This window comes from Mesoplodon bidens (genome assembly GCF_964165515.1).
Source record: "Mesoplodon bidens genome assembly, contig: HAP1_SCAFFOLD_270, whole genome shotgun sequence".
Lineage (NCBI taxonomy): Eukaryota > Metazoa > Chordata > Mammalia > Artiodactyla > Ziphiidae > Mesoplodon > Mesoplodon bidens.
In genome coordinates, this window is record NW_027672389.1 from 334,314 (window position 1) to 478,410 (window position 144,097).

Here is a 144,097-nt window from a genome sequence, read left to right on the forward strand (position 1 = left end):
GAAGCAATACCATGGTTTAGAGAATAGTGTCTCTGGAAAGAAAAGGAAATGGACTCTTGGTTCTGCATAAAATCTTGTTAATCCTATTTCCATTTCCCCCTCCTACATTTGTAACAACTGAATAAACTGATTATGTTTTTTTATCTTATAGCTGCAATCTCTGTAGACAGACTGATTAAAATACTTACATTGATGTGATCAATATAGTTACCAATCAATAACGCTCCAGGAATTGATTTTTATAATTTGAGGAATTCTGCACCTTGATTCATTTATATGCTATTGTCTTTTTTCTAAAAATTAGGGATTGTTAATATGGAAAATAAAAAAAAGGATTAAGGGGGAAGGGCCACGTAGGGAAAATTGCAGTTCTCTACAGCATAACTGAGGAATACATGTGATTAAGGAAAAAGTGATGATTTGGGGGGGGATAAAAGCGTGGATAATTGATAGAGAACTCGTGAAAGAGGGAAGCAATTGTAAATAGATTATTGTGGATGTGGAACTGACATTTCCAGTTATCATTACTGTTTTTTGTCCTTGACACTTAAGATCTGAGGAATGTTAAGCAATGTTTCAAGAGCTGCATGTATAAGAAAATAATATTCCCGCCACCGGAAGCTGCTCTAATACAGCTTCCCCCTTCCACTCCAGGCCACGGACAGACACTCAAAGGCAAGAGTGTTATCCCTTAAAATTGTCAGTAGTTCTCTTCCCCTCAACTCCCAGTTCCAACAGCCACTTCCCTTTCTAATGGGCTGCCTTTAGCCTCACCTTCCTTCCCAGATCCAGCAGTTACTCCACAATAGATCTGCATTGCACGTCCTGTAAAGGAATGCAAGGTTTTGTCTTGGTGTTCAGTCTCTCTTCCAAGAGATACACACACACACACACACACACACAAGGTATAAATTCATATTACTGCCAATGGTTTCAAAGAATCACTTTTCTGGCAGAAGAAAATCAAGGGATTTCATTACTAATGGCGCATTGAGTCATACAGCTGACGGTATTTGGCAGATTATTAACGAGCCTTTAATCCTGGGTTGTTTGTCGTGTATGAAATCGGAACTTAAGAGCACCATCTACATTAGCAAAAGCAGGTTGATAATCTTTCTACTTAAAGAATATATGCCAATCTTTTAATTCACTTTATACTAAATGAGATTTAAAATCATTTGGGCAGAAAGTTACTAAATATCAGATATTTCCTAGAAATTTTAAACTTTAAATAGGTTTAACTGACCTTAACTATTCAGATATATTTGGAAAATGGCAAAAGACTTCAAGAAAATAAGTCAAAAGGACATTGTTTATTTTTCATGTATGAACTGAAATATAAAAAGCTCAGAGGAAAAGTAATAAATGTGAATAATACACAGGAAACACTTTACAAAACATTTACTTTGGAAACCGTGCTTTTTGCTGAGTTTAACAGTGGTTGGTTGAGGTATCATATTTTTATAAAAAAGGAATTCAGCAAATAAGTCATTGAGAATATGGTATAAAAGTTTAGAAAATTAGGGCTTCCCTGGTGGGGCAGTGGTTGAGAGTCCGCCTGCCGTTGCGGGGGACACGGGTTCGTGCCCCAGTCCGGGAGGATCCCGCATGCCACGGAGCGGCTGGGCCCTGAGCCATGGCTGCTGAGCCTGCGCGTCCGGAGCCTCTGCTCTGCAGCGGGAGAGGCCACAACAGTGAGAGGCCTGCGTACCGCAAAAACAAAAAAAAAAAGTTTAGAAAATTTAAATGTGAGAGCACATTACTCATGTCAAATTATGAAGAATAATGATTACATTAAATATAAGCTTATTAACACATTGGGTTAATAGTATAGTAAGGTATGGAATCATAAGGAACATTTTATAAGGATTTTGCATTTTTTTCCTAACTTGTTTGGAAAAACTTACACTTGATTTTAGTGAAACAAAGTATCTACACCTTCAACCAAGACATTCTGGATTTGTAGGTTGACTAACAGCATTCCACCAAAATTATTTTCCCTAAACCTAACTGCTATGTAGGAAAAGGTATGAGAACGTCTGTAGCAATTTCTGTATCTGTGACAATAGTAGTAAAGATTTCAAACAAAATATTCTTGAATATATATGAATATTTCAATATATGTACATATTCTATTATCAACTCATTAGCACCCAATTCTACATTCATCACATATACATTCTGTCAGTGAACATAGTGAACTGAAACCGACTCTAGGGCCCATGAGATTAAAGTCAATGCCTGTTGCAATCATTCAGCATTTAGCACAAAGCTGGAATATATTAGGTCCTAAATAGTTATTGACTAGATATATGGTGTGTCCATGTCATTCTAACTCAGTGTTCTCTACCTGTGTTTGTGAATTCCATGGATCTGTTCTTGTGTTTACATCCAAATGAAAAATTCCTGGAAGCATTTTCAGAATTATCGCGATCTGTCTATAGCTCAATGCAGCAGCATAAACTCACTGTCCATGCCTGCGTGTGTTTTTTTTTTTTTTTTTTCTTTTTTTTTTTGCGGTATGCGGGCCTCTCACTGCTGTGGCCTCTCCCGTTGCGGAGCACAGGCTCCGGACGCGCAGGCCCAGAGGCCATGGCTCACGGGCCCAGCCGCTCCGCGGCATATGGGATCCTCCCAGACCGGGGCACGAACCCGTATCCCCTGCATCGGCAGGCGGACTCTCAACCACTGCGCCACCAGGGAGGCCCCCCTGCGTGTGTTTTGAATCACACTGAGTGTGACTGCTGCTAGGCTGGCATGTTCTAGTGTAAAAAGGACAACTGTCGCATGTCCACCCTTATAATCACATTTTACCAGCTGCAAACACTAAAATTTCCTTTTAAAGTGATGACTGGGAGGTGAAAAATAGTTTAATAGAATGAAACTCAAAGGCAAGAGTATCATCCCATAAAATTCTGTCAGTAGTTCTCTTCCCCCTCAATTCCCAGTTTGAACAGCCTCTTCAGTTATTGACGTTACTGAGACTTTTAATGGTATTTCATGAAATCAACAAACTGCATCAGAATTACTTTTCACAAACTAATAAAAAAGAACATGGACAGACAATATTTGAATGATGCCTTCACTACCTGAAAGCAAAAGTACATTATGAATCATCTTATGAGCTAAAGTATGTCATGTCTTCAGTAAAAAAGGGTGGTAGAGAACTGAGATGTTTCATGGATATCGGGGCACAGGCATGGCACACTCAAAAGGAAACTTGCATCTGGTCAACTAGTATGTTCCCAGTGAGAAGGGACTGTGTTTAAGACAAAAAGCATAATCTGATGCATAATTGGAATTTCTTAATTTTGATTTTAATAGTTTTATAGTTGTATTTGCATATATTTACAAATTGTTTGGTTTACAGTTATAAAAGCATACCAATTTCTATGCCTGGTTTTATGTTTATGCATATTAAAGTAAAATTATAATAGTAATTTATCACCATTGCGTGTCTTTGATTTTTTTCCTTCTAAAGGAAATAGAGTTTAAATATATATTCAACATCTACTCCCACTCATTTGTTTAATTTGGAGAAATAATGAGACTAAAGCTTTTAATAGGCCACTCAATATTTTAATTTATATTTTTGAGCCCCTACTATGTGAAATTTAGCATCACAAGTTGAACAGTCTTTGTTCTAAAGGAGCTCATGGTCCAGCCAAACTTCCCAAACTACCTAGAGAGGAATCCAATTCAGACTGTCACTCTCTGCTATTTACAAGCTCTGTGTTTGATCATGTTACATACTTTAATTCACAATTTCTTTATCTGTAAAATATGGGTAATAATAATCAAATTTAATCCAGTATCTGTAATAATGAGGTAATGCAGATTGAACAGCCCAGAGATATATAATATTGATGTATCACTTTTCACTACCTCTCATTAAATGATTTATTTATACATATGTATACACACACACACGCACACACACACACCACAGAGAGCGAGATAAGCCACCAACTGCTGCTACATATGGTCTACTTCCTTAAGATTATACCATTGATCCTACTTCATGTATTAATTTTCAAAGAAGGAATTATATGTAACATTTACTAGCACTTAGCTACAAAAGAAATACAAATATGAAGAGCTTACAGAACAAGTTTTATGTTAGTACCTATAAAATACCTGTCATATAATAGGTGCTCAATAGAAATATGCTGAATGAATGAATGAGAGCTAATCATTGACATGGAGTCAGAACTTATTGTCTAATATCAGTTGTGTAACTATTAGTTCTGTAACATTTTTAAATTAATGAAGGGAACTGAAAGTCAAAACAGTTTTTGCAGATTATAGCATGAGAATTTTTATTAGTTGACTCTGCATTTATCATGAATAACACTGTGATAGCTAATTTTTATATGTCAACTTCAAAGGGCCAGTGGGTACCCAGATATTTAGTCAAATATTATTGTTTGTGCCTGAAAGGGTGTTTTTCCATGAGATTAACATTTGAAATACTAGACTAAGTAAAGCAGATTGCTTTCCTTAAAGTCGATGAGCCTCATCCAATCATTTGAAGGCCTGAACAAAATAAAAATGCTGACCTTCCTCTGAGTAAGCGGGAACTCCTCTTGTCTGACTGCCTTGGAGCAGGAACATGGTTTTTTCCTGCCTTCAACTTGAATTTCCTGGGTCTTGAGCCTCCTGGCCTTTGGACTGGACCTACACCATGGACTCTCCTGGGTCTCAAGTATGGCAACTGCAGATTTTGAGACTTGTCAGCCTCCATAATCACGTGAGCTAATTCCTTATTTTATATAATATACAAATATATCTTCTATTGGTTCTGTTTTTCTGGAGAATCCTAACATAATACCAACACTGACCACAAATATTTCAAAGAAACCTTCATCTTATAGTCCTATACTGATATTTTAAAAGACATTATCTTAGCACATACCAAGTTATAAACTATAAAATTTGATTGTCAAAATTTTTAAAATTTGGGGGCTTCCCTGGTGGCACAATGGTTAAGAAAACGCCTGCCAATGCAGGGAACATGAGTTCCAGCCCTGGTCCTGGAAGATCCCACATGCCACAGAGCAACTAAGCCCACATGCCACAACTACTGAGCCGGCATGCCACAACGACTGAAGCCCGAGCACCTAGAGCCCGTGCTCCGTAACAAGAGAGGCCACCGCAATGAGACACCCATGCACTGCAACAAAGAGTAGCCCCCACTTGCTGCAGCTAGAGAAAGCCCGCATCCAACAAAGACCCAATGCAGCCAAAAATTAAAAATAAAATAAATAAATTTAAAAAATAAAATTTAAAATTTTTCTAAAAACATGATCTGCTCTGAAGTTTTCTCATTCTGTGTTTGTATTTAGCTTTACATTCCTCATTAAAGAAAAACTGGATGCAATGTTTTTGTTTATATATATGTATATTTCCTTCATGGAAATTTGAGGTTCCAGTTCATGCTAGTTTATTCATTTTCCTTAAAAAAGTTAGATTTTAAACCTTAGGTTTCTCTTAGTTATAACATGTATTTTAACATTATCTTCTAACCTAGGAAGTAATGATGAGGGATAAAACATCTGAGAAACACCATTATCACCCCTTAGTACACATATAACCATTCAATAGTATTATTTTAATATTTGAAGAGTAAAGTTGTCCAGATAAATTAATTATTAAACAATCTTGGAACATAATGAGAAAATGTTCTACAAAATCAAGATTTCTTCTATTTAAATAGATTCTTCCAGTGAAGTCTACAATGGATTCTTCCAAGGAAATTTTTGAAAGACTGCAATTATATTAAGACTAAACACTGGTGTTAAGCAAACATAGAATACAATTTTATCTCACTGAGAAACTGATGATGTAGTTCTTTTCCATCTCTAATGTATGATCCTATCATTAAAATCAACTTATCAAATAGACATTCTTACTATTCTATTTCTTTACAGACTCAACAATTAAATGCCTCTAAAATTGCTTAGATAAGTTTACAATGTGACAGTTGATATTTGATCCTTTGCTTCCTTCATAAACAATGATTATAGCATAGCATGAGCTTTCAAAGAGAAAAAAGTACATTAGTCAAAGCCATGGTAATAAAACTTTAAGTGAAAACAGCTCTTTTATCCAAAAGCTTTAAAACCATTGAGAGCACTTAAAACAGTCCATCACTCTTTCTTGTACCTTGAGAACAGAGACCATGTTTGATTCTTCTGTGTATCTCCAGAGTCAAACAGTGACACATATTTGGAGTACTGTATATAAATGGCTGTTGAATTAATGTTGAATTAATTAATTATAAATACCTAGATTGGTCTTATGTCTTCCACTATAACATCCTTAACTTCTAAGAAAATATTGACTTTTTAATATCATATACATGTGTAATATCTTATACGTATTTACTTGAGACAATAAAGGGAGAAAAACAGTAGTTTTTTGTTTTGGTTTGTTTTGGTCTGCTTCTCCACTAGAATACAAACCTCATGGGAACAGACTTTGTCTCTCTTTGTTACTAATATATGCCCAAATCCCATACCAGTGCCTGGGCCATATTAAGTAATCAATAAATATTTATTGAATGAATGAATGAAAGATAATTTGAGATCAATGGTATTTCCTACCACTGTGGCTCATTCCATACAACATAATTGAGGGGTTAAAAAAATGCTTGCAGAGTGGCAGTGAAAGAACAAATGAGGTTGGAGGGGATAAATACATCCCCACAGTTAAGTTATTTGCTCTAAGAATGCATCTAAGCCTTTTGTTTTCTGACAAAGAAAAGAAAAGTCTGCACTTACCCAAGAGGAAGGAAATTGGTAAATAACCTGAAAGGGGCTCCGTCCGAGGCAGCCACCACAGGCCCCGCGGCTTCGCCTTCACCTTGGCCTTCACGCCCGCCACGCTAAGCATGCGGCCCTCGCAGGTGCGAGGCCGCCGTCAACAGCCATTTCACCCTGGAGCTCCACGTCTCTTTCGTGTGCCTGGCTGCGGCCTTTTACCTCGACCGCGACGACGTGGCCTTGAAGCACTTCAGCCGGTTCTTCCTGCGCCGCTCCCACGAGCACAGCCGGCGGGCCCAGGGCCTGAAGCGCCTGCAGAACCAGCGCGGGGGCCGCCTCAACTTCCAAGACATCAGGAAGCCACTCAGTGATGAGTGCAAGAGCGGCCTCAGGGCCATGAAGTGCGCCTTGTTCCTGGAGAAGCAAGTGACCCGGAGCCTGCTCCACTGCACCAGCTGGCCACCGACAAGTGCGACCCCCACCTGCGCCACTTCCTGGCAACTCACTACCTCAGCCAGTAGGTGGCGTTCATCAGAGAGCTGGAGGGTCATGTCACCACCCTGAGCACGATGGGGGCCCAGGACGTCGACCTGGCAGGGTACCTCTTTGACAAGCTCACCCTGGGCGACAGCGACAAGAAGAACTGAGCCTGGACTGGACCTCCCCAGAGCCACGGGGAGACCAGAGCCCTGGTCACCGTGCCTGCCATGCAGACGGCAACAGTGCCCTTGCAGAAGAAGTTCACTTTTGTTTTTGGTTTTTTTTTTTGCAACAAGTGCAGGACTCTCTTTTCCTGGACTTTATCACTTAAGTTTTTTTCTTCCAGTTTTTCCGTTTCTTCCAATAAAGTTATTGGTTCATAAATAAATAAAGGTCTCTGGTTGATTCATGTGGGCAAATCTCTCATTTTTAAGTTTTAAAACAGGTATCCAGGAGTTTCTGAACACAGCCATACCCCAACCATATGCAGCTCAGGATCTCCACAGTGGGAGGGAGAAGGTGTTCCATGGGGCTCTGGAAAACACAAAATCAGTCTTCCCCTTATAAATAATGTAGGTATATGCGGGGTAGACTGGGGTGGGGTGGGGTGAGGTAGGGGTCGCTGGTGAATGTGGGTGCCTGTGCATAGTGAAAGTATACAACCATAGCCTGAAAATCATGACTGCAGTTGCCTCTGGGGAACAAGTGAAGGGAATGGGATTGGGCAGGGATTAAAACAAAGGGTGTCTTCAGTTTCACCTGAAATGTTTATGTGCATTAATTATGCAAATACTAATGGTTAAGTATGAGTAGCAAGATGGGGGGTGGAGGGGTTTGGAAGTCTGAATGGTGGAGTATCTCTTTGACAAGTTCACTCTGGGCAACACTGATAATGGAAAAATGAGTGTTAGGCTGTCTTGCTCAGAAACACGGGGGTGACTTCCCATGGTCACCAATGCCTGGAATGCATGTTGTAATAACAAAACATCCACTTATGTATGTTTTCTTTCTTTGTATCTTATGTATATATGCATGCTTGTGTGTGTGTGTATATATATATGTATATACATATATATATATATATATTTTTTTTAATTCCAACCAGCAGCAGAGTTCATTTTGAAGTTCATTAGGAAGACGCCCTTTGTTCAAAAGCAGTTCAGCGATCACATTACTGGAAATGATATAGCTGCTTCCTAGACCTTTCCTGAGCCTGGCTCTATTTCTGCCCTTGGGTTTCGTATATCCAACTTTGATTTACTTTTTGTTATTTGCTACCAAGAGAACCTAAGCTAATATGTCTTATTATCAACACACTTTTACCAGCCTCCACTGTATTTACAGTAGAGTAAATAGCTCTTCTAGGGTACTAAATGACATTTTCCCCTTTATCCCTACTACAGAGTCCACTGCACGGAAAAAGGATCAAGGGTGGAAGGGATTAAGTAAGAACAATTTCCCGAATGGAAATACAGAATACTGAAGCCTGCTACCATATGCATCTCTTCTCACCTAAAAGTGTTTTCCTCATAATTTACAGAATTTTAATTCCTTAGATCAGCCTTCCCAAGACTGTGTTCAGTATCAGCCAGTGCCTCAAAAACATTCACAAGTGTTCAGTGGAAAACTTGTATTAATCGAATTAGCAGGATTTTTTGTTTTGTTTTTTCAGTTTTTGTTTATTCTAGGAATTTTATGTCTGATGTAAAAAATATACATTTTGAATGTATACCATGGAGATAAAATATTCAGTGTTTCCCAAACATTCTGATCATGGGATTCTTTTTCTACCAAATCTCACAGAACAGTATTCCAAAGAAAATAGCTTTGGAAACAACGTTAAAAGGTCCCACTGTGGCCTCCTCTGGTGGCGCAGCGGTTAAAAATCCGTCTGCCAATGCAGGGGACACAGGTTTGAACCTTGGTCTGGGAAGATCCCACATGCCGCGGAGCAACTAAGCCCATGTGCCACACTACTGAGCCTGTGCTCTAGAGCCCGCAAGCCACAACTACTGAAGCCTGTGCACCTAGAGCCCGTGCTCCGCAACAAGAGAAGCCACCAAAATGAAAAGCCCATGCACCACAATGAAGAATAGCCCCCACTTGCCGCAACTAGAGAAAGCCCGCATGCGGCAACAAAGTCCCAACGCAGCCAAAAAATAAAATAATATAAAAATAAAGTAAAAAAAAAAAAAGGGGGGCCCTTCGTGTGTTGTTCCAGAAGCACATACCTGGTAGCTAAACCTCCTTCACTTTCACTTAGAGGTCATTATGAGAAACTGGAACCTTTGCTGTGAAGGTTTCAGCACAGTAAGCTTTAGACAGTAAGTGTAATGCAGGGCCCTCACCGTGACAGTGGGGAGATACCACACACATCCATTTGGTTTCCTGATAGGTAACTCCCAACACTGTATTTTTCCATCTATTCTAATTTCCATTTCTAAATGACTGGCTTCTGGGAATGATAACACTGATGTTTCTCCAGCACTTGTATCAAAGTCAAGAGAAAGTTTAAGGCTGCTAAGTAGTTTATATTCTTCACCTCCCTCTACCTATGTATTCATCTCACCAGCAAATTGGGATGGAAAACTTTTAAAGGGTAAGTAACTTTTCTGTATCTGGATCGTGGTGGTGGTTACACCTGGTATACAATTACCAAAATTAATCAAACTGTACCTTTGAAATTGGTAGATTTTAATGCAAGTAAATAATAATAATAAATAATAATCTCAATAAACAAAGAGGTAAAAACAGCGCAACAGGACTTAATACTCTAGAGACAGGCAGAGTGTGCAGGGATACTTAAAAACCACAGGATAGGGCCTCCCTGGTGGCGCAGTGGTTGAGAGTCCGCCTGCCGATGCAGGGGACATGGGTTCGTGCCCCAGGTCTGGGAAGATCCCACATGCCGCGGAGTGGCTAAGCCCGTGAGCCACGGCCGCTGAGCCTGCGCGTCCGGAGCCTGGGCTCCGCAACGGGAGAGGCCACAACAGTGAGAGGCCCGCGCACGGCAAAAAAAAAAAAAAAAAAAAAAAGAAGAAGAAGAAGAAAAGGAGAGCTTAGAAGCTTTCCTTCAAATGGGCCCCTGCTATGATACCCTGAGCCATTTGATACAAAACCTCAAGGTACACAGAAGACTTTGGGGGCCAGTCTGATTCTTCCTTCTCCTATTACAGAGAAAGAGGAAAACATCCTTTCCTTTCCAAACATCCATCATCTCTCCCCCTCTCTACCTCCTGAAAGAGCTCAATTCCACATACACTGTTTATTCTAGGCAATAGGCTGGGAATACGGAACAAAACTCTTTGCATGCTATATTCTATGTCCTGACTCCTAGAAAGTTGTTTCTGTTATCTTATTAACCACAACTTTCATTTGTCTACTGTTTGGCTGATTAATTCGATTCAACAGGCATTTACTCTTTTTTAAAAAATAAAGTCCAATATTCTCGACTGTTTATTCTAATTTTATTTTATTTTATTTTATTTTATTTTATTTATTTATTGGCTGCGTTGGGTGTTCACTGTTGCGCATGGGCTTTCTCTAGTGGTGGCGAGCGGGGGCTACTCTTCATTGCGGTGTGCAGGCTTCTCATTGTGGTGGCTTCTCGTTGCAGAGCAGGGGCTCTATGCATGTGGGCTTCAGTAGTTGCAGCACGTGGGCCCTAGAGAGCATGGGTTTCAGTAGTTGCGGCATGTGGGTTCAGTAGTTGTGGTGCAGGGTCTCGAAGGTGTGTGAGCTTCAGTAATTGAGACTCACGAGCTCTGGAGCGCAGGCTCAGTAGTGTGGCGGCCAGGCTTAGCTGCTCCGCGGCATGTGGGATCTTGCCAGACCAGGGCTCAAACCCGTGTCCCTGCATTGGCAGGTGGATTCTTAACCACAGCACCACCAGGGAAGTCCCAATCATTTATTCTTAATAAATGAGTCTGTGCTGGGGAATCAAAGTTAAATAAGACATGTACTTGGTCCAGTTAAACTAAATATATTAGCACTTTGCCCATTTTCTAAGAGGAAAATACAAGTCCAATATGAGGTTATTTTCACAAACAATTAAATCAATAGTATAGCTAGGGAGTGTTTTCATTTATTACTCTCCATTTTATCTTTATAAAGAGGTATGCTACCCAGTCGTTCAACAAACTCACAAATGGGAATGCAGCAATTTTTAATAAGTATGAGAAATAATGTAGGCCAGCCATTCTTCCTCTCTGAATGGTGGACTCTAAATGAATCTAAAGCATCATCAAAAAAATACAATAAATCAAAAAAAAATGAAGCATCATCATAATGACCATCATCTGGGTAAATTATGCTGTCGAAATCATATGTTAAGTAACTTCCTCTTCCTAATAAAAAGGAATGTTACCTGATGGGGAGAGAGAATTTGGGGAAGAGCAATAATACAACATGATCAACAGATGACATTTTAGCAAACAAGGACACTCACTTGTTTACATATTTTACACTGCTGTTGCCTAGAGACAGAGGAGGCACCTGAAGGTATATTTTACTAGTGTGGGTCACACAGCAGCCTTCTACGGAACTGGTATAAAAATATCTTTCCAAAACTAGTAAAAAAAAAAAAAGTTATTTCCACTGTAGATTGGAACCTGTAAGTAATCTATAGGTAAATGTAACCTAAAAAAATTAGGGCAGCCTTAATGGCAGTTCTTTATATAAGAAATACATACTTGCTGAAAGCTTTTACAGCATCACTAGCTTGCATCCACTAATAAAAACAGCCTACACTTTTTTTTTTTACATCTATTGGAGTATAATTGCTTTACAATGTGGTGTTAGTTTCTGCTTTATAACAAAGTGAACCAGTTATACATATACATATGTTCCCATATCTCTTCCTTCTTGCGTCTCCCTCCCTCCCACCCTCCCTATCCCACCCCTCTAGGTGGTCACAAAGCACTGAGCTGATCTCCCTGTGCTATGCGGCTGTTTCCCACTAGCTATCTATTTTACGTTTGGTAATGTATATATGTCCATGCCACTCTCTCACTTTGTCATGGCTTACCCTTCCCCCTCCCCATATCCTCAAGTCCATTCTCTAGTAGGTCTGTGTATTTATTCCTGTCTTACCCCTAGGTTCTTCATGACATTTTTTTCCTTAGATTCCATATATATGTGTTAGCATATGGTATTTGTCTTTCTCTTTCTGACTTACTTCACTCTGTATGACACACTCTAGGTCCATCCACCTCACTACAAATAACTCAATTTCGTTTCTTTTTATGGCTGAGTAATATTCCATTGTATATACGTGCCACATCTTCTTTATCCATTCATCCGATGATGGACACTTAGGGTGTTTCCATCTGCTGGCTATTGTAAATACAGCTGCAATGAACATTTTGGTACATGACTCGTTTTGAACTTATGTTTTTTTGAATTATGGTTTATGGTATATGCCCAGTAGTGGGATTGATGGGTCATATGGTAGTTCTATTTGTAGTTTTTTAAGGAACCTCCATACTGTTCTCCATAGTGGCTGTACCAATTCACATTCCCACCAGCAGTGCAAGAGTGTTCCCTTTTCTCCACACCCTCTCCAGCATTTATTCTTTCTAGATTTTTTGATGATGGCCATTCTGACCAGTGTGAGATGATATCTCATTGTAGTTTTGATTTGCATTTCTCTAATGATTAATGAGGTTGAGCATTCTTTCATGTGTTTGTTGACCATCTGTATATCTTCTTTGGAGAAATGTCTATTTAGGTCTTCTGCCCATTTTTTGATTGGGTTGTTTGTTTTCTGTTATTGAGCTGCATGAGCTGCTTGTAAATTTTGGAGATTAATCCTTTGTCAGTTGCTTCATTTTCAAATATTTTCTCCCATTCTGAGGGTTGTCTTTTGGTCTTATTTATGGTTTCCTTTGCTGTACAAAAGCTTTGAAGTTTCATTAGGTCCCATTTGTTTATCTTTGTTTTGATTTCCATTTCTCTAGGAGGTGGGTCCAAAAGGATCTTGCTGTGATTTGTGTCATAGAGTGTTCTGCCTATGTTTTCCTCTAAGAGTTTGATAGTGTCTGGCCTTACATTTAGGTCTTTAATCCATTTTGAGCTTATTTTTGTGTATGGTGTTAGGGAGTGTTCTAATTTCATTCTTTTACATGTAGCTGTCCAGTTTTCCCAGCACCACTTATTGAAGAGGCTGTCCTTTCTCCACTGTACATTCCTGCCTCCTTTATCAAAGATAAGGTGACCATATGTGTGTGGGTTTATCTCTGGGCTTTCTATCCTGTACCATTGATCTATCTTTCTGTTCTTGTGCCAGTACAATACTGTCTTGATTACTGTAGCTTTGTAGTATAGTCTGAAGTCAGGCAGCCTGATTCCTCCAGCTCTGTTTTTCGTTCTCAAGATTGACTTGGCTATTTGGGGTCTCTTGTGTTTCCATACAAATTGTGAATTTTTTTGTTCTAGGTCTGTGAAAAATGCCAGTGGTAGTTTGATAGGGATTGCACTGAATCTGTAGATTGCTTTGGGTAGTAGAGTCATTTTCACAGTGTTGATTCTTCCAATCCAAGAAAATGGTATATCTCTCCATCTATTTGTATCACCTTTAATTTTTGACTCTTAAGGACATTTGGTTTGTTTTCAGTTTGTGCTAATGCAAATCATGGACAGGAATCCTGCTGTACCGGTTATTCTGGTGCATTTACACAGGGCAGGGGTGAGGGCTGCAGGCTCACAGGCTCTTTATATACCTTCAGTTGATGGAGAGGCTAAATGCTTTCCAAAGTAGTTGTGTCGATTTGTACTCCAGTGTAAGCAGGGTAGAAGATTCCCATAGTACTCCAGGTCCACAATACCTGATACTACCAGACTTTGTGTATTTGTCCAGCTCATTGGCATGTAGTTTCCTTGGTTTTGACTCACTTGTCTCTTATTACTTAATGAAGTCGTACGCTTTTCTGTGTTTACTGGCTGTTTGGACTTCCTTTTTTATGAGGTTTACATCAACTATAGTTATTTTTTATTATTTTTAAATTATTTTTTTATTTTTGGCTGTGTTGGGTCTTCACTGTTGTGTGCAGGCTTTCTCTAGTTGCGGCGAGCGGGTGCTACTCTTCATTGCGGTGGCTTCTCGTTATGGAGCACAGGATCTAGGCGCGCGGGCTTCACTAGTTGTGGCACATGGACTCAGTAGTTGTGGTTCGCAGGCTCTAGAGCGTGGGCTCCATAGTTCTGGCGCGTGGGCTTCGCTGCTCCGCAGCATGTGGGATCTTTCCGGACCAAGGCTCGAACACATGTCCCCTGCCTCGGCAGGCAGTTTCTTAACCACTGCGCCACCAGGGAGGTCCAACTGTTGTTATTTTGAATTCTTCTCCGTTTCCAAGTAATATTCTTACATGACTATTATGTCACTAAATTGGAGGCATTATCTGTTCATTTTCTAACTTACTAAGAAGTAAGGGTTTAGTTCCTTTACACTCTTTCCTATGTCCACACTGCTCAGTAAAGTTATGCCATCATGAGTTATTCCACTGCTCATGATCTCTTTCACTTGTAGTGATATACCTAAAAACCTACATTGTTGATCAACTAGAAACTCTCTCAACGTCACGCTTTGTAAAATGAGGACATTCATACCATCTTCCCTTTTTCCTACTTCCTGTCTACCTTCCAAACCTAGCTTTTACGTTGTCAAAGTTGAAATTTATATTCTGTTCTATGTGCAGTTAAGTCTTCTGTTATTTGAGAGTCAGTATGGAGTAAGGTTTAAGAGAACAGGCAGAGAGCCTAAACTCAAAGCCTCAATCCAACCTTAAATTAGGTACAGCCTGGGCAAGCTTCCTTCCCTGTCTTAGCTTCCTGTTCTCAAAAGTGGGAATGATATTAGCACCAACCTCATAAGGCTATTCAGAGGATTAAATGAGTTAATATATGCAAAAACACTGAGAGCCTAATATATATTAAGTATATACTAGTACACAATACATTTCAGTACATACCAAGTTAATACTAATACATACTAAGTATAGTTTATGTTAGTTATTTGTGATTACATGCAAGTTGACAATAAAAGCTGCAAACCAAGACAGCATTGCCATTATTACAATGAAATTAATATTGCCCACTGCAGATGTACTGTGTCTCTGTGTATAGACTACACCTCGTTCCGTACTGTGCCAGTGTCACTGCCCTTGTGCACGGTGACCACATACCCCAAACCACCTTGGGCTGTTCCAGTTTATACCTGTTGTCCTGATGTTATAGCATTAGAGCGCCTCCTTACACTATTGAAGTGTAAGGAGTATGGACAAGTTCTGGTTTGGACAACAAATTAGATAGGTGGTCATTACCCCTGTGTGTCACTGAAAAGGGGCACATCTATAGTGTCAAGTTTAAGTGGATTCTTCCCTTCCTCACCAATAGTAGGTTAAAAATCAACCAGAGTTTAGTTGGCTTCAGGTTTATGTCCGTATAGCCCTTTCTCCTCTGGAGTTCAAGTTCCTTCTCCTCTTCGTCTCCCTCCTCCCTTCCAACAGTGCCTAATACCTAGTAAGTACAATATGCCTCAAGGTGTTTCTAAGCTCTCAATCACACAATCAATAGAAGCCTCTCCACTCTAGACTAGCTGCAATCTGCACTGAATCCCCTATTACCTTCCTTCTTGGTTTATTGCCTCATTTTGCTGGATTATTTCTATAAATAGCTTAAGGTGTAGCACAGGAGGTCAATGTTTCAAATTTCTTTGTGTACAAAATATCTTCTTCAGCCTCCACTTATGACTCATAGTTTGGCTGGATACAAACCCCTAGGGTGAAAATTATGTGCCTGAAAAACTTTGGAGATATCTTTCTAATGCCTTCCAGGATCCATGGTGCTCATGACAAGTATGATAAAGTCAGATTTTAACTTTTTTTTTAGGTGACCTGTATTTTTCTCTCTGGAATGGATGTATCCTCTCAGTATTTTATTCTATTTTAATTTATTTTTTCAGTATTTTAAAGATTCACAATGAAGGGTGCCTAGGTATGAGTCTATTCTTGCTCATCTTGCATAACTATTTTCAATCTGAGGCCTGATGTCTACTTTGAGCTGTGGGGAATTTTGTTGCCCTTTGACAGCTTCCCTCCATTTTTTTTCTGGGTCTGGAGTTTCTAATAGTAACATGTGGGATCTCCCAGATGCAACCTCTCTAACATATTTCTATCACATTTTCCATTGTGTCTTTCTTTTTTATATACTGAGAAATTTTTTAAATTCCTACTGAATTTATTTCAGCAACCATATTTTCATGTCCAGGAGATCTCTCTTGCTTTCTGACCATTCTCTTTTTAATTAACTCCCTAGTCTTATTTTATAGTGGCTAGCTCTTTTTAAACCTCTCTCAGGATATTACTTAAGGTTTTTCCTTAAATTATTCTGTTCCCTAAATTGTCCCTGGTCCTACTAGGATATGTTTTCACTCTTTCCCCCTCTCTCATGTTGTAAGCTTTACTCAACTATCAGGCAAATGACAGTTATTTTCTATTTAAGAATGAGTGCAGAAAGCTCCCTGAAGTCAATGATTGATTGGCTTCTTATGCAGGAAGAAGCAGGCAGTAACTGTAACAGGATCTCCCCCAAACACAATTTTCTAGGGTGTAAAAACTCACACTAGCTGCCCTAGTTCTCACCAGTTTCACTGTTTTCAAAATGAAATCATATCATTTCAGTAGCATGAGGGTGGGGCTGGGAGTCCACTCCTCCAAACACAACCCTTCAATGAGCTCCCCTATTTCAGTCACACTTTTAACTAACTCCACCCTCTCTCCTACATGCGCATCAAAGCACAGAGCTACTTCTGCGGGTGGGGTCAGAATCCTCCTCAGTTGCAGGTGGTCCCTGTGCATATTCTAGGTGATGCCTTTCCTCTGTTCTACTGCTTCGGTCTCACACTTTTCCACCTGTCTTCTGTCTTTCAAAACTATGTTGAAATCTCTTGATTGTTGTGGGTTTATATACTTAAACACTTTGATACCATCATTGTAGTGTCTTGTCAAAATGGAGAAGAGATAAAAGGGTTCTCATGCATTCTGAATCTGCTACTCTGTGGTCCCAGTGTTTAAACTTCTTGGTCTTCCCCAGTGTCTATCATTGCTTTTAGAAATACAATCTCCTGGTCTACTCGTGAAGGAAATGAATACACCACATCTAAAATGACAAGGAATGCGGGTTAGATGCACTAGGGTCTTGTCGTACTCTGCCATTTATTAATAAACCACTTACGTGCTACAAATTGTAGGTGCTCATTTATAAAATGAAAGGGGTAACTCTACATGAACTATAGATTTCTCCTACTCTAACTCATAATTTCTAAGGTCTTTTCTTAAAATTTCTCTATATTACCATTAATTTTCATTAAAAAAATAAAAATCTAACTTTCTCTTTTGAAAATCAAACAGTAATCCCCATAGTCCTACAATAATGGGATAATTAGTTCTGAAACCTGTCAAGCTTCATGTTTCATATGAAAAGAAAATCACATTATATAATTTTTAAATTTAAGTAATTAAATTTAAATAATTTTTAAAAATTAAACATGGACTTCATAGCACAAAGACAAGGTCCCCCCAAATGGTGCTCCTTTATTTACTAGAAGTGTTCAGCTCTGCACTGAAGTTGAAATAAAATAAATATATTATTTTTGAGGTGCAAAAATTTCTTATGAAAATCAATTTTTCTTTTCTGTCCATACAAACAAAAGTATGCAATGACATTAGAGGTCAGGTTTATTTGGTAATAGAATGTAGCTTCTTGATATTTTTGATTTTAGGAAAGGAGAATATCAACATCAAAACATTTTTCAACTTTACTTTTATTTAAAATGAGGGCATATTTTCCTCTTATAAAAAGAGAGTTCAAATAGAACTGTCAGTTTTCTCATCTTTAAACAAGATCACTGAAGCAGCTGACTGTATTCATTCAGAACTCAATTTCCTTATCTTATGATCACTAAGGTTCTCCCTACATCTAATATACTAAGGTTCTAAGGAAAGGAAAATATATTACTAACAACATGTTTTGATTTTTATTTCTTAGAGTTCAAATGTCCACCATTCACCTTGGTCTAAGCTTAAGGAACCATTCAAGGGGATACAATGCAGATGGGAGGAGAAAACAGAACCCTCACACAAGCTGTGCAGTGTTGCAATCAGGCTTCCATTTGAAAAATAATCTTCTCTATGGCTTTAAAGTGATAACTTTGTACCTGCACTGCTTCTTGTTTCAAACGGATTTTCTCTGGCTCTTCCTGAACACGTTCTGAGGAATCATCAGCCTCTTCCACTTCTGAGGAGGAAGGACTCTCTACAGTCACAGTCATAGGAAATTCTGATGGACCTGAGTGTCTGAGGCAGAAGATAAGAAATCACAGAGTTGTTACACTAAAGTGCAAAGAAAGAAAACAAGATTGTATAAAAGACAACACAAGCCAGATACCAAGTATCCAAATATTAGAGGACATTTAACAAAAGTGATCTGAGGTATCATTCTTTATAAATGTCTCTCACTGCTCCTTAGTCTAAGACAGGCAATGGCTAAGTAAAATTACAGGAACTTATTTTTGCTATGTTACTGTACAGACCTCTGTTGTAAAAGGTTAGGATTAGTAATAGGAATTTCCCATATTATTTTATTAAGTTTCTTTCACAGAAGCCAAGTGAAGATCCAAGGTAAACATTTTTTCTCAAATCAACTTTATACTGCAAATGAAAAATTTATTCTTCACCGTCAGACAAAAACAGTCTGGAAGAAAATGTAGTTTTTCAGAGGAAAATACATCAGCAAAGGGACTAATGAATAATCAGAAAGTCAACATATCTAAGCTGTGAATAATAGACATTAGAATTTTAAAAAATAAATCACATACACATACACAACTAAAAGTGACCCATCAAAAATTTCAACTTCTCACCACCCTCAAGCCAAAACTAGGGCAACAGTAATACAATTCTCCCATCAAGCTTCACTGCCACTGCAATGTTGTTCAATAGGACATTTCCAAACATTTAAAACCTGACCTGGCCACAACCCCATAAAAGTCTACAGATCATAAAGAAGTGTGCAGGGGGCTTCCCTGGTGGCGCAGTGGTTGAGAGTCCACCTTCCGATGCAGGGGACACGGGTTCGTGGCCTGGTCCAGGTAGATCCCACATGCTGAGGAGCGGCCGGGCCGTGAGCCATGGCCACTGAACCTGCGTGTCCAGAGCCTGTGCTCCGCAATGGGAGAGGCCACAACAGTGAGAGGCCCATGTACGACAAAAAAAAAAAAAAAAAAAAAAAGAAGTGTGCTGGGATTATATAACCACGCAGAAAACAGTTCACTAGGACATCATTTTGACAACAAGCAGCAAACCCTGCAGCATAGGAAAACCCTAACAGGAGAACGAGGTGCACACGCCTCTCTCTGGGAATGCAAGGCCAGGACTGACACCCAAGAAGCTCTTCTCTCAACCTCAGCAGTGGTGCCTTTCACAGAGCAACTATGCAGTCTCCCAAGACCACTGGGAAGGAGAATCTGATACTGACAGTATTAGCTTGCCATGAGGCCATAAGCGAGGGAATGTGTGTGGCCTTGGTGAGAGAGCAGAGGTTTGGGAGATGCTGCTTTATACTGGCTTTCAGATCAGGACTTTGTACATTTAGCCCGCAAACAACGTTTCTTGAAAACGTGTGAACATTCTTGAGTATAACAGCTCCGTGTGAGGGGTCAGAAATGGCAGTCAAGTTCGCTTCACTGGGTAACAGCTGATTTGCGGACTGGAAAACAGGCTTCCTTGTTTACAGAAATAACCACAAGGCTGCCTGCTGTGTGCCAAATCCACACAACTACACAGTTGCATTGGGAGAGCGACCAAACATGTTTTACATGGATTTATTTCAGAGAGGGAAATGCTTCTTGTAAGGCTCTGTCAGTTTAAAAAGCAAGAAGAATGACCATCCACCTTTCCCAATTCAGGCCCTATATATCATAAATATGATAGCTACAAACCAGCAACTGATTACCTACATCACAAGCTTTGATGAATGGAAAGCCCCTAAAAAGATATCAACAAAACGAAGTTAGATCTTCATGTAAATACATCACCAGTTAAACCCACTTAATACAACTATTTAGAATTATGTACAGTATCCATACAGAATTGTGTATAAAAATAAATAAGCTCAAAAGAAGGACCTGGAAGGCTCTGCTTTGGAGAAAACTGAACAGCATTAAGCCGACTGGCTTGGTAATAACTCTCTGAACTGCTGACAGGCCCCTTCAGTTCCTATGTTCAGGATGGTTGAGATTTCAGTCTCACTTCTTTAAATGGTGATATTAATCGTTCTCTAATTTACCACTCTGTGTAACGAGGATGGACCTGAGATTAAGTGTCTCAGGAAGAAGATAGGGAACCACAGAGTTGTTAAACTCAAGTGCAAACACTGGGGATTCAACACTATGGTTTATGCAACAGCAATTCACATCACCATTTGGTCATATTCTTTCTACAAAAAAGCTGCACTCACATGCATGAAAAGACAAAAATTAACTGCCATCTGTATCAATATGTTAGTGTGCTTCAATCACATATGTTTTCATGAAAGTTTAAACATAAAATCACCTTTAAGATCTTGACCATGTGATCTGTTCCCTGCCAGGTCAGATTATACCCCGTGAAGTTTACTGTCTTAACAGTGATAGAGTTCTTTATACCTTGACAAGTAACTAAAAGGAAAAAAAAAACCACACACACACAATAAGATGAAGAGCCTATACATTTGTCAATCTTGACTTATTTGCTTTTCTTGAGTCAATTGGAGGTTTATAGCCACATTCTAAAAATCATTAACTACAATCTTCCCAAACAGGTAATTGATGAACTGATGCATCCTAAAACTCGTCAGTAACAAAGTGTTATTCCAGTTTACAGCAACAGTTTAATTCTATTTAGGTACTAAAACTGAATACACTGAATACTGCAAACTTTATTCCCAACCACTCAGTAAAGTACTACATACTTTTGAGACAAAGGAAAAAAAAAAGAAAAACCTAAAAAGCATAAGACTCCTCCGATTTTCATTTCCAATGATACATGCCAATCTTGATGATCAATCAGCAATTTAAACGTCAACTGTAAACCCAGTATTTTATTAGCTGCTCTGCAGTGTACTAGAGCAATAGAAGAGAGAGGACCTCAAACCCTCTGTTCCCTCAAATTGAAAGGCAGGCGTCCTGACCCCTCCAGACCACTACTGGACACAGAGAGGGCACACTAATCTTTCAGGACCCTAATCAAGAGTCACCTGCTTTGTGATTACTTCCATGACACACCCTCACCTACACCACTGAATTTGCTGCTCCTACGGGACGTTACATATATTTTCTATTTTAACACAGTGCATCATAATTATGATTGCAGATAGATGTTCTAAAAATTGAAATAGAATGATGACTTTTTTGCTCTTCATCTTGCTATTTCCCTTCCTATTTCTTGAAGAGAAACCATAAAAATATAAACAAACAGAGAAAACAGAAAATATACAAAACATGTGGTTTGTGGCTTAACACAAACTTAAGTAAGATTAATTCTGACAGTATCCAGCATGACAAACTTCCATGGTACAAATGAGAATGGACCAAGGTTTGAGCAGGTACAGGACACAATCCAGGCCTGAACAACACCAACAAAAGGTAGACAGGAAAATGTACACAGACGTGGTGTGTAGGAAATCACGAGACCAGTCTGATGGGAAGAGACTTAAACAAGACTGAAACTCACTTTCTAAACCTCCATCCCCAACTGGACAATTCACAAGACACAGGTGCACCAAAGAAGCCAATTATTCAATCCCTTTAATGGGGAGGAACAGTTGAAACTTTTATTGGCTTAGTTCACCCCAAAAGCAACTATCAAATGTTGGCAGCACACAATGAAGGCTTACCTTTGTTAACATAGTTAAGTCTCTCTCTCTCACAACTAGCCCACTTAGCTCCGCGTTCCTTAGTGCACCCGACGCACTTACACAGCATTTATGAGCTTTACACAACTGGAAGGTCACATCTTTATTTCTTATTGCAGGAACACGACTTCTGTAAACTCTTTTTCTGTCACAACCTAAAGCAAAATTATCGTAAAATGAGTGATTTAAACCATACATTATATCATCATTAAAAAGTATCTAAATAAAAACAAAAGCATCTGCTCTGTGCTAAGGATTAGAAACAACCCCTGCCCTTAAAGCCTTCATTAAGGAGGAAGATGTATAAACTCAAAATTTCAATCACATGAGATAAATAAACGTAACCTTTATGCACAGAGGTTCCTATGGAGGCAAAAAGTTATATCTAAGAGACGGCTTCATGATAACCCTGAAGTACAGTCTAGAAAGATGAGGCTATGCAGAGTTGGAGTAGGAGGTGCATTAACTGCAGAGGGAACATCTGTGAAAAGACACTCAAGCCTGACTCCTGCTGGGCACTGTAAATACTGCAGGTGGGGATGACTAAAGGCCAGGGGTCCAAGTGTGAGAAGAGACAGAAATGAAAATAGAGATGTTGGCCCAAGCAAGCCTGGGAGAGGGCATGGCTTGTATCCCACCGGTGGTGAGACCTGGGGCTACCACTGGCTGAGTAAGGGTGCCTCCGCTGATTAGAAAAAGGCTCCCCGCTGCTGAAGGGCCGACTAGATAAAGGGAGTGATCACAAAAAGCTCCCCTTCCTCAGGGCAAAGAGCCCCAGGAGGCTTGGCCGAACACAGTTCAGACTACTCGCCTCCGTGCAGAGCACACGCTGGGCGGCTAGTGTGCACTAACTCTGTGTGGGCAAGCCATCAGCAGCATTATTTTAAGCACATCTTTTTATGTTAGAAGATCACTTAACCCGAGTAGGCACATGAACTTAGAGGAACTGAACCCAGGGGCCGGGAAACCACCCAGGAGTTTCGGCCATAGTCTGGGCAAAATGCAATATGGATGAAGAAGCAAATTTAGGGCTTCCCTGGTGGCGCAGTGGTTGAGGGTCGCCTGCCAATGCGTGGGGCGCGGGTTCGTGCCTCTGTCCAGGAGGATCCCACGTGCCGCGGAGCGGCTGGGCCCGTGAGCCGTGGCCGCTGAGCCTGCGCGTCCAGAGCCTGTGCTCCGCAACGGGAGAGGCCGCAGCAGTGAGAGGCCCGTGTACCGCAAAAAAAAAGCAAATTGAGGAGGAGGCCAGAATATACAAGATAGACCCACTGGATGCAAGACATAAAGGAAGTTCAGTGAAGGAACTCTGAAGAAAATGGGCTCTACAATAAACTTTTCTTACATTCAGTGTAAAATATTAGGCAAAATTAAGTACAGTGGCCTTTAAGGTCCCTTCCAGCTCTAATTCCTTTTGATTTCTAACTTATTACTCTGGTTAAGTAAAGTCCCTTCAGAGGTACAGAACAGTTCTTATACCTGAATGGGATGCAAAGAATAATCTGACTTCTCTTCACCAGGGGATGAGTTGAACTGTCCTTGCAGAAGAGGTAACAGATGGTGTGAACCCCAGATCCTGGAAAAGGGCCAGGCACACGATGAGTATTCAGCTTTTCAAAATCAAATGAACAATCATTTCCTGTCCTAGATCCTTACACCCTTCCTCTGCTGGCTAATTTCTCACAGCTTATAAACATCCTCAAATATACCCACTTAAAAATGTCTCAGACCTACGATTCTTTGGATCTTCTTGTGGATGACCTAAGTCTCTCCCATGCCTCCAAACACCTGTCCTCCCCAAAAGCCCAGATATGTACCTTGGGTCCAGACCCGTCTACCAGGCCCCTCTAAAGCACTGAAGATGAAGTAAGATCCTCTCGCCACCCCCAATCCCTTCCTACTCTGCTCTGTATCTCTCAAAAAGATGCAGCTGTAAAGTGTCACCCACGCTTGTTGCCCTCCCTTTTCTAACTGGTCACCAGGCCCTACCCATTCTCTCTCAGATCTGCAAAACCCAGTCCCACTTTTTATAACTTAAGTGGGACCCTCAGATTACAATTCACCCTGCACCAAATCAACTGCCTTCCACATGGAGGTCCGAGTGAGCCTCTAAACCACAAGTCCATCTCACTGTTCTTTGGTGTTTCCCACAGACTTCAGGATAAACATCCAAACTTCTGACAGGACAAACAAGGCCCCATTCTCTTGGGCCTCACTAAGTTTCCAGTATCCACTCTCATTTCTTTCCCAAACCCTGAGTTCCAGTCCTGTACATTAGTTTTGCCATATTTTCTTATATTTCTCAAACGTCAACACACACTGCTCTCTCCTGCCACCCCAGGAGCTTCCACATATCCTTAGAAAGGATGGCACCTCCTCCAAGAATCCTACCCTGAACTTTCCCTTCCAAGGTTCTGTGCTCTGCAAAGGGGAAAGATCGGGGGGAGGGATAAATTAGGAGTTTAGCATTAACATATACACACGACTGTATATAAACTAGATAATCAACAAGGACCTACTGCATAGCACAGGGAACTCTACTGCATATCCTGTAACAAACTAGACGGGAAAAGACTCTGAAAAGGAATGGATATCACTTTACTGTACACCTGAAACTAACACAATATTGTAAATCAACGATCCTCCAATATAAAATAAAAATTAAATTAAAGAAAAAAGAGATTCTGTGCTCTGTAGCACCAGAACCCACTTCTTCCAGAGCACTGGCTACTGTGCTTGTGTTTACTTGCTGCCCAGTAGAAGGGAAGCTAACGTACGGCAGAAGCATCCTCTCCAGCAGCCCTTGGTTCTGACAACTCATTCAAGTGCCAGGCTACTTTACACACATAACCTGCTTAATTAATTCTAAGAACCCACAGAAAGAGTGGTTATTAACGTCATTTTACAAGTGTGGGGATTGTAGTGCAAAAGAAACCTGCCCAGGCCACAGACAGCATAAGCCCTGCAATTCACACCCTAAGCTGCCTTCACACCGGTGCTCTTTGCACTATATGATACGACTATTGAAAAAAATTTATTTTCCTGAGCCCTGTTTTAATGGAAAGGAAATGAAGCTGGGATATATCCATTTCCTAATCGCTTTGGTGTGTACCAGGCAAAGTCATTCAACAGACCAGGTAACATCTGTGCAACAATTAACGATGCTCCAAACTGTGCTAAGTGTTCTACTTTGTAGAGTCTAGAAGCATTAACACAGTGCATCCTTGTATCCGCCACAGAGACTGGGTCCTGTTCAGCCCACGCTACAGATGGGAACACTGAGACCTTGAATCCTTAAGGCACCCGGCCGGGGTCACCGAGCTGGCAGGAGTCCTAGGCCGCACGCCCCGTCTAGTGCACGCACACCCGGGCACTGGGCACTGGTTCTAGTGCCCACCCTCCACCTTGCACCATTTAAAACCCCGCTTCTCAGCGCCCACACGAGGAGCCCTGGAAGCGGGAAGTACAAACCTGTCTCGACAAGCCGTGGCTGGAAGAAGCTCTGGATACAGATCAGGGGCAGCGGGTGCTCAGGAGTGGCGCCCAGTGCACCCCGCGGAGGCGGTCGGCCTTAAGTCCAGCAGGCCCTCCTGTAGGGAAGCGCGCACGGAGGGCAGAGGCACCGAGTCCTGCAGCGCGCACAGGTCCTCAGAGCGCGGAAAGATGTCGGCCGCGCTGTCCCGGCGCAGCTTCACCGAGTGATCATGGCCCGAGCGCGGCCTCGGCGACGCTGGCTGCGGACACGATGCCCACACCCGCCTGGGGGACACGGCTCGCCTCCCGGCCCCTCGGGCGCCCACCGCCCGGCAGCTGCGGCCCCGCAGCGTGCGCAGGACTGGCGTCGCAGCCAGAAGACATAGGACCACGGGCCCCAGCTAGACCAACCCCCGCATGCCGCGCTCCGGAGACCCCGCGTGGCCTGGTGTTGGCGCAGCTATCAACGCCCTCCACGCCGCGGGGCGGCGGTTTACGTCGGCGGGCGGTGCCGCGGGGGCGGGGCTCGAGGACGTCAGCACGCTCGCCGTGCGTCGCGTCCCCCCGCAGCCCTGTCTCCCATGGTGACGCGGCCTGAAGAGAAGGGGCTTGAGCTCTGAGACTAAGGCAGCGCGAAACGTGCGAGGTGTGGAGACTTCGGGGTTTCCAAACAGCGTTTGCTGACTCATCCTAACAAACGTGAGACCTGGTTGTATCAACGCATTTTAAACGTAAACTCCCGTAAGTGTCTGGGCTCCCCCCGCCCAGGAGAGAGCGTGTATTCCGTGAGGGACACACGAAAGGCGGAGTGAACGTCTGCCTGTGGTCCCTTACCTGGTGCACGGGTGTGTGAATTTATGCGGAGAGCTCTTAATTTCTGGAGTTTCTGCTAACTTGACACGGTAGATGGCAAATGGTGACGTGTTCCATGCATTCAGGACATGATCGTGGTTACTAATAATCACTTTGTTTTGTACTGACAACTGCACAGAGAATTTACTACTGAATATCCACTTTACAGAAGGGAAACTGAGGCGTAGGAACTGAAGTGACGGAGTAAGAGGAAGGACTCAGACTATCGGTGTTAGTAAATGAACCCTGCAGGGGGCCGTTAGCCTGCGGTGGCTCTAGCGATGCGGCCGCCTACGTAAACCAACCAAAATCTAAGCCTGTCAACGGCTCAGGGTGACGCACACCGCTGAGGACCACCAGTCACAAACCACCAACTAGGCTTTAAAGCGATAGCAAGTCAGGCATTTCCTTGCTTGGCTTCTGCCCTTTTAAAATAAACATCTCTGCAGCTCCTGTGGCTGGAGCGCTCCTCACCACTTCCGCTTTGGTGGTGCCTGAATTGAATCTATTTTTGCTCACGGAAAGTCTTATTTTAAACATGCCTCAGTCTGTCTTTTAACATTGGCCGTAGAAGTTGGATTTGTGTCCAGTTTCTAGAACAGTGGTCGTCCTCTGGTCAGGCCTTAGGCGTTATGCATACAGCGTTCCTCTTCTACCACCACCTTCTGGATACCTCCACCCACTACCAGCTCCCGCGTACCAGATCCCCTACATGTGGTCAGCAATGGCTTTCACACGCAGCGTGCTCACATTATAACATCGCAGACACTCCTCCGTCCTCCAGCCAGCGTGTGAACTGAAACATTACCATTCCTGTGCAAGAGCCTGCTGTGACCACTTTCCCCAACACAGCCACTCCCCAGCTGACCCTGGGTAACCACTCTTCTGAACTTGGTCCCCATCACTGCATGCATGTCTTTCTATTTTTAAGTACTCTTAAACCTCATATAGTATTCTACTATGTTTTCTCTTCTTACTTGCTTTTTTTAGTGTTATCTTTGCTAGGTTCATCCATGCTGACACGTAAAGATCTGTCTAGTTCATGTACTTTCCTCACTATGTAGGATTCCCATGTAGGGAAATACAATAATTTGTATGTGCATTTTCCTGTTGATGGACATTTAAATTGTTTCCACTTTTCAGTATGATTTCTGTTTCAAAAAAATTTTATATACTTTCTAAAGGTTACTTTACATTTACAGTTACTACAAAATCTTGGCTATATTCCCTGTGTTGTACAATACGTCTCTGAGCCTATCGTACACCCAGTAGTTTATGTCTCTCACTTCCCCACCCCGTATTGCCCCCTCCTCCCCCTCTGCACTGACAGCGATTAGTTTGTTCTCTATATCTGTGACTCCCCTTCTTTTTTGTTATATTCGGTAGATTGCTGGATTTTTTAGATTCCATATATAGGTGATGTCCTACAGTGTTTGTTTTTGTTTGACTTTTTTCACTGACCACAATGCCCTCCAAGTCCATCTATGTTGCTGCAAATGGCAACATTTCTTTCTTTTTTAAGGCTGAGTAGTCTGCCATTGGTTATATGTACCGCATCTTCTTTATCCATTCATCACTTGATGACACTTAGGTTGCTTCCATATCTTGGTAATTGTAAACGCTAATGCTCCGAACATTGGCGTGCATGTATCTTTTCAAATACGTGTTTTTGAAAACACGTGTTTTTGTTCTTTTTGGATTTAAACCCAGGAGTGGAGTTGCGAGGTCATATGGTAGTTCTAGTTTTAGTTTTTGAGAACCCTCCATACTGTTGTCCACAGAGGCTGCACCAGTTTACATTCCCACCAACAGTGTGCCAGGGTTCCGTTTTCTCTGAAGATTGTACATTTTCTTCCTCGGGGTAATTGAGATGATGGTCGGATAATAACGTAAGATCGGGCGAAGTCTAAAGGAATCGTAGAACAGCTGGATGGAGTAGGAAAACGTCTGTTCGCTGGCGTCTGAATGTGAGAGAGACACCAAGACATGTGGGCCACGTTCTGGAGAGAAGGGAAACACAGACGCAAGCTTGACATTGGGCACAGCTTTTCTCCTTGGGGCATTTGCTGATTCAAATCTTACAGCCTAGGAGCTGAAAAGCCAAAGAGTTCAAAAGACTCTAACAACAGAAGCCAAACGGCAAGAACCGTTTTCCATTGATAAACAGCATTTTAACTATGTAGAAGCAGAAAATGAAAAGAAAGAACTTTGCATTACATTTAATAAAAGTTGAGGGAGATCTTTGTGGCATATTAGTGAACTTCTTTGTGGAAATTTAGCCATGTACATTGTGATGGAGAGGCACCAAGAGTTCACGAATTCTCACAATTTGAGTACACAGTTGCCTTAAATGTAGGCATGGTGGCATCCATGTACATCACAATGATTTGGAGGATGTTGTGTTAGTCAGCTCTTGCTGTGATAATGCTTTGGAACAAATCACACCAAAGTCAGTTACATAAACAAGAATTTATTTTTCTTGGACCTCTGGGCCAGCTGCAGTGGCTCTCTTTTAGACCTCTAGATGGCTAGTTTTGTTCCGTGTTTTGGGTCAGTTTGAGGTCTGTCACACACCTCTTCGTCTGGAGCCCAACTGTGAGGCCGCAGCCCCCAGGCCCTGTCTTCTCTAAAAGTTCATGGAAACATAAGAGGTGAGCCCAACCGCACAAGCCCATTTAAGGCCTCTTCTGCTCATTTAAGGCCATCATGTCTGCTCATACTTCAGTGGCCAAAACATGTCACAGATCTAAGCTGTATTTAGAATATGTGTATTTGTTTAAAGCTGGGTGCTCTCACAGAAGAAGATTGCATTTTGGACAGTGTTAGCTTAGCCTTTCCATCGGCATTTGGAAACGTGATAAACGTCGTGTCCACTTTTTCACCTTTGAGAACTTTTTGAAATTGTGGGACAATTTCTATAGGGAAAGAGGAAGGTACGTTTTAGAACTCAACTCTAATTACGGCAGTGTTGGGCGAAGAATTAATGAGATAAGGTCAATACAAATGAAAGATTTGGGATTCACATATTCATAATTATCATTAGCATTCTACAGAACATTCCTGGAGAATTGTGATGCTTCCTTTACGTGATTTCTATCATAAATCATTATAATCTGACCAAGCCACTTCAGTAAAACATACATCATACAGTACATCGCATTTTAGTTGTTCCTACCACTGCACAACTTATCGTCAGGCACGAAAGGCTACATATGGTATGGTTCCATTTATACGAAATGTCCAGCAGTGGCAAATCCATACACATGGCAAATATTATACATTAGTGGTTGCCAGGGCTTTGGAACAGTGGGAAATAGGGAATGGCTCCTTCAAATGGGTGTAGGTTTCCTCTTGGGGTGATGCAAATGTTTTGCCGCTGGACAGTGGTGATAGTTGCAGAACATTGTGACCGAACTAAATTCCACTGAATGGTACAGTGAATTGTAAAATGATCAAAATGGTGAATTTTGTGTTCTGTTCATTTTACTACAATAAAAAGGAGAAAGCATTAGGGAAAGACTTAGAGTTTTGGAAAGTAAGGTGAGCTGGTCAAGAAAAAGACAGCTCTACTGTTCAGTTTTCTCTCAGCTCTCCCAGTGCATTAATCCTCAGCAAAAAGTAGCCTGAACTTGTAGATGATAGTCATTCAACACAGTCCGGGGAAAAGTAACTAAAATAAAAGCCAACTCTTCTTCTTTAGCACATCTATGAAAGGTTAACTTCCTGCTCAGCCACATGGACATCCATGAAGACGTTTCACTTTAGGTTTCCTCTACTTCAGTACTTTACTCACAGCTCATTCACACGTGTAGGCAACAGCATTCCTTAATTCGATGGAATCTGCAGTGCTGGTTGTGACCAGTGTCATGAAAAGAAAAGGGAAGGAGGAAAAAGCCTCCACATTGACTTGGTGGTCTTGACGAAATGGATGCAGAAGACAGCTTGAGTGTCAAACTGGAAACTTTTATTTTCCTTTTCCTTTTCTTTTTATCTTTCCTATCAGGTCTTCTGCCCACTTCTCACCCCCTTCTTTCAAACAGGAGAGACACTCATTAGCTGCTTTTTTTTCTTTGTGCTAAAACAACTATTGTTTTGGGTTTCTTGTTGTTCGGTGAACATTATTGTTTCTACTGCCAAATGAGCTTCGGTGGTTGATGTAGGGGGTCTCTTGGGAACTTAAGTTTTTCCAGTTTAAGTGGGAAAGCTTTTTTGTTTGATGGGCTTTTACTGGGTGCTTCAAGGTTTGCTCTTGGCTCTTTGATGGGAGACTGGATTGCACTGTGTTTCCTTTGAGGTTCCGATAAATAAAGGATCCTACGTCCTCCTGGGCACTTTGTATTGATTTTGCTGTGTGTCCTCTCTAATAGCCAGATGCAGATTCCAGGAAAATGACATATAAATGAATATGAGTAATCTAATACTTTTAGAATTTGCTTTGCCCATACTCCTGGTCTTATTCTACTTGTAGCAGATGGGTTTAAAGAGCATTAGCTATGTACATATTAAATATAATATAAATATACCAGTATTAAATATTATATTGATATATAAATGTAATATACTTATATTTATATTAATGTATAACAATTATGTATTATATTAATATATATTTTTGCCTAGCATATATTATATACAAAATATATGAGTAATGAAATGTATTTATATGGTTAATATGTTCATAATATTAATATGATATATCGTGTAATATTGATTATAAAACAATTATATCATAATATATAAATTATCAATATATATATGTTTATATATATTATAAATATATAATTATTATTATCTGATATAATACACTATAGTTAATATATTCTCTATAACACAATACATAATGTATTAGTATAAGACAATTATATTATGTAATATAAATATAATACATCTATAAAACTATATATATTTTAATTATACATTACACATACAAGTATGTATAGCTATTTATAATTTTATTTACATAGGAATCTGTTCATCATAACAATTCATGTAAAAATATGCAATATTTTCAATCAAATGGGCCTTAACCTCACTACCTACACATAACTACTTTTACAATCGTGAACCCTGTCTAACTCATGCTTCCATATCTCTCAACCTGCTTTTCTACACATGCACATAGACACACATTTATATACGATATATATGTATACTACCAGTTTTCAGTTCAATGTATATAACTATATAATATATATAATTATATTCCTGTGTATGTATACAAATATAAATCAAAGGTATGTGTATAGATATGTATTTCATATGTTTATATAACTATATCATACAAATAATGTATGTGTATATAAATACATGACTATGTACATACATACACAGAAATATACTTATTTAAACAAAAGGGACCTAAATAAACATAGTTCTCTAAGAATAAAACTAGTTATGTCTCACTGTTTCAATAACAGTTTATAGTTTTCTACTGTATGTGCTTCTATAATTGTTATGAACAATTCCCATTTGTTGAATGTTAAGTTGTTTTAATTTTTTGCCATTATTAATGAAGCTCTAAAGAATACGGTGGGCAAGATTACTTGAAAAACTCTCCTAAAGGAAAAGGGTTAGGTATGCTAGGTTAAATGTACACAACTTATTTTTAAGTGCGTGGTTGATTTTTGAAGTATGCAGTAGAAATTTCCAGGACCCATGAAAGAAGGGTGGAACATGTGTGAGAGTTATAGCTATATTAGGAGTGGATTGAAGATCTTGATAGCTTAGAACAGAAGCTGGAAATGCTGTTTTTATAGAGCCAAGTGGCAAATATTTTAGGCTTTGTAGACCAAAGAGGCAAAATTGAGGATATTATTTAGGTACTTAGGTAACCATTTAAAATGTTACCAGTTAAAATGTGAAAATTATTCATAGCTCATAGGCCATAAAAATAGGCATCTGTCTGGATGCCTTAGTTTAATGATACACCTGACATAGAGAGTTGTTTTTAAATGGCCATGACCACATGAGAGGCAGAAGGTAAGACTCCATCCCTACTAGATGGGAAGTTAGAATTAAACCTATCTATCCCTAGCTTCACCTTTAATGAAAGGGTGTGCCAGGAGGAAAAATATCTGCTGGCAAAGGGAGACTAAGACCAAATTCTCTTGGCCTCTGCTCTGGGTAGGAAACAGGTAGAAAATCTTGAGAATTCTGAACCCCAGATCTGTGTTCACAGTGTTTGGGTTGCAAATTTATGTGCGGTCTTGCAAACAGAAGCTAAGAAATTAACTTAAAATGCTCCCAAATCGATGGTATTCCAAACACAAAACTAAATCCTTTCTGGAGAGGTAGACCTTCAACACAGGCCTATAGCATTCCCACAGATAAAGTTTAGCTAAACGTGAACTCATGATCTAAATTTATCCAATAATGAAGAAATCAGCTAGAAGTGGAGAGAATCAGCAAAAAACAATCAATACCAGGATTAGATTCCCACGGCCATCCATCAGATGTTGCAATAATCAGGTGCAAGGCAGAAAATATACATAAAACTAGAACTGAAACAAGGAACAAGGATGTTTTAAAAGACTGGGTAGGATCTTTAAAACATTTTTCAAGTACATGTCATTGATAAATCTAAAAACTCAAAGGTCGTGTAATACAGCAGATTAATCATGGAGAAGAGTGAATTTATGCTGTTTTTAAAAATATGGCAGATCAGATTTTCTGCCTAATTATATAAGTAGATTTATCTTTAAAAATACACATTATTTGTTAGCATACGGTATTTGTCTTTCTCTTTCTGACTAACTTCACTCTGTATGACAGACTCTAGGTCTATCCACCTCATTACAAATAGCTCAGTTTCGTATGCTAACACATATATACGGAATTTTAAAAAAAAAATGTCATGAAGAACCTAGGGGCAAAACGGGAATGAAGACGCAGACCTACTTGAGAATGGACTTGAGGATATGGGGAGGGGGAAGGGTGGGCTGTGACAAGGCGAAAGAGAGGCATGGACGTTTATACACTACCAAACGTAAGGTAGATAGATAGTGGGAAGCAGCCGCAGAGCACAGGGAGATCAGCTCGGTGCTTTGTGACCGCCGGGAGGGGTGGGATGGGGAGGGTGGGAGGGAGGGAGATGCATGAGGGAAGGGATGTGGGAACAGATGTATATGTATGACTGATTCACTTTGTTATAAAGCAGAAACTAATTAAAAAAATAAATAAATAAACTTTAAAAAAAAAATTAAAAAAAAAAATACACATTATTTTAAAGACTTATTGGCTGTAAAATAAGTTAAGGGTATTTCAAAGGGCTTCTCTCCAAAGAAAAGTGAGAAGTAGCAAAACACAGAAAGTCGAGGGGAAAAAATGTCAATATATGCATTGCGATAGGGTGAACTAAGCCTTAGGCTAGCAACAATGTGGACGAGCTGACCCTTAGATACTTACAACTAAGCTGGAATCTTCAAGAAGTTCAACTATTTATAACTAAAAAGATTTCTTAAAATTAATAACCAAGTGTTTTAATTGACATCAGAAGAGTAAAACAATAAACCCTGAGAACATAGAAAAAAATAGATAATAAAGATATGAGCAGAACTTAATAAAACAGAAAAAAGTATAAAATTGAGATGATTTAGTAAGTCAAAAGAATATTCTTTGAAAAGATTTAGAAAACACACTTTGATTAAGCAAAACAAAAACACAAGTAAATAATATACAGAAAGAATCAGGACCATGTTATAGCAGAGAGTACAAACAGAGAATATATGAAATGCCAGTAAATTTGAACATTTTTGTAAAGTGGACAAGTTCCTAGCTCCTAAAGTTTACCAAAACTGACACAAGAGGAAATTTATAGCTGGAGTTCTTTCACCAGTAAAGGAATGAAGTCAATACTTTAAAGTCTTTCACCAAGAAAAGACCAGACCCAGCCAGATCATTTGGGAGGTGAATTCTATCGAACTTCTATTAAACAGATAACATCAATATTAACAAAGAAAAACTTCTAGAGAGTAGCGAAGGAAGAATGCTCCTTTATTCATCTTATGAAGTCTATATAATCCTAATACTGAAAATAGATTAGGACTGTGAGGAAAAAGAAATTTACAGCTCAAATTTACTTGTAAATATAAAAGCAAAAATTTTAAACTATGATATTAGCTACCCAAGTTCACCAGAGTAAGAAAAAGCATGAGCAAGTTAGGTCATCCAATGAATGAAATGGTAGTTTAAAGTCAAGAATATATATCAATAGATTGAAATCACCACATTTGATTTCTTTCATCTGTCTCTTTAAAAATTGATAAGTACTTCTATTGATCTATCTTGTACTAGGCACTGTCCTAAGTCACTTACATATTTACTCCTTTAAACCTTCTATCATCCCTGCGGGAAAGTTCTGTTTTGCTTCCATTTCGTAGCTAAGACTCTAACCCCCAGGAAAGTGAAGCAACATTTGTAAGTTTTTGTGGATGGTCAGTGATGGGACCAGTACAGGGACATCCAAAGTCTGTGCTTGGAAACAGTGCCGCATGTTGACACTCACATTACAGATGAAAGGAAAGGAACCATGCACTTACCATATAGATTAAATCTCACATTAGAGGTTAAAGGAAAGGAACCATGCACTTACATTATAGATTAATACCCCCATAACAGGTTAAAGGAAAAAGAAACATGTGCTTCTCTCAAAAGTTGTAAAGAAAGCATATCCATTTCTTAATATATTTCCCGATTTCTTTTGCTTGTTTTCTGACCTTTGTAGTGCATTTTGCCATGAGGCAAATTTTAATTCTTATATAATTAAATGTATCCTTTTTTCTTTGTATCTTAGAAAGGTATTCCTCATGAATACTTTATTTCATGTCTCCCAGGTTTCTGATACTTTTACAGTTTCATTATGTTTTAACTTTTAACTAGTTGCTGTATCTAGAATTTAGTAATGATAGCCATATTTTCCCACTTTTGTTGAATAATTTTTGCTCCTGACCCAAAATGTAAATTTTATTTTAATCTCAATTCCCTTATGCTCTTGCATCTAATTTTAAGATGCTTCCTATTCCATTGGGTGTTTTGTCTATCTAAAACAAAATGCTACCTTAATTATAATGTAATTATACTATAATAAATGTAATTAGTAAATGTAATACAATATATAATAAATAGAATATATAAAATAACAAAATATAATTTACCATATAACAAGGTCCAAGGAGAGCAAAACTATACAATCACTTGAAATATCCTGCAAAAGATAGTTTATAAAATTCAATATTCATTTGTAATTTAAAAGAAATAGTAAAATAGGGATTGATGAATGCTTCCAAAATAAGAAGAAATTATATGTCTAAAAGAGAAAGAGGTAAATGATAAACTTTAGTAACACTGGCAATATGCAGGACAAGATGAGGATGCCTGATATAATGTTAAAGAAAAAGTATTATGTAACATTGTTTTTGCAGCACTGATGAGTTCAGTGAAAAGAGAATCTCATAGAAAAGAGTATCTCGTTCTTCTTAATGTCTGTACACTTGTCCCTTGCATGAACATAACGGCTTATTTAGCCAATATGTTACTGATCTGCATCTGGATTTCTAGGTTTTCATGGAATTTTATCATGCACAGTTGTTTCAAACACTAGGACTTCCTCTTATGTTTATATCTTTTGAAAGAAACAATATGTCGACAGATGATTTATCTGTGCTGGCTGCTAGCTGACTTTGGGTACTTCTCAGTTCTTCCCGTTACCTTCCTTGTCAATATGAAAATGGAAGGCAAGAAGGTCTCCTGTTTAGAGACTGTAAAGATAGATCTTGGTGATAAAGTCTTGGTGGTAAAGGCTAAAAGTATCAACCCAGAACAAACGTTTTTCCAGCTGTAACTATGTGTGATTCCCTTGGCTTGATTCCGTAGAAGATGTAAGACAAGACTGTAGAATCTGCGCCAAAGTGCTTCCAGTAGGATGGGCTAAGTCAAGTATGGTGGCGTATGTAATTCAAGACAAAATATAATGTCTCCTTTTCTCTCCTAGCAAAACTTGGTGGAGTGAATGTAGAAGTCACTGTCTGCTTTGAATTAAAGGAACACAATAAATCTTGTTTTGGAAGGTAAGTATTCTGGTCTCTTTGTGGAGATGAATTGGAAATTGTCTAGAAGAAGGAAAACGAGGTTAACCAAAGTTAAACTCGTAAATAATTGAGCATTAATTAAATATCTGTGGTCTATGTTTGTCTTTGATCATAATTTCTCACAATTTATAGACCTCTTTGATACTTGATGAATCCTTGTCAAAGATGCACTTAACAATGATTATTACTTGTGTATTAGGTTTTGCCTGGGCCCTGAAGAAACTATCCTAAATTACCAGCTATGATTGTCACTTGATTTCCTCACAGAGAACAATCAGACCTCCTTGTCTTATGTGGCTTGGAACGTGAAACTAGTTAGTCTCTTAGAAATTGTTAGAGGACCCTACAGAGCCCATTGGTGAAAGTTTGGACAACATTGGGCTTCTTAAAATTGATTCTTGTAGTGCTTTAGGAAAGATCACTGAACCAAAAGTATAACGGTGTTTCTGGTTCTGTTGTTAGCGTTCTCCATGGAAACATTGCTGAAGCTTCTGGACTCAATCTCCTTCCCCATGTGTGAATGTCACTGAAAATGTCCAACTCCATTCTATCCCCATATAACTTCAGAAACTAAGCAAAATGAAGACTCAAAATTCATTTCAAATAATGAAATGAATATATAACGTAGACTGGAACTGGGAAAATAGCTGGTTTAAATTCTGGAAAGTACCAACTATACAATTCTGGATAAGTTGCTTACTCCTACTTAGTCTAATTTAATGCCCATCTCACAGGATGTTATGATGATTAATTTAATGTCTTTGTATAACATACAGTGTTATGTAATTTCTTCTTGTTTTTCTTGAGTAAATTCATATCCTTAAGCAGCTCACTGTAAACAATAGTTACTTACTTGCTTAAATTACTCTTATCTTCTATTATCACCTGAACTGTGTCCTGCTCAAGTTAATATGTGGAAGTCTTAACCCACAGTACCTCATAATATGACTGTATTTGGAGATAAGGCCCTTAAATAGGTAACTGAGGTCAAATGAGGTCAAATGGGTGGGCTCTAATTCAATATGGCTGGTGTCCTTATAAAAAGAAAATATTAGGACACAGACATGCACAGAGAGAAGACCATGTGAAGACAAAAGGAAAACATGGCATCTACAAACCAAGAAGAGATACCTCAGAAGAAATCAATCCTGTTGACACCTTTTCTCAGATTTCTAGCCTCTACACCCGTGAGTGAGTAAATTTCTGTTGTTTAACCTCCTCAGTCTCTGGTACTTTGTCATGGCAGCTCTAGGAAACTAATACAACTTTTTATGGCCTCCTTGTCTGAAGTTGAAAGTTCAATATTTGGCACCATAGCTAAGAAACAAAAATATCATCTACATTCCTTGTTGTAGTCTTTCTTCCCCATTCTCATTGCTAGTAATTTTCATATTTGGGTCTGTTTTCTGTATCTTGTAAACAGAGCGTTATGCTCATTTCTAGTCTTACTGCTAACATACAATAAATGTGCAGATACCGAATAGATTTTGGAGAAGTGCAACATATAGTTGGTACATGTGTGATATGTGTGTATTCATATAATTTATACTTTTTCTCTATTTTCTTCCTTTGGTGTGAGCTAAGATTCTCTGCTTTTGTGACTAGTGCTCCTGAATACTAATCCCTGAATTTAATTCACCAAAAATTGTCAAAAATAATAATAATATGGGGAAAGAGAGAGTGATAGAGGGAGAAGAACAAACAATCAGGCAAGGGCAGTACTGTGAATTATTAGGGTCTTCTTAATAACATTATGTTAGTCTAGAGGAAATGACCGTAAGTATCATCAGTGAGCCCAGTTGGTCTTTATTGACTGCTAGAGACATCCCTGAGTTCTGTTCTTAGTCTCCAACTGTATGATGACTACTGTCTGGAAGTATTATTTGAACAACTAAAGTGACTTAATGGAAAAGGAACATGTCTTTAGAGAAGCAACAGTAATTTTTCTATCTGATTAAAAAGCAATGTTGACTGTCTGGCAACCTCAGTCATATTTGTAAGCAGAAAAGCATTGGCTCTTAAAAGTGGATGATGTAAAGAGATGAGCAGAAACTTTGGCGATAGGTATACCTGGATTTAATTCTCACTTCTACCACTTGGCAGATGGATAGCCTTAGGCAAGTTTCATACCTCCCTGAAATTCACTTAATTCAGTCTGTAAAATGGCATAATAACTTATTATAGCATCCTTTTAGGAATTTTAAATCAGTTATTGAAATAAAAGTACACACTATATAGACAAGTATGGATTCCTCAATAGGTGTTTGACCTTTCATTTCTCCAGTATCCCACCCCCATCAAATAAAGAAAAATACTTTTTAAAATTTATGAATATTTCATTGTGCTAAAGTTAAAGCCATAAAAATAAAAATAATCAAATGACTTACTATCATACCATTAGAAGAACAAAAAACTAGGTGTTCATGAGAGTTCCAAATTAGAATACAAGTTTTCATTAGGCACCTGTTTATGTATGGTATTCTGCTCTTTAAAATAAATAATTAAATTTGAAAGACTTATTTCCTCACTTTGAAGACTTTATTAGTTTACAAATTATATATCAACCTATGCTAAATATTATACCGACCCATGCTAATGAATTCAGTACAGAAAACAAAAAACACTGCACTCAAGCAAACTACATATATATGTGTATATATATATATTACTTAAATGCATTTATATCCTAGCATGTCTCCTAAAGCATTGTGGTAACTCACCGGAATACATACAATCAAATATAATGGCAAAAGCACTTAATATAAACAGGGCCAAGGAAACATAGACAGAAGATGAAGAAATGATGAGGGAAATGTGAACAGGAGGAAGTGTAGTTAATCAGGTTGTATGTTTTGACCTTAAGATTCTCTGTGTGGGGACTTCCCTGGTGGTACAGTGGTTGGGAATCCACCTGCCAGTGCAGGGGACATGGGTTCGAGCCCTGGTCCGGGAAGATCCCACATGCTGCGGAGCAAATAAGCCCGTGTGCCACAACTACTGAGCCTGTTCTCTAGGGCCCATGAGCCACAACTACTGAAGCCCGCGTACCACAACTACTGAAGCCCCAGCGCCTAGAGCCCGTGCTCCGCAACAAGAGAAGCCACAGCCATGAGGAGCCCGCACACCACAACGAAGAGTAGCCCCCGCTCGCCCCACCTAGAGAAAGTCCGTATGCAGCAACAAAGACCCAACATAGCCAAATATAAATAATAAGTAAATTTATTTTTAAAAAAAGGTTCTCTGTGGATAAAACAACATGTAAATAATTGGTTACAAAGCCACATTATTTGAAGGTGCCAGACTGCACATTAACAGTCTGACACAAAGGGACAGCACAGGAAAACTATTCAAAGATAAAGATTTTTAAATCTTTGCAGTTTGAAACCTTTTAGAGCAAGTATAATGAGCTCGACACACATTTCAACACTCAACATGTTAATCACATGTTCAAAGTATGTCTCAAAGTCATTGGAAATAGCTGTTGTCTCTGTCCCTGATATCCAAAACTGATCTGTGATGTGTAAAACTCAGGAGGTATTGATATCCAGTTTTTGGCATCTGAACAGGAAACAAAGTTGTTTTGCAGTCATAATAAAGAATGAAGTAAATGCAAAAGGATACAAAAGACAAAGTACTGAGGGAATGTATTAACAAAACGAGTCAAACTAAATTCTGGTGAACTGGGGCCTACGATTGTACACACTCCATGGAAATACCCCAGCCTAAATACTGGCATAGGCGGAAGGGTACTGCGAAGCCCATCACAGTATAATCCTTTAAAATGTCCCTTTCAAGGTTGGCTCCACTCAACACTGAGTATAGGAAATCTTCCCATCAGGGAGAAACACTGGCTGCCCAATGATTGACCAAGAAATTAACACACTAATGAATAAATGATGCTAATTTATTTCTATCCCTGACAACGGGAAACAGCACACACCCTGTGTCAATGGTATGTCCTCTTTCCCACTTTTCTAAATGGTAAATTATGTTTTTTCCTTCATTGCTTTATATCATGTGTGGCAGGCATGTTGGGAAATGGCTATCAATGGTTCTGTTATTGATCTCTACCTTCATTTCACGGTGGCTAAAGAAGATACTTTGTATGATTTCAATTTCTTAAAAATGTATTGGTACTTGTATTGTGGCCTAACATATGGTCTTTCCCGGAGAATGTTCCATGTGTACTTTAGAAAAATGTGTATTCTGCTGTTGTTGAGTGGAGTGATCTATATATGGCTGTTAGGTTTCGTTGGGTAAATGTGTTATTCAGTCCCCATACCTCTCGACTGATCTTCTGTCTAGATGTGTTATCCATTATTGAAAGCAAGGTATTGATCTCCAACTATTATTTTAGAGCTATCTATTTCTTCCTTCAATTCTGTCAATGTTTGCTTCGCATATTTGGGGGTTGTTTGGTACATATATGTTTATAGTTGTTATATCTTCTTGATAGATTGAACTTGTTATCAACATATAGTGGCCTCCTTTTCCTCTTGTGATAGTTTTTGATTTAAAGTTTATTTTGTGTGATAGTAACATAGCCATCACAGATCTATCTTCCTTCCTTCCTCCCTTTCTTTTTCTGTCTCTCTTTCCTTCTTTTTTATTACTATTTGCATGGGATATTTTATTCTATGCTTTAACTTTAAAGCAACTTGTGTCTTTTGAAATCAAGTGAGTTTTTTGCGGACAGCATGTACTTGGATTATGGTTGTTTTTAAAGTCCATTCTGCCAATGTTCATCTTTTTATTGGAGAGCTTAATCCACTTACTTTTTCAAAAATTACTGATGAGGAAGAACTTAATTCTGTCTGTTTCCTGCTTGTTTTCTGTATGTCTTATGCATTTTTTTGCCCCTCATTTACTCCATTAGTGACTTCTGTGCTTAGCCGATTTTCTTGTGGTGAACTCTTGATTCCCTTTTCGTTTCTTTTTGCATATAATGTATTGATATTTTCTTTGTGGTTATCAAGAAGATTGCATTTACCATTCTAAAGTTAAAACAATATAATTTCAATTGAAACCATCTTCAGTAGCACACAGAAACTCTGTTCCTCTACAGTTCCGTTCTCCTCTTTACATTATTGTTGTCACAAATTACACCTTTATACTTTGTGAGCCCAATAACATGGATTTATGATTATTTTATGCATTTTTTTCAATCATGTAAGAAATAAAAAGTAGAGTTACAAGCCAATAACACAATACTGGCTTTAGTATTTGCCCATGTATTTATCTTTACTGGAGATTTCTATTTCCTTCTACAGCTTCGAGTTGCTGTCTAGTGTCCTTTGATTTCAACCTGAAGGTTCAATTTAGCATTTCTCATAGGGCAGTGGTAGGAAGTTGTAAAACAAACGCCCTCAGCCTTTGTTCATCTGGTAATGCGTTAATTTCTCCCTAAGTTTTGAAACCAGTTTGGCCAAATATAGAATTTTTAGTGGACATTTTTTTTCTTTCAGCACTATAAATATGTCTGGCCTCTTGATTCCATGGTTTCATATAGGAAATTAGCTCTAATCTTTTTGAGGATCCCTGCTTTGTAACAAATTTCTTTTTTCTTTCTACTTTGTGAGAAAAGATTCTTTCTGTGTCTTTTGGCTTCTGAGAGTTTGATTGTACTGTTTCTTGCTGTGGGGTTCTTTGAGTTTCTCTTAGTCCTGAAATCAGCCAAAGATTTGAAAATGGCAGGAAAGCTTTGTGGCATTTTTACTTGCCCTTGCCCCATCCACTGTTAGTGTAGTGGTGGTCTTAAAGTGGTGGAGTCTTAATGCAGTGATAGTCTTAAAGTAGCAGCAGACCATTCCTAGTGTGGGACCCTCAATCCTGCTTCAGGAGGGAGCAGAAGAGACCGTACTGTCAGATTATTCTGTGTATCTGTTCTAACCTGTCTGGGAGCTACGTGAAGGACTGACACAAGATGCTTATCTCTGTCTTACCTAACTTGGAACACAGTCTGGAAAAGCGGCGGTCATTGCTCAAAAGCAGTGCAAGGTGAACTAACAAAGCACAGATGGCTGCGGCAGAAGACTGTGCACTGAAATACAATAGACCCCATGAGAGGCAGGAGCCAAAGTCGGCGGAGATTCTTTGGGAAATTAGAACCTACAGAAAGTACACATGTGTCCAGAGAAATTAAGAAAGCCACATGCATACTCAAGATAAGATGCATGTTCTGAAAACACCAGAGGAGTCTCTAAGCTTTTACCATGGGCTGAGCCCTGAACTCAATGCAGGTCAGCTAAATGTTGAAGGAGTGATCCAGCAATCTGCACAATGGGCAGAGGTGTGTGGTTTTGAGTGTGCATGTGGATGTGCTTGTGTATATTTATTTTTGTTTGTTTTAGGTGCAGGAATTCAAGGAAATCTCTGTCAAAACATTAGCTAAACGTGAACTAAAGGAACAGAGACTTCAGTGTGTACATACGATAAGGAAAACAGTCATTGCAAAAATAGTTTGGAAAGGTCCCTAAACAAACAGACTACTACAGCCTTCAACAATCAAAAGCCCAGGAAACCTTGGGAAAGTCGGAGAATCTGATTTCCATAGATACCACATTATAATGTTTGAAAGACAAATTTTCAACCAAAAAAATCACAGGATATACAAAGACATGGAAAAGTATGGTCCATTTAAGAAAACAAATTAATTGATGAAACCATCGCTAAGGAAGCCCAGACATTTCTCCACTGCATATTCTTGCCTCCTTTGTCATAGATTCATTGACCATAAGTGCATGGATTTCTTTCTGGGCTCTCTATTCTGTTCCAGTGATCGATGTTTTTGTGCCAGTACCATACTGCTTTGATTACTGTAGGTTTGTAGCACAGTCTGAAGCCAGGGAGCATGATTCCTTCAGTTGTGTTCTTCATTCTCAAGACTGTTTTAACTATACAGGATCTTTTGTGTTTCCATACAAACTTTAAAATTATTTGTTCTAGGTCTGTGGAAAATGCCCTTGATATGTTGATACAGACTGCATTGAATCCGTAGCTTTCCTTGGGTATGATGGTCATTTTAACAATATTAATTCTTCCAATCCATGAACATGGTATATCTTTCCAGCTGTTTGTGTCATCTTTAATTTCTTGTATCAGTGTCGTATAGTTCCCTGGGTACAGGTCTTTTACCCCCTGAGGCAGATTTATTCTCATGTATTTTATTCTTTTTTATGTGATTGTAAATGGGATTGCTTCCTTAATTTCTCTTTCTGATAGTTCACTGTTAGTGTATAGAAATACAATAGATTTCTATATATAAATTTTGTATCCTGCAAATTTACCAAGTTCATTTTTGAGCTCTAATAATTTTTTGATGGTGTCTTTCAGATTTTCTATGTATCATGCCATCTGCAAACGGTGACAGTTTTACTTTTTCCTTTCCATTTTGGAGTCCTTTTATTTATGTACTTTTCTTGTCTGAATGCTGTGGCTAGGACTTGCAAAACTACCTTCAATAAAAGTGGTGAGAGTGGGCGTCCTTGTCTTGTTCCTGATCTTAGGGGAAATGCTTTCAGCTTTTCACCATTGAGTATGTTAGCTATGAGCTTGTCATATATGGCCTTTATTATGTTGAGGTATGTTCCCTCTATGCCCACTTTCTGGAGAGTTTTAACCATGAATGGATATTGAATTTTTTTCAAAAGCTTTTTCTGCATCTATTGAGATGATCATATGGTTTTTAGTCTTCAATTTGTTACTGTGATGATGAGAGACCTAAGACAGCTACAGAGGCTAAGTGACCTTTCCTTCCCTGAATGGGTAGGTATCCTTGTTCTGCCTTCTAATTGAGTTAGTATCTGAGTAAAGAACTGCCAGGTGTCATTTAGTTCACAATACACTGCTGTGGCAATATAGAAATGAATTTGCCTAAATCATTTGGCTTTTCTAAATTATACTAAATGAATATACTGAATGAATACTTCAACTTAAGGAAATGTTCTTAAAAATATATTAATGTAGGCACTTCAGCGGAAAATTGAAAACAAAATAAATAATTCAGGTAAAATTAAAGTACACTCAGTTGTATCCAGTTTCCTCTTGTTAATCTCTCTTTTTCATTTGAGTGGACAGTCACTGGAGAATATCTGACTTGGGGCTAAGGAGATCTAAGCCGTCTTGGCCACACTGTATTCTCCTATGTCGTTTAATAAACACACCAGTTGGGTTGCTGAAAAAATAGTGGGAAAAATCAATCCCTCACATCCAAAGGGCAGCTCTTGAAAATATGTGGATTCTTGTAGTCATTTTGCTCTTCTGGCCTCAGAAGTTTTAATCTTAACCTTAGCCCCTCATGCAGAGAGACTTTTTAAACCAATTCCCACATTACTCATTATGTGACTGTTGAATAAGAGAAACCCAGCTCTTTTCCTGTGCTTTCAACCAGTTATCTTCTTCAAACATTTGTTTGGATTGTTATACCTTAATATTGCCTGGCAAGGGACTTATGGGAAGGTTCTTATTGTTTGAAAGTTTGGTGCCAGTATCTGCAAAGAAAGAAGAAAGTAAAGAAGGAAAGGTGTGTTTATCAAACATCCCAATAGTGAAGGTGTGTGAAAGCAACTTTTGAAAAAGTTAATCTGTCAGAGTTTAGCCATATTATTACATTTTATTTTATTCATTGAACATAAATAATTATCAATGAATCCTTTCTAGATTTTCTAGTTTCCCAAAGTTCCCTGTATTCACATTCTAAACTGAAAAATGGTATTTTAAGTCACTGCTCTCCACCTTATATTATTTATAATCACCCTCATGACCTCTTCCTTCAAAGAAACGTGATCCTGAGAAGTGTCCTTTGTTTGTCTTTGTGGAATAAGTGATGGGGATGCATCCTGGAGACCTGTGAGATGTTTAAATTGTGGCCTAATGAAACTAGGATGGAGAGTTCTGGAAAGATCTGGAAAGATGGCTGGTAGAGTGTGGCCAGATGTGGGAGAAGAGACACGTACAGAGAGAGGGAGAGGAAATTTTCAGAGGGAGAAAATTAAATAATTCGATAAGTTTTGTTGTGTGGTGTGGGATGCAAGCCTTTCTCTCCCCCTTTCCTTCACAATCTCTTTGTGAAAGACTGTGTTTTTCATTAGTTTTACTGAGATAGGATTTGCCGTTTTCTTTGGATACTGAGAATGGACCCATGGAAACAGCTACATTTGGATTATCTCTGACTATCTTTAATGAAGAACATAAATATTGGCCACACTATCTATGCACATGCTATCACCATGCCTTTTTTGTTCTCTGTTCATATATCTAAGTCCTCTTCTTTGAGATCAATCTCAAATCTCATCTGAAATGTACATTTATTGATAGATTCAACCCATAATGAACTGTCCCTTCTTTGTCCTCCTTAGGCTCTGATTATTTATAAAAACTCATTTTTGAACTTAGAAACTGTCCAATATGATGTATTAGTTATTTCATCAGCATCTGTAATATCCTCAACACAGTTATAAGCTTTTGTGGGACTGGGATCATACATTCTGTAATTTTTCTCAGTACTTACACTTACTTTGATAAAAAGCGCATTTATTCATCTAAACATCATTTATTGAGTGTTAATTAAATGTCTCAACTCAGTCAATATTGTTTGAATGAATGCATGCATGAATGAGGGAGTATGCAATAGGTAGCCTAATGTACCGCCCGATGTGAAAAAACCAAAAACATAAACACAAAAGCAAGCCAAAAAGTGGCCCAGGACTTTCTGTAAAATATCCTGCTTTTGTTGGATGAGGCCATGAAAATCAAGATGCTCCTGAAAGGTCTTAAGAGCTGACCAAGAATAGTAAACAATTGAAATTCTCTCAGGCTTATTCAACCCTATCACTGGACACATTTATACCTCTCAGGAATGTTATTAAAAGAAGAGATTAATATAGCTTTTATAGATGAGTTGATAAATCTCTAAATATTTAAACCTTCATTTCCTCCAAGGTTTCTCTATTTTGGGTTTCCAAAAGATTTCAAGAAACCACAGGATAATTAAAAAATTAGACATTATCTTTCTTACCTTCATGTTTTTTGATGGTAAACACCTTTTTATTTTCTCCATAGTGCTGCCCAATTTCCACCAGTACAGTTCTTAAGTGAATTTGGCTCTGGATGGTGGGATATATAAGATGTAAATGAATTGTTTGTATATGTTTTAGAATTCTTCAAAAGGGCCTGGCATTGGAAATGCATTGAATATTACTTAAATAAGTAAAGTAACTTCCTCAGCATTATTATTCTATTCTGGTTAGGATACTCTCTTCCCTGGTTTGTTAAAATTTCCCTCTAGAGTGGTTTTAATTTTGTTTCTGATAGGGTCCTAGGATTTATTGCCACACCCATCCTGCATCTGTTTTTCTTTGAATTACTCTCCTTGCAGTTTCTGATTCCTACAGGGCATTAGAGGTTAGTGACAACCTGGCCATCACAACTCTGGGAAGGACAGGCCTACTTTTCAGAGGTGTTGATGTTTTCTGTACCTGAAGGTTTTCAAGAGATATCAATCTTCCTCACCACCTCCCTTGGCCCTCTTAATGGACTAAGCAGTTCCTCATGAAATTTCTGTAGGATATCTGTACTAACTTCTCAATATTGTTCCATTCTGAGTCTAAATTCCTGGCCTCAAGGTAATGTTAGATTTCTAGCTGCAGCCCCTATTTACATAAGGCCTATACTAAGGAACGGAACCCATAGACATCAGTCTGCTCTTATTTCTCTGGATTTCATTTCTCTGTTACTTTCGGAAACATGCAGGTGTTCCTTTCTTTCTTTTAATCTCAGCTATGTGCTTTTAACATTTTCAAAATTGACCCAGAATTTACATGTGTCTCCAGTAAGAGTACATTAAATTGAGCTTAGTCTGCTCTTCTACTGGCATATTTGAGATCCAAAGAATTTGCTACTTAACTGGATTCAGTTAACTGTATATTTCAGGCACTTAAAACTCACCATGTTCCAAATTTCCCCCTTTATTGTTAGTAATTTTCTTGGGAATCTGGATAACATTAGATGGAATAAAGTTAGTGAGTGGCCCAAGATTGCCTGAAATTTTGTTTGTCAGAGTGGCCAGGAAAAGTTAAGCAAAGAAGAATACCAAATGAAAAACAGAATCACATTATTATGGCTGAGACAAGATTCCATGCAGAGCTCTCTGTAGAGCTGGGTTGGGTCATAACTTATGCCAAAGCTCTAGGTGGGGTTGGCATCTCATGCCAAGCTCTCAGTTCTGGGCTAACGTCATCTCTGGTCCACTCTATGGAGTGGAAACTTTGGAGGAATGGCCAATGTGTTCCGCGGTGTAGGAAGAGGGAAATTGTGAACGTTACTTTCTAAATTGTGGAGGAAGAAACCACTGTAAATGTGCCTTCAACTATGGTGTTTAATTTGACCAGTCAGATCAATGACTTTCCCCTTGAATGAAATGCTGCTACGTATATGAGCAGAAAAACAAAACTTGTATAAGGAATAGATAGCTAGTGGGAAGCAGCCGCATAGCACAGGAAGGTCAGCTCTGTGCTTTGTGACCACCTAGAGGGGTGAGATAGGGAGGGTGGGAGGGAGGGAGATGCAAGAGGGAAGAGATATGGGGACATATGTATATGTATAACTGATTTACTTTGTTATAAAGCAGAAACTAACACACCATTGTGAAGCAATTATACGCCAATAAAGATGTTAAAAAAAAAACTAGTATAAGGAGATGGAGAGACTGGGAGTCTTATTTTCCCAGCAATTAACTTTTCCTCGACCATGACCTTCCCTTGGAGTCTCCTAGACCTTGGGGATGATCGCAACCCCTTGGGTTGGGTGATGGCAACCCCATCTTCACTAGAACCTCTATAGTTAACTTTGATTTTTCCCACTCCACCTATCCATCCCATGTATGCAGTCAGACATTTGATCTTGGACTTTTACTGACAAAATATCCTTGCATATAACCATTTCTTTTCACTCCCACTGCTACTGCTTTTGTCACTGCCTTAACTAGGGCTTTATCTTTAAGTTCTTTATATAAATATCTATATATAAATAAAATATACAAATAAATAAAATATAATATTAATTCTGATGATTTTAAAGTCTTTTCTTGATAAAGACTTTTCCTGATAAATATACACAATATCTTATATAAATATTTTTGTATTATCTGTTCTTTTCTTAGAATTTTAGTCATATGATTCTATCTCTTGTTATGTCTAGAAATTTTTGATTGAATGCTGACTATTTTATTTGGCTTTTTTTTATTTTTCTCAGTGGAAATGGTGTTTTGCTTCAAAATATTTTACTCTACCTGGAAGTAGCAAATCTTCAAATTACAATTTTTTAAATGCTTTCAAATATCAATACTATAGGTGTCACAAAATCTAGAAAAATGACATTTGGAAATTAACTCCTGCCAGATGTGTCTCTATAAAACTTTTTCCCCACTCTTGTAGCTATATATTCTTTAACTGCCTCCTCATATGACAGTTTATGTGTTTTAGAAATAAAATTTTAAGAAATAAACTTTGTAGTTTATAGACATAGATTTCTTTTAACATGGTTGATTAGAGTTTGCTTTTAGTTATTAATAGTTTAGAAAAGTTTATTTCAGCGTCACAATTTATTATTGATAATGTCACATTAATTTTCATTGTTATCTTTGAGAAAAACTCTATGGATTACTTCCTCATAAATATTTACTATTATAAATGCATTACTGATTTCAGTACTGCTATAGGTTTGTGCATTACAGGAATTCTGATAAAATACTCATTCACACCATTCCATTACACACATTATTGATGGGGTATATTCTTTTATTTTTTTATTTATTTATTTTTGACTGTGTTGTGTCTTCGTTGCTGTGCACAGGCTTTCTCTAGTTGCAGCGACTGGGGGATACTCTTTGTTGCGGTGTGCAGGCTTCTTATTGCGGTGGCTTCTCTTGTTGCAGAGCACGGGCTCTAGGCACGCAAGCTTCAGTAGTTGTGGCTCACAGGCTCAGTAGTTGTGGCTCACGGGCTCTAGAGCGCAGGCTCCATAGTTGTGGCACACGGTCTTAGTTGCTCTGCGGCATGTGGGATCTTCCCGGACCAGGGCTCGAACCCGTGTCCCCTGCCTTGGCAGGTGGCTTCCTAACCACTGTGCCATCAGGGAAGCCCCTGGAGTATATTGTTTTTGTTGTTGTTGTTGTTGTTGTTGTTTTGCGGTATGCTGGCCTCTCACTGTTGTGGCCTCTCCCCGTTATGGGGCACAGGCTCCGGACATGCAGGCTCAGTGGCCATGGCTCACGGGCCTAGCCGCTATGCGGCATTTGGGATCTGCCCGGACCGGGGCACGAACCCGTGTCCCCCTGCATCGGCAGGCAGACTCTCAACCACTGCACCACCAGGGAAGCCCTGGAGTATATTCTTGACAGAAGGAAATTTCCATTTTGACTAAGCGTTGAAAAAAACTGAATCTTTGACTTATCTTTCACATGCCTGATGATTGAAAGAATTTTCCACAGAATAACTTCTGGTTTTATACTTTTCAGTTCTTTTTTTCTTCTTCAAACGCACATGCTTTGAGAGCTGTGAAATGCAAGACATGGCTATATTGTAAGGTGGTTTTTGTCCTTACGCTTCTGTGTCTTGTGATAGTTAAGTCAGTAGAGTAGTCAGTAAGAGTACTGGAAGTTATTCCTGTAATGGGATAGTATATAGTCAATTACATATGGTGGTGTCTGAAAATCACATAATAGCCTCACTGAAAACATCTCCTTAGCCAGATTTCCAAAAAGCCTGTGACCAATCCAATATGATCCAACACAGCAGAATATGATAGAAGGAAAATTGACAAAGAAAGAGACGCTGGTCTTTCCCTGATGGAAATTAAAATATCTCACTTTTGACAATTTTGCAAAAATCTATAATTACATGAACTAATTTCTAGGGTTCTTCGTAGGACCTAAAAAGGAACCCATAGAGTTGTGGAACAACAATAGAAGCTACTGTGATGAGAAGCCCGGGCACTGCAACAAAGAGTAGCCCCTGCTCGCTGCAACTAGAGAAAGCCTGCACGCAGCACTGAAGACCCAATGCAGCCAAAATAAAAATAAATAAATAAAAATAAATAAATTTATCTTTTAAAAAGTAATACTCAGGTTTGAGGCATAAGAAATTTGATGAGGAGAAATTAGCTAATGTTTTCAGAACTTTTAAAATATCAAACTCAGTCTCTAAGATTTTAGCATTATATACAACATCGGTTACTTATTAGTGGTTTGGGAAGGCCAATTTAAAATTTTCTCATCTTACTGTATTGAAATTCACGGCCCTAATGTTTTCCACGTTGACTATATGGATGATGAAGAAAAGTCAATCATGAATTTCATTTCCAAATGGACAGAAAACCATATTTTAAAAAGTGTTTGGCCTACTGACTTTTGATTTCTTCTAAGGCAAATGGATAGGTAATTTTTATTCCCTGATTAGGAGAAAAATGGTGGAAGAGGGCAGGGTTAAGAATTAAGATTTCAAGAGCATGAGAGGTAGATGGCCAACCAGAGTTCCTAAGGTTCGGTGCCTGTAACTGTTGCCGCCGCTTAAGCCTGTCAAAGCAGTGGTACGGCTGCTGCGCTCGTGCTTGCTACCACTAGAAACATTCTTGCCAGTAGTGGCGGCAGCGGGACTCAATTACCCCCTTTTTTCACTCTCTCCAGAAGCTCCAGATGGCGTCTTCCGTGGGCAACATGGCCGACAGCACAGAAGCAACGAAACGTATGCTTTCCTTCCAAGGGTTAGCTGAGTTGGCACATCGAGAATATCAGGCAGGAGATTTTGAGGCAGCTGAGAGACACTGCATGCAGCTCTGGAGACAAGAGCCAGGCAACACTGGTGTACTTTTATTACTTTCATCTATACACTTCCAGTGTCGAAGGCTGGACAGATCTGCCCACTTTAGTACTCTGGCAATTAAACAGAACCCTCTTCTGGCAGAAGCCTATTCGAATTTGGGGAATGTGTACAAGGAAAGAGGGCAGTTGCAGGAAGCAACTGAGCATTACCGGCATGCGTTGCGTCTCAAACCAGATTTCATCGATGGTTCTATTAACCTGGCAGCCGCTTTGGTAGCAGCAGGCGACATGGAAGGGGCAGCACAAGCTTACGTCTCTGCTCTTCAGTACAATCCTGATTTGTACTGTGTTCGCAGTGACCTGGGGAACCTGCTCAAAGCCCTGGGTGGCTTAGAAGAAGCCAAGGCATGTTATTTGAAAGCAATTGAGACGCAACCGAACTTTGCAGTAGCTTGGAGTAATCTTGGCTGTGTTTTCAATGCACAAGGGGAGATTTGGCTTGCAATTCATCACTTTGAAAAGGCTGTCACCCTTGACCCCAATTTCCTGGATGCTCATATCAATTTAGGAAATGTCTTCAATGAGGCACGGATTTTTGACAGAGCTGTGGCAGCTTACCTTCGTGCCCTTAGCTTGAGTCCGAATCATGCAGTGGTACATGGCAACCTGGCTTGTGTATACTATGAGCAAGGCCTGATGGATCTGGCAATAGACGCCTACAGGCGAGCTATTGAACTGCAACCACATTTCCCTGATGCTTACTGCAACCTAGGCAACGCTCTCAAAGAGAAGGGCAGTGTTGCCGAAGCAGAAGATTGTTATACAGCTCTCCGGCTGTGTCCCACCCATGCAGACTCTCTGAATAACCTAGCCAACATCAAAGGAGAACAGGGAAACAGTGAAGAGGCAGTTCGCTTGTATCGTAAAGCATTAGAGCTCTGCCCAGACTGTGCTGATGCCCATTCAAATTTAGCAAGTGTATTGAAGCAGCAGGGAAAACTGCACGAAGCTCTGATGCACTACAAGGAGGCTATTCGAATCAGTCCTACCTTTGCTGAGGCCTACTGTAATATGGGAAACACTCTATGGGAGATGCAGGATGTTCAGGGAGCCTTGCAGTGTTATACTCGTGCCGTTCAGATCAACCCTGCATTTGCGGATGCCCACAGCAATCTGGCTTCCATTCACCAGGATTCAGGGAATATTCCAGAAGCAATTGCTTCTTATCGCACTGTTCTGAAGCTTCAACCTGATTTTCCTGACGCTTACTGTAATTTGGCTCATTGCCTGCAGGTTGTCTGTGATTGGACAGACTATGAGGAGCGAATGAAGAAGTTGGCCAGCATTGTGGCTGACCAGTTGGAGAAGAATAGGTTGCCTTCTGTGCAGCCTCATCATAGTATGCTCTATCCTCTTTCTCATGGCTTCAGGAAGGCTATTGCTGAGAGGCATGGGAACCTCTGCTTGGCTAATATAAGTGTCCTTCATAAACCACCGTATGAACATCCAAAAGACTTGAAGCTCAGTGATGGTCGACTGCGTGTAGGATACGTGAGTTCTGACTTTGGGAATCATCCTACTTCTCATCTTATGCAGTCTATTCCAGGCATGCACAATCCTGATAAATTTGAGATATTCTGTTATGCCCTGAGCCCACATGATGGCACAAACTTCCGAGCGAAGGTGATGGCAGAAGCCAATCATTTCATTGATCTTTCTCAGATTCCATGCAATGGGAAAGCAGCTGATCGCATCCATCAAGATGGTATACACATCCTTGTAAACATGAATGGTTATACCAGGGGTGCTCGAAATGAACTCTTTGCTCTCAGGCCAGCTCCTATTCAGGCAATGTGGCTGGGGTACCCTGGGACTAGTGGCGTGCTTTTCATGGATTATATCATCACTGATCAGGAAACTTCACCTGCTGAAGTTGCTGAGCAGTATTCTGAGAAACTGGCTTATATGCCCCATACTTTCTTTATTGGTGATCATGCTAATATGTTCCCTCACCTGAAGAGAAAAGCCGTCATTGATTTTAAGTCCAATGGGCACATTTATGACAATCGGATTGTGCTGAATGGCATCGACCTCCAAGCATTTCTTGATAGTCTATCAGATGTGCAAATAGTCAAGATGAAATGTCCTGATGGAGAAGACAACGCAGACAGCAGTAATACAGCTCTTAATATGCCTGTCATTCCTATGAATACTGTTGCAGAAGCAGTTATTGAAATGATTAACAGAGGACAAATTCAGATTACAATTAATGGATTCAGTATTAGCAATGGACTGGCAACTACCCTGATCAACAATAAGGCTGCCACTGGAGAGGAGGTTCCCCGTACCATTATTGTAACCACACGTTCTCAGTATGGGTTACCGGAAGATGCCATTGTGTACTGTAACTTTAATCAGTTATACAAAATTGACCCATCTACTTTGCAGATGTGGGCAAATATTCTGAAGCGTGTTCCCAATAGTGTACTGTGGCTGTTGTGTTTTCCAGCAGCAGGAGAAGCTAATATTCAACAGTACGCACAAAATATGGGCCTTCCCCCGAACCGTATCATTTTTTCCCCTGTTGCTCCTAAAGAGGAACATGTTCGGAGAGGCCAGCTGGCTGATGTCTGCTTGGACACTCCACTCTGTAATGGACACACCACAGGGATGGACGTCCTTTGGGCAGGGACCCCCATGGTGACTATGCCAGGAGAGACTCTTGCTTCCCGAGTTGCAGCTTCCCAGCTCACTTGTTTAGGCTGTCTTGAGCTGATTGCTCAAAATAGACAAGAATATGAAGAGATAGCTGTGAAACTGGGAACTGATCTCGAATACCTGAAGAAAATTCGTGGCAAAGTCTGGAAGCAGAGAACATCTAGCCCTCTGTTCAACACCAAACAGTACACGATGGAACTAGAGCAGCTCTATCTACAGATGTGGGAGCATTATGCAGCTGGAAACCAACCCGATCATATGATTAAGCCTGTTGAAGTCACTGAGTCGGCCTAAATCATGACTGTGTGCCCAGGAGAATTACCCCTGTAGCTGAGCCTCAACCTTCTGGAGGAAAGGGAACTACTTTTTCAATATCATGTTGCAGATGGGTGACACACAATGATAAGAAATAGCACAGCCAGACTTGCTTCCTGCATGATCATGACAGGGAGAGACACAAGAGATGGGAAACTGCTGTTCCACAAGGAGATTCCATCGAATTTTGGCACAGCCAGGTGTCTGGAAGGTCTGGAAGGTAAGTCTGGAAGGTCTGATCTCCCTTGGTCTTCCAGGGAATGGATGGTTAGTGTGGGAGGGAGATAGAGATTGCCCAGCCGTTTTGTGATTATCATGGATTGATTGAGTCTTCTGAATTAATATTTTTCTTTATATTTTGGGTATTGGAGCTTTTTAAAATGTTTGGTTTCAGGTATTTTTATACATGTGAAGTGTGTATGATTCTCTTGAGATAAGATGTTAAGCTGAAATATTCCTTGTTTTAGTTTCTGAACTCTACAGATAAATGGGGACTTTGCTGCTGTAGTCTTTTTATAGGTTTTATCAACCACTTGAGCCTGTATCAGTCACTTTAGTGTCTGACATAACGTTTGGAACTCTCGGTGCTTTCTTGGTTTGTAGATGATGGCTTCAGTTCTTTTTCTGCTCCGTTTCCTTCTTCCCTTCCCCCCACTGTAAAAATCCTCCTGTAACTTGGCTAACACAAAACCAAGTCTGATTCAAAACCTCCCAGAGTGTTTCTCTTAAACACATCATCTGGTGCCAAATGAAGATTCTTAGGAGTGCTTATTAATTATGAAGGGCACAGTTGTGGTACTGTCACCGATGATAATAATAATGGATTTTTGGACTAGAGTTTTGACCTATTTCACCAGTGTTTTACCATTGACTGCCCCTCTATGCTGCTTCCAAAAGTGATAGTGTGTGATAAGATTTTTACTTTCATTTCTAAAGTTTGTTTTTTTTTAGGTGAGTCCTGTTCTTCCTTTTTCTTTCAGCAGAAATGAAATCCCAGGTAAGTATAAGTATTCAAATATTTGATCAGTAAGTCACAATTATCTCCAGTACATTAAATAACTTTCATCAAAAAACATGTTATAGGGCTTCCCTGGTGGCGCAGCGGTTGAGAGTCCGCCTGCCGATGCGGGGTACACGGGATCGTGCCCCGGTCCGGGAAGATCCCACATGCCGCGGAGCGGCTGGCCCCGTGAGCCATGGCCGCTGAGCCTGCGCGTCTGGAGCCTGTGCTCCTCAACGGGAGAGGCCACAACAGTGTGAGGCCTGCGTACCGCAAACAAAACAAAACAAAACAAAAAAAACATGTTAAAGGTAAAAAGCTCTGAAGGACCAGCTATGTATATGATAATTATGTTTCAGGCCTTCTAGGGTATTATATATAATAACTTGTCTTCTGGTCGTGGTCTTGAAGTCTTTATGGATTCAGCCTCAGTAGTAGCGAACTGCACTGCTACTTGGTTTGGAGTACAAATTAGACTTTAGCCCTCCTGGAGGTTGAGTTTTTGGTATTGAAAACCATAGGAATGAAATTATTGTATTTCAACAAAGGATCGAGGGCTTGAGGCTTAAACAAGCCAACATATGTGTGGGAAGCAGTCAGCCTTGAGAGCAGGCTACGGACATGCCAGGCATGCCGCCGCTGCTCGAAGGGACTGTCCCTACTTGTTCCCCTCCTTGTTCCATTCCACGGGAGATAAATCACCAGGGCCCAGAAATCAGAAAGTATGTAAAATGAGACAAGCAAAGCTGTCTCCCCCCTGCACGTGCAGGTTATTTTGGATGATTCTGGGTTTATGGGTTTTCTCCCAGGGAAGTTAACCTTGAGTGGAGACAGTCATTAGATAATGTAAACCACCGTCTGGCAACCTTCCCTTTTCTAGTCTATATAATCTGCAACTGTAGCCTTGCAACCATCAGTTGTCTTGGTCCTTCTGACCCCATTCGTCGGTGCTACTTCAGTTCCTTACCCCGTCCCTTCTGACCCTGGGAGGTGAAATCCTCTTTCTGAGGCTGGTCCGCGGCAAGTGGCGCCCGAACAGGGACCTGAAGTGTGAAGGCAATTAAAAGAAAAAGAAAGTGCAGGTAAGAGAACCCTTATGCAAAATATGTGTGGACACGAGTAAAAGTGAGACTAATAGAGGCATAAGGCAACAGTCAGAAGTAAAATAAGATGGGGCAAAAGGGCTCAAAGGAGCGTGAATTATTTGCTCCGGTTTTACTTTCGATGCTTAAAGCTCGGGGTAATAAAGTTTCTACCTCACAGTTGACTGAATTTTTGCAGCATATCCATGATGTATCTCCCTGGTTTCCTGATGGCGGCTCTGTGACATAGAAATCTGGCAGAAAGTTGGAGAAGATTTAAAAAATTATTATGAGTCTCGAGGGCCTGCCTACTCATACTGCCGTTGTTACATTTAGTTTGTGGAATCTGATAAAAATATGTTTAGGTTCTTCTCATGATAGTGTTGATTTGAATGTAAAGTCAGAAAAACATAAGCCTCTGACAGAAGAAAAGTCTGTATTATCAGCTACTGTGTCGCCACTTCCTAAACCGAAAGAGCTAATTAATTTAAATATTTCAGATGAAGAGGAACATTTTGACTTAACCGATGAGGCTTTTAAACATAAAAGAGAGAGAAAAAAAAACATAAAAGAGAGAATCATCCTGAGGATGATTTTCTAATGGCTATGATAGATAAGTCAGTGAAAAAGCTGCACATTAGTAAGGACTGTCTTCCTCAAAAGTCTACATCTGTAAAAATGCTCAGTCTCTTGCAACGTGCTGTACAAGCAGCAATAAAACGAGGAGAAGATCCTATTTTCTGTTGTCCTGTCCTAGAAAGACCTGATCCTAATAATCCTCAACAGGCTATTAGGGAGCATCAGGCTCTTCCTTTTAAAGTTTTGAAAGATTTAAAATCTGCTTGTGCTCAATATGGGCCCACTGCTCCTTTTACTACTGCTATGGTTGACACTATTGCAGGAGAAGCTCTTTCCCCCGCTGATTGGAAGTCTATTGCACGAGCTTGTTTAAATGGTGGAGATTATTTAATATGGAAGTTTGATTTTTATGAATGGGCTGCTGAACAAGCAGAAAAGAATGCTACCCATGATATTCCAGTTGATTATCATATGCTGATTGGGGAAGGACCATATATTTCTTTACAAGATCAATTAACTTATACCTTTGTTGCTTATCCTCAAATAAATCATTTGGCATTACAAGCCTGGAGGAAATTACCTTCTACACACAAAACTGAGGATCTTTCAAAATGAGACAGGGACCTGATGAACCATATGCTGATTTTGTAGACAGATTGTTACAGGCGGTGGGGAGACTCATTGTGGATGGACTCACTGGTACAATTGTAGTTAAGCAACTTGCTTTTGAAAATGCTAATAATGCATGTCAGGCTGCGATTCGACCTTGGAGAAAACGGGGAACACTGGAGGATTATATTCGCCTTTGTGCAGACATTGGGCCTGCTTATATACAGGGTGCTGCTATGGCTGCAGCATTAACTAAAGTGGGGTTTAAAACAATCAAAAGAGAACAAAGACTAGTTTTGAATGCGGAAAGGCAGGTCATTTTGCTGGAGAATGTGGATCTTTTCATTGTAACCCTGCTCCTTCCTTCCCTACTCAAAAACCTCCACATGGTCAGAAAATCCCTGGTTTTTGCCCTAAATGCAATAGGGGAAAACGTTGGGCACGAGATTGTCGCTCAGTGGCCCACAGGGATGGGTCACCACTGTGGGGAAACTCCTCCCGGGGCCTTCCCCGGCCCTAACGAATAATAGGGGCAACGTCTGTGTATCATCCTCAAACTAACAATCAGACATTGACCAAAAACAAAAACATACAATATCTTCGCTCTCCAGAGCAACAGCAGGAAGCACAGGACTGGACCTCAGTACCTCCGCCCGATATGTATTAACTCCTGAAATGGGTCCTCAGGCCCTCTCTATGGGCATCTATGAACCTTTACCCAAGGGTTTGATTGGACTATTATTGGAAAGAAGTAGTGTTGCCATGAAGGGTTTAACTATTATGCCAGGACTCATAGATTCTGACTACGAAGGAGAAATAAAAATCATGGCACAAACTATTAAAAATATAATAACGATTTCTCCTGGTGATAAAATTGCACAATTGCTACTTTTGCCCTTTGTGCCTCATGGGCAAATTTTACAACATCAAAAGAGAGAAACAAAGGCTTTTGGATCATCTAGTGCTGCCTACTGGATTCAGAAGATAGGGGAAGAACGTCCAGAAATGAAATGAACCATTCATGGAAAGGTTTTTTCAGGTTTGTTAGACACTGGAGCTGATGTCTCTGCTATGACGCAGATGCACTGGCCTAAACATTGGCCCGTTAGTCCTATTATTACAGAACTTCAAGGAATAGGACAGAGTTCTTCTCCTATGCAAAGTAGTCAGTTATTATTATGGCAAGATAGTGAGGGCCATTGAGGATACTTCCAGCCTTATGTTTTGCCTGGGCTGCCTTTAAACCTCTTGGGCCAAGATATATTAAAAGAAATGGGAGTATTACTTTATAGTCCAAATTCTCAAGTCTCTAATATGGTGTTGGATCAAGGATTTCTTCCCACAGAAGGGCTGGGAACAAATCAAAAAGGAACTGTTTATCCTATTGATGTGAAAATAAAAAGTGATAGACAAGGTTTGGGTTTTTCTTAGGGGCCTTGGATTCTCCTCCACTCACTGCGGATCCAATTACTTGGCTGAGTGATGACCCTGTATGGGTGGACCAATGGCCCCTCACAAAGGAGAAATTAGAAGCTGCAGAACAACTAGTACTGGAACAATTAGGGCATTTAGAAATTTCCAATAGTCCTTGGAATACTCCTATTTTTATTATCAAGAAAAAACTCTGGAAAATAGAGGTTATTAGAGGGTCTAAGAGCTGTTAATAAAACTATGCTAATAATGGGAGCTCTTCAACTAGGCCTACCCTCTCCAACAGCCATACCACACAATTATCATCTTTTAGTTATAGATTTAAAGATTGTTTTTTCACTATTCCTTTGTTTCCTGAAGATAGAAAACATTTTGCTTTTAGCTTGCCTTCCTTAAATTTTAAGGAACCCATGAGGAGATTTCAATGGAAAGTATTGCCTCAGGGCATGGCAAATAGTCCTACATTATGCCAAATATATGTGGCTCAGGCCTTAACTCCTGTGAGGAAAAGGTTTCCAACGTTATATCTCATACATTATATGGATGATATACTTTTAGCCACTGATAATATTTCTTGATTAGAGACTGCGTCTCAATTTTTACAACAATCCTTACAATCATTTGGCTTGGTCATTGCCTCAGAAAAAATTCAAAGACAATCTCCATTTTTCTATTTGGGAAAATATATTGATAACTCTACCATTAGGCCTCAAAAACTGCAAATTCGAGTTGATAATTTAAAAACATTAAATGATTTTCAAAAATTACTTGGTGATATTAATTGGCTAAGGCCTCCCTTAGAACTTCCTACTGCTCAGTTAGAGCCTTTATTTGATATTCTTAAAGGTGACTCAGATCCTTCTACTTCACGATCTATGACTCCAGAGGATTTCAAGCTTTACAAATAGTTACTAGAGCTAACAGCTCTGCACAATTAACTTGAATACCTACTCACCTGCCAATTTCTTTAGTTGTTTGTCCAACACCTCATGTGCCTACTGCCATCTTATGGCAAGCTGTTGGAATTATTGAATGGATTCATATGAAAACTACATCCTCTAAAGTTATTAACCCTTATTATGAACTTATTAGTAAGTTAATAATGCAAGGTAGAACTAGATGCTTTCAACTTATAGGTATAGAACCTTCTCAAATTATTATCCCTTATTCAGTTAGTCAACAAAATTGGCTTTTTCAACATAGTAATGAATGGGGTCTTGTTCTTGCAGGATTTTCAGGTACCTTGGAATGCCATTAGCCTGCTGATAAATCGATCCAATTCAGCAAACTTAACTCTTATATCTTTCCTTCTATAATTAGGCAACAGCCTATTCCTCATGTACCTTTGGTTTTTACAGACGGTTCTTCTTCAGGAGTGGCTACTGTAATCACTGACGACGGAACAAAACTCATTAAACAAACTTCCTTGACTTCAGCTCAACGTGTTGAACTGTATGCTGTCATTATGGCTTTTATACATTTGCCTTCTATATCTTTTAATTTGCTTTCTGATAGTAAATATCTTATTCGCTTATTATTTCTTCTGGAGACTGCGACCAGAGGATATACTAATGACCCTGAATTATCATCCTCTTTTCGTTTGCTTCAACAGCTTATTTGTTCCCACGATGGTCCTGTTGCAGCTCTGCATATCCGTGCTCATTCTAACTTGTCTGGTCCATTGTGTAAAATGAATGCGACTGCAGATGCTTTAACTCGATCTAAACGTGATCTTTATCCTGTGCATTTTCCTCCCAAAAATAAAGTTCAAGTTACTCTTCCTCCTCAATCTCTTTTCCCTAAAGCAGGACATATCCCAATTTACCGTCCTCCTCCTTTCCGTTCGTCATGCTGTCAAGAATGGCTAAGGTATGGCATTCATTATCTTCATACTGTTGATACTCATGGTCCATGTCCTGGACACCCTCATATTATGGTAAGTTATGATCAAACTGCTTCACAAGCAGCACAACAATCGCATGCTTTACACCATCAGTCGGCGGCTACATTACACAAACAATTTTCCCTTACTCGTGAAGCCGCCCGACAAATTGTTAAGCAATGCCCACAATGCTTACCTCACCTTCCTGTTCCACATTATGGTGTTAATCCTCGTGGATTATTACCTAGTCATTTATGGCAAATGGATGTTACTCATATCCCGTCTTTTGGGAAATTACTGTTTGTTCATGTCACTATTGATACTTATTGTGGTTTCCTCTGTGCTACAGCACAGACCCGAGAAGCTACTAAACATGTTATCACTCATTTATTACACTGTTTTGCTTTCATGAACCTTCCCAAAATTATTAAAACAGATAATGGGCCCACTTAACTAGTGTTGCTTTTGCAACATTTTGTGATTCATTACAAATTACCCATATTACAGGCATTCCATATAACCCTCAAGGACAAGGTATTATAGAATGTGCAAATAGATCTTTAAAGCTAACTATTAAAAATAAAAAAAGGGGGAATTATATAGAACAACACTACATAACCTTATAAATCATGCTCTGTTTATTTTAAATTTTCTCACTGTTGACAGGGGAAAGGTTGGTGGCTGAGCCAAGATTGGCCTCTCAATCTCTGGAGGTCCTCTGGAAAGATCCGCTAACCAGCACTTGGTGTGGTCCTGATCCTGTGTTGATTTGGGGACGTAGTCACGTGTGTATATTTCCCAGATCAGCTCCTGGACCTCTCTGGCTTTCTGAGCACTTAGTCAGGCAAATAGATGGCTCGCCACAGCTCACACCTAGTTCAGAAGATGAAGAAGCTCTGTATCTCTCCCGAAAATTTGACAGTATTTATTGAGAAAAAGAAGAAGAAGAGGAGACCACTTGCCAGGACGACTCAAAGGAGTGATGTTCCAACTTGGGGACAAATTAAACAATTGGTTTCACGAGCTCAAGAGTTAGTGAAACAACAGAATAATCCTGTTACACCTGTGACTTTATTTTTGGCTATGTTGGCAACCATTTCATGTGTTCCCTCTGTTAATGCAGCAACTTACTGGGCCTATGTACCTGATCCTCCACTGTTACAACCCATATCTTGGTCTGAAGCAGAGTTTCCTGTATTTTACAATGATACTGTTTATGGGCCTCTTATTGGGAATATAAAACAAATCAATATGTGTGTAAATTATACTAACTGGTTTAGTACATATCCTGTCTGTCTTAGCCCATTGAATCTGGAAACTGGATGTGAAAAGGCTATTAGTTATGAGCATACAGATGTTGATGAGGGAACGGATCAATCAATTAGTTTGTCAGGCTCTCCAGGCATCCTTCGTTTTACAGGAACCAACATTACTCTTACATGCCCGGCTACCAGCCGACGAGAGGATCTTAAGGATACCATCATTTGCTATAAAAATGGGCAACCTATTAATATTAGAGGTCGAATCTCATACGCCTCACCACTTAGGGATTCCGCTATTACTATAGCCAAGGTTACAGGTGAAGATTCAGGAAATTATTTGTGTATGAAGCATTTACTTGGAGGACAAGGGATACTTATGCCTGGACATATGGTTACTATTCTTAAGAGAAAATCAAAAACTCAATTTCCTCCTTTTATGACCATTAACTTTCCTGGATCCAATTTTGAATGTTGCAATGCATCTTGGAATAATAACCAAATATGGTGTACTATAGATTATACCAAGGGGTAAATTCTTATCTCTTCTATTCCCGTCATAGATAGGTTTATTGCATTTCAAAAGAACTGGGATATATGGAAACTAGCTCTAACTTATTCCAATACACCTGTTATAACTTGCGTTGCTCCTCCATATACACTTTTGATTGGTTCTATTAACATTGGTAATTCTTCCAAAGGAGGATAGAATATTAGCTCTGTTCATTGTATTTTTACAGTTGTATGTTCCCTCCTGCAGGAACACAATCTGTGCTTATACTAAGGCAACCTATATATGTTATGGTGCCTGTACATCTGAGAGAACCTTGGTATGAAGATACTGGAGTACAGGCATGGGTGGAACTCTCTAAAGCCTTGCAGAGAAGGAGACGCTTTACTGGGTGGCTAACAGTAAGTTTACTTGCCTTGGCTGCTCTGTCTGCTATCGCGGCTACTGCCGGTCTTGCTCTTTCACAGAGTATTAATCATGCTCACTTTGCTAATCAGTTATCTCAAAATACCAGTCTTGCTTTATCTTTACAAAGTCACATAGATTTACAGATGAATAACAAGTTAGATGAATTTAAAAACGCAATTTGGGGGATTGGAGATCAGATGGCAGCATTAAAATTGAGGATGCGTTTAGCTTGTCATGAAAAGTATACATGGATTTGTGTTACTCCTTACAAGTACAATGACTGTATTTGGGAATGGGAAAAAGTAAAAATGCATCTGCTGAGTGTTTGGTCAGATAATAATATTAGTCTTGATCTTAAAAAATTAAATGCTGAAATTCAGGGTATACAAAATGCACATCTTGATGATATTTCGCAAGAAGATGTAATTAAAACTTTACTGGACCATTTAAAGTGGTTAAACCCTCAGTCGTGGATTACTGGAGGGTTGTCAGGATTTATTACCCTGGCCATAATTTGCCTATTATTGATAATAATCTTCTCATGTCTGTTTCGTATCCTCATGCAACAATATACTACTCTCGGCACTACGCTTCATGGAATTATTTTGCAGCAAAAATTAAAAAATAAAAAAGGGGGAACTGAGGGAAACAGTCAGCCTTGAGGTCAGGCTACGGACATGCCAGGCATGCCGCCGCTGCTCGAAGGGACTGTCCCTACTTGTTCCCCTCCTTGTTCCATTCCATGGGAGATAAATCACCAGGGCCCAGAAATCAGAAAGAATGTAAAATGAGACAAGCAAAGCTGTCTCGCCCCTCCCTGCACATGCAGGTTATTTTGGATGATTCTGGGCTTACGGGTTTTCTCTCAGGGAAGTTAACCTTGAGCCGAGACAGTCTATAGATAATGTAAACCACCGTCTGGCAACCTTCCATTTCTAGTCTATATAATCTGCAACCGTAGCATAGTAAAACTTGCCTTGCAACCATCAGTTGTCTTGGTCCTTCTGACCCCATTCGTCGGTGCTACTTCTGTTCCTTACCCCGTCCCTTCTGACCCTGGGCGGTGAAATCCTCTTTCTCCGGCTGGTCCGCAGCACATATGAATATATGTTTTTGTCTTGCTGTACTGCACATATGCTGTCTAGTAACAGAAGTTGTGTCTGCTAGTAGTGTTGTAGATTATGTCTTTCCAAAGCGCTGAGGCAGTGCACCTACTCTGTAGTTGCAGCTGATGCCTGAACGTATCCTAGCTGACAAATTATTGATTAATAAGAACTTGAATTTCTAAAGATTAGTACTGTTAACCAAAATCTGAGCAAGGAGTCTCAAATGTAATTCTTAGCCAGAATTACATGTTAATGAAACATTTAACAGTGTAAATCAAGGAACATCAATGTAGGGATTTCTTTTAATTTATTTCTTACCTGCTTGAAATATCAGTTAAAGGTTGCCAGCTTGGTTGCAGATGAACGGACGTTTGAAGTTCACCAAACTACTTAATGTGGAATAGGAAAATAGACTTCCAACGCCCTCAAGGCTGTGACCTTGCAGCCATTTTACATAACACATCATCCTCCTTTAGGGATGAACCTTTCCCTGGCCCGAAAAGTAGCCACTCCGTTGAAGCTTTGCTTATTGTAACAGGCTTTTGTTTCCAGGTTACATGTCTGTGGAAGACTTAATTCTGAATAGAGATATAGATATTACTGGAAACTAATTGTTTTTGCTATTATACTCTGCTTTATCAAAAAAGTAAAACATTTAAATTATGCTAAAAAATATAGATGTTGTCTTGCAATCTTTAAACAATAAATGAAAGAATTGCCCTTAAAAAAAAAGAATTAAGCAATTAAGCTGTTGGTCCCACATCAGACAAATTATCCTTATACCTCCTGTCAATATTGTTAACAGAGACTGTTATTTTATTAATCCTTATGATCCCGTGATTCTTTCTTTCATGTTTCGGGGCACAGCAGGTGAGAGAGTGGGTTTAAGCTGGTGGGTTTATCCTTCTTTTATGCGTTCATTCAATTTTATGTTCATTTACTTATTGTACACATATGGCAATAGAAGCTGCTAAGGCAATCATTGCTATTCTGCAAAACAACAAGGCACAGAAGCAGATGTCTTATTTCCGATATTTGTCCCCCCAGGATTTTTATGATTAAAGATCCTTTCGCCCCACTCCCTGGAGAGGACAAGGGGCTGTTCGCTGGAGGATTTATAATGACTTGGGGAAAGGCTCAAATATCCCCCCATTATGGTAATCCACCCCAAGGGCAAACCACACAAGAATATTATGACTTTATTTTATTTTTCTATCCTTGCAAAGGTAATACGCAGCTCATTAGAATATGAAAACTATACTGTCAAATTTCAGAATTACATGGATGAAGAAAATCACCAAAGTGGCATCATATCATGTGTGTTCTAGTTGTGTTGACTATGTTGACTATATTAACTATGTTGTGTTAACAATGTATTGTATAACTGTATATTGAAAAGGCAAAATGCTGTACCTTATTTCAGAGAAAATAATTATGTTGGCAAACCCCAAATTGTACATTGTAGACGGGTCCTAGGAAAAGAAGATTTCATTCATAGTGGACAAGAGGTTAGCTTCTGTTTTCATCCATGTGCTATTTCAAGAATTAAACATCATTAATAATACAGGATATAAGAGGAATAGTCTAAAGATGGAAAAGCACATTTTGATTAGGAAAGAGAATTTAAGGCTTAAGTCTTTTTTTTTATGGAAAACTGCCTTATTACTATGAGATAAGAAAATTGTTTCATTCTTTTCTTCCTTGCTTTCTTCTTCTTCTTTTTAACATTTTTAATATTGGATATTTGACCTCTAAGCTGAGATGACTGGAAATGCCTCCTCTGGGCATCAACCATTTTGAAAGACTTTTTCCCCCTCCGTAAGGGCTATTTGTCTCTTGGAGGCATTGTCTACATTACTCACCAAGAGGCAAGCATTTGTCCTTGCACTAAATGCTGACATCTCCTGATAAGAGGGAAGCTGCAAAGTAGAAGAATTGAAGGTCAGTATGTTGATATTGGTCTCAAGTGCATTGATGTACATTTGTGTATTGGGGAAGGGGCGTGAAGCTTGAGAGTGGGCCAGTGGGGAGGGGTAAATATTTTGTGATGCTGTCTACCTATGGGCTTATAAAGTTTACAGCTGCATTAGGAGGACAAGCATTACCATTAGCATGAAAAGTAGGGCAGACGTCAGTTGCAAAAGCTTCTAGCCATACACATAGGGCCATACGTAAATGATACACCTTATTGCATTCACCCATTCACCCTCCCCTGTTCACGGTAATTGGAAATTTCTATCCACTTCAGAGAAGTAACACAACTATCAATCATTTTCCCTGGCACGAATCTTCCAGGAGGAAGAAAATGGAATACACCTAGCAACAGAGCTCACGCACTAGCCCATGTGTCTTAGATTTAATATCTGATCACTAGCTGGATTGAAGCCAAGAGGTGGTTCACAAATTTGCTGCACATTAGAATCACCTGGGGAACTCTGAGACCTCCACGTGCCCAGGCTCCTCCCTAGACCTACTGAATCAAAATCTCTGGGGCTGGGACCCAGACACCAATGTTCTTCTTCAAAGCTCTTTAGGTAATTCATACGAGCAGCAAAGCTTGAGAACCAGCCCAATAACGGGAACAAACGTATTTCACACAGATAAAGTGGGGCAATTCATATGTTAAAAGAACATGAATATATATATATATATATATATATATATATTTCTTTTTTTCTCTTTATTCTGTTTGTGTTTCAAATAGGCTTTTATTTTTCCTTCTGCAAAAAGCGTTATTGTTTCCATTTGGTCCAAGGCTTGGGAGAGGGCTCCAGGGCGGTTACAAAGCTGCCTAGTGGCTGCAGAGCTGGGCTTCAGGCAGAAGCTCTGACGCCAGAGGGGCTCCTCAGAGGCCGCTGCACTTCAGAGACTCCTGTTTGTGCTCGAGCGTGAGCCTTTCGAAAAGATACTCGCCCAGCACAGCCTGCGGACCAGCCAGCCTGCGGAGGTTGGTCAGGTGGTCGCCCATCTTCTTGATGAGTTTCAGCTGCTCCTCCAGGAAGCGGCTCTCCAGGAAGTCACAGAGGTGGGAGTCTGCGCGGGCAGGACCCAGGGTGTGCAGATCCGATAGTGCCTGGTTCAGGTTCTTCTCCCTAAGAACGGCGGCTTCCACAGTGTCCTGGGTTCTACCCCACTCATCTTGAGAAGGCTTCCGCGCATCCTGGAAGAGGGCGCGGCCGCAGCACTGGTTTTGCATTTTCAAGAGATGTTGGGCGCCCTCACACTTCTCCTCAGCCAGGTGGCGAAAAATGTGGCCCCCACTGTCCAGAGTCCCATTGTTGCTGTCGAAATAGAAGCTCAGAGAGAGGTAAGTGTCCACAGATGCATGTTAACAGGCGGTGGACGGCGGCCTCCACCTCGATGGAATAATTCTGACGAACCTGGGAACTCGTGGTTGATCAGTGATAAGGAGCTAAACTCAAAAAACGGTGTTGGCCTGTCCTGGAGGCTGAGGATAGCTGATTCCAAAGGTTGCACAGGAAGAAAGGCTGGACGGTTGTCGGGGGCTGGAGCAAGGAGCGTCCCTGGGTCTGTTCATTCCAAACACTGTTGAAGCAAAAGGCAGATCTGCAGGACTGCCGAGCGCACGGCCTCAAATAGGCTTTGATATAAGTGAACAAGAAGTCCAAGCAAGGACAAAACGTACCCTTCCCCCCACCAAAATAGCTGGCGATTCTAGAATCTAGATCTGGGTAGGGATTCTTCCATTACTTTCTTAACATTCCAAGCCACTAGAGCAGTGGTTCTCAAAGTATGGTCACCTTGTAACCAAGCAGTACCCTATGGGGCCTTCCTAGGACAGACCCATCCCCCATAGCCTCTGCTGTAGTTCCTCTCTGAAGTACTCAGATAATAGTATCTCAGGCATATTTCTTGAGTTTTCAGATGCTGAAAACCACCACCCAATGGAAGAAATGAACTCCTTGATGATCATGAGCACGTAGCCCCCAGACCTTCTGGCACCTAAGGATGGATAATGTTACCTGTCCTGTGGCCTCAACATCAACCAATCAGAGGATTGTGCACGAGATGATCACATTCCCTGGGACGTCCCTCCCTCACGTGGCCTTTAAAAATGCTTTGCTGAAATCCTTTGGAGATTTCAGGGTGTTTTGGAACACGGGCCACCCCTCTCCTTGCTCGATCCTGCAATAAACCTTTCTCTGCTCCAGACTCCAACCTTTAGGTTTGTTTGACCTCACTGTGCTTTAGACACACGAACCTGCATTCGGTAACAACCTGACCAGCTTTACCAGCTTCCCCTGATAATATGTCATATATTCAAGTTTTAGGGCCCTGTCCCAGCCCTATGGAATCAGCAACTCTGGTGGGGCTCAGTGATCTCTGTTATAACAGGCCCTCCAGATGATTTTTATTCACCTTAAAGTTTGAAAATATCTGCATTGTCAGCTGGCCAAAGCGTCCACCAGCAGGTTAAGGGGAGTGGCACCTGGAAAAGTTAGGGAGTAGCCAAGTCAAGGACAGCAGCATTTGCCGTGGTAGTGATGGAGAATGCCTTTTCTCCACTTGTTGGCACAGACTAGTATCTGGGAGTAGTGGCAGGGTTATTTAGGATGCTTTACATTTCAGTGTAGAGTGACCTCTGTCCTGGTTTGCCAGGGACTTCCCCTGTGTGAGCACTTAAAATCTCATCCTGGCAAACCCCTTAGCCCTGGATTTGAAAAACTTAGGGAATAACATGAAATTTAGGAGAAACATGATCTAGGTTTTGGGCAAGTCACAAGTGCTAATTAAAGCTAGGCAAGTATGGACAACATCTAGCCTTCTTTACACAGTTGCGGCGGCGGGGGGGGTGTGTGTAAATCTGATTGGGTGAAAGGACTTATTGTTAAGAAATCTTTGTAGAAACATCCCCTTCTGCTTAGTCCGCTGGTTCTCAGTTCTGGCTAGACATTGGCATCGTCTGAGGAGATTTAAAATGATTTTATTGGTTTAGGATGCCCAAATGTTGGTGTGAGGGGTTTTAAAAAGTGCTTCAGATTATTCTAATGTGCAGGCAAATTTAGGTGCCACTGCTTAAGCTTTTGAACCACTGCTACATATTTTCACCTCATCTTCCTATGAGAATATCTGTAGTTGGTTTTTTTTTTCTTTTTCTTTTTTTAACTGTCTTATTATAAGATTTACTGTCTTAAATAAGATTGAATGTACAGAAAATCCTGCTAGTCCATCTGGTATAGCTGGATCCTTAGACTAGTATCGTTAAGATATATACCATTTAAGTATTGTGACTGGTCTTTTAAAAATTGACATATGCATTGAATTAGTACCATCTGTTTTGAAGTTGTCATGTTGGGGAGCTATACCTCTAATCTGCTGCCATTGCTAAATATCTGGACACCTCTTATTAGGAATTACTTTCAAACATCTTTAGGGATTAAAACCAAGATTGCTGTATTATTTGTACTGGGACCACACAAACCTCACAACGTTCCCCCGCTGTACCATCTACCCCCATCTCTAACCCTTGGCAACTTCTAATCTCTTCTCCATCTCCACAGTTTTGTTATTTTAAGAATAATGTGTAAACATCATCATGAATTACTTAATCTTCGGAGATTGGTTTTAAAAAATTTTTCCCTCGGCATCATTCCCTTGAAGTTCATTTCAATTTTTGCATATATTAATAATTTGTTCCTTTTGTTGCTCGGTAGTATTCAGTCATAAGATTTTATCACAATTTGTTTCAACATTCATCCATTGAAAGACATTTGGGTAGTTGCCAGTTTTTGGCGTTATAAATAAAACTGCTATGAACATTGACGTGTAAGTTTCTGTGGGAACTTAATTAAGTTTTTGTTTCTTTTGGATAAATGCTCAAGAGCACAATTACTGCGTTGTAGGGTGAATCTAATTTTAAGATTAAAAGAGACTGTCAAGCTGTTTCTCAGAGTGGCTAAACAATTTTATTTTCCCACCAGTGATGGGATATAATTTTTCTATGGACTCACCAGCATTTGATGTTGTCACGATACTTTAATTTTAGTTATTCTCTGATATCTCATTATGGTTGTAATTTGCATTTCCCCAATGGCTAATCATGTTGAGCATCTTTTCATGTGCTTCTTTGCCATGAGTATATTCTCCTCCATGAAGTGTCTGTTCCTGTCTTCTGCCTATTTTCTAGTTGGATTTTTTAAAGTTTTTGGGAGAGTTCTTTGTATATTATAGATACAAGTCATTTGTCTCATATGGGATTTTCAAATATGTTTTCCCACTGTGTAATTTGAGTTTTCATCCACTTAAAATGATCTTCTATGAAGCATTTTTAACTCATTTTGATGAGATCCAATTTATCAGTTTTTGCTTTTATTGATCATACTTTCGGCTCAAGTCTAAGAATTATTCACCTAGTTCTAGATGCCAAAGATTTTCTCCTATTATTTTTTCTAAAAATATCCTGCTTTTACATTTAAGATTATGATCCACTTTGATTTAATTTTTGTGTAAGGTGTGGAGGTTTAGGTTAAAGTTCATTTTTTGTTTGTTTGTTTTTGTCGAGGGATGTCCAACTGTTTCAGTACCATTTTTTGAAAAGTCTATTCTTCCTTGATAGCTTTCGCACTGCTGTCAAAAACAAGTTAAATGTATTTATGTCAGTCTATTTCTGGGTTCTCTATTCCTTTCCATTGATCTGTGTATCTACCCTCCATCATGACTGCAAAATCTTGAAATTGGGTAGATTAATTCCTCCCGTTTTAATCTTCCTTTACAAATTGTTTTAGCTATTCTTCAGCCTCTTCTTACCATATAAATCTTAGAATAAGCTTGTCTATATCCACAAAAACCTTGAGGGCATTTTAAGAGTAATATGTTAAGCCTCTTAACTTGGGGAGAATTGACATCTTTATTATGTTGTGTTTTCTAATCCATGAACAAGGTATGTCTCCCTATTTTTTGGGGACTTATAAATTTTTCTTCATCAGCATTTTGTAATTTTCAGTATAGAGGTCCTATAAATGTCTTATTGGGCTTATATTTAAGTATTTATTTAGGTCCGTTGTAAATGGCATATTTTTATTTAAGCTTCTAAACATTTGTTATTAATATATAATTTGATAAAATTGTGTTGATCTTGTACTCTAAAACATTTACAAACTAATATGATTTCTCAAGCTTTTTGTGGATTCCTTGGTATTTTCTCCATTTAGATTATCATCTCATCTTCAGATACAGACAGTTTTACTTTTCCTTAGGCAATATAATAGGATATATTACTATTCAACATTCAGTAGGCTATATTCCTTCCTGTTCAATGTAGTAGGAATAGTCCTTTTATCTTTTAAATAAACGTTTTAAAAATTTAACTTTTAAATTTATGTATTTATTTATTTTTGCTTTATTTTCTTAGTAGAACCTCCTTTAATATATTTAATAAAAGTGGTGAGAGCAGATATCGGTGCCTTGTTTCTGATGTTACAGAGAAAGAATTCAGTCTTTCACAGTGAAATATAATGTCGGTATAGGTTGTTTGTAGATCCTCTTTATGAGTTTCAGTATGTTCCTTTTCTATTCCTAGTTTGCTTGGAGTTTTTTTTTTCTTCTTTTTTAAAATTTTTTATTATTATTTTTTTACAACTTTATTGGAGTATAATTGCTTCACAATGCTGTGTTAGTTTCTGCTTTATAACAAAGTGAATCATTTATACATATACATCTGTTCCCATATCCCTTCCCTCTTGAGTCTCCCTCCCTCCCACCCTCCCTCTCCTATCCCTCCAGCGGTCACAAAGCACCGATCTGATCTCCCTGTGCTATGTGGCTGCTTCCCACTAGCTATCTACCTTATGTTTGGTAGTGTATATATGTCCATGCTTCTCTCTCGCTTTGTCACAGCTTACCCTTTCCCCTCCCCATATCCTCAAGTCCATTCACAAGTAGGTCTGTGTCTTTATTCCTGTTTTACCCCTAGGTTCTTCATGACATTTGTTTTTTCTTAAATTCCATATATATGTGTTAGCATACGGTATTTGTCTTTCTCTTTCTGACTTACTTCACTCTGTGTGACAGACTCTAGGTCTATCCACCTCATTACAAATAGCTCAATTTCGTTTCTTTTTATGGCTGAGTAATATTTCATTGTATATATGTGTCAAATCATGAATGGGATTGGATTTTGTCAAATGCTTTCTCTGCATTAATGGATAGGATCACATGACTTTTCCCCCTTAATCTATTGGATATGGTAGATTACACTGTTTGATTTTCAAATATTTAATCAACTTTGCATAACTGGAATAAATACCACCTATCATGGTATATTATTCTTTTTCTATATTTCTGGATTTAATTTGCTAATATCTGGCTGAGGATTTTTACAGGCAATTTCATAAAACATATTGGTCTGTAGTTTTCTTCTCTCTATACTATTCCTGTGTGGTTTTGGTATCAAGGTAATACTGGCTTCATAAAATTAATTAGGAACTGTTCCCTCTACTTCTATTTCTTATCAAATCATGTAAAATTGGTTTTAATTCTTTAAGTCTTGGGTAAAAGTGAAACATCTAAGCCTGAATATTTCTTTGGGGAGTTTTTAAATGAAAAATCAGTGTTTCTAATGGTTACAGGAAAATTGAGATTATCTATTTCATCTTGGCTGAGTTTTGGTAGTTTTGGGTGTAGAAGCATTGGCCCATTTCATCTACATTTTTGAATTTATAGTGTAGACTTGTTCATAATAACTTGTCCCTTATTAACCTGCAGGATATGTCATGGTATCCCTGGTTGCATTTCTGATAGCTGTGATTTGTGCCATCTCTCTTTTTACCTTTATCAGTCTTGCTAGATCTTTATTGATTAAATTGTTTATTTCCAAGAACCAGCCTTTCGTTTCATTGATTCCCCACCCCATTTTCCTGTTTTCAGTTTCATGGACTTCTGTTTCATCTTTATTATTTCCTTCTTTCTGCTTGTTTAGTGTTTTTTCCTCTTCCTTTTTTACTATTGTAATATAGAACATTAGATTATTGCTTTGAAATATTTTCTTTCCCAATTTAGTTCTATAAACTTCCCTTTTAGCATAACTTTCACTTCATTCCACAAACTTTGATCTGTTATATCTCCATTTTCTTTTATTCTGTGCATTAAAAAATTTTTCCTTGATGCCGACTTTTTTACCCATGAGTTATTTGGAATTGTGATGTTTAGTTTTCATGTGATTGAAGATTCTCCTGTTCTCTTTCTCTTATTGATTTCTAGTCTGATTCCTTCATGGCTAGAGAACATACTCTGTATGATTTTAATTCTTTTTAATCTGCTAATGTTTTTTTATCGCCCAGTATATGGTATATGAGTGAATGTTCCACAGACACTTGAATATGTATTCCGCTCTTATTGAGTGTGTTCTTTAAATGTCAGTTATGTCCTGTTGATTGATGATGTTTTCAGTTCTTCCATATCCTTGCTGATTTTTCTGTCTGGTAGTTCTATAAATTGCTGTGTTGAAGTCTCAAATAATAATTGTGGATTTAAAATTTTCTCCTTTTACTACCTTTTTCAGTGTTTGCTTCATGTATTTTGAAGTTCTGTTGTTTGGTGCACACACATTTAGTATCACTAGGTCATCTAGGTGGATTATTCCTGTTATCTTTACGTAATGACCCTCTTTGCCCCTAATAATTTCCTTTGCTCTGAAATCTACTTCATCTGATATTAATTTAGCCATTCCTGCTTTTTCTGATTAACGTTCACATGATATATCATTTTCATCCTTTTACTCTGAACTACCTATATCATGATGTTTAAAGTAAGCTTCTTATAGACAGTATATAGTTGGATCATGCTTGTGATATTTTAATCTACTCTTCCAATCTCAGTCTTTGACTTGGTTATTTAGATCATTTACAGTTAATGTAATTATTGCTATGTTAAAGATTAGGTCAACCGTTTTATTTTTTGTTTTGTCTTTTACCTTAGTTTCTCAATCTTGTGTTTCTCTTATTTTGCCTTCTTGTGGGTTACTTAAACATTTTTTAATAAGCCCATTTTAATTTAATTTATTTATAATCATTTGTGTATACTATTTATATAGTTTTCTTAGTGGTTGCTTTTGGCATTACAGTATACATATGTAACTTATCATAGCCTACTGCAATCAGTGTTTTATTACTTCAAGTGAAGTTTCAAAATTTTACTTCCGGGCTTCCCTGGTGGCGCAGTGTTTAAGAGTCCGCCTGCCGATGCAGGGGACACGGGTTCGTGCCCTAGTCCGGGAAGATCCCACATGCCGCGGAGCGGCTGGGCCCGTGAGCCATGGCCGCTGAGCCTGCGCGTCCAGAGCCTGTGCTCCGCAACGGGAGAGGCCACAACAGTGAGAGGCCCGCGTACCGCAAAAAAAAAAAAAAAAAAAAAAAATTTTACTTCCATTTAGGTCTCTTAATATTCCCCAGTTTTAAAGTATGATTTTCTGTAGTATTTCCTTTCTCTACATTGAGAACCACATCACATGATGTCATAATTTTTGCTTTGACCATCATATAGTATTTAAGAAACTCATGAGACTAATGATAGTCTCTTATATTTACCCCATTTGTTTTCACCCATTCCATTGTTCCCCTTTTCTTTCTGAAGTTCCCAGTGTTCTGTTTTTGCTTTTTTTATGTTTTCATAACTGTAGGTGATATCTGGTCTTTGCAGTGCCATTGGATATGAGTTTCAGGAAACCCTGAGCCTGGCTCACTTAATGCTGCTGAGTTGGAGGGTTTGTATATGTGGGGCCTGTTGGCTCAGCAGATGCTAGCAGACTAGACTAATGTTGATGGGACTAGGGCCACAGGAGGATGGGTTCCCATTCAGGCTATGCTGCTGCTACAGTAGGTCAAGTCCCCCTCTACTCCAAGTGTGGGGCAGTGACCTGCTGCCGTCATTGCTTTGTATTAGGCTGCTTTTGCCTCAGGTGTGTGGTGGGATCCCTTGGAAGCTGCTGCTGTTGCTGTCAATCACAATGTTAAATTCATTTCAGAAATACTTAAGTATAAATATATAGCCTGGCTCTTGTAGAACCTCTGTATTTGTTTTTTATTGCTTTCACACAAATTACCCAAAATTTAGTGACTCAAAACAAGGTAAATTTATTACCTTACAAGTCTGACATTGGTCTCAATTGAATAAAGTAAAAGTGTTGGCAGGATCGACAGACGAATGGATAAAGATGTGGCACAGGGATTCCCTGGTGGCACAGTGGTTGGGAGTCTGACTGCTAATGCAGGGGACACGGGTCCTGCCCCGCTCCAGGAAGATCCCACATGCTGCGGAGTGGCTGGGCCCATAATCCATGGCTGCTGAGCCGGCACGTCCGGAGCCTGTGCTCCACAACGGGAGAGGCCGCAACAGTGAGAAGCCCACGTACTGAAAAAAAAAAGTGTGGCCCATATATACAATGGAATATTACTCAGCCATAAAAAGAAATGAAATTGAGTTATTTGTAGTGAGGTGGGTTGACCTAGAGAGTGTCACACAGAGTGAAGTAAGTCAGAAAGGGAAAAACAAATACCATATGCTAACACATATATATGGAATATAAAAAAAATGGTTATGAAGAACCTAGGGGCAGGGCAGGAATAAAGATGCAGCCATAGAGAGTGGACTTGAGGACACAGGGAAGGGGAAGGGTAATCTGTGATGAAGTGAGAGAGTGGCATGGACATATATACACTACCAAATGTAAAATAGATAGCTAGTGGGAAGTAGCCACAAAGCACAGGGAGATCAGCTCTGTGCTTTGTGTCCACCTAGAGGGTTGGGATAGGGAAGGGAGGGTGGGAGGGAGACGCAAGAGGGAGAGGATGTGGGGATATATGTATAGGTATAGCTGATTCATTTTGTTATGAAGCAGAAACTAACACACCATTGTAAACCAATTATACTCCAATATAGATGTTTAAAAAAGGAAAAAAAAGTGTTGGCAGAGCTACATTCTTTTCTGGAGGCTCTTAGGGGTGTTTCTGTTCCCTGGACTTTATCTGCTTCCAGCGGTCACTTGTAGTCCTGAACTCAGAGTCCCCTTTCTCCACCTACAAAACCCAAAATGTTGCATCACTCTGATTCTGGTTCTATTAGGACATCTCTCTCTTTCGCTTTCTAAAGTTGGGAATGGTTTTCTGCTTTTAAGGACTCATGCAATTAGATTTGTTCCATGAATTAATTCAGGATAATCTTTCTATCTCAAGGTCTATAACTTCAGTCATATCTGCAAAGTCCTCTTCACCATGTAAGGTAACATATTAATAGGTTCCAGGGATGAGGGTGAGGGCATTTTTAGGAGCCATTATGCTGCCTACCACACACTTAACAAGTGACCTTGAGAAAATGACTGAGATTTTTAAAGCCTTACTTTCCTCAAACATAAAATGGAAAGAAAGATAACTAGTTAATATCATGACAGTGAAACAGTGTATATGAAATCAACTAACTCAGAAAATAAGATTTCTTCTTTTTCTTTATGATTTACATGATTCTCAGAGTTCAGTTACTTGAAGAGTTACATTTTTTTAAAGAGAACTAAGGAATTTCAGGGTTCAGGTGCTGTAAGATTGTCTGAATTACCTGAGTAACAATTAGCTAAGCACAGGTGTAAAGCATTTGATGTACACCCTAGTGTTTTTTATCTTCTCATCCCACTAAATGCATATCCCTTGTCTAGCTCCAGCCAATAGAGTCAGAGCTTGTTTTACTGTTTAACTAAAGTTCAATTTAAATTCTCTCTACATCTCCAGCTTCTCAGCCCTGGTTGCACATTATAATCACCTGGGGAGATTTCAAGAACTACTGATGTCAAATTTCTACCTATCATGGATATTTGAGGAGGGACCTGGAATGAAATGCTCTAGCTTATGGTTTTTGGAGCCAAATCATGTTTCTACAGATACTGTAGAAAGTATCTTCTAGGTATGAAAATAGTTCAGATAAGTCAAATTTCTCAGTAAAAGATGACAAAACTATGGCTTAGGTGGTAAATTTTCCATGTCAATTTGTCTGGACCACCATGCCCAGTTATTTGGTCAAATATTATTCTGGATATTTCTGTGATGACGTTTTTGTGTTTTTTAAATTTTTTATTATTTATTTATTTATATTTTTGGCTGTGTTGGGTCTTCGTTGCTGCACGTGGGTTTTCTGTATTTGTAGCAAGCGAGGGCCACTCTTCGTTGTGGTACACGGGCTTCTCATCGCAATGTCTTCTCTTGTTGCAGAGCATAGGCTCTAGGTGCATGGGCTCAGTAGCTGTGGTGCATGGGCTTATTTGCTCCACGGCATGTGGGATCTTCCCAGACCAGGGCTCAAACCCGTGTCCCCTGCTTTGGCAGGTGGATCCTTAACCACTGTTCCACCAGGGTAGTCCCTGTGATGGTGTTTTTGGATGAAATTCATATTTAAATTGGTGGTGGACTTTGAGTAAAGCAGATTATCCTCCATAATATGGGTGGGCCTCATCCAATCAGTTAAAGCTCTTAATAAAACAAAGACTGACTTCCCTGTTGCAAAAAGGAATTCTGCCAGAAGACTTACAGAAATTGAACTGCAACTCTTCCTAGAGTCTCTAGACAGCCCAACCTGCAGATTTTGAATTTACCAAGCCTCTATTATTGTGTGAACCAGTTGTTTAAAATCTCTCTCTCTTTCTCTATCTTTATATAGATATGGATATAGATATAGGTATCAATATCGATATCTAGATCTACATCTATCAATATATATGGGCACATTGTATACACCTGCTGTTGGTTCTGTTTTTCTGGAGAAGCTTGATGAATATAGTTTCCCATATAAATAAAAGGATGAACCCAAGTTCACCCAGGTAGAAAGTAGTACAATGAGAACTGGAACTTAAGGCCTCATGACTCATTCAGCTGTGAACACTGACCCAGAACTGGGGTCCACAAACTCTGGCCCACTGATCAGATCTCGCTTGACTCCTGGTTTTGTACATAATGTTTTGCTTGAACACAGCCGCACCCATTCATTAACGTATTGTGCATGGCGGTTTCTGTGCTACAGCAGCAGATGGGCAGTTGCAACGGAGATGTATGGTACACAAAATCCAAAATATTTCCTATCTGACCCTTTACAGAAAAGATCTGCTGACCCTTGCTCTAGGATGCCATCTGTTTTCTGATAGCACTGAGGAGAATAATTCATGCACATTGTGATCGATTGTTAATCTCATGTCCTCCTTAGGTCAAAGATCTCTCAAGTGCTCACCCTTGCAATAGCCAGCTTGGGGAGCACTGTCTGAGGATGCAGAAATATTTCTTGCCAGGTCTTTCCAATCCACACTGCTCCCTGACTATGGTTCTTAAAACCTATTTTTTAGAAAATTTTTATTGGAGTATAGTTGATTTACAGTGTTGTTAGTTTCAGGTGTACAGCAAAGTGAATCAGTTATACATGTACATATACCCACTTTTTTTTTTTTTTTTTTTTTTTGCATCACGTGGGCCTCTCACTGTTGTGGCCTCTCCCGTTGTGGAGCACACTCTTCGGACGCAGAGGCTCAGTGGCCTTGGCTCACGGGCCCAGCCGCTCCGAGGGATGTGGAATCTTCCCGGACTGTGGCACAAACCCGTGTCCCCTGCCTCGGCAGGCGGACTCTCAACCACTGCGTCACCAGGGAAGCCCCACTTTTATTTTTTTTTAGAGTCGTTTCCAAATAGCCCATTACAGAGTACTGAGTGGAGTTTCCTGTGCTAATAAGAAGAGCAGGTTCTTATTAGTTATCCATTTTATGTAGAGTAGTGTGTATATTTCAGTCCCAATCTTCCAGTTTAGCCTCCCCTCCACAATCCCCTGGTAACCCTAAGTTTGTTTTCTACATCCGTGCCTCTACTTCTAAAACCTGTCTATTTTAACCAACTACCACTCATTGCTTACTGTCTCTGGCTTCATGTACTTGATAATAAATCTACTTCTTATTCTATCCTGGATGACATGTTCCAAGGACTGAGATAATACCTTATTCTACATAACTTGTCCTTGATATTGTCTATCTTGGGGTCTTCATCTATGTCCCACAGAAGACAGTCACACTCTGTCTTCTATTACTATTAATAATACCACATTTTAGGGCATGAATTTGACCCAATGCACTGAACTATCCTTTTAGAAGCTGTATGCAACCTGTCACTGGATTTTAGCACAGGGTTAGAACTCAGATTAGTGTTCATATTTAAACAAATCTACTTGACCAGAAACTTTTTGTCTCACCATTTATTACACAAATAACTTCTGTCTTTGCATCTATGATGTAAATATTTTTAATTTCCTAAATTATCTGAAAAATTACTTAGAGCTTCTGTTTCAATAGGCATTGGAATTGCTGTGTTACGACTATTTCATTATTTTATTTCCAAATGTTAAGATAGCCTTCAAGCTTTGGCCAAGAGTAGACAGGAAAGGGTTTAAAAAGAAATGAAGAGGGCTTCCCTGGTGGTGCAGTGGTTGAGAGTCTGCCTGCCGATGCAGGGGACACGGGTTCGTGCCCCGGTCCGGGAAGATCCCACATGCCGCGGAGCGGCTGGGCCCGTGAGCCAAGGCGACTGAGCCTGCATGTCCGGAGCCTGTGCTCCGCAACAGGAGAGGCCACAGCAGTGAGAGGCCTGCGTACCAAAAAAAAAAAAAAAAGAAATGAAGAGTGGGAAAGATTTCTGATGCAAGGGAGACTTAATAAAGGTTTGATTTTGACTCAATAATTTATAATAAAAGTTTGATTTTGAATCAATAATTTATGTCATTGCAAAATAGCTCCCTGGTAAACTTCCACTCTTTGGTCATCATTAAGTACAGAAATTAATAATCAAAATATGCAGTGATCTTCTTCATTTTCTAAAAACAAACCTGTATCTAGATGAGAGGAGAATTCATTTCATCACTCAGGCTCTGGACTTACGACTCCAAGTCCTGTCTTCTTTCAACCATACCTGCTAAGTTTCTGTCTAACTACTTGAGCATGAGGTGATGGCTTCAGCATTCATCCCCTTCCTCAGTATATAGCTTGGTGACCATGAGTAAGCGATCTAAAACTTGAGAACTCGGGTTCAAATCTTGACTCTAAAATTTACTTGTTGAGTTCTCTTGAACATGTTATCTGTTTTTGCCTCAGTTTTCTCATCTATAAAATAGAGATAGCATTACTTCTCTCAGCGAGTTGTTATGAGGGTTAAAAGAGAAAATTCATACAATGCAAGAATTTATCAGTTCTTGGAACACAATAAATACCAAAAAGAAATGTTAGCCATTATCAAGGGCCCCTCATTTTATGGATAATATAGATTAGTTTATATAGGTCTAATATTTACATATACATAAACATTTTGTACCTATGTGTGTGTGTACGTTCTTCTTAGAAATTGAGCAGTCAACATTCACATCTAAAAGTATGTGCTCTGTGAAATGTAGATCTCCTGTGTACACAGTGCTCTAGTTGTCTATTGCTACATAATAAAGAAGTCCAAACTTAGTGGTGAAACAAACAAACATTTTAACATGTGCTCAGATTCTGTGGGTCAGCAGTTCAAAGAGTACACAGAGGAGATGGCTTGTCTCTACTCCATGACTGATATCTGAAACCTCAGCTCATGAGGATTGAAATGGCTGGGGCTGGAATCATCTAGATAATTTTAATTCCCATGTCTGACTCTTGAGATGGGATGACTTGAAGACTGGGCCCAACAAGGACTGTTGCCTGGAGTGCCTATAGATGGCTGCCCATGTGGCTTGGACTTCTCATAACGTGGTAGTTAGGATTCCAGATAGAGTAGCCCAAGAATGAGTGTCCAGAGTCAAAGCATTCCACGAGAATCATGCCAAAGCTGCATGACCTTTTATGATCTAGTCCTAGATGCTACAAAGCATCACTATCATTATATACTATTGCAGGCATTGGGGACCTTTTTCCATAAAGTGTCAGACCCTCAATATTTTAGGCTTTACAAGCCATACTGTCTCTTTTGCAACGACTTAGCTCCGCTGCTGTGATGTGAAAACAGAGAGAAACAATACATATACTGAGGAACATGGCTGTGTTCCAATAAGGCTTCATTTGTAAAAGCGGGTAGAGGGCTAGAGTTGGCCCGCCAGCCATAATTTACTGACCCCTGCTCTATTGTTTGAAGCCATGGAAAGCCTGCCTAAATTCAAGGGAAAATGGCCCCATCTGGATGCGAAGAATGGCAACGAATCTGAGACCCTGTATTAAAACCACTACATAAGGGGATCTGTCTGCATACCTTGTTTCTCCCATGTATGGTGGATATGAGGTATTGGGACATGTTACGTCTCTGTAAGCCTGGGTCAAGGTCAAAGTTGGAATCTGAACTCAATGACCTTGATTTCTGGAATAATTGGTAACTCTAATTATGATTTCCTTACACTCCTTACCCCAATAAATTATACCACAAAAGATAGATTTCAAGTAAACAGTTGCTTTATGGCAGATTTTTATTAAGTCTCCATTGACTGAATTATTCCATGTTGGTTGGAAAGCGTGAGTTTTGTTTCTTTCCTAAAGAGATCTGCAACTTTTCAGATGTGGCGTTTCACTCTACTGAGAGGGTGATGTAGGCTTTTATAAAAGGAAAAAGCAGGGCAGGCTGAGTTCACTCAGATCCTACTAATGCTTACAGGAGTAACCGAAACTGGAATACAGGCTTCCAGGTTTTCCTGTCCTGTGCTCTTTCCGGTAGGTGCCATGGTCTGCTGGGCCTGGCAGTAATGTTTTGACCTTTACCTCTCTACGCTATTGTGACGTGGTTTTGGGTTTTGTTAGCTTTCTAATGAGTTTGTACGAAATTGTGTCCATAAAGTAGGCTGAATTCCTGAGGGAAGGATGATAGCTGTTAGTGTGTTATTACTGCAAATGTTGTTGGTTACCTTTTTTTCTTTTCTTTTGTCCAGTTGTTTCCTGAGCTTAAAAGTTATATTATCCGAAATGAAAGATGTGCATCTGGTGGAAAACACTAATTTAAGGGATGAAAATTCCTGATGATTGCTTCAGTCAACCCTTAATACACACTGAGCTTCATTAGTAAATAGACAAGTCTCAGATCTTTCCCTTGGAAGAGGTCGCATAATCAGGCTTTGTGTTGATTTTGCATTCTGTTCGTTAGAGATTGAAGAAATTAGAGTAATTGGCTGGTACAGGAAAAGCACAAAGAACTTTCTTCTATTTTTGTGATGCATCCCGTAATAAGGGTTGAAAATGAGACTGGAGGTAAGAACGTGAAACTCAGAAAAGCAAAGAAGGATATTGTTTCTTTGAAAATATTCTTTCAGTGTTGGCCCAGAAGATATATGAAGCTGAGGAAATTTTTCTTTTAAATGATGATTTTTGTGTTAACGATGTGAATGTGGAATTGGTAAGAATCAGGAAGCAAGCATCCTTTTCCACCAAGGACTTGGGAGCAAATGAAGCCATAAATACTCCCCGCTCTTGGAAACCCTTTTGGAGCAGTAATCAGAGGAGGGTAAAGGCAAAGCCTCAGGGCAGAGGTGTTCAGAGCAAAGGGATAGGAGGAGAACAAAAGGAGAGTGGATATTTTTAGAGCTGTCATTTTGAAATTTACCTGCTTCTGATTCAGTGCTGCTTTGCTACTGTGTTGGTCCAGTGGAAATCCTCAAAGCAGGAGCAGCCCTATTTTAAATTAATAAGGTTAGAGCAAGTGACTTGAATCCGGGTCTGTTTAGCTCAAGAGCAGAGGGGAGTGTGAGGAAAGAGTGAGGCCGCAAGGAATGTTCACTGGGTACATTTTCCCCAAACCTCACTAACTGGGAGAAACTGACCACTGGATTGTGTGCCTTGAAGGAAAGCAAAAATGTTGAAAGCAAAGAGTGCGGAGCTTGTTTAGAAAGCAAGCTCTATCATCTGGTCACCTGCTGATGATAATAGCATTGGCTGAGACCTGACCATTTACAATGAAGGCACTTCTGTAGGTCATAAGTTCCAGGAGGGCCAGAACTGAGTATGTCTGTTTCAGCATTTAGCATGGTTTAGCACCTTCGAGCCCGGTACATTATTGGCATATAGTAGACTTAAAAATGAATATTTGTGGATTGTCTGAATGAGTGGATGGATGTGTGTGATTCATATCCTATTTGCAGGTCCTATGCCCTACAGTGGATTTTCAGTGTCAGATTGTGAAAGTATTTATGACGGGGATTGGCATTGTTCCCTATCTAATGGATAAAGATTACACATCAAAGGACTTTACACTGACATCCCAAAAGCCTCATAGGAACTACTTAACAAAAAAATAAAATTGCATTCTGTATAATTTCTAATTTATAAGCCGGCCAGAACACTGGTATTTCAGCCAGTCCTCTGGTAGTTCCAGTGATGTCCCCATGATCATCCAGGCATAATCAGAATGGCTTTAGGATTTGGGAGCCAAAATGTTCCTCAGTATTTACTGCTTTGCTAGTTCATTTAAGAAAATGGACTATTGAAAAAATAGCTTCAGACACAATATGGCACATTTTATGATTTAGCATGAAATCTGAGAAATATAGAGGTTACCTGAAGCCTGCAATGGTAAAGTTCCCTCTGCTATTGAAGTTATTGTCTTTAAACAAAGATTCTACATCAGTAATGAGATATATATATATATATATATATATACACACACATATATATATACATATATATATGGCATTTTATCTTGATGTCACTTAAGTATTTCTATATATTATTCCCACATTTGGGAACAGAAATGTTGAAGTTTTATCAAGATAAGAAGTTATTTATTAACAGCAATGCTTTTTCAAGAATCTATCAGGCAGCATTTGGCGGAAGAATAACTTTACACTGTTACAGTCTCCACAAATATTGCACACAATGATTTAAATGTTAAAGCTCTCATATAAGAAGAGTGGTATTCATATTTCCATTTACAGCTTGCAAAGAATCTAAAAGTTGCTTTTTCTGAAAAAAATCTGTGGGCCATCAAAATTCTATTTTCCCAGAAGTACTCAGGGATGATCATAGTGAAAATAAAAGCACATGGAAAGAATATTAATAAACAGTGGTTAGCAAGATTTCAATGAGAGGTAGAAAAAGGTTAAGTTAATAAAAGAACCTAGGGGGCTTCCCTGGTGGCGCAGTGGTTGAGAGTCCGCCTGCCGGTGCAGGGGACGCGTGTTCGTGCCCGGGTACAAGAAGATCCCACATGCGGCGGAGCGGCTGCGCCCGTGAGCCATGGCCGCTGAGCCTGTGCGCCTGGAGCCTGTGCTCCGCAACGCGAGAGGCCACAACAATGAGAGGCCCTCATACCGCAAAAAACAAACAAACAAAAACTAGGTCAATGGGGAGATATTAGTAGACACTGTGAAGTTATTGAAGAAAATACCAACACTCTAGAAATCAGTTTATGGGAACTCTCATTTATGATGTTAACTTTTTTTAAACATAAAAAGTAGACACATCTCGCTTTTCCATTGAAACAAAGAATAAACCTAACAAAGATCTGGGAAGGGAATAAAGAAGAGAAAATTCAAGAGTTGACTATTAGAGGGCTTCCCTGGTGGCGCAGTGGTTGAGAGTCCACCTGCCGATGCAGGGGACACAAGTTCGTGCCCCGGTCCGGGAAGATCCCACATGCCGCGGAGCGGCTGGGCCCGTGAGCCATGGCCGCTCAGCCTGCGCGTCCGGAGCCGGTGCTCCGCAACGGGAGAGGCCACAGCAGTGAGAGGCCCGTGTACTGCAAAAAAAAATAGTTGACTATTAGAGAGATGATGAATATGGCAAGGATGCAGCTCTAGTTCTTCTACATGAATTATTAGTAATTATTATCAAATGCTACATATATTGTATATACCTGTCACACAGAAAAAGCTGTTATGATAATATAGAATATAGTGTTACTTTTTTTTTTTTTTTTTTGCATTATGCGGGCCTCTCACTGTTGTGGCCTCTCCCGTTACGGAGCACAGGCTCCAGATGCTCAGGCTCAGCGGCCATGGCTCATGGGCCCAGCTGCTCCGCGGCATGTGGGATCTTCCCGGACCAGGGCACGAACCCGTGTCCCCTGCATCGGCAGGCGGACTCTCAACCACTGCGCCACCAGGGAAGCCCTATAGTGTTACTTTTTTTTTTTTTTTTTTGTGGTATGCGGGCCTCTCACTGTTGTGGCCTCTCCCGTTGTGGAGCACAGGCTCCGGACGCACAGGCTCAGCGGCCATGGCTCACGGGCCCAGCTGCTCCGTGGCATGTGGGATCTTCCCGGACCAGGGCACGAACCCGTGTCCCCTGCATTGGCAGGCGGACTCGTAACCACTGCGCCACCAGGGAAGCCCCCTAGTGTTACTTTTTATATTAAGTTATTCTTCATGGATATTTTTATATTTTCCATCAAGTCCTGTGTTTTAAAAATTCCTTTCAAATATAAAGATTTCCGACTGATTCACTTTGTTATAAAGCAGAAACTAATTTTTTTAAAAAAGAAAAAAATAAATAGGATTTCCAACTTACAATTCTAGTCAAGATTCTGGTTTTCATAATGAGCAAGACTGAGTAAGAAGCATATACAAAATATTTTCCTTCTTTACAGTTACTATTTAAATGCAACTATACGAAGGTGTATAAGCTGCTCTACTGGAAGAATCATTGTAATTACTGATTCCTAAAAATTATTAATAAAATTTTTTACATTTTTACATTTCTTTTTTATACCAAATCTTTGAAATAAAGAGAAAACAAAGTCTAACAGTAAACTGAGATTCACTTACTTATGGGATAATATCAAGAGGTAAATCATGCAGGTATTTGAAAAATAAAAGTCAAACTTTTAAAATAATGAACTTTTTTTTAGAGAAGTTTTATATTCATGGCAAAATTGAGTGAAAAGAATGAGAGTTCCCATATACTCCCAGTTTCCACAACCTCCTCCACTATTAATATCCCAGACTAGATGGTACATTTGTTACAATCCATGAACCTACACTGATACATCATCATCCCCCAAAGTTCATAGTTTCCATTCATGCTTGCTGTTGTACATTCTATGGATTTTGACAAATGTATAATGATATGTGTCCTCCATTGTAGTGTCTTACAGAGCAGTTTTACTGTCCTCAAATCCTCTGTGCTCTGCCTGCTCATCTATTTCTTTCTCCTCCTTGGCAACCACTAATCTTTTTACTATCTCCACAGTTCTGCTTTTTCCAGAATGTCATTTAGTTGGAATCATACAGTTGGTAGCCTTTTAGATTGGTTTCTTTCTCTTAGTAAGATGCACTTAAAGTTCATCCATGGGTCTTCATGGCTTGATAGTTCATTTCTTAATAGCATTGAATAATATTCCACAGTCTGGATGTACCACACTTTATTTACCCACTCACCTACCAAAGGGCATCTTGATTGTTTCCAAGTTTTGCTAATTATCAAAAAAGCTGTTGTAAACAGTGTGCAGGTTTTTGTGTGGACATATGTTCTCAATTCATTTGGGTAAACACCAAAGACATGATTGCTGGATCATTTGGAAATAGCATGTTTAGTTTTGTAAGAAAATGTCAAACTGTCTTCCAAAGTGACTGTACCTTTCGGTATTGCCACTAGCAAGGAATAAGAATTCCCTTATATGTGGAATCTAAAAAATACAACACATTAGAGAATATAACAAAAAGAAGCAGACTCACAGATATAGAGAATAAACTAGTGATTGTCAGTGGGGAGAGGGAAAAGTGGAGGCAGTATAATAGGGGATTAAGAGATACAAAGTATTATGTATAAAATAAGCTACAGTGATATATTGTACTGCACAGGGAATAGAGACAATATTTTATAACTATCAATGCAGTATAACCTTTAAAAATCGTGAATCACTATATTGTACATCAATTATACTTAAGTAAAAAAAAAAAGAGTTCCTGTTGCTTCACATTCTCATCAGCATCTGGTGTTGTAAGTGTTCTAGATTCTGGTCATTCTGATAGATGTGTAGTGGTATCTCATTGTTATTTTAAGTTGCAGTTCCTTAATGACATATAATGTTGAATATCTTTTCATATGCTAACTTGTCACCTGTAGATCTTCTATGGTGAGAAAAAAGGTCAAATTTGATGAAAACTATTTAACAATAGATAAATGCCAATGAATCTCATGAAACACCACTACCATCATAATTAAATTGTTGAAAACAGCCATAAAGAGTATATCTTAGGAGCAACCAGAGAAAAAATGACACGTTATGTATGTGAAAATACAGGTATGAGTCATGCAGACCTGTCAGAAGATTTGTAAGCCAAAATAATATAAAATGGCATTTTTAAAGTACCAGAAAGAAACTCCCAACCTTGGATGCCACAATCCGATCCTGTCCATTAAGGATAAGAGACTTCTGCCCTTCTTTAGCAACTAGAAAACTGCAAAATACATTAATCATATGTTTGTAGAAATTTACAACAGGCATCTAAGGACTGTGATCCCTAAGAGAAGGGAAGCAGAATTTGCACACATCTTTGCAACGTATCAAGCCCGACAGCAAAGACATCATTCTACATGCTGTGTAATCCTGTGTAGGTTGCCACCTCCCTTGTTCTGGTCGATATGCTCCTATTCATAAAGTTTATCACTGTATTTTATACTATTTTCTTTTTCTTTTTCTAAAATCATTGTTATCCTCCAGTGGTTTAGATCCCACATCTTATATGTAACTTTGCCTTTTTGCTTCTCTCTTAGTTGCTCACTCTCAGATTTAACAGACAATTTACACTTTTACTTTGTGGTATACCTTTTATAGACACTGTAGTTTGTTTTTCATTGAACTTTATTCTTCATTTCACTAATATTTTTATATTGATTATGTATTGAAATAATACTATTTTGTATATATGAGGTAATATAAATTATATGGTAACATTATTTTTATGTCTTTATTCTTACAGTTTCAATGTGGCTACTATGAGATAAAAAATTATATGTTCCTCATATTATATTTCTGTTGGATAGCACTGCTTTTGAGGAATAACAGAACAATTGGATATCTATACAGACAAAAGTAACCATGACCTTTATATGAAATAATCATAAAAATAACTCTAATTAACTCATAGATCTAAGCATAATACCCAAATTATAACATATCTAGAAGAAAACAAAGGGAAACACATGGTCTAAAGACAAGAAAACAATTTTTAGATAATACAAAAATTATGAAATATAAAATAAAATATTGACAATTTAGTATGTATCAAAATTTTAAAAAATTTCTATTGTATAAAAATCAAAATTAAGAAAATCAACAGAAAAGATCAAACTTGGAAAAGGTTTGCAATATCGATATCTGGCAAAGAACTTATATACAGATTAAAGAACTTTTACACTTCAAAAATAAAAAGACAATCCAATGGGAGAAAATGGAAAAAATATATCTATGGATATGTTATATATATAAATGTAAAGTATATGTATCTATGAATATATGCCTATTGGCTATTTGCATATCTTCCTTTTATTTTTAAGTGCCTAATTATATTTTTTATATAAATACACACTATTATATATAAAATAGATAACTAATAAGAACCTACTGTATAGCACAGGGAACTCTATTCAGTACTCTGTAATGACCTATATGGGAATAGAATGTAAAAAAGAGTGGATGTATGTATATGTATAACAGACTCAATTTGCTGTACAGCAGAAACTAACACATTGTAAATCAACTATACTCCAATAAAAAATTAATTAAAATATTGACATATATTGTATATAACATATATATTAAGTATATATAATTTGTATAGATTTAGAGATTGCTCCATCAAAGACGTACAGATTACAATTATAATGAGATACCACTACATACCACTATAATGTCTAAAATTTAGAAAACTGTTAATATCAACTTTTGGTGTGGACCTAGAGAAACATGAATACATTGTTAATGGGCTTGTAGCAAGAAAGCTTTAAAGTTAAATATACATTTACACATGACCAAGCAATTACCTAATAGTTCATACTTATCCAAGAGATATGAAGTCTCATGTCACACAAATTTGTTCAAAAAATGTGTAACACCATTATTCATAATAGGTAAAACTGGATATGACCAAAATATCCAACAAGATTTTTTTTAACGTCTTTATTGGAGTATAATTGCTACAGTGGTGTGTTAGTTTCTGCTTTATAACAAAGTGAATCAGTTATACATATACATATGCTCCCATATCTCTTCCTTCTTGCGTCGCCCTCCCTCCCACCCTCCCTATCCCACCCCTCTAGGTGGTCACAAAGCACGGAGCTGATTTCCCTGTGCTATGCGGCTGCTTCCCACTAGCTATCTATTTTACGTTTGCTAGTGTATATATGTCCATGCCACTCTCTCACTTTGTCACAGCTAACCCTTCCCCCTCCCAATATCCTCTAGTCCATTCTCTAGTAGGTCTGTGTCTTTATTCCCATCTTACCCCTGGGTTATTCATGACATTTTTTTTCTTAGATTCCATATATATGTGTTAGCATACGGTATTTGTCTTTCTCTTTCAGACTTACTTCATTCTGTATGACAGACTCTTAGTCGATCCACCTCACTACAAATATCTCAGTTTCGTTTTTTTATGGCTGAGTAATATTCCATTGTATATATGTGCCACATCTTTATCCATTCATCCGATGATGGACACTTAGGTTGCTTCCATGTCCTGGCTATTGTAAATAGAGCTGCAATGAACATTTTGGTACATGACTCCTTTTGAATTATGGTTTTCTCAGGCTATAGGCCCAGTAGTGGGATTGCTGGGTCATATGGTAGTTCTATTTTTAGTTTTTCAAGGAACCTCCATACTGTTCTCCACAGTGGCTGTATCAATTTACATTCCCACCAACAGTGCAATAGGGTTCCCTTTTCTCCACACCCTCTCCAGCATTTATTGTATGGTACTGGCACAGAAACAGAAATATAGATCAATGGAACAGGAGAGAAAGCCCAGAGATAAACCCACGCACATATGGTCAACTTATCTTTGATAAAGGAGGCAAGAATATACAGTGGAGAAAAGACAGCCTCTTCAATAAGTGGTGCAGTGAAAACTGCACAGGTACATGTAAAAGTATGAAATTAGAACACTCCCTAACACCATACACAAAAATAAACTCAAAATGGATTAAAGACCTAAATGTAAAGCCAGACACTATCAAACTCCTAGAGGAAAACATAGGCAGAACACTCTATGACATAAATCACAGCAAGATCCTTTTTGACCCACTTCCTAGAGAAAAGGAAATAAAACCAAAAATAAACAAATGGGACCTAATGAAACTTCAAAGCTTTTGCACAGCAAAGGAAACCATAAACAAGACCAAAAGACAACCCTCAGAATGGGAGAAAATCTTTGCAAATGAAGCAACTGACAAAGGATTCATCTCCCAAATTTAGAAGCAGCTCATGCAGCTCAATATCAAAGAAACAAACAACCCAATCCAAAAATGGGCAGAAGACCTAAATAGACATTTCTCCAAAGAAGAGAAACAGATTGCCAACAAACACATGAAAGGATGCTCAACATCACCAATCATTAGAGAAATGCAAATCAAAACTACATTGAGGGCTTCCCTGGTGGCGCAGTGGTTGGGAGTCCGCCTGCCGATGCGGGGAGCACGGGTTCGTGTCCCGGTCCGGGAGGATCCCACATGCCGCGGAGCGGCTGGGCCCGTGGGCCATGGCCACTGAGCCTGCGCGCCCGGAGCCTGTGCTCCGCAACGGGGGAGGCCACAGCGCTGGGAGGCCCACATACCGCAAAAAGAAAAAAAAAAAAAAAAAAACTACATTGAGGTATCACCTCACACCGGTCAGAATGGCCATCATCAGAAAATCTCCAACAAGATTTATATGGGTGAACCAGTTGTGGTATATCCATACAATGTCATATCATACAGCAGAAGGATAGAATTATGAGGAATGCAACAAGGATGAATGTCAGAAACATTATGGTGAGAAAAAAGCTAGACACACAAGAGTATATACTTTATGTTTCTGTTTATATGACTTTCTAGAAAAGGAAAAATGAATCTCTGGCGACAGAAAACATATCAGCAGTTGCCTGTATCATATATGGAGTAGAGAGTGACTGCAAAGAGGAAAGGGAAAACTGCAAAGGGGGTAATAGGAAAATTGTCTACCTTGATGGAAACAGAAGTTACAAAATATTTACATTTGTCAAAATTCATTAAAGTGTACATTCAAGTTAGTATATTTTTAGATTATACCACAATATATTTCTTTTAATAAAAAAAATTATGAAGAGTAGGTAAGGGGGCAAAGGACCTGAAAGCCAGCTTTAGCTATGTTAGAGCTGTAAAATCAAAAAAAGATCAAGTTGCCCCTAATTTAAAAACCAAAAAAATGCATACAAGTTGAGGAATAGAGAATTTAACTCATTTTAAGAGTGAGTTTTCTAACAATTAGAGCTTCCTAAAAATGAAATAAACTTATTTTGAGTTGGCAATTTCTTTCTCAGTGAGGACATTCAAGTACAAGATGACGATCATTTTTCAGGTGTGTTGTAGAAGTGCCTTAGAGATTGAAATTTGCATTAACCAATATTTAAGATGATTCAATAACATCAGAAAATATGCTATATTTATATATGCTCTTTTATGGTAGAGTTCTGTCTATAATGTTTTCTAAAATATCCTTTGAATTAATATTTCAATAGTAGTCTCCAGTGCTGCAAATGTAGGCCAGAAAGTTAGATCTGTGCACAGTCTATTTTTTAAGAAGCTTGTAATCTGGAAGAGAAGATAGACAAAAATGTTGTAGCAAAATGCAGTAAGTTTCATAATAGAGATATCCTCATGCTCTTATATGACATGGAAGCAGTGTCACATTCTTAATATGTCATTTTTCTGAAATACTTCAGTATTAATTTCTCATAATTATAATAAGTAATTAAGGCATGAATTATTTACAGAGAGATTCTAGTTATTCCTAAAATATTTGGAAATTGTTTTAACATGAAGGTATTTCTTAGAATACCTCCAATAAAGTTCCAAAACATGTCTTTCAAAGCCTAAATGTGTTTGTACAATCCTGGCAAACCTCAAGGAAAAATGTGAATGTTGCTGATTATCCACCATTTAAAGTTTTCTATGCTTTGGCATTTTTCTGTAAGTATAAATAATTGACTATGAACTATGCAAAGAGTTGTTTTACCTGAATTTCTTTGAGATCCATCAGATGTGGCCATTAAAATGAGCCAATCTCCTCCATTACAACTACTCACTGTGCAGGCTTCTAGTCAAGCATTGGTGGAGATAGCGCAGCTCAATTTAAATTAAAATTCAGGGTAATGTAACTAAACAAGTGAGTCCTATCCTTTTCCCCTTACTTTCCCTTAGAGAGTTTTTGAAGTTAGGGATTTGTAAAATGAAAATATTAAACCAAATTTAATAGCAAAATGTCATTTTTATCATTAGTGAAACCAAGCCCAGTTTCCATTTACCCCAAAGTATAAATTGCCTATCTGAGAAGCAGTTCAAATTTAAGTCATGTCAGATTGGTGGTCTTTCTGAGTTTCAGTTTGGAACTCTTATTTGAAGTCATTGTTTCATTCAAGAGCATCTCAATATCAATAGCAGGTTTTCTACTTCAGCAAAAGCCTTGATGTACAGCAGTGCCATTGGGTCCAGAGGATAACCTCTTTGTACGTTTTTTCTCCCAGTCTCACAGCAATCTCACTGATATCACAGAGCACATTTTTAATCCTAAGTATATGTCCTAATTTTGGCAGAAATCCACTCCTCCACTTTTATGCAATGTATTAACAGCCAGCAATTTAATTGTATTTGTTGAGACTGTAATATCAACGTGAAGCATTCCTTTTTTGAAGCTCAAATTCTTAATATTTGCTTTCCCCTTTGCAAGAAATACTTACTCCTTTACTCCCTTGTCCCCTTAGGCTACCTACCACATACATCAATTAAGAAGACATTTCACAAGGGATGCCTTTCCTCATCCTTCCAGGTGAGAAAGGCTCCCTGTTCCATGGCTCATAGTATCTTGTCTATATTTACTACAATTAGTAATTATTCTTTAGACTGCAGGCTCTAAGAAGTATGGACAATGCTTGCTTTTCCCCACCTTGTATTACCAGTACCTAATGCAGTGCCTGGGACATAGTAGAAGTTCTATAAATATGTAATGATTGATGAATGAATGAATGAATGAATGTGTTAGTAACAAGATAAATGCATAAGTCGTATTTGTAAAGCACAATACAAAGTAATTTCATTACTATTCACCCACTTATTTGTACCTTTATACCCTTCTCTTCATTTATATATCTTAGAATTACTTTTAATTTTATCAGCAGGGATACAGGATTTAATGCCTAATTTTTTTTTTTTTTTTTTTTTTTTGCTGTGTGCGGGCCTCTCACTGTTGTGGCCTCTCCGGTTGCGGAGCACAGACTCCGGACGCACAGGCCCAGCGGCCATGGCTAACGGGCCCGGCCGCTCCGCGGCATGTGGGATCTTCCCAGACCGGGGCACGAACCCGCATCCCCTGCATCGGCAGGTGGACTCTCAACCACTGCGCCACCAGGGAAGCCCCATTAATGACTAAATTTTGATGAAATGTATTAGAAATATTCGTGAGTGAGTAAGCACTATGCCATGGTAAGAGAGAGAAAAAAATGAAAGCTATTGCTATATTCTTGACTCAAGTCATACTCAATATTATTTGTTACATATTATATTACACACACAAATGCATTCTCACTGGCATGGTATCACCTACATTATTATAATTTCCATTTCCTTTCCAATCCCTTTAAAGCCCATATCTGACCCTTAGACTTATTAAATTGCATTGTTTTAAACCACTTCTCCAATTTGTCAAGGTCATATTATGGTCATGTTGAATTTTGATCTTGAGAAAATATTAATCAGTCTTATCAACTAAAGAGAACTGTAAATTACTAAATCCACATGCTTTTCTATCATCCTAGTCTTGATGAAAATATTAAATAGCCTCTGGCCCAGGATTGACCTCTACATATAAAACTTCTGTCCACTTTGGTTGAGGAGGAACTATAAATGAGTTTGATTGTTCTACCTACTTTGTTTCCAATAAATAGGTCTCTGGTGCTGATCTCTTTTTATAAATTTGTGAATGAATTCAATTTGTAATATTTTTATAATATTAATATTTAATGTCTGATTTCAAGTCGTGGATGAAAAAATGCTCACATCAATGAAAACTACTACTTGCCCAAATAGATTAATAATAGTAACAACAATTAAAGTCGATTTTAAATCTACTGTCATGTTTATTTACTTTCCTGAATTGTTCCCACTGTGCCACTTCCTTACTTTCTGAATGTGACAGGTTCGTGCATGACGTCCTCCTCTAGATGCTGTGCCATTAAGAAATCTCTCTGATTATAATAGGTGATCATCTATGATGGATAATAAGAGAAATATGCTTGTGCATTTTCAATCACAAATCCATGTCTTGCACAATGAAATGATTTTACTTGTTGCTTGATCACGGGGACTTCTTCCTCTGAATAAATAAGACTTGACTTTGCCTCTTTATGCAGTCATCTGTTCACAGTTCTGCCTCTCTCCGGTAGACTGTGTCTCCTTAAAGACAAATGAATATTCATTCATCTTTGATCCCCATTGCTTAGCATGCATAGTAATTGTTCAACAAATATTTGTTTAATAAGTTAAACACCAATATGCCATGAAGTAGGAAAATCTGGAGATGTGAGTGGTCAAGATGGGGGGTGTGATTAAAGGACCCCTCTGAATTCTAAGAACAGCATACTGAGGATGGAATGCATGAGTAATCAAACGGGCTGACTACTTGACAACTAGTATGTATTCAATTTTCAAATTCTATATTATAAGCATCCCTGAGTGTAATTTGAAATGGATAGACAGGAATTTTTATTTTATTTTTTCTAAAGAAGAAGCAGTGTAGGTCTCTATTGTCATGGCCTCTGTTGCTTCCTACGAATATTTCTCCAATTTCTTGACATAATCATTTTCAGGAAGCCAAGAGAGTCCAAAAGAAAATGACAAACAACAGAAATTGCTTTCATTTTCTAGTGTTTGGAAAAACATAAAAATAGGTTTAAGTTTTTCAAACATACTTAGATTTCATGAGATTTTACTTGGTTTATAATCAATATGATAAGATGCATATATATGTATATAGAATCATCATTCATTTTAAATTGGAAATAATGTGTATTCCCATGGCTGATTTGCAAACTGTCAATAATAAGAACCAAGCTTATGTCCTCCTAAGTCTTTTGTAGCCCCATTTTAACACATTTTCTGGAAGTTATTTCACTTCAACCACTCTACTTTCTAAAAAAACAATAGATGACTTTTTAAATTTTTCATTTCAAAATGAAAATATTAAAATATGCTAAAAATTGGTGCAATAATGGAAGCTACAACTTACCACGTAAGTTTGTTTGTAGTTGAGCAAAATATGTTCCAATAATTTTTGCATTGTATTTGCCTTTCTCTATATAATTACTAACCCTTTTTCTTTCACTATGGAATGTGAATTTTGATTTCTCATCTTCAAATTTGCCTTTAAATACATTTCTACCCTTATTTTTCTTCCGTCTGGAAGCTAAGTTTTCAAGAGAAAATTTGTTTCCACAAATATTGAACGTCTTCATATTAGGAATAATTCTAATGCAACTACTTTGTATTTGGAAATGTGCCACTGTGTTTAGGAAGGCTAAATACATACTTTTGGGTAAGTTCAAAAAAGATTACTCCAATGATTCAACCAAATATATTTCAAGCATATTGATAAGAATATTCAAACTAATTGTGTGTGATAGCCATCAATTAAAGACGTAAAATGAATGCCTGCTATTTTAAAACATAATTAAGCCAAGGAAAGGCTGTGCATAACTAGCATGTTCTGTAAAGATAATTGGCTCATTAACTAAATTCTAACAGCCCATTCACATTTCTAGATTTTAATTGAAGAATGGATGGAAATAGTAAGGTGAGCTCATTGCCCAATACACATAAGCAGGTGACAATTTTAATTTCTGCAGAGATGCCCATATTGTATGAAATCTTATTAATATTGTGATGGAATACAGTGAATCATGCTGTGAAAGAAGCACATATTTGACTGTTGTACATGTGTTCACACACACACACACACACACACACAGATACACACACATTTCTTTTCTCTCCTCTCTATTCTCATTTCAGTCCCATTTTTCCTTTTCTTAGATAACTGGTATCATGAATTGAATATAAATACTTTGAATCCATGCTTGAATTTTTTACTATATGCAAATGAATCCATGAAAAATACATGATTGCTTTGAGTTTTAAAAATTTGTATACATGTCATCATGCCAAATATGTAATCTTGAAAATCATTTATCATGTATATAATTAATTATTTTCAGTGAAGTATGGTACTGCATCTTAAAAATAGTTTATATATGTCTTTTGTAAGCAGCATAAACTGCAATTTTTAAATTTATTTTTATTGTCTCTGTGATCAAATGTATTGTGATTATTGATCTATTTCTCCTTTATTTTTCCATGTTTTATCCCTCCCGGTACTAACTTCATTTAAACACATTTTTCATTCTCTTTTTATGGTCTACCTTTTTATGAATCATATATGAAGTATTCATTTTTAGTGTTTTCTGAAAAATTCGACATATATTTCTAACTTTAAAAAGTCGAAAACTAATTATCTCATCTTCCTCCTAAGCGGTTCATGGACCCCTCAAATTTTAAATCTTATCTCCAGTATTTCAGTATATTATCTAGTGTTTTAGTTTTACTTTGTACATACCCCCAGTGGCTATTATTTTTTACACTCAACCGTTATTCAGGTTCATTCCAACATTACAAATTTCTTTGCTGGTCACTGCTCAGTGCACCCTCCTACTTCTTTTTATGCTTATTTTCTTTCTTACTGAAGAGCATTCTTTGTACAATGGTCTCCAATCTTGCCTAAAACACATGAGAATTATGTGAGAAGTTTTTAAAGCTCCCATTATTGAAACACCGCCTAGATCACTTTGGTTAAAAAAAAAGAATCTCCAAATATTGGCTTCAGGCATCAGAATATTTTTTAATGCCTTCAGACAATTCTAATAGCTGCTGCTACTGCTTTAGTCATTTTTTGTTGTTGTTACAGTTTGTGGGTGGTAATTCCTCTTTGTCTATGAATGAAAATTTCTTTACTTCTTGTTCTTGAGTAGTTTTTTAAAATGAGGTATAGAATTTTAATTTGGATAGCTATACGTCCTCAGTACTTTGAAGATATTATTCTATTGTTTTCCAGCATCTACCTGTTTTCTGATAAGGCAACAGCATCTACCTGTTTTCTGATAAGACAACGGATATTTAAAGCCAGCCCTCAAAAACAAGGCTTATTATTTCCAGGCCCTCCTTGAATTTCTTGGTTTCAACTCCTCCTCACTACTCTAATGTTGAATTTGTTTTTTCCCCTTAAATCCTGAGACTGTGGATCCCCCCTTTTTGTAAGCTTGTTCATTTATTGCTTGTTGATTTGCTTTTTATGTGTTGCTACATGTAAAAGCAACATATAAAAGAAAACACAAGTATAACAAACTGTGTGTTCAGATTGGAAGAAAGGATTCTCAATATCAGTTCAGCCTATCCTATTGACTGAAAGCATTTACCTTGTTTCTTTTACAACTAACTTCAATATTATGAGTCTTACATCTAATATACAGTACTCTTCACCCTTCTTGGAATGTCTATGCTCAATAAGGACATCAGTTGATTTGTCACTAATATTGCTTTTCCTACATGTGACCTCATTCAGAGTTCTATCCATATACATAGCATAATCTTATATTTTGTATCTAACTGGCATCAGTTTTCCTTTTTCTTTTGATTTACTTTTAAGCTTTACTTTTAGCAGGACTGTACTGAAATACTCTTACACCTTAATAGATCTAATTTTCTGGACTTAAAATAATAGATATTTGTATCACAGGGGCATTTGTCTTTACAGATACTGATTTCTGTTCTCTGCACATGTTTTCATGTTATATGCCCAGTGTAATACGAAGCGAGTTAATTTATTGTGTTACATATAGTAAAGAATCCAGCAGAATAATGTTATTTAGGGTTTTTAAAATTATTTCTATGAATAACAACAACATCAACAATAATAGTAATAGAAAAGATAATTGCTACCTATAGCAAGTCTCAGTTTTTTCTTAAACCCAGTAGAAGGCCCTTCACACTCTATTTGTCAGTTGGCTTCAGGTTTTCATTTTGTTGGCTAGAAGACAGATAAAGGGGATTATGGACAGAACTGAGCCTGGTTTCTGCTAATCTCGAACTTGAATTCTTTCAAGGGTTGCAAAATATGATTCAAGTATCTCACAGGCCTGTATAACCTTTGTCATCTCTCTGGTATATGTGCCATCATGGGTGGATTTGGAACTGACATTTTATACCTCTGATCTCAACTGTATAAATATTTGTTTAGACTGACTATCAACATAGAACACAGACATTCTCTTCTGATGTATGGATGATAGAATAGTTCTTAACGGGGCCCCTATGGATGGGGCAGGCACAAACTAACAGAGGGCAATGAGGCAAATTTTCAATGAACTCAGATTTTATATTTTCCTTTAGGTAAAAGAGGGGTTGCTTCTATACCAAAAGACTATTTCTTATAATTTGGGTTACATTAAAAATATCTCATATATACAGCCATTTATCTGAATCTATAAGAGTGACTTGGTTTTCTCAAATACATTATATATGGTGTCCTTTAGACTGGAATTAAATTAATCATGGTTGTATTTTTTTTCTATTGACTTCCCAGCTATTTACCCCTAGGAAAACTCTCTTAAATAATCAAGAGAAATATTTTAGGCAACATTATGTAAATCATCACCCTTATTAGATGAATTAACATTTTTGAAGTTATAGCTCATTTCATGGAAATCAGATTAACCTGATGTTATGGGCATTGTCATTTATCAGTAAGTTATTTGTTAATATGCTCAGTATGTGACATAAAGTATGTAACTTTAATAAGAGAATGGATCACCTCAAATAATTTAGCAAATCTTGAAAATGATAAGGATTAAAACTGTGGATGTATAAAGGACACAGAAGCTTGGAGAACTTTAAAACCATCTATTTCTATCCTGTTTCCCTCAGACAAGGAAATGAAGGCTGACACTTTAGCATGGTTTGGAAATCCTTCTAAAAATTATCTGACTTTCTCTTAGAATTAATAAGTAATTTAAAGTTTTAAGAACTGCAGAACTGATCACATGAATTACCATAATTTAGTCAAGAATTTTTTTGAATATCCACCTTTTGACAAACATTGTACATATATGTACCAGGCTGTAGAGATGAATAAAATCATCCTTAGTCTTAAATAACTGAAAGAAAAATCCCCCCAAATTAGTGAATACTGAGGAATTAAGGATGATGCTATGAGAAAATTTATATAATGTGAAATTTATTAAGTTAAATAAAATATTTTGCTTTTGAGATTAGAATGCCTTGTTTTTGTTCTAATAATACTGATGATAGATAGTGGTTGTATTTTGCAGAAGTTTTATGGGAGCAAAATAAAAACTTGGTAATGTGATAATTAATTTGGTCCCCCAAGGTGATTTTTATTGTTATTTCTATTGGTGTTGTTAATGAGAGAAATTTCTGTGAGCTATTAGAAAAGAAAATGTGGATATCAATATCTAATCAAAAAGAAGGACAAAATAATGGATAATTAGAGAATATATATAGCCAGTAAATTAAAAATATACTCACATGCTAAGGAAGCACAGTGGTGGAAGTTTTGCTCATCATAAAGCTTTAACAGTGAGTAGAAGTTATCTTGGTGTCTTGGGTGTGGGAAGATATGCTAACAACCAGTGATAGATCCGTTGTAAAATTTGGAACTGTTTCTCCGGTATTAAATTTCACTTAAGACCTGTGCTTCTGGACAGGATGGAGTAATAGGAACTGGATTTACTCTCCTGGCTTAAACTGCTAAAAGTAAAAAATATATATATATTAAACAATAATTTTACACATTGAACAACAAACAGCACAAGAGAACGGTTGTATAAAGCTGTTAATTATAATGATAACCCATAAAAACCAGTGGCATAATGTTTTGTGTAGTACAGTTAAATGTTGGTGATTGAACAAGTCCCTGGTCACCTGTAAAAAATAAAGGTGGATTCTCTTTTCATATTTATTAACGAAATGAATTTCATAGGGATGCAGTATTTAAATATGTTAAAATACTAAAATTACTAGAAGAAAACATTTTTGTTTTATTTAATAAAAGTTAATTTTTAAAATTTTTTAATATTTTTATGTGTTGCATTTATTGCTTTAAGATTATACAAATATGTTTTGATATAATTTAATACATGCAGCATCAACTAGAGTATTAAATACACAGACTATTCAATGGGTATAGCCTTAGTAGTGGGACCAAATTAGCTCTAGACTAAATTGTTTCAGTTGCAGCCTAATAAGGCTTACAAGGAAGCCTCAAAATGATCAAACTATTTCTTAACTACCTCTTTGAGCAAAGTTACAAATATTAAAAAAAATACAAAAATGCCCTGCAACCAGCAAAGTAAAATTCACAATATCTGACATGCAATCTAGAATTACCAGGGATGCAAAGACAAAGGAAAATATAACCCATAACAAGGAGAAAAATTAATTAATAAAAACAGACTGAAAAATGGTACAATCAGGTAACAAAGACATTCAAACAGTTATTATAACTAATTTTCATAGGTTCAAAAAGGAAAGCATCAACATCTTAAATAGACATACAGAGGATATAAAAATAACCCAAATTGAGTTCCTAGAGATGAAAACTATAGTTTCTGAGATGAAAAATAAACTGGATGGGATTAAAAGAGATGAGGCAATGCAGAAGCAAAGATTGACCTCCCTGCAAAAGCAAAAATTCTGTTATTATAATATTATCTATCCCACTGAGTAGTCCAAATATAAAGTCTGAAATGAAAAATGCCAGCTTGATCATCTTTTTCCATTTCAAATTTGCTTTACTCTTTCTGGTTTGTACTTCCAAAAATAATTAAAGTATAAAATTATGAAAATTGTATTCAATGGTATTAAAATTCAGCATCTATCCATTTTATGGATTGCCCTGCATAATGCAAATATCTAAAATCTAAATATTATGTGTATATATACATATATGTATATATATCTCACTAGCAGAATGAAAAGAAAATATGAAAGTACAACACAAGTTGTGGAGGAATATAGTAAAGGAAACTAAAATTATAGTATTTTTGTTTTTAGATATAGTTGCTCTACGCAGTGGAAAAAATGATATGCGGATTAGCATATTTTATTTTCTGAGAAGCATGAATCAATTTAAAAGGCGAAAGGGCAGATGAATTTGAAGAATGATTAATTTAAATACATTATCAGTCTTCAATTTTTTTGTTACTGACAACATCCCCTTTAGGATTTTCAAAACGCTGTAAGGAGGGATTCCAAGATTTTTAGTTGCTATAGAAGCAATTATTAGCAAATGCTTTCTTCTAATCTCATTACAGAAAATAATGCCCTTTGTGCCCAGAGAACTCCCATTAGAACAGATACCTAGTGGGAAGCAGCCACATAGCACAGGGAGATCAGCTGGGTGCTTTGTGACCACCTAGAGGGGTGGGATAGGGAGGGTGGGAGGGAGGGAGACGCAAGAGGGAAGTGATATGGGAACATGTGTATATGTATAACTGATTCACTTTGTTATAAAGCAGAAACTAACACACCATTGTAAAGCAATTATACTCCAATAAAGATGTTAAATAAAAAAAAGGAACTGCCTTTCGGAGCAGCTCAGAACATAGGGTGTAGCAGTCTGGAGCTATCCCACATTTCCTGTGTCTTCTTAAATATTGTGTATATATGCTATGTATTTATATCTCCCTCTAAATATACATCTATATCTCCTAAAATACTGTCTCACATATAATGAAGTCACAATTTCCAGATAGTTGTTCTGGTAGTCATTAGACCAAATATACTCTCATTTATTTAAAAAATGTGAAATGAGAGAAATGTACGAAAAACTTGATCCATCTTCTGACTGAATTTGTGGTATTAGTACCTTCAGAAGAAGAAATAATTAATTTATTGTAAATTATTTTATTCCTCATTTATTAGAGAGGAAATTTATAAACTGAATCTGTTAGGGCTTAAAGGGTTTTTTTCCCAGAAGATAATATCTGTGGTTCTCACCTTACACTGAGCAGTATATCACTAGTGAACAATCTGACAAATATGTACATTATTAAGTTATTTTATTTTCACCTGGCTTTTTAATACTATCATCTGATATACATCATATTAATTGACACTGCAATTTCTTCCTTGATTTGTAATTTTTTCCTACAAACACTTTGCATTCCAACTTCCACGTATCTGATTTACTCATCCATGTGATGGTCTTCATCGTCAGACATCTTGTTGTCTGGGCTGTTCAACCCTGTGACAGTAAAAGCACACTCACTAGGGACTAGGAGTTTGCGAAAGACTTAGAAAATTGTTTGACACCTGAAAAAAATGGCTCCAGAGTATGAAAAAAAATCTGCAAAATTGAGATCAAAACTTGTGTAATTAATATTTCCAACTAATATTACTACAACAGCAATGTTACTCAACTTTCATATATAGTTATCTATAAATTATATTGGATATGTGACTTGGGCACATTTTAATGCATTTGATAACATTTAGGGTAAAGCTTCTAAAAGGGCAATTGCCTAGGACTGAGGAAGGTTTAAAAATGGCACAGAATGAACTAGAAGTGACTTCAATGGGAGGCTGAGGCAGAGATGCTGGACCCGGAGAGTGACAGAGCAGGCGTACACTGGAGAGAGCTTTCCTCTACAGGAGAGCCAAGAATTTGTTACTTATTGAGTGGGGAGCATGAAGGTAGGGGACCCTACAATGAGAATCCTAGGATAGCTTCTAGATTTCTAACTTGGATAAATGACAGGACGGTACTCTTTGGTGAATACTGAAGGAACAGCAACAGCAGCAGAAGTCTAAGAATGGAACTTTAACGTATCACAATGCCACCTTTAAAGTAAATTTGGCGTTCTTCTCCTTTTTGAATGAATGAAAATGCATTAATTAAAGACATACACATTCACACACCTGCTAATATCTGCTCTTCTGCAATCATGTGTTTTCTGTATAGTGTCTAAATATCTATTCCAGTTGAAGTAGTGCTTAAACACTTCAATATGCCTGTTTTCAGCCAAAAAGAAAAACTGTCTATGACTGTTTCAACATATTTTAAATATACGTATAATCATTGCCAACTTATCTGCTTTGCAGATACTAGTTTCCTATACAATATTTAATATCTCCCTTTAGTGAAAATGTCATTGCTCAGTATTATGATTGTTTTTCATTTTTATTATATGTCTGAATGTTAGAATTATTGATTAATCTCTTTATTAATGGAATGATCTCAGCACAATGTTAAATACTCTTCTTCTCTACCATTATTATATGTTATTTTAAAGATTTTCCATACAGTGAAAATTCAGGCTTTTTGAAGTCAGTAGGATAGGCTCCAGTGAGTAACAAAAATGCTTAAGAACAACAATATGAATTAAACAAATTTAAGTAGTTAAGAAAGCACTAATCTAGCCGTTGAGAAATATATACTAATATTTACATAGTATGAATATCTAAATCAATAGTTTCAAAATGAGATAATCTACTGAACAAAATATCTTAAAATGTGAATTAAAAGATGTTGTAAAATCTCTATATGATTAAAATAAAAAATTTTTATAAGCTTGGAATATAAATAATAAGTGCATTTTTGTCTGGGAGACAAGTTGTTATCTGGGAAACCTCAAGACATTTTGTAGATTATCGAAATCACTTTACTATCACTCTTGAGCATTTCTCCTATCAACTCTATAATTAGTATTGGAAATTAGCATTATGACTCTATTTCACTATCAGGAACATTGAAGAAACTATTTCAAGTGCTAAACATTGGTTTTAACAAATAAAAAACAATTCATCTGAGGAAGATGTTACAATGAACTGAGGAATTAAAAGATCTCAAAGTAGAGAAATTTCACTGACTGCAGTATAAACAACTTGAGAGTAGAGAGTGTCTGTTTTTCCTGTTTGCCCTCCAAATTTGGGAACAGTGTTATATGCACGGTGCAGGGTAATAAGCAAATATTTAACAAATGAAAAGTACTGAATTCATTACCTTGTGGTACAAATTAGGATTTCTTTTGTACTAACTAGAAGATTTTAATTTCAGCATTATGAATTATTAATGTCTTTATCTGATTCCCAGTTCTGTGTCAACCAAACTTATTTGAGTGATAATTAGAGGACTTCATGTTTATCCTATCTTCTAGGATTTCACTTTTGCATATCTATTAATTCATAATTTTGATGTTTTTATAGCACAACCAAAGACTATAAAAACATATAGAGCAAGCACTTGCCAAAGAACTCTAAATAAAACAGGTCTCAGGGGCTTCCCTGGTGGCGCAGTGGTTGAGAGTCCGCCTGCCGATGAAGGGGAAACGGGTTCGTGCCCCGGTCTGGGAAGATCCCACATGCCGCGGAGCGGCTGGGCCCGTGAGCCATGGCCGCTGAGCCTGCGTGTCCGGAGCCTGTGCTCCGCAACGGGAGAGGCCACAACAGTGAGAGGCCCGCGTACCGCAAAAAAAAAAACAGGTCTCAGATATGAAATTAGAGCCATGCTTGGTTATACTTCTAAGCGCTTCATCTAAAGAGAGACCTGCAGCACTGCTGCATGAATTAATCACCTACGGTGACTTTTAAACCTACCAACAGCTGGCCCCTCTATCATATCTGATTTTATTCAATAGTCTAAATGATAATAATTTTTTGATCAAGAACTTTATTTTACTGGTTGTAAAGGTGCGTGCATGCACGCGCACACAATCCCCAGTGCTTTTAAAAAATGTGGGACAGAATTAATCATAACTATTGAGTTTAAATGTCATTTATCAACTTACTAAAGTGCAAGCATGCAGGGAAAATAAGCTAAAGACAAGACTTTCGTTTTTCAATTTAGTTTTAAAAAGTCTTGTAGAGATCTTTACGAAATTAACACAAAATGGTGTTACCAAAAATCTTTTTGCTTTGTTTATTCCCTAGTCTGTGGCAATGTAAACAATGGAAGTTAACCCAGAATTTAAGTTAAGGAAAGCTATATTGTATTAAGTTTAGCCAAAATTCTCTAACTTGCCATCATATTTTTTTCAAATAAATAAAATTTCTATTCTCTTCCCTCTCTACTCATCTCCCTTAAGGCATGTCAACTCTAACCCCGCCCCCCCATACACACACCTTGTTGCCTCTGACATTATCTCCTCTACTAGATGTGCTTTTGTACTTATTGCTACACAATAGTTCAACAATAAAATGTGATAAATGCAGGCAAAGTTGTTTCAAGAAAGAAGGTAAATGTCCTTACACGTTTTCAACATAGAAACAGAATTTTTCAAAAATGAGTTATAAAACAGCAAAATTAAAAAAAAAATAGTTATAGATAAAGTTTGCAGATAATGTTGTCATCCGTCTTAAAAGAAGAGGGATAAGGCACAGAAGAAATGTAGTGTTGAGGACAATGAAAATAAGCAGTTATTGCAATCTATTTATGCTGCATTCAATGGATTCAGAAGACAGAGGCTTGAGTGCTGTCGTTATTACTTGTTTGCCATTTGATGGTGGGCAAAATATCTAATTTCATTGGGTTTCTCTTTCTATGCCTCTAAAATGTGGATTCCCAGGCTAAGAAAATATTTCAAATCTTTTCTAGGTCTAAAAGTCACAGACCTTAGTGTACCCTTTATAAAGGCCACATTTTCACAAAAGATAGCATTCTTGTAAAGCACCTTTATAGAAAGAAAAAGATATATTTAGAAAGTCCACTCAGCGTCAAGGGTTTTCTGAAGTCGTACTGCTGTTTATAACCAGGTGTAGGCCAGTAGGACAACACATTTGCTTTAATAACTGTCCAGATTTCTTGGAGTTAAAGATAAGTTTTTCATTATTCTAAGTGTTGACCTAAGAAATTATTGAAAATAAGGATTGTTCTAATTTACTTCTTGAATTGCCCAGTTCTTACACGGCCTGACATGAAAGGTGATTTAAAAGATTGCATTTAAGTTTGGACATATAGCCTTCATCCTGCTGTTTCATCACAGACCTCTTACAGGAGAAACACGTGCAACCATTTTGAGTTTCTGAATGGGAGTGCTCCTTATAGTATTTTCCCCTTATACATTTCTTGCCAACTTACTCCAATTTGTATGTAGGTAGAAATTTATAAATTTCTCCAAGAACTTATTTTTATTTTTATGAATCTTACTGATTTTGTTTTAATACCGAGGACTTTATCAAATTCATAGACATTTGATAGAATAAAAAGCAAAAGCATAATTAGGAAAAATCCAAAAACCTCAAATAGAAAATAAGATGCTATGTTGTTAGTAACAGAAATTAGCACAAATAGACTGAAAAACTGACCACCATTGTTAACTGAGCTTTTAACTATGGCAGTCGCCAGGAAAAGGAGGGTTACCTGACTCAGGGGTCTTCTCCTCTTTCTTTGCCTTCTTTTAACAATCTCGAAAATTAAAGAAAGATTGAAAGACAATACAAATAATTTATTTCCCAAACCATTTGAGAGTAGTTGCCAACACAATGCAATGTCTCCCCCAAATCCTCTAGTATTTCCTACAAACATATCCAAATATAATCATGAAAATCAGGAAATTAACACTGACACATGACCACAGAGCTCCTAATCCTCAGACCCCTTTCAAGTTTTGTCAATTATCCCCATCATGTCCTTCATAATAAAAGGATCAGCCCAGTGTCACATGTTGCATTTAGCTGTCCTGTCTCTTTAGTTTTTTAATCTGGAAAATTTTCTCAGGCTTCCCTTGAATTTCATGAACTAGAAAATTTTAAAGAATATGGATCAGTTATTTTGTAGGATTTAGCTGTTTGTATTTGTCTCATGATTATTCAGGATATGTGTAGTTGGCAGGAATAACACAGTGGTGAAGCTTTGTTCTTCTCACTGCTTCCTATCAAACAATTTCGGCAAACTTTTAACTTGTAGCCTTACTGGAATATCATGTTACTCATTTCATTAAGGTGTATCACCCAGTCTTCTCCATTGTAACGTTATTTTTTTCTCCTTCATTATTAATAATTTTTGTGGTAAGGCACTTTGTAATTATGTAAATATCCTGTTCCTCATCAAACATAATTTACTCAATTTAATTATTAAAATCAGTATGAACTCATAGACTCCTATTTTATTCAATTGACTATAATACGTTTCTACCATTATTTATTTTGAGGCTTAGATTGTTCAAGATTTGTCCAGTGGAAACCCCTTCAGTTTGGCTTCTATATCCTTTGATGTTTCCCAACTATTCTTTGATATCTCCCTTCTTTTTTTTTAACATCTTTATTGGAGTATAATTGCTTTACAATGGTGTGTTAGTTTCTGCTTTATAAAAAAGTGAATCAGTTATACATGTATCCTCATATCTCTTCCCTCTTGCATCGCTCTCCTTCCCACCCTCCCAATCCCACCTCTCTAGGTCACAAAGCACCGGACTGATCTCCCTGTGCTATGCGGCTGCTTCCCACTAGCTATCTATTTTACGTTTGCTAGTGTATATATGTCCATGCCACTCTCTCACTTTGTCACAGCTTATCCTTCCCCCTCCCCATATCCTTAAGTCCATTCTCTAGTAGGTCTGTGTCTTTATTCCTGTCTTAACCCTAGGTTCTTCATGACATTTTTTTTTTTTAGATTCCATATATATGTGTTAGCATACGGTATTTGTCTTTCTCTTTCTGACTTACTTCACTCTGTATGACAGACTCTAGGTCCATCCACCTCACTACAAATAACTCAATTTCATTTCTTTTTATGGCTGATCCCTTAGTTCTTGAAACTATAATATGTTCTAGGGTCATCTTATATTTTCCATGTAGTGGTTCTAGAATTAGCCATTTCTCCAAAGAGCTTTAGTTCCTTCAGTTGGAGAGCTGTATTTAGAAACCAAGATCTGGACACTAGGTGTATTCATTGCTCTTGGGAAGTAGTGGTCCCAGGTACTCTCAATAGGCAGAGCTAGGGGATTTAGGTACATATATACATATACACATATGAAAACATATTCATAACCATTTACACATATTCACAAATACATTCATAAACACATGCAAACATATTGTCTATGTTTATTTCTATAATGTCTCTATATTAAAAATCATGTGTTCACATTAACATCCTCCATTCCCTTTCAACGCCCTTTCATTTTAGTTTTTGCCCTTTTCATATTTTAACTCCCTCCACAGATATTAAAATAACACTGATTACCATATCCTTAATATCCTTATTTATTTGATCAGTCTTCCTGTATTTAAGTAAATTCTTGTAGCTGCCACTTTCCCATCCCACCCATTTTCTCCACCTGGCACGGGTTATGACTATCTGTACAGAGTGGTTGCCAAGGCCACTTCCTCATGTGGATGCCCTTTCACACGAATCAGACTTCAGCAATCAACTCCAGGCTCCCTTATGCAGACATCCTCTCCCCTTTCTCAGACTCTGAGACCCAATGCCAAGTCATGTGGTTCCTCGAATGCCCACCTCCCCCATGCTGACAAAGGGTTATTTTACCTCACTTAATGGACTAATTTGTTCAAGAAGGGAAGGGATCACAACACTATAAAGCAGTTATACTCCAATAAAGATATTTAAAAAAAGAAGGGAAGGGACAAGGAAGGGGATGAAAACAAGGAGGTGGACAGGGATGAACAGGTTCTTGTTTTTCTAAACAATATTTGAAGAGGTCCTTCATTTAGAAGTTACAAAGACATTATGAAGTATCAGCTGAAGAACTGAAACAACGACATATATTTACACATCTGTATCCCTACATCTATGACACACAATGTACATCTAATTTTATAGCAACCAAAATATAATTTAACAAAACTTATGATGCTTAGCCATACACTTTAATACTCAGCAACTTACAAAAATATGCAGTGCCATTTGGCTGTTAACTATCAGTCCATGTATATGAATGGATTTGTAAAACTCCTAGCCAAGAGTGCTTGGGATAGCGTCTCTACTGGTCCTGACTGGATCCTCTTCTTCTTTTGTCACTCTTTTCAGTCATTTGTTGATTCTCGATTGTATCTCATTGGTGTCTTGTATGACCACTGGCAATTATATCTGGGCAAATACCCCAGCTTGGTGTCTCTCAAAGGGCTGACTGAAAACCATTTGCAACAGAATCAACTGAGGTACTGGATAAAATTCAGGTCCACAGGCCCTGTCCTGATTTCCTGCTCAGAAGCTCTTTAGAGAGTAATGAGTATTTGAAAAATACCTTAGCTAACTCTCACACATTAACACTGAAACCATGGTGTAGTTTGCATGTCTACAATTCCTCAAAGTTCACGGTTTAAAACACATAGGTCTCACCAACTACAGTTCTTTTATTTTAGCTTCATCAATTCACATTTGTTATTTAACCAACTTGGAAATTGCTAGATGTGTGAATAGCCGCCAAAGTAAAATGTATCTATCTTTTGCAAAAATGTCTTCTACCAAATGTCTCTACAAAATGAAATGTAAATGCCTTCTAAGATCTTCTTGGAGAAATCTTACAGATTTTTAAACTCTTCCAGGTTTTAGGGAATAGCAAGTGCAAAGGCCCTGATGTTGGGAAGGCCACTGCAGAAAGAAAATCTGGATGTGTGTGTGAGAGAATAGTAGTAGTAAACGAGCTTGGAGAGTAGGGCAGAAGAAATACTGAATAAAGCATGTAGGACAGGTAAAAAGTTTAATTTTTATTCTAAAGTGATGGGAACGGGTTTTGCGAAATCATGTGATATGATTTATGGGGTTTTTTTATTATTCTGGCTATTGTATTGGTTATAGACTATAAGGATTGGGGCAAGAGGGGAGGAAGCAAGGAGGTTGTGGAAGAGGCTGCCTATTGCATTAGATGAGGCAAGCAATGATGGCTTGGAGTAAGTAAAGACGGCAAGAGTAAGGTGAGAGGTAGGTGGATTCAGGATGTATTTTCAAGTTAGACTGGCAAGAATTTCTGATGGACTGGACATAGGAATTGTGGGAAAGTGAGAGTTTAAGGATGAATCTAACATTTTTGGCCTGAGCAACTGGATGAGTTATGGAGCCAGGAAAAACTGGAGTGCAGTGGATGGATCAAAGCAAAATATTTAGTTTTATTTGCTAAGTTTGAGATGTCTATTATGCATAGATTGGAGATATTTAGTGGGAAATTGGAATTAGGAGTCTGGAGGTTAGGTGAGTGCTTGGCTAGAAGTATGAATTGGGGAGTCATAAGTCATCTTCCCATTAAAGTAATGGGACTAGATTAAAACTCATGAGTAGTTAAGGTAGATGGAGAGTGAAGGGGGCCAGGAATGAGCCTTAGGGCCTTCTAACAGATGTTGAGGGATGGGAGGCATCACCAAGGGAGAATGCCAAGGAATGGTGAGTGAGAGGGGAGAAATCTAGGAGAGGATGGTGTCCTGGTAGCCAGTGAAACAAAATATTCATTCTGGAAATTATGAGGTTCATTTCCCAAAGTTTCTTGAATTGATGATAATTTGAAACTTGGTATTTTAAAAAGAGCTTTAGCAAACAGAAAAGAGAATAATTTTCTATCATGAGTGATTGATTGCAGTAGCATGGGGAATGGAAAAGTTGTGAAAAGGGAATCAAGAATCTATGTAAAAGACAATTTTAAACAAAAGTATTCATTTAAAAAACAAGTACACAATATTTAGACATTATATTTTGTCTTTGTGTCAACAGCAGCTACAGCATGCTGTAAGTGAAAGATGAAGGATTACAGTTTAATATCAAATCAGGGAAAAAGGTGAAATAGTTGAATTCTTTGTAGATTTTTAATAGATTTCAAACCTCTATTGGTTTTGAATAATGTCATATTTCAAACATAATTTTCTAAATAATCATAACAATTTTAGAATCAGAATAAACCTTATATAACCTTATATAAAACTTATTTAAATGCACATATAGTTCATTTTTATGGGTAAAACTAGGACTCTGGTCTTCTGATTACCAGTACTATTTCTTATTGCAACACACTGTTTAAATGTGTAGATGATTGAAAAAAAGAGCATACCAGTGATCTCTTAAATGTTTTACAAAATATTAAGTAATTAAAATTACAGGAAATAAAGCTCATGAGGATTAAATTACAGGAAGAGTTTATAAGAGGGCAAACAAGTAGGAGATGTATTTCCACACAGATAAATATGAGGTTTTAGTAGAAAATGACCAAAACTGCATTTATAAGGTCATGATACTAGCTAAATGAAATAAAGACAACCATCATGTGAATAACATATAATTTTGAAGGTGAATTTTGAATATGGAGACTGATACAGGTTAACATCTGATTATAACAAAAATCAGATAGGCAGGGTAACAAGGTCTTCTTCATCCAATCACAGCTTATCAGGAATAAGGGAACCTCTTGATACTTTGGTATGTGCCATTTTAGGACAGTGAACTTGCTACAAAGTGAACACTTGACACAAGAAATAGTTTAGAAACATAAATATGATTCAAGAAATTCATGGATGGTGAAAGCTATGTTGGATTATTTCAAAAAGTTAGGGATGACTAGGTTAAGTAACTTCTCTTTTTAATAACAGAATAACTGTCACATGAAAGATCTCACTATGCCATTGACAAAGATAAAATCCCGGGACGCCATGGCTTCACAGTCTAATAGTCTAGAGATACAATGTCCAGTATAGTGTCCATTAGTCACAAGTGGCTATTAAATACTTGAAATGTGGGCAAGTTTGACTTAGGAACTGAAATTTTAATTTTATTGAACTTACATTTAAAAATTTAAAAACACATGTGACTAATGGCTGTAGTTTTTGACAGCACTAAGAACATTTCCATTATCATGGAAAGTTCTATTGACCAGAGCTGACCCATAACCTTTTTATTTAATTTTACATTTATTCCTCTTTGCTAAGAAAATCCTCTCTTACTAAAAAACAATATTAGCAAGATGGCTAGATATAAGCTCAAGATGCAAATATCTATTGGATTTCTATAATCCAGGAACAAAGAGAGAGCTTAAAAATTATCTAAAATGGAAAAAAAAAAGACTACCTAGGAATAAATCTAAATAAAAATGTGCAAGACATTTATGGAGAAAATAAAACCTTACTGAAAGATATTAAAGAAGTCTTAAATAAATGGAGAGGTACATCTTGTTTATGGATAGAAAAGACTCATCATAATGGTGTAAGTTTCCCCCAACTTAATTTATATAGTCAATACAATTACAATAAAAATACTTAATAGAGGTTTTACAGGATTGCCAATTCTGAAATTTATGTGAATGGTCAAGAACAGCTCAGACACACCTAAAAAATCCATTCATTCCAAAATGGTCCTGGAAAACTTAATTATTCATAAGAAAACAAAGAAATTGGATAATACAGACAAGTCGATTGTAAGTGCATTAATGGCTTGAATATAAAACAAAGATACACTAGAACTTTCAGAAGAAAATATACTATATCTGGGTAGCATTAAACTAGGGAAGGACATTTTAAGTAGAACAAAAAGACACTAAGCTAAAAGATACATTTGATTTCATTAAAATTGAGAGCCCCTATTTATCAAAAGACAACATTAAGAAAGTGAGAAGGAATGAAATAACTTATTTGTGTCATATATAGCTGATGAAGGATTATTTGCTTGTATTTAAAGAACCATAGAAATAAGTAAGAAAAAGATAAACAGTAGAAAAATGGACAAAAGATATTCTCTGGACTTCACAGAATAGGAAACAGAGGCAACTATTAAACAAGTGAAAGGATTCTCAGCCTGTCAGTAATTAGGGAAATACAAATTAAAACTGTTATGGACTGAATTGTGTTCCCTAAAATTCGTATGTTGATGCCCCATCTCCCAATGTGGCTGTTTGGAGACAGGGACTTTAAAAACATAATTATGGTTAAATGAGGTCATAATGGTGGGGCCCTTACTGATATGATTGGTGTCCTTGTAAGAAGAGGAAGAGATACGAGGGATGTATACACACAGAGAAAAGGCCATGTGCGGACATAGCTAGAAAGCAGTGGTCATCTGCAAGTCAAGGAAAGAGGCCTCAGGAGGACCCAAAACTGCCAACATCTTGATACTGGACTTCCAGCCTCCAGAACTGTGAGAAGATAAATCTCTTGTTTTTTAAGCCACTGAATCTGAGGTATTTTGCTAGGACAACCTGAGCAGACTAATACAAGGAACAAAAGACTAGAATGGCCATTCTAACTGGTGAAGCTATAGAGCAAAAGGGCTGAAAATTGATTCCATAACTTGGAAAACATTTTGGCATTATTTTTTAAAGTTGAATATTTGAATTCCCTACAAGTCAGCAATTCTACTCTTAGTATGTCTACTCTTTTACTTATGTTAAATCTTGCACATGTGTACCAGGAAACATTAAAATAAATGTTCATGGAAGTACTGTCCGTAATAGGCCCAAAACAACCCAAATATCATTAATAGAATAATAAACACATTTTCTTGTATTTATACAATAAAATATTACACAGTAGTACAAATGAATGAACACTAGTTAAAGCAAAGTGGATGAACCTTAGAAACATAATGTTGAGTAAAAAAGCAAGCACAGAAGACTAAAGTATGATATCAATTTTATAAATCTCAATAATAAGCAAAATTATGTGGATGTTGAACATAAAGCCAAGATCAGAGTGATTTCTTTGGTGAAAGCAGGAAGGTGGGATCAGGGTAGAGAACAGAGAGAAGACGCAGAAGTTTTGATTCTAGTTCTTAGTTTTGGTGGTGTGTTTGCAGGAGTTTTTATTATTTCTCATAACTTACATACAATTAAATATATTCTTCTGTATATTATCTAATAATATAAAAAAAATCAAAATCCATTATATACCAAAGATAACCCCTAGACATTAATTATAGAGAGTCCACTTTGAAACAACATACATAGTTACTCATAAATCTTCTGTAGTTGAAAGCTTTTAGCTATGAAATTCTTCCTCCTTCATATGAGGACTTTATGTTCCATAATGAAGGAAAATTGTTCCTACTTTGGGACAATTTGCCTTCTTTATTTAAGTGATACTAGTCCTTTGGCTGCCTAGAAATTTTAAAAACAACTGACAACTACATCTACTGCCTGCAAGAGAATAAAGGAAAAGGAGCATAGGAGGCAATCTCATACATTATTGATAAACACATACAAAGACAATATTCGTACAAAGCTATTTCTCCATATAGCAACTCTGAATTTTATTAATAAATACATATATATGTATCAAACATTAATAAAAGAATAAAATCCAATATGAGTACATTTGCTCTTTTTTTGCAATTAGTTCCAGGATTCTATTTTAGATTATTACTTCATATCTGCGAGAGTTGGGTGTGTGTCTGTGTGTTTGGTTTTGTGGAAGTTGCATTGTGCTAAAGTTTACATTTCTTTCTTGAATTAAATGGCTTTTGTTATCCCTTGGGAATACTGAAGATAGCAACAGCAGATTACTACCTACCGGTGGAAAAGTATAAATAGCAATTTTAGCTGCTAGTGATTCTGAAATTGCCCTTAACTTTGTCCTTCTAAAAATGCTCCAAGAATTACCTTTTGCAAATCCACAGATTTACTATCCATATTCAAGTCATTTACGTGGACAAAGAATGTAGCCTGTGGTATTAGTAACAAAGGATGTTATAGCCATCAAGCCATCAGCCACTGAAGCCACCCCCAATGCTGCACCCTGAGGGGATTCAGGATGGAGAAAACAGGATACTGGCCCTAGATAATTAAAGTGTATATCAAGGGAATGATTTCCATGAGACCAGATTCTTGCATCTCACCATATATAGAAAAGTACTAAATTTATTAACTTAAGATGTCTAGTTTCTTTAATTAACAGTAATCTTTTGATGTTCCAACTACCTGGGGTTTTTTTGCAAGAACCCCTAAATATCCTGTGCCCTCCCTTACCTCTTCAGAACAGTCCCTCAGAGCTATCTGAGAGGCTGTCTCCTGATTTAAGTCCTCAGTATGTCCTCCAAATAAAACATAATTCTCAACTTTTAGGTTGTGCATTTTTTTTCAGTCAACATTTAACAGTATGGCTCACGAAGGTACTATGCCTAGATGTAATGGGATGAGCTGTAAATTATTAAAACTAGATAAATTCTGTCAGCTCTACCACTAGCTGAGATCAGGCTTTCTTCTCTGGATACTTCTGTCATAGACCTTGGCACATATGGGGTCTGTGTTGGTCTTAAAATTATTCTTAGAATTGTGGGGACTCATTCATTCTTTCAGCAAATTTTACTGCTTATATTCTATGTGTCAGTTACAGTGCTGGGTCTTGAAATACAGAAGTCAACACACGAAAATACAAGGATAAAACACATTTTCTACCATATTAACTTTTTTCATTCATTAATTCATCCCTAAGTCATTCAACACGCATCTTCTTATTGAATACTGATGGGGGGTCAAATGCTATGCTAAACACTGAGTACATAACTGCAAATGAGATGGATAGGCCCTGATTTTGATGTCACTACTATGTTTTGTCCTGCCATATAATGGGACAGCTTCATTATTCCCTTTACCCTAAGTTTTTATCACAAATTGCTAATGGAAATAAAACTGTTAGTGGAGTTTCAACATGCATAGGTAAATGAGAACAGAGAACTCCCCTTTCGCATGCCCCATTCTCCTCCTTCTAACTCCCTATGTGAACTCACTTTGTGCCAAGACCAAGAATTTGTGCCCCAATAAGAACCAAGCTGATTTCCTCACACTGACTGGGGTATTGCTCACTTAGAAGACTTGATGCTTAATTTTGATAAGCAACTAGAAGACCATGGAGACAACCTATAAAGATGATTTGTCTTGGGAGAAAATACTAAAAAGGGTTAATGTGCTGTTCCACATGTCTAACCTCCTGGGATTAAACCACAGGCACCAAGATCACCAAGTGTACGTGGCAACAATGAGCTAAAAATGAAAAGAAAAGCATCATACTGCTATTGTATTCATCTTCCCCCAAGGCACTCTCTGATAAACACCACAACCACTAAGGGAATTGAGAACAGCTTCCTTGTGGGGTAGGTTATGTATGCATCTTTTTCCAAGAAATTAAATCATATCCAGCTATCAGCACACCTTACTTAAGGTGATTGTAATGTATGAGGTTAAATGTTCCTCACTGGAAACCTTCTTGTCCTCAATTCATTGGCTATACTGGATTTTTTTTCTTGGGTCAGACCTTCAGACTTCTACCAGAAATCGTTCCTTTGGGGAGACCAGGCCTTCCCAGAAACTCAGGAAACTGAAATGGAGACAGCAAGAGAGAAGGAAATTATTTGGACATATAGACCTCAACTGTTTGGTTTTAAGTAAACGTCCAAGCAAACATCTTCTAAATGGTATAATAACTTTAGGGAAATTCACGGTTTATAAGTTTGTGTGCTGATAAACTGAACACACTATAAGAGTACAGGTTGCATTTTGTGTCTTCAACTCAAGCAAAGACTTCAAAAAAGGCCCAGTTATCCTTTGTTCATTAAGACACTAAGAGAGGGCCCCCCGCCCCCGCCGCCGCTGTCGCCGCCTCGGCGTCCCCCGGCTCCAGTACCTCTCCTAGGACAGCGCCGCCACCACCGCTCGGCCCTGCCTGCCGCCTGCGCCGCGCAGCCCTTACGCGCTCCCGGATGGCGCCTTCCTCCCCGGACCGGTTTATAATGTAATAATTCAAGAATTTTATCATACAGTGGAGTAGCTTAACAACTCTCTATGTGCTTCCCATGATATGTTCTCTACATTGTGAAAAGCTCTTGGTGCTGCAGCCAGGAGTCAGTGCTGTGCCTCTGAGGTGGGAGAGCCAACTTCAGGACACTGGGCCACAAGAGACCTCCCAGCTCCACATAATATCAAACGGCGAAAATCTCCCAGAGATCTCCATCTCAACACCAGCACCCAGCTTCAGTCAACGACCAGCAAGCTAAAGTGCTGGTCACCCTATGCCAAGCAACTAGCAAGGCAGGAACACAACCCCACCCATTAGCAGAGAGGCTGCCTAAAAACATAATAAGGCCACAGGCACCCCAAAACACACCACCAGACGTGGACCTGTCCACCAGAAAGACAAGATCGAGCCTCAACCACCAGAACACAGGCACTAGTCCCCCCCACCAGGAAGCCTACACAACCTACTGAAACAACCTTAGCCACTGGGGACAGCCACCAAAAACAACGGGAACTACGAATCTGCAGCCTGAAAAAGGAGACCCCAAACACAGTAAGATAAGCAAAATGAGAAGACAGAAAAACACACAGCAGGTGAAGGCGCAAGATGAAAACCCACCACACCTAACAAATGAAGAGGTAATAGGCAGTCTACCTGAAAAAGAATTCAGAATAATGATAGTAAAATTGATCCAAAATCTTGGAAATAGAATAGAGAAAATGCAAGAAACAGTTAACAAGGACTTAGAAGAACTAAAGATGAATCAAGCATCGATTAAAAACACAATAAATGAAATTAAAAATACTCTAGATGGGATCAATAGCAGAATAACAGAGGCAGAAGAACGGATAAGTGACCTGGAAGATAAAATAGTGGAAATAACTGATGCAGAGCAGAATAGAGAAAAAAGAATGAAAAGAACTGAGGACAGTCTCAGAGACCTCTGGGACAACATTAAATGCACAAAAATTCAAATTATAGGGGTTCCAGAAGAAGAAGAGAAAAAGAAAGGGACTGAGAAAATATTTGAAGAGATTATAGTTGAAAACTTCCCTAATATGGGAAAGGAAATAGTTAATCAAGTCCAGGAGGCACAGAGAGTCCCATACAGAATAAATCCAAGGAGAAATACACCAAGACACATATTAATCAAACTGTCAAAAATTAAACACAAAGAAATCATATTAAAAGCAGCAAGGGAAAAACAACAAATAACACACAAGGGAATCCCCATCAGGTTAACAGCTGATGTCTCAGCAGAAACTCTACAAGCCAGAAGGGAGCGGCAGGACATAATTAAAGTGATGAAGGAGAGAAACCTGCAACCAAGATTACTCTACCCAGCAAGGGTCTCATTCAGATTTGATGGAGAAATTAAAACGTTTACAGACAAGCAAAAGCTGAGAGAGTTCAGCACCACCAAACCAGCTTTACAACAAATGCTAAAGGAACTTCTCTAGGCAAGAAACACAACAGAAGGAATATACCTACAATAACGAACCCAAAGCAATTAAGGAAATGGGAATAGGAACATACATATCGATAATTACCTTAAATGTAAATGGACTAAATACTCCCACCAAAAGACACAGATTGGCTGAATGGATACAAAAACAAGACCCATATATATGCTGTCTACAAGAGACCCACTTCAGACCTAGAGACACATACAAATTTAAAGTAAGGGGATGGAAAAAGATATTCCATGCAAATGGAAATCAAAAGAAAGCTGGAGTAGCAATTCTCATATCAGACAAAATAGACTTTAAAATAAAGACTATTAGAAGAGACAAAGAAGGACACTACATAATGATCAAGGGATCGATCCAAGAAGAAGATTTAACAATTGTAAATATTTATGCACCCAACATAGGAGCACCTCAATACATAAGGCAAATACTAACAGCCATAAAAGGGGAAATCGACAGTAACACAATCATAGTAGGGGACTTTAACACCCCACTTTCACCAATGGACAGATCATCCAAAATGAAAATAAATAAGGAAACACAAGCTTTAAATGATACATTAAACAAGATGGACTTAACTGATATTTATAAGACATTCCATCCAAAAACAAAAGAATACACATTTTTCTCAAGTGCTCATGGAACATTCTCCAGGATAGATCATATCTTGGGTCACAAATCAAGCCTTGGTAAATTTAAGAAAATTGAAATTGTATCAAGTATCTTTTCCGACTACAATGCTATGAGACTAGACATCAATTACAGGAAAAGATCTGTAAAAAATACAAACACATGGAGGCTAAACAATACACTACTCAATAACGAAGTGATCACGGAAGAAATCAAAGAGGAAATAAAAAAATACCTAGAAACAAATGACAATGGAGACACGACGACCCAAAACCTATGGGACGCAGCAAAAGCAGTTCTAAGGGGGAAGTTTATAGCAATACAATCCCACCTTAAGAAACAGGAAACATCTAGAGTAAACAACCTGACCCTGCACCTAAAGCAATTAGAGAAAGAAGAACAAAAAACCCCCAAAGCTAGCAGAAGGAAAGAAATCATAAAGATCAGATCAGAAATAAATGAAAAAGAAATGAAGGAAACAATAGCAAAGATCAATAAAACTAAAAGCTGGTTCTTTGAGAAGATAAACAAAATTGACAAACCATTAGCCAGACTCATCAAGAAAAAAAGGGAGAAGACTCAAATCAATAGAATTAGAAATGAAAAAGGAGAAGTAACAACTGACACTGGAGAAATACAAAAGATGAGAGATTACTACAAGCAACTCTATGCCAATAAAATGGACAACCTGGAAGAAATGGACAAATTCTTAGAAATGCACAACCTGCCAAGACTGAATCAGGAAGAAACAGAAAATATGAACAGACCAATCACAAGCACTGAAATTGAAACTGTGATTAAAAATCTTCCAACAAACAAAAGCCCAGGACCAGATGGCTTCATAGGCGAATTCTATCAAACATTTAGAGAAGAGCTAACACCCATCCTTCTCAAACTCTTCCAAACAATTTCAGAGGAACACTCCCAAATTCATTCTACGAGGCCACCATCACCTTGATACCAAAACCAGGCAAGGATGTCACAAAGAAAGAAAACTACAGGCCAATATCACTGATGAACATAGATGCAAAAATCCTCAACAAAATACTAGCAAACAGAATCCAACAGCACATTAAAAGGATCATACACCATGATCAAGTGGGGTTTATTCCAGGAATGCAAGGATTCTTCAATATACGCAAATCAATCAATGTGATACACCATATTAACAAGTTGAAGGAGAAAAACCATATGATCATCTCAATAGATGCAGAGAAAGCTTTCGACAAAATTCAACACCCATTTATGATAAAAACCCTGCAGAAAGTAGGCATAGAGGGAACTTTCCTCAACATAATAAAGGCCATATATGACAAACCCACAGCCAACATTGTCCTCAATGGTGAAAAACTGAAACCATTTCCACTAAGATCAGGAACAAGACAAGGCTGCCCACTCTCACCACTCTTATTCAACCTAGTTTTGGAAGTTTTAGCCACAGCAATCAGAGAAGAAAAGGAAATAAAAGGAATCCAAATTGGAAAAGAAGAAGTAAAGCTGTCACTGTTTGCAGATGACATGATGCTATACATAGAGAACCCTAAAGATGCTACCAGAAAACTACTAGAGCTAATCAATGAATTTGGTAAAGTAGCAGGATACAAAATTAATGCACAGAAATCTCTGGCATTCCTGTACACTAATGATGAAAAATCTGAAAGTGAAATCAAGAAAACACTCCCATTTACCATTGCAACAAAAAGAATAAAATATCTAGGAATAAACCTACCTAAGGAGACAAAAGACCTGTATGCAGAAAATTATAAGACACTGATGAAAGAAATTAAAGATGATACAAATAGATGGAGAGATATACCATGCTCCTGGATTGGAAGAATCAATATTGTGAAAATGACTCTACTACCCAAAGCAATCTACAGATTCAATGCAATCCCTATCAAACTACCACTGGCATTTTTCACAGAACTAGAACAAAAAATTTCAAAATTTCTTTGGAAAAACAAAAGACCCCGAATAGCCAAAGCAATCTTGAGAATGAAAAACGGAGCTGGAGGAATCAGGCTCCCTGACTTCAGACTATACTACAAAGCTACAGTAATCAAGACAGTGTGGTACTGGCACAAAAACAGAAAGATAGATCAATGGAACAGGATAGAAAGCCCAGAGATAAACCCACGCACATATGGTCAACTTATCTTTGATAAGTAAGGAGAGGTAACTTTGAATCCTAAATCGGTACTCAAGTCTTAAATTACTGAGAACACTGACCACCCACCAGACTAAATGTTTTTTTTTTACGTGATTGGAAAGCAACAGATTGATTTCAATTCTATCTTGTCAAATCTACAAAAAAGTTCCTACAGTTCATTTAGAAACTAATAGTGTAAATCCTTCTATTTGGTATTACTCCTCCTCCTTAACACCGGGCAATTAATTTTGCCTGTCTCTGGGAAACGTTTTTAACAAAGGAAATAGAGTCATAAATCAGTTTCGGTTAGGAAATCATACAACTATTTCTACCTAGGGCTTTGAATTTAGAAACTTTCCTCAGAAATTGTTGAAATATAACGAAGTCCAAATTCAGAAATACCTTAAATTTAATTATCTTAGTTGCACTAAAATAACAAATTCTATTTTCTATCTTGTTTTCTTTCTTCCCCAGAAGGTTTCTCCAGCCCTAATCCATAACTTAATGCATTCATCTCACCTATAAAATCACTGGCAGGTATGATGCCGGCTTTGGCGTCTCCAGTCCCCTAATCCTGTCCCATTTCTTGCCAAAGAATTCAGTTTCTTCAGAAACCAAGTAACAGACATTTCAATTTCTAACCATCATTAGCATATTTTCATGTACTAATAGTCAACATAAAAACACCTTTTAAAATTACAGAAATTTTTACTGTACTTAAGCTCAATTGCACTAACCTGTATTTCATAAACCTTGGGCTACTTTCTTAAAAATGAATTATTATTTTAATATGTTTTCACTTATTATTCAGAATAATTATTCATATAATTAAATATTTTACAATTAGGTAAGAAAGGTGGAAAACAGTTTTGCTATTCTTGTTCTCTGTTCTCTCTTCTACTTGGTGTGCCTGAGTCAAAATTTTAGAATATTGAAAATTTAATATTTCAAACCCAAACCACATTTAAAGATGATAATAACAACAAGCCAAAAAAATTTTGGTCCAGAGGTTTGCATGGTCTGGGGAACAGTTCTCTGAGTGGGCCATTTGGAGTGGGATTTGCCCACCCCTCTCCACTCCTTCTGCCTCATATACTGAAGATAGAGACAAAGAAACCAACTCAAATCTCTTCAAAGTGTATTTACAAAGAGAATTTGTAATCAGAAAAACAATAATGATATATAATAGAAGTAACATGATTTTTCAGAACCAGTATCTTGTTCTAAAAGCAATATTTAAAAAGAAGGTAAGAAGGTTAGCTATAAACCCTGGCCCTCTTTTTCATTGATCTCCTATTTTAATTTGTTAAAATAAAATCCATGGTCTTTTGAGTCAAACTGTCTCTTTAATTTCAGATTTAAAGATAACAAATCTCTTTTTAAATGGAATATTGGCACACAGACACCACACAGTCTGGCTTACTGCAGCTGTTCTCTGTTGGTGAAGTGGCACATTTGCAATCCCCACCATAGCAATCTTCACCATTTCACAGAATATCATTCAATTGTACATCCCTAGGTGGGCAACAAGAATGGGCACTTGAGCTCAGCAGAAAGGCGTCTGTGGGGAAATCCTAGGTCAGAACCCATAAAAGGGGAGACTAACTTGAAGATGCCCAAATAACCTGAGGTTTACCTTGGCCACCTCCCCTGGCTTTCTGACTACCTGTGGGAAAAGCCTCTCTGGAAACTCTTTTTAGGTTACTGGGGGAATCCTAGGACAAATACACTGCTTGCTTTTGCAGGAGGACTTGCCCCATACCCTACCCAGCTAGGTGTCTCACAACCTAGCTGGACTAAAAAAGCTTCAAGAAAAACGGGATAGACTGACAGTTGCATTTCTACTTCCACCTATTCTTATGCACATGGAGTAAAATATGTAGGTAGAGCCCTCTTTCTCACACCCCAACAGATTCTGCTGTCCTTGAAACCCATCTGGTAGCTGCAGTGACTACAATGAAGGGAGTTATCGGAAACCATGTTGGTACTGGGCTTAAAGGATTTTTCATGCCATGCATTTTGGGGAAGGACACAGGTAATAGTCCAAACGTGGTATAAGGCAATGCCCGTTCTGGGTCCTTGAAAAATCAGTCACGGAACAGAGGTGGTGGACAGGAGCTGACAAGAGCTGGCTTATTAATGGGCACAGCATCCCCGGGGTGGGGGTGGGAGGAATCAATGAAATGATTGACAAGAGAAGATGGTAAATGAAGGGAAAAGTGGGGACAAGTGCTGCTCAACCCAAGCTGAACTCCAGGAGGTAAGTTTCTCCTCTAATTTGAGATTCCTTCTAAAGGTTCAATATTGAAGTGGGTGTTTGACGTTGAAATGTGCAGACCCATTCTGATAACTGGAAAGGGAGAAGACTGAGGAAGGCAAAAGGAGAGGGAAGATTTCCGATTACTTCTCCAGGCTGCTGACAAGAACCTGCTGCTCGCAAACCACAAATTAACCAAGCGAAGGTTGAAGGTAGCAACGTAAAAGTGCAACTCAAATTATTTTACATTCTGAATCCTCTTCAATATCTAAGCGAGTGTGGCACGGCAATGGTTGATTATCTTAAGATTACAGAGGCTGACCGCCTTCTTTGTTTGCCCAGTAACACCGCTCCTCCAATAATCTCAAGCACTTGGCTGATTAACATTTCAATTCCAGCTGTTGCTCCTTTGCCCATTGCAGAAGGCGGCAGGGATATTCCCCTTCTTCCCTCTGTATTACAAACCCCGTTACTAACCAAGCAGAAAGCACCGCGCAGTGGGGCCAAGGCTAATAATAGCCGGGGTGCTTACAGTCTCCGGAGGGATCGAATCAGCGCATGTCCCCGGCGCGGGCTGTCCCGGGGCCACAGTGCCGCCGCGCCGGGTCTGTGCGTGGTCAGCTCGGCCGGCCCCCACCCCACCTGCCGGCTGTAGCAGCTGCTCCCGCCGCCGAGCGCCGGCCGCCGGAAGTCATCCCCCGCGCCAGGCCGGATCGCCACATTCCGCGCCAGCCGCGGGGGGAGAGGGACCTCTCCCGGCTCCGGGGACCGGCTCCTGGAAACTGCGCTCCACGATCGCTACCCTTCCCGGTTGTAGGGTTATTTTCTAGGAATGCTTTTACAGAAGAAGCGTCGCCGGCTGGTGGACCGAGAGAGAAGAGCCAGAGTGACTTTCCCTGCAGAGCGCCTTTCCTCGGAGCGCTCCCCCGTCACTCCCGCGGCATGGACGGCTCCATTCCGCTGTGTGGGTTTTCCACCCTGTTCATCGTCCTTATCTGTATTGTTCATTTCGCTGAATTTGAGAGTGGGATTCGCTCTTAAGATATCATTCAAACACTCCGAAAATATTTTAAATTGGCGACTAGTTTTTCTAAGCCCCTTGTAGCGAGCTCCACTTCCCCCACACACACACACAGTTACTCGCACGTACACACCCAGCCAAACCACTCACAATTAGGAAAGCTGGGACCTCTCGCCCTCTTGCCTACGTAATGGAACAAGAAACTCCCAAAGGAGTGGGGAAGTAGGACCGGCTAGCGAAAGCACTCGAGGAAAGAGAGAGGGGTCGCCCCAAGATTTTGTTGCTGTTTAGTGGTGTCCTTAGTGGACAGATGTTCCCCCTCTAACCCCCTGGCCTCGCCCCAAGTGGAATGGCTGGTCTGGTGACAGCTGTAACATTTGGAAACAAAGAGGCTGAAGCCACATTAACAGATGGCTGCATCTCTTTCTTTCCCGAAGGATTGATCAGAATTGGCTTTAAGAATAATATTAGCATATACGTATATAATAAGCCCTTTCCTTCTCTCTTTAAATTGGCACCAGCTATTAACAGGTTTCTCTCTCTCTCTCATCTTCCTCCCTCCCTCCTTCCCTCCCTCCCTCTCCTAAGCTGACCAGATCATCAGTTTCCGGACTTAAGGGTGGAAAAAAGGCCAAGGATGTGCTCTCTTTACAGCTGAACCAGGGTTTATTTTCCCAGTGTTGAGCCATTCCCAAGTAGAGAGGCTCTTTGACACTAGGGTTCTCTGTGAGTGAACTTCTCACATTCAGCTTGCTTTTGGAATTGCCCATCACTAGGTCCTGGCCAGTTTTATCCTTGGATTTGTCCAGCAACCTAAACAGTATAATTGCACAAGGCCAAGGCAGTACTTTTAATCTAGGAAGAGTTCCCAACTCCCTGTTTGGCAGTTCCAAAATTAGGAGGTAGTGTAGCAAACAGTTTCAACAAGGCTCAGTAAGAATTCTTGACCCTAGAATGTGGGCTTTTTAAAAGCTGGAACAACCTAATTCATCTCTCTGAGTTTCACTTTCATAAAATTAGACCTCACCAAAGAGCAGGGGATTCTTAATATGTATCAAAGTGTATGTGGAATCTGGATGGGAATATTACATCTTTAATTTCACTAACCTCTAACTGCAATTTAGTATTTAGCATGTCCTTTAAATCTAAATGCAGACAACAAACCACAATAATATTAGGAGTACCTGTGACTATATCCCCAGCAGATGTCACAGACAATTTCCTAAGGCACTTTTTATAGATATCTCAAAGTATCCCTACTCTGATGTTACAATCAAATCATCATTACCTTTTTTGTTTTATCTAATAGACTATATCTATTTTAGAATGGTTTTAGATATACAGAAAAATTAAGAGTTCTTATATATCTCATTCCCAATTTCCTCTATTATTGACACCGTACACTAATGTGGTACCTTTTTTACAATTAATGAGCCAATATTAATACAATAATATTAACCAGAGTCTGTACTTTATTCAGATTTCCTTGGCTTTTGCCTAGTGTCCTTAATTCCATTTCAGGCTTCCATCCAGGACACCACATTACATTTAGTTATCAAGCCCCCTTAGGCTCCTCTTGGCTGTGGTAGTTTCTCGGGCTTTTCTTGTTTTTGATAACCTTGACAGTTTTTTATTTATTTATTTATTTATTTATTTATTTTTGGCTATGTTGGGTGTTCGTTGCTGCGCGCGGGCTTTCTCTAGTTGCGGAGAGCGGGGGTTACTCTTCGTTGCAGTGCGCCGGCCTCTCATTGAAGTGGCCTCTCTCGTTGTGGAGCACGGGCTGTAGGCGCGTGGGCCTCCGTAGTTGCAGCACATGGGCTCAGTAGTTGTGGCTCACGGGCTTAGTTGCTCCCTGGCATGTGGGATCTTCCCAGGCCAGGGCTCGAACCCGTGTCCCCTGCATTGGCAGGTGGACTCTCAACCACTGCGCCACCAGGGAAGCCCCAACGTTGACGGTTTTGAGGAGCAGTGATCAAGTGTTTTGTAGCATACCTCACTAATGTAAACTGTCCAATACTTTTCTCATGGTAAGACTGGGATTATGGTTTATTGGGAGGACAACCAGATAGAGTGCCTTTTTTATAACATCTTCTCAAGGGTACATGCTGTCAACGTGATTTGGCTGTTGACGTTGACCTTGATAACCTGGCTGGGGTCATGTCTCAGATTTCTCCACTGTAAAGTTACTCCCCCACCCCTTCCACACTACACTTGTTGGAAGGAAGTCACTGTGTGAAGCACAAACCCAAGGAGTGGAGAGTTATGATCCACCTCCTTGAGGACAGATATGTACATAAAGTATTTGGAATTCTTCCACACAGAGTTGTCTATTTCCCCCAAATATTAATTTATTCAATTATTGATATTTATTTATATCAGTATAGACTTGTGGATATCTATTTTATCCTTTGGGTTATAATCCAATACTACTTTATTTTGTTGTTTGAATTGTTCCAGCTTTGGCCATTGGGAGCTTTTGCTTTTGGCGCCTGTGCTCCTTTGACATACTCCCTTTGGGGTGTGTGAGTTTGTGTGTGTGTGTGTGTATCTGTGTGTATATGTGTTTAGCATGCATGTTTGTGTGTGTGTTTAACATTTCCTGACTTTCTGGTACCACAAGGTGCTCCAGGCTCATTTTGTGTATTTCCTGCCCCAGTCCTAGAATTAGTCATTTCTCTGAGGAGCCCTGATTCCTTTTATTGGAGAGTAGTAATAGAAACCAAGATCTGGGCTCTAGATGTGCTGTTGCTAATAGGGTATTATTTGATTAGGCTCTCTTCACTGAGAGAACAAAGAAATATATATGTATAGTAACCCATGTATATACACATATCAATAAATATTTCTATATATAACTATCTATATCTATATTGAGCTGAGTGTATACTGATGTCTGCAACTATAATCCATTAATGCTGAGATTAGTTTAGCTTTCTCCTCTTGTTTATCTGTAAATTCATACTTCAATATTGAGAAATGTGGCTACAACCATCCACCATCTATTTATTTAATTGTTCAATTTCAGTACACATGTATCAGAATTGTTAATCCATCACCCCAACATCACTATTTTTAAGTATAGTAGTTAATAGAGTCTCTGTTGTATCTTGTTATTTAATGAGTTTAAATACCCATTCGTTTCTATATCACAAATTTGGTTTTTAAAATATTCTAATGACTGCATTTAAAACATAGTAACTGGGCTTCCCTGGTGGCGCAGTGGTTGAGAGCCCGCCTGCCGGTGCAGGGGACACGGGTTCATGCCCCAGTCCGGGAAGATCCCACATGCCACGGAGCGGCTGGGCCCGTGAGCCATGGCCGCTGGGCCTGCGCGTCCGGAGCCTGTGCTCCGCAACGGGAGAGGCCACAACAGTGAGAGGCCCGCGTACCGCAAAAAAAAAAAAAAAAACCATAGTAACTAGTTTCTTTTGAGATTCTATTATATTTTATGAACTTAAAAGTGTTATTTTAAGACTATTTAAATGGGCGCCTCCATATTGTCAAAGGGATCCACAGTAAAAAGAAGGTTAGGATCTCAACCTCACAAAGATTATTGTCAGTTTCTAAGGAGATGATGTGAAATTGTCTGGTGCAAATGTTGGGAGCTCATGCTTGATAAGTGTTCGCTTTGTCCACTTGGGCAGGCTTTTTTCTCCTTTAAAGTTCTAAATACCTTGGAAGAGAGAACATGCTAAACCTTATGGTTAATAATTTATAACGTAGTGGAAGGATTTGCTAGGTATCAGTGTTGGAGGTAAAGGTCCATATAAGGTTGACAGAGGATGAGAAGAAGACAAGGATGACCCTGAAGGTCAGGGGTTTTGTAGTTGAACAGACTGGGGATTGGATCCTTCCATTCACAGCCTGACTTTGTCTCATTTTTGAAATAAGGAGAACAATGGCTATTACATAGGCTTGTCCTTAAGAGTGAAAGTAGATGTTTAATCTTTTCTTTCAATTTGTTTGAGACAGTGGGGATTAAGTGTGGCGATTTGGGACAGTTACATAACATAGTGGATTGTCCTTCCTTGTATAGTTTTCACTCTGTGAAGCCAGACTCACTGGAGGTATAGATAGTTTCTCATGATAATTCAGGCTCCTTCATCCATGAAAGTACCCTTGCCAGGTGCTTTTTACTCATAGAAGACAATCAATCAGTGTTGATGATGCTTAGGAAAAAACAAAAATTAAAGATATTAAATGGCAGGAATTAACTGCTTCAGATACTATACCATGGCGAGAGACATAGGGAAAAGAGAAAGAAAAAAAATGAGATGAGAAATGTCTTACGTCAACATGTACGGTTTGAATCTATCTGCTTGGAACTTGACATACACCAGTCTGCCAGATAATTTAATTTAATGAATAGTGGCTAGGGTGAGGTGAAATAGATCAGTTTTTTAATCTATGACTTTTCATTGAACAACCCTTTTTTAAAAAACAATCTTCGGATCATGACTTTGAGGTCTGCAGTAATTCCTTTCTGATATTCTGGAATTAGAGATCAAATGGCCTCATGATATCATGGGTATCCGCAAAGGACAATATGAAAACCTGAGCCAGAGGCCCTGGGTGCCTGAAGCTGTCAGCATTAGAACCACTCCTTTGGGTTAAGGAGTCCTTCCAGAAAGGACTCATTTAAATGCAAATATACTATCAAGAGGGGTAACCATGTATCCAGTATCTGATTAGCAGCCATTAACAATTTAGCAGAGATTAGCTTCTCAGATTTATTATGGAGAGGAGTTGTCAGGGTGATTTGGCCCAGGCATCTATCATCCACTGACTGCCAAGTCTCCTGCCCTCTTCACTACATAGGGGTCTGCCTAAAGCTGGGAACTTAGTTTACTAGTAAAGAACTGGGCACTCACTGCATGGCAATCAATATTGTTTTACATAATTTTGACTTATGAGAAAGGGTAGGAGGAGAATTTCTATACTAATAGTACCTTTGTGTGTGTGTGTGTGTGTGTGTGTGTGTGTGTGGTAGCTGCTCAGCTTAGGTTGATTAATCATACTCTACAGAAATCTTAAAATTTTATGATAAACATCTACCCTTTCAATGAGGCCAGAAAGTGTATCATGTAAAATATGCACAAATGTAGTCCAGGGATGGCAAAGCTATAGTAATAGAAATAGAATTGCGTTCAAGTAATTATAGCTGGACTAAAAATTTCCTGCATTAATATGAAAGCACAGATACAAGAATACAAGAAAATGATCATTCATATGAAGATTGATATTTCATATTGAATATCTGTAACAGAAATAGGAAAATGGAAGAAGGGAAATGACTACAAACAGAACAGTAACTGTTTCTTTAGACATCGCTAAGAATTCACCTTGTTTTTACTGGTAAGGAGTTCACATATAATACCAGACCTATATAATACAGGTAGTATTCTATAATTGGAAGCCTAGATTTAATTGAGAAATGTATGTGTACTTAAGTGAGATGCTTGGTAAATGGCATATGATACATTCAATAGTGTGGTGTAAGTAATTCTCAAATAAACCCTTTTAAAAATAAATCATCATGTAAAAGTCATGAAATAAAACAATGTACTTAGGCATTGCTCTTTAAATTTTTTAACCTTAAGTTTTTAAAGAATCTAAGAAAACCAAAAAATCCCTTCTGGAGAAAGGTATACTTTGAATAAAACTTTTGTTTTGTAATGAATAGATTATTAAATAGTATTTATAAAGAATTATGTCTCTATAATTATTCATTTTTTATAAAAATGAACATTCAGCTTTTCAAATCAAATTTAAGCTAATAAGAAGAGGAAATTGAAATTTGATTAAAAAGTAAGTTTCAATGAACTGTGTTTGGTCATCAGGCAAGTTGATGTTCATCCATTCAGCAGATATTGATGGAGTGTCTAATATGTGCTGCTGTTCTAGGCACTAGAGCACTAGGCTCTAGGAGTGAACAAATAAATCTCTTCTTTATGGATCTTACGTTCCAGTGGAAGGAGACCACCATAAATACATAAATATAGCATGTTAGTTAGTGGAAGGACCATGAAGGAGCAGCGTAACGATGCAAGGTTTAGGGCAAGTATATAGGGTGGTCAGGGAACATTTGAGCAGAGATTTGAAAGAAGTATGGGAGCAAACTGTATGAATACACTGAAAAAGAGGCTTGGTGTATGCAGGTGGGTGGGCTTATACTTTATGTGTTCCAGAGACTAGGAGGTTAGTTTGTTTGTAGTGAAATGATCAAAGGGGAAATTGTTAGAAGATAAGGTTAGAAAGCTAGGTTAGCGAAAAATCACTTAGGGTCTTTTAGGCGATGGTCAAGAGAGAACTTTAGAGGATTAAGAATTTGTTTTTGGACATACTAAATTTGTGATGGCATGTGTGGACGTGTGAAGTCGACAACTGGATATACTAGTCTGAATTTCAGCAGCAAGAGATTATCATGGCTGTAGAAGAAAATCGGTAAATCATGGTATTTAAAGTCTCTAGATTTAAAGATGAAATCACTTTATAAGTAGGTGTAGGCAGAGAATACATGACGTTGAAGGACTGAGCCAGGAGACACTCCATCCTCTAGAGGATTCGGCAAAGGATATAAGAAGTGAGCAGGGAGATAAGACGAATTGTCTCATGAGCCAAGTGGCAGGTGTTAGAAGGAAGAGGGCATTATTATTAATCCTACTGGTAGATTAAGATGAGAACTGATCCTTTAATATAGGACTTGGCAACATATAATAGATGTCACTAATAACCTTAAGAAGAACAGTTTCTGTGTAGTGGAGAGGACAAGAATAGGTAAGTGGGAGATAAGGCAATGAAACATCAATTAGAGCTGTATTGCTTGAGTCATTTTGCTCTAAAGAGGAGCAGCGCAATGGGGCCATGATTCGAAGTGGATGTGGGAAGAGAGAAGGAATTTTTCCCTTTAAGATGAGCGGGATTAGATCTCTGCATGCTAGTGAAAGCATCTGGGAGAGAGCAAACAATGGAAGATACAGGGAAGAGGAGACATAGTGGAAGAGAAATCCCTGATTCGGCCAGAAGGGAGGGATCCAGTGCAGAGTAGACGGTTCGGCCTTAGAACAGAGGACAAACATTTCTTCTGCCCAAGGACGAAGGAAGGCAGAACACGTGGTTTCAGATAGATCCCGGCAGGATGGTAGACTTGGTGTTTGGAGTTCACGGATATTCGATTTTGATCCCTCCTGTATTCTCAGAGAATTAGGAAGCAGCTGAGAATTTAGAGGAAGACATGTTATAGACGTAAAGAAAGAGGAGTTATGAAATTGTTCTCTAGGACAGAAGAAAAGAGAATTGATTCAGCAATCAGTTTTCTAGTAAGTACTAAGAGTTCACATGGGGTAAAATGATTATGAATTTCAATGAGGCAAATTAGAAAGGTTGCTCGTTTTTTTCTCCAGCCATGTTTAATTGTTTGGCCCAGATGCTGAATTGGCATAAGTTCTATTTCACTAGGGCTGGCATTTTGCACTGCCAATATGACTAAGAGTGAGGGCCAAGGGACTTCACAGTGTCTCTGCAAAAGAGTGATTCTAATGACAGACCATGGGCTCTAATCAGGGTAAGCAGAGAACTGAGGAATTACGCCTTGAGCGCTACACTTGATTTTAACTGCAGGTTGGAACACAAAACTGAAAATCTTGACTGATAATGGTATGGTAAGGGCAAACACAGTTAGAACCTCCACATTTCACTCTGTTACACAGGAATTCTCCATGTTTCTTTCAGCTGAATTCCTGTCTCTAATTTCTTGAGCCTTAATTCAGTGACATTATCTGAGGTGAGGTATGCATTTTTGATAAAGTCTTTCAGAAATGCATTTTACAAGACTACTTTTAATGTTAAAGTTGTTAGACTAGAAATAAGTTTAACAGAGCTTGCAATGTTTTCAAGCGCTTTTCTTTTCTCTAAAGAGACATTTGTTTGACTATTACACCGAGCACCATCCTTCAGGTGTTCTTCCTCTGGCATTGAAAATAGGAGTAAAATGTAAAAATTAAACAAACATATTATCTTCAAACAGATATGGATCACTGTTTTCTTTCTAATATGGGCCAAATCTTGCTATTGACACCATGTCCATTTTTTTCCCAGTGTAACTAATTTATTACTAGTTTTCCCTTCATTGTGTGTATGAGACATGTTTGCCCCCTCATGGATGAATCTGGAACTGTCACCATGAATTTTTTCTTGTTTTTATAGGGAAAAATAGACAGGAAGTATAGATATTGTGGTCAGTGGGAATTATTTTTGAAGGAAATGTTGAGGCTGACCAAAAGAGGTTGAAATCACTAGATGTTTAACCTTCAATTAGTTTCAGAACTTGGGATTATGTTAAGAACCACACTTTAAGTGAATCTGGAAGAAGATGATAGACAAAAAAGTTTAAATTTTGACATCCTTTTAAAATATGAGAACACAGAATTGTGAAGAAAGCTAGTCTCACTCTTATTTAAATATTAAAATGCTTAATGTTTGTAACTTAACTCAGAAGGATGAGATGGCTTTTCTTAAATTAGCTTAAGATTATATAAATATAAATGAAGGAAAACCTGCCATTGATTAATCTTCACTTGTTACATATAGAATTATACAAGTTATGAGAAAGTCCATTCTTAGGACTGTGTGAACAACAATGAATCTGACTTTCCCTTAAGTGTTTTCCCTAACATTCTAGAAAAAATAACTTCAATGTGCTGATTTAGACATTTATGACTTATTTGCTTGTCACTGTTTTCGTTTCTAGGAATAAGACCCAGTTTCTTTCCTCAAAAGAGTTGCAAGTTGATATAGAGCCAAAAATTGCAATAAAGTGTAATCAATTCCACTGCAGAAGTTTGTACTGGATATAAATTAATATGAGTGCAAGCAATGTACTTTAAGTTCATTCTAGAGGAGTCGTTCAGAATAGCCTCATAGAGGAGAAGACCTGAGCTATCTTGGGAGATGTTTAAACAGATGAGGAGTGGAGCCGGAGTTGGGAAGGCAAAGGCCGTGTAGCCTTAGAATGCAAATGTTCACAGACATGATCTTGTGGCTTATTCACCCTTCTTACCGACCTAATAAGGACACCTGCTGGTAGCTTCATCATCATCATCATCACCATCATGTTAATAAAGAATGGATATTTTTGTCAGGTAGTCAAACAAGCTCTTTACATGTAGCACCTAGATGTTTTCTACGATCCACCTTATGAGTTCAATCATTGTAATTATTTTCATTTTTCACATACAAAAATGAAGACTTAGAGAGATTAAGTAATTTGTTCAAATCTTGGTGTGTGCCCTTTCAACTCCATGCTCTGTACCTCTGTGCTTAACAGGCTAGGATGATTTGCCCATATTAAGGGCTCAGATATTGGTTGATAAGTATAATAATCTCATAAAAGGTAAAGTGAAGTAATCTGCTGTGATGTTTATGATGCAGTTTGGTGAATGCACTTAAGTGCCAATAGATGAATAATAAAAGTTAGAAACACACAAAACATAGAGAATAAAAATTCATATATGTATGTCTGTTGGGAACAAAAAATCCTCTTGAATGTCTAACTTCTTAGTAAATATCAGGATATCACATACACATCATTAGGCAGCATCAATGGAGTATCCTCTGTACCCTGCAAGAGGGCACTGTTACAGATGCACAGAAAGAAAATTCATATTTCCTGCACATTATAAATAAGGACATACTATGATCACTCTTTAAGAATGAAGTAATTTGAATTTTTAACTTTTCCTTATCAATTGGTGTATATGAATCATGTTAGGTGAAGAATTATTGGTTGATTGGACATTTTATGTTTTAATTCTTTTCAGAAAACAGTAAACAAATCCCTTTAGGATCAAAATATCCCATTCAGCAAATGAGTTATTATACTGAAGAAAGTGATGAATTCAGTAAAGTGTCTGGAATCTAAAATATTGTTATATAAGAAGTAATTGAAGGAACTGGGAATAGATGACATGAAGCAAGACCAGGAGAGAAGTAGGTGGTCGCTCTAAACTATTTTAGGAGTTGTCCTATGAAAAAGGGTTTAGACTGTCCCACACTGAAGATTTTAGACCAAGTAGACAGGTTTAGGTTGATAAAAGGATGAATATTTTGACAAGTAGAACCTTTCAACTACAAAATGGACCGACTGAATTTTAAACTCAAGAACTCCCTGTTACTGAAGTGCTTTAACAGAGGTTGAAGTTAAGCAGTTGGAAAAGTAAGAGCCTTTACAGTGAGAAAATTCTATGATTCTATGGTTTTCAACTCATAAATTTGTGTAGTTCATCCATTTTATTCATTGTATACACTTAAGTATATTGTTCCTTGAAATGGCCATTCAAAGTTGTTTCCTGTGCCACACACTATGAATGCTAGGGTTGGTCCTGTGTAAATCTTGCCCCCATTGAATTAGTATTAACCCTTAACAAGCAGCTTTCTTCCATAAAGAAACAAGAAAAGAGGTTCAGAAATGTCCAACTAAGTTTTTATAAAATGGTGTTATCGAATCTTATTTATCAAAAAACTTCAAACAGGGGGGGCTTCCCTGGTGGTGCAGTGGTTGAAAGTCCACCTGCCGATGCAGGGGACACGGGTTCATGCCCTGGTCCGGGAAGATCCCACATGCCACGGAGCAGCTGGGCCCGTGAGCCATGGCCGCTGAGCCTGCACGTCCGGAGCTTGTGCTCCACAGTGGAAGAGGCCACAACAGTGAGAGGCCCGCGTACCGCAAAAAAAAAAAAAAAAAAAAAGGGAAGATGCAGACCTGTATGCTTCAGGATTTTCTCACCAAAACCCCACACAATTTCTTTACTATTCCAGCCAAGTATGGCCTAGCCCTACCCTCATCCCTGTTTTTCTTGGTTTAGTAATAAAGAAAGAGATGGAAATGAAGAAGAGATATTAGGTAGAAAGATATAAAATAGTGGGGAAAATAATGTAAGTGAAGTCATGTACCACCACCATTTACTAGAAGTGAACTTTCAGCACCAACATTAATATTTTTTCCTGTTATATCTGTAAATGATAATAACAAATATGTGCATAACAAGTTTCAATTTAATCAAATCTCATTTTTATAACTAACTACTTCGCAACAAGTAACACGCTAAGGCAACATCAATAGATGAAAAAAGGTAGTCCCTGGCCCCAAGGAATGTTGCCCAGGAGAACACAGATATATGTAAAAAATACAATCACAATACAGTGTAGCGAGTGCAACAACCAGGAATGCAGAAGTGCAAGGGTAGCAAAAAGGAGCGTGTGATCACAACACTAAAAAGAAGACTGCACAAAAGACATAATGTGTAAACTGAGGTTTGAAAAATGAAGTGGGTTGCCCAGGTACCCCATAGGGAGAAAGGAATTCTTGGAGGAGGGAAAAGCATAAATGAAGACAGTGAATTGTTCATATAATCCAGAAGTGAAGTAGGCAATGGCAGGAGAAATGATTGGACACAGGTGTCATGAATACTTGCAGGTCTGCATTTTAGCAAGTCCATTCTAAAGGAAACTTTGAGGATCAACTCGGGGGTGGGGGGCCACGGTGGGGACAGAACTAGTCATTCCTGTAAGAAACATTGGAACCAGTTTCTACCAACCCACCAAAATAACGACTTCAAAGGCAACATGGTATCACAGAAAGGGCTTGTTTTTTTGTTTGTTTGTTTTCAGTTCATTAGGCCTCACTTAAAATTCTGATTCCACTATGCGCTTGCTTTGGGATCTTGAACAACACTCATAACCTCTGCAAGTCTCAGTGTAGTAAGTTTATGTGATTACCTTCATCTGTAATATCTCTGCGATGCAATTTTAATGGAAACTCAAGTTCAGGTCAAAGACAAGTTTCTCTGTAACTTCTCCTCCGAATTGATTCAAAAGCCGTCTCTCCCGTCTTCATTTGGCTTCTCTTATGGAATCTCATAAAAACTTCTATGACCTCTTTCGGTATTTTTTTGTTGTTGTTGTCTGTTTGTTTTTTAATTGAAGTATAGTTGATTTACAATGTTGTGTTACTTTCAGGTGTACAGCACAGTGATTCCTTTTTCACATTCTTTTCCCTTATAAGTTATTACAAAATATTGAGTAGAGTTCCCTGTGCCATAGAGGAGATCCTTGTTCTATCTATTCTATGCCTTACTTGAATGACCACAGCACTTGTTGTCTGTATCAGTTTTATGTCTCTGGTTGCTTTGTGACTGAAAATGAAAAATTTCTATTTGTTCATGTCCTGGCCCTTCCTTAAAAATGTGTTCATTTATGTATTTCATATTTATTGACTACATCTTAGACACCGTGTTAACTGCTGGTTCTAGATGTTAGTAAAATATAGACCTTCCTGCTCAAAAGGTCACAGTATTTGTGGGAAAACAAAAAAATGAACAACCTATGTCTCAAAGAGCTTTGTACTTCCCAAAGAGAACACACCTAGTAGGTACAATAAATACATGTATCATACATAAATGTATAAATAGTTAATGGGATTAAAAACTAGAGATAACTGCTTTTCGATTCTGAGGAAATGATGATTATATTTCACCAGGAGCTCAACACCACTCTGAGAATGAGGGCTTAACCCCGTCCTGACTCACTGCATCGCTTTTCTGTATAAAAACACACAAGTCTGTACCTACGCTCTAGAAAAAGACTTATCTGGCATGAATTTCAGATAGCAAGAAGAAAACTTCAAGAGGTTCAGAGAAGCATCCGGAAGCTCACACGATTATCTGGCACTAATACAACTTGCTTGACAGGAAAATAGAACTGTAAATCTCACAAAATTAGATGATCTTTGAAGAATTTCAAAACCTCCTGCTATTAATTGGAAATCCTAGAAGAACTGCTTCTTTTAAAGCATACTGATAATATGCTTTACAGCTTAATATTCAGAAGCCTATGTTTTGGCTAAGTGAGCTTCAGGAAAGAAGGAAACTTGAGGTTCAGTTCCATCTACTCTGGAACCTCTGGTCAAGACATCTATTTCTGTGCTCAGCCATCTTATCATCTGTAAAATGGAGGCAACTCTAAGAAAACATAGTTACAGAGATGTTGCACAGTTTCATGTGTCATTGTCTTCATTTGTTTCAGAAAACCAATAACATCTAAGCTACTACTGCAAAGAGTGCAATGTTACTTGGGGTCATCTAGTGCATCTCTGTCAAAGTAAAGAAAAGGAAAGGGGCCTAGAATAACTATACTTTTCCCAAGAGGACACTATTATTTTATGGTAAATCTGAGTCAAGAACCCTGATCTCTTTGATGCCATTCCATTGTTCTTTCATTGGGTTGTGAAAAACCCAGAGAAAGAAAGAGAAATAAAACTCCTATGTGCTGTGTCACTGGTACAGGACGTGACAAGATTGGAATTGGAGAACTATATATTAACAGGTATTTGGGAAATTCTTCAAACTAATTAAGATATATACCAGGTCCATAAAAAACAGTATGTTTTCTCAAGATGATTCTGTAGAATGAACAGAACTGGTAATTGAAGGTGTCTGTGTGCTGCAGTTCCAAACAGGATGGGTGAATGCTTGTTTTCTGGCACCTTGAAGACTCCACCCCAACATACACATTAAAATAAAATTAACATTTCAACTGGGTCATATTTAATTCTGCATGTTCTTGTAAGTCAGCAAAATATTTCATATATCATTTAAGTTGTCACTCAGTTTTGTTTTTGTTTTTGTTTTTGTTTTTTGTGGTACGTGGGCCTCTCAGTGTTGTGGCCTCTCCCGCTGCGGAGCACAGGCTCCGGACGCACAGGCTTAGCGGCTATGGCTCACTGGCCTAGCCGCTCCATGGCATGTGGGATCTTCCCGGACCGGGGCACGAACCCGTGTCCCCTGCATCGGCAGGCAGACTCTCAGCCACTGTGCCACCAGGGAAGCCCCATATCTGATTTTTGTATTAGGACTCGTCTAATTTTTTATATACATTGGAAAATAACTCATGTCTTTCTAAGGTGTATATCTTTGATTATATTTTCTATTTTCATAAAGCTTCTTGTATTCTCTACTCAAAACAGGTATAAATAATGGCTGCATATAACTAATCAATAATCAGCCATTTTGTCCAGATTTTCAAATGTGTTGGTATAAAGCTACCATAGTATTCTTTTATAATTAAAAAAAAATCTCTGTTTTATAGCTAGTCCCATCTCTATCATATTTGCCAAATATTGCTTATTTTATTGATCTTTGTAAAGAACAAGCTTTTGGTTTTATTTGTCAAGTTTACTGCTTTTCTTCTCTATTTTTGACTTTCCTCTTGATTAATTTTGTCCTTCCACTCTTTGGGATTTACCTTGTTCTTTTTCTATGTCTACTGTCCATTTCCTGTAGCTTCAAGAGCCATTTTCAACAACTCAACGAGCTCTGCCGGCTGTGTCATGGCCACTTCATCATACGCCATTAAAACTTAATCTCATACACTGGGTGAAGACTCAGCAGTCTTATTTTGCTTTCAAAATTGTTCTATGGCCTTGGATCCTTCTTCTTCTCCTAAATTAGCACTATCATCAGGGAAAATTCTAGTGGGCCTAGAATTCTAGGCTTGCCTTTCCTGCAGTTTCATAATCAAAGAAAAAACATTTCCACCCTTCTTTTGATGTTGATCGAAAATTTAGCAACACTTCTTTGCACTGTATTCAAATCCCAAAATATAAGCAAGCCTTCATGCACACAGGCTCACTGAAATGTCATAATTTTAAACTATGTATGACCTTGAACAATGACCTTTCCAGATACTCCACACTCTTCCTAGGTGTTCAGACTTTTTCATTCCTACAATATCTTGTACACATGGTCGATTTGTGTCATAAGTTCCTCCTCACTCCCACTTCTGAGTATATATCCAAAGGAAACATCATCATGATTTGAAGAGATATCTGTACTCCCATGTTCATTGTAGCATTATGCACAAGATCCAAGGTATGGAAACAACCTAAGTGTCCATAGTAGATTAATGGATAAAGGAAATATGGTATATATATACAATAGAATATTATTCAACCTTAAAAAAGAAGAAAATCCTATCATTTAAGTCAAAATGGATAAAACTGGAGGACACTATGCTAAGTGAAATAAGACAAAGACAAATAGTGCATGATGTCACTTATATGTGGACTCTAAAAAAATAATGAAATAAATCAACTCTTCCCTCCCTGGACATTTTCCTCAGCAGAATCTAGCAGCCTCTACTATGAGTCTTATCTTTTTTTTTTTATTGTTTGTACCAGATCACAACCCCAGGGAACCTATGTATTTACCGATGTGTATCTACATTATAGTTTACCATTGTTCTTTTTCTTTGTAATTCATTCCTTCCACTTCTGGCATCAGAACCTCATTTTTACTTTGGAGAAGTCCTCGTGATTCAGGTAAGCTGTGTGTCTCCTCCCTAGGCTGTGTGACTTGCGGCTGGCTAGACACGGTGTTTCGCATATACTCTATATGTCTTAAGTACTTACTTCTCTGTTTTCCATCATTTTCCCTCCAAATTTTTGTGTAGTTATTTTTTAATTGACATTTGTATTCCTTTCTTTTGTTTGACTAAGGTACTCTTCAACCAATCTTCTGAGTGCTTAATTTCAACTTTTTTAATTCTAGAAGTTTCTTTTGGTTGCATTTCAGATAAGTTTTGCTTAAATTGTACATGTTGTCCTTTTTTAATACATTAATCATAATTTTAAATAATAGTTTCATTGAGATATAATTTACTTTCCATATTATTTAAAGTGTACAATTTAATGTGTTATGAATCTACCACCACAATCAATTTTAGAACTTTCACCCACCCCCAAAAAGAAAAAGAATCTATTATAGGTCACTCACTCCCCCATTTCTCCAAACCCTAGGCAGCCACTAATATACTTTGTCTCTACAGATTTGTCTAGACTGGACATTGCATACAAATGGAATGATACAATTACTTAGCATGTTTTCAAGGTTCATCCATGTTGTAGCATGCATCAGTACTTGATTTCTTTTTATGGCTGAATAATATTCCATGGTGTGGATATTACTGTGTTTCATTTATCCATTCATAGTAAATGGCCATTTGGTTATTTCTACTTTGGGGCTCTTGTGAATAATAATGCTGCTGTGGTTGGATTTATGTGCAAGTTTTGTATGCAGGTCTAGATTTGTTTTTTAAATTAACAGACTATTTAGGAGAAGTTTCTGGTTTACAGAAAAATTAAGCAGAAAGGACAGAGTTCTCATACCTCCTTACCTCTCTAGCCAGTTTCCCCTATTATTAACATCTTACATTAGCGTAAGACATTTGTTATAGTTAATGAACCAATATTCATACATTATTACTAACTAATGTCCATGGTTTACTTTAGACTTCACTCTTTGTTTTGTACATTATATGATTTTTGACAAATGTGCAATAACCTGTATCCACCATTACAAAACCATACACAGGAATTTCTTTGCCTTTAAAATTCCACGCTTCACCCATCCTTTTCTCCCTCTCCACAACCTCTGGCAACCACTGATCTTTTGACTGTCTCCACACTTTTGCCTTTTCCTAAATTTCATATAGCTGCAATCATATAATATGCATATAGCCTTTGCAGATTGGCTTTTTTTCACTTAGCAATATGCATTCAAGCTTCTTCCATGTCTTTTCATGGCTTCATAGCCTTTTCCCTTTATTGCCCAATGCTATTCCTTTGTACCGATATACCATAGTTTGTTTATCCATTCACCTATTGAAAAACATCTTGGTTGATTTCAAGTTTTGGCAATTATGAAAAAAACTCTTATAAACATCCATGTGCAGGTTTTTATGCAGACATAACTTTTCAGTTCCTATGGGTAAATACCAAAGAGCATGATTACTAGATCACTGTATGGTAAAAGTATGTTTCGTTTTGTAAACCACTTTGGTATTTCATTATTTGAATTTTAGCCATTTGAATAGGTGTGTAGTGGTATCTCGTTATTGTTCTAATTTAAAATTCCCTGATGACATGGAATGTGTAGCATCTTTTCATATGCTTATTTGCCATGTGTCTGTTTTGTTTTGTTTTTTAACCAACGCCTACTAACTCTTGTCCTCCTGTGTCTATTTATATTGTCTTTTTTCTTTCTTTCTTTCTTTTTTTTGAGCTTTTGATCATTTAGTCTTTTTCCTGGTATGTCCAATTATTTTTATATTAAAATTGGGCTTAACTTATTTTAGGAAACTGTAAAGATACCTCCATATTCTGGATGTTGTTATCATTCTCTTGAAAAGATTTCCGTTTGCCCATGGCAGACAGTTACCATAGGGACTGGAAACCTTAGTCCAGTCTCAGTTTGAGCTCATTCAAAGCTGTTTTTCAGTCTGTGTGAAGGGTGCTCTATTTCTGTCTTGTCCTTCCTCTACGGGTGTTGCCCTTTGGGATTACCATGTGAAAGTCTGGATTCTCCCTATTCCCAACTACCCTTGTATTTGTTAGGCTTTAAATGTAATGGTTCCCCCAGCCCTCTGAGACTAAGGATACGTGTAGCTTGTCATTCCATTCGTTGTTGCTTTTAGCTTGAGCTCTTGCTGTTTGGCTTCTGTGGTTACAGTCTTTTGAACTCCTTGGCTTTTCAGCTCCTAGGCTGTATGAGTTGAATCAGCAAATGCCCCAAGGAGAAAAGCTGCACCAAATGTCAAGCTTGCGTCTGTGTTTCCCTTCTCTCCAGAACTTGGCCCACATGTCTTGGTGTCTCTCTAACATTCAGATGCTGGCGAACAGATGTTTTCTTACTGTATCCAGGTTTTCTAAAATTTCTTTAGATTTCACCTGATCTTATGTTATTATTGAAGTATCATCTCAATTATCCCTAGGAAGAAAATGTACAATTTTATGTTTTTTTAATTTTCTATATTACCTCAGTTTCTGTAGAGACCTTTTACCTGATTGTTCAGTCTAGTTCCTGTGTTACCAGTGAGATGGAGATAGGTGGAGTCTAAGAATATTGGGGGGAAATCACTGATGAATGATATGGCTCGTTCTTTTTGTTTATCCTCTCCTTATTTACCCTGGCAGCCTACATTTGCCCTTCTTGATTTGACCCAGTTGCCCAAATAAGCAACCCACTCTGGCAAAGACCTGACTTTACTCTCATAAATGTCTGCATGTTAGGATAAGTTAGATGATGAACACCATGCCAAAGTTCTTTCTGTGACCAGTCAGAATGGCCATCATCAAAAAATCTACAAACAATAAATGCTGGAGAGGGTGTGGAGAAAAGGGAACCCTCTTGCACTGTTGGTGGGAATGTACATTGATACAGCCACTATTGAGTACAGTATGGAGGTTCCCTAAAAAACTAAAAATAGAACTACCATATGACCCAGCAATCCCACTACTGGGCATATACCCTAATAAAACCATAATTCAAAAAGAGACATGGGGCTTCCCTGGTGGCGCAGTGGTTGAGAATCTGCCTGCCGATGCAGGGGACACGGGTTCGTGCCCCGGTCCGGGAAGATCCCACATGCCGTGGAGCGGCTGGGCCCGTGAGCCATGGCCGCTGAGCCTGCGCGTCCGGAGCCTGTGCTCCACAACGGGAGAGGCCACAGCAGTGAGAGGCCCACGTACCGCAAAAAAAAAAAAGAGACATGTACCACCATGTTCATTGTGGCAGTATTTACAACTGCCAGGACATGGAAACAACCTAAGTGTCCATCGACAGATGAATGATAAAGAAGATGTGGCACATATATACAGTAGAATATTACTCAGCCATAAAAAGAAATGCAATTGAGTTATTTGCAGTGAGGTGGATGGACCTGGAGACTGTCATACAGAATGAAGTAAGACAGAAAGAGAAAAACAAATACCGTATGCTGACACAGATATATGGAATCTGAAAAAAAAAATTCTTCTGAAGAACCTAGGGGCAGGACAGGAATAAAGATGCAGACGTAGAGAATGGACTTGAGGACACGGGGAGGGGGAAGGGTAAGCTGGGATGAAGTGACAGAGTGGCCTGGACATATACACACATATATCCACTCCCAAGTGTAAAATACAAACTAGTGGGAAGCAGCCGCATAGCACAGGGAGATCAGCTCGGTGCTTTGTGACCACCTAGAGGGGTGGGATAGGGAGGGTGGGAGGGAGACACAAGAGGGAGGAGATATGGGGATATATGTATATGTATAGCTGATTCACTTTGTTATAAAGCAGAAACTAACACAGCATTGTAAAGCAATTATACTCCAATAAAGATGTTAAAAAAACAAAAAGTTAGAGAGTGAAAAAATTCAAAAGAATTAGCCACACTCCTCCAACAGATTCTCTAACATTTAGCAGAACAGAATTCACACTGAATCTGGTTTATGAGGAAAAG

General features: G+C 38.3%; 1 protein-coding gene, 3 long non-coding RNA genes and 2 pseudogenes across 13 annotated transcripts; 2 read left to right on the forward strand and 4 right to left on the reverse strand.

Moving 5' to 3' along the window:
• The first annotated feature begins 6,730 nt into the window (after positions 1 to 6,730).
• LOC308610258 (ferritin heavy chain-like) lies at positions 6,731 to 7,486 on the forward strand (annotated as a pseudogene). Its single transcript has 2 exons — positions 6,731 to 6,800; positions 6,892 to 7,486. The product of its transcript is annotated as a ferritin heavy chain-like (transcript).
• A 69-nt stretch (positions 7,487 to 7,555) lies between these two features.
• LOC308610251 lies at positions 7,556 to 25,943 on the reverse strand. 7 transcript variants are annotated; one of them, XR_014014467.1, is made up of 4 exons: positions 25,659 to 25,943; positions 22,173 to 22,345; positions 18,457 to 18,595; positions 7,556 to 7,778 (listed from the first exon to the last, which is right to left on the reverse strand). It is a non-coding gene; the product is annotated as an uncharacterized lncRNA (long non-coding RNA). The 7 variants fall into 7 exon arrangements; XR_014014468.1 differs by lacking the exon at positions 7,556 to 7,778 and adding an exon at positions 17,279 to 17,399; XR_014014469.1 differs by lacking the exon at positions 7,556 to 7,778 and adding an exon at positions 18,060 to 18,132.
• Positions 25,944 to 26,194: 251 nt separating this feature from the next.
• On the forward strand, positions 26,195 to 54,425 carry LOC308610250 (UDP-N-acetylglucosamine--peptide N-acetylglucosaminyltransferase 110 kDa subunit-like; the record flags this gene model as incomplete). The annotated part of the gene is made up of 3 exons (XM_081259458.1): positions 26,195 to 26,402; positions 36,502 to 36,577; positions 51,279 to 54,425. The coding sequence occupies exon 3, from the start codon at positions 51,288 to 51,290 to the stop codon at positions 54,423 to 54,425; it is 3,138 nt and encodes a 1,045-aa protein (XP_081115584.1). The 5' UTR covers positions 26,195 to 26,402; positions 36,502 to 36,577; positions 51,279 to 51,287.
• A 12,488-nt stretch (positions 54,426 to 66,913) lies between these two features.
• Positions 66,914 to 67,711, reverse strand: LOC308610259 (ferritin light chain-like; annotated as a pseudogene). The gene has a single exon. The product of its transcript is annotated as a ferritin light chain-like (transcript).
• Positions 67,712 to 67,789: 78 nt separating this feature from the next.
• LOC308610255 lies at positions 67,790 to 82,959 on the reverse strand. The gene is made up of 3 exons (XR_014014481.1): positions 82,892 to 82,959; positions 80,249 to 80,439; positions 67,790 to 67,859 (listed from the first exon to the last, which is right to left on the reverse strand). It is a non-coding gene; the product is annotated as an uncharacterized lncRNA (long non-coding RNA).
• Positions 82,960 to 93,967: 11,008 nt separating this feature from the next.
• On the reverse strand, positions 93,968 to 124,369 carry LOC308610252. 2 transcript variants are annotated; one of them, XR_014014474.1, is made up of 4 exons: positions 124,272 to 124,369; positions 100,105 to 100,326; positions 98,500 to 98,587; positions 93,968 to 94,905 (listed from the first exon to the last, which is right to left on the reverse strand). It is a non-coding gene; the product is annotated as an uncharacterized lncRNA (long non-coding RNA). The 2 variants fall into 2 exon arrangements; XR_014014475.1 differs by lacking the exon at positions 124,272 to 124,369 and adding an exon at positions 109,424 to 109,542.
• Positions 124,370 to 144,097: the final 19,728 nt, after the last annotated feature.